A 144,179-nucleotide genomic window follows, 5' to 3' on the forward strand; every position below is an offset into this window, starting at 1 on the left:
TCAAAACAGTTTTAGTGACTGTATTTTGTTACTCATTTCTAAGTTTTCCTTAGCAAGTATTAATTAGATAGACAAACAGTGTGGACTGTGCATGATTGCAACCCCTTTCAGGTATGACAGGAGAATTTAAGTCAGATGGTGGTGTTTTAACACCACTCTGCTTTCCTTGGGACCACTCCTATGAGCGCCACATTCTCTATGCTATGTTTTTGGCTCAAAAAAAAGAGTGAACTGAAGGCAATTTAATATCACAGATGCTGCTGTGTTCTGTGCTTGTGCATGTACTCACCAAAAAGATTCTAGATGGGGATGTCTTCCCTGACTTTTCCATCTACCACCAACCTCTCCTAACTTCCTACCCTTTCCCCTTACTCCCTCCAATACAATCTCAGATAGCTTTTGCCCAAGAATTTTATGATGATATTCAAATGATTTTGGATTGTTTTCCAAGCTTGAGAGATGGTTTAGGAATGTAGGTACCACTTATATTGGACATCTGTCTTTCACTGCAGTTATATGTTTCCATAAGAAATTTTGTTTCATGGAGAAACCAACATTACAATGAAAAGAGACACACTTAGAAATGAAATAGGAAGACCCTTCCAGAACAAAATAGATTTACAAAATGCTGCAACTTTCTGTTGAGCAGGTTTTAAAAGAGTTTTTTGCAGCCTTGAAAGTCTGGGGAAAAATGAAGTCAGTCTATTGAACATAGTAGGTTTACATTCTTATGGGCTAAGTGTGTCAAATTTTAGGGAAGACAAAACGAACAGAAAAAAAATGACAGTCAAGAAGTATTGCTACATGAATTCAATTGTCTCTTTTGCCCTCTGAAAGGTCACTTATATTAGTATAGACCCCAGTGAAATAGTACATTCTGCGAGGTGAGTTTTTATTGAAATGTACTTCTATTTAGAAACAATTCTTACGTTGCCCTGGATGTTTTCCTGTCTCAACTTCTTCCTCAGCAGACATTTATTCAGTAATTTCATTGACTTCTACACTTTTTGAATACATGCTCTGAAATTTAAAATATTTATGCCACATACTTGCAGAATACTTTATCTTTCAAATTGCTCCCGTATACTTAGATATAAATCTATCTGGGAAACCAAACGATGTGGTAAAGTACATTTACTTTTCATTGAAAATGAATCTGACTTTTTGTTTGGTGGTTAGCATTTCCTCTTTGTTCCTGGCAGGTTTTTGTCATCTTTATTTTCTTTCTCTCGTTGCACATGTTGATCCTTTTGAAAAATGAATGTTTGCCAAGTCTAGTCTGAGTTGAAAGAGAAGGTAGGGGGTGGGTGGATACTAAAAATTCTGACCAAGATTATTAACAATTGATTTCCAATATAGAGGTAGGCTATGTGCCTGGTTAAGCAATTAAATTACAATCACAGTGGTTGATATTACAAATCATGCTTTAGAAAAATGAGTTTTTGAGACTCATGCTGCCTAGGTTCGTTTTTATTTTTCACTTGTGTCTTAAGGAAAAAAGAAGCACACGAGGAAGATTTTAGGAGTTGTCCCTTCTTCTAGTGGCCAGTTACTTCTTGTAGCTCTATGCTGTGTTTTAGAGACAGGGAGCAAATTCATTACCTGGATAACTGATTATAGAATGTAGAAGAAAACCGTCGTATACTTTATTTGGGGTGTGTTTTTATAAATGCCAAGGGAAACATTTTGTCTCAAAGTGCTTGCTTTGAATTTGCACCAATGACCAAAAAAATTCTTCATTTGGTTTGGATATGGAATATACAATTTCAAGAATTTTAGTGGTTTAAACCATTTCTTATTGAAATGGTATTTCTTCCTTTACTTCTAAAATGTCCTGCTATTCACGTGATATCCGTGTTCTATGTATGCCAACATTGGGCGCCTCTACTGCACATGGCTATTAACAAAGAATTTTCAGTAAGGCAAATATTAAATAGCATCATCACATTTTAGTGCCGTGAGTTTGTGTAAGAGAAAAGTGATGCATACAATCAGATCCTGTAAGCCTTTTCAGTAGCTTGCCTTTACCAATGAAATGAGGACTTGTGAGAAATATGGCTTTGATTTAGACACTCACGGGAAATATTTTAAAATACATTAAACAAGAAAGCAGTGCTTCTAGGCAGAGTAAAGGAAAAACATTAAAATTTCATAATCATGCTAGAATTTGCTTGATAAATCAACACAGCTATCAGAATACTATTCCAGACAATGAACGTACTGTGAGCCCTAAGGTTAAGGGAGAGCTTGTAAGGAAAATTATAGCTGCACAAAAACATTGAGACTTCCAATTTTTAAAGGCATTAAACATTAAGGATAAACACGTACTTTGCTCATTTCCTCGGATTAAGCATGGTATTTTAGAAAAGTGTGCACTTTCCCCATTATACCCATCAACTTTTAAACAGGCAAATTTCAATCTGCATGTGGTCATGAACAATATTTGACTTCTGTCTATTTGCATGGGTTAAAACCAATCAAAGTGCTGAGCACAATTAATGGGAAGTACCTAATTTGTAAGTCTGTTTGCATTTCAACTAAAAGTACTTAAAAGTTAAGAATCATGACACTACATCTTTAGGATGTTTGTATTTCAACCACACTTACTTAATGAGAGAAATATGAATATACTTTTCTGCTTAAAATATTGGTATTTAAATACCACTAAAGCTGGGCTACCTAATTACCATTATTGAATTATTATAACTACGACTTTGATATCTAAAATATAATTACCGGTGATTAATTCTCTACTGTAAAAGATCTGGCTGTAATTAAGAAACAACAAATTAACCTCAATTTACAACTCCTCCTTTTATTTTGTAAGAAGTGAACTTTAATAACTTGTAAAAACCAGAAATAAACTCAAATACAGAACTGAAACATATCATGTTCATTTAGCCACAACCTGAGACTTCACGTAGAAGTGTTTTAAATGTGTACTATAAAAGAAAGATCTAAAAGAGTACTCCATAAAATTGGTGGCAAAATTTTCAATCTGCTGCTTGAAAATTGGCTTTTTTTCCTCCCTAGAATTTATATGCCCCATTCACCACTGTTCTGTGTCAGATACGTGACTATAAAATTGCGAAAATGGAGGCTTTTCTGGTAGCAAAAGGGTTAAGTTCTTTTTGCTTTACCAGTTTCAAATTACAATGAGAAGCCTCTTCTTTCCCAGCAGGGTTGTGCTTACATTACTCTTTAGATCTCCCTTGAAGAGGGCTGGTATATTTGTGCCTGCTGGAGGTGGAATTAACTGTAAGAAGGAGAAAGGGAGTGAATGGACTTACAGGAAGGTTTTCAAGTAAATACAGGGAAACACATTTACTTGAATAGTACAACCTTGAGTCGTATTTTACACTAAGACGACACAAAAGATGTTAAAGTTATCACCAAGCTGCCGGACAAATATATATTCCAACACCAAGGTGCAGATCAGCATAGATCTGTGATTCAGAAATCAGGATTTGTCTTGGAAAGAGCTTCAGGGTTGAGAAGAACTCAAGATCAAGTGAAGATAACTTTGGGAACTACAGTTTGTCAGAAGATCAGCTTTCGTTCATTCAAATACCAAAGGCCTGATTATCATAAATTTATATAGGAATGCCTAGGTCATCTGATCAAATAATATTAGCCGTCTTCTGCTACATCAATGCAGCAAAAACTCTTAACAACTGTGGATAATTGGAAACTTGAGTTTCAGCTTTCTTAGAAATAACTACTCTTGACATATTCCAAAATATTTAAAATAGGGCAGGAAAATCAGTGAGGATGTTGGGTACAGAAATGTCACTGTCATGAAGAATAGGTAAATTTGTTTTTTTCTGCTACTGGGAAATTGTACCTCCTTGAAACTTAGATTTTTTTTTTTAAGAGGACAAGAAGGACTAAAAACATCAACTTTGCTTTTGGACAAAAATGCATCTGAGTGTATTTTTATTTAGGGGTATTGTGGGTTTCCTCTGGAGCTGCTGGGTTTTACTGGGTTATGCAAAAGGAGGTTTGGGAGACAATCATGTTCACTCCAGTTTTATTTATAGAAGACTACGGAACCATGAAAGACGGGAAATACAGAGGGAAATTCTCTCTATCTTGGGTTTGCCTCACAGACCCAGACCATTTTCACCTGGAAAGCAAGCTTCCTCTGCACCTCTCTTCATGCTGGACCTATACAACGCTATGGCCAGTGAAGAAAATCCTGAGGAGTCGGAATACTCAGTGAGGGCATCCCTGGCAGGAGAGACCAGAGGAGCAAGAAAGGGATACCCAGCCTCTCCCAATGGGTATCCTCGTCGCATACAGTTATCTCGAACGACGCCCCTGACCACCCAGAGTCCTCCTCTAGCCAGCCTACATGATACCAACTTTCTGAATGATGCTGACATGGTCATGAGCTTTGTCAACTTAGGTATGTTGTTCGTTTATTTGTTAATCTATGTTATTACAAAGTGGAAGTTTTTCTAATGGTAAAGTAGCTGCCTGGTAGGTGGTCATGTTTACATAAAGTCATTTTCTATAACTCCTCTCCAGCTTCTGTTTCCTTTCTTTCATTGATGCAATGTAAGGTTTTGCCTTAGGCAATGAAGTCATATATGTATTTTATTTTTAATATAAAAAGCTAAAATTGAACAAATATAGTTGGGGTAGATTTGGGTCTTTTCAGAGCTTGTTAAAATATCAACCTTACTTAATGTATAAATGTATGAATAAACAGGCAACAGTCTAAAAAAAGGAGATTTATGAGGATAGTTATAATACATAATAACTATATGAGCAAAAAATAATAATGGAATATTTTTAAAAAGCATTTACAGACAGAAAAGTAAAAGTGACATTTTGAGCTATATTTTGGTTAGTAATTTAGAAAACATATAAGTGTATATTTATATGCTACTCAGAATCACTCATTCAGGGGAGGCAACTACTGCAAAAATATTGATATGAAATTAACCAAGATCAAATAATAATGTAAAAGAAGACTATCAAATAGCTTCAGGGAGAGATACTGAAATTCTCTGAAAAATATTTTAGAAACAAAGTTTCAATCTAACATTATAAACTGTAATTATTAAAATATATAATAACTATTTGATTATTTTCAGAATCAAGGGAAATGTAAATCATGCCAGGATGGTCTTTTCCTATACAGAATTTCTTTTTATTTGAGATAAAAATTAATTGAAATTCTTTAACTAATAACATTATTATATAATAATTTTTTAAATTATGTTTTACTCAATGTTGATACTTTCATGGCAGTTTTAAAAGATTGGCCCTATCAAATGGTAAATTAATGCCTTATATTTCATCTTGCAATAATATTAAAGTTTCCCAATTTAAAAGGATTTTACAAGTGCTATAGTTTTATTTAAATGTTTTAATAGATACAGAAGGTGAAAATTTACTCTCTTCAGACACTCAAGATAATAAAAAGATAGAATATGTTTATTTTTGAAGGCTAAAAATAGTATTAACAAGTTTAATCAACTTGAAAAAATTGAGAACATTTTAATGTAAGATCTTCAAAAACTTTTAAATATGCAATCTGCTTTGATTTAAAATGGACATATTTGATTATAGACTTAATTAAAAACTTCCTCATATATCTCAAAAATATTCTTTGAAAAGTCAGATAGCAACAACTCCTAATAGCACATGATACTTTTATAATGTATGTTGCTTAATGTGCTCTGCTCATTTGCTCTCAGCAGTCCTAGCATGAAGGATAAGGTGCATAATAAATCATACGTTTCATGTTACCAGAGACAAAGCTCTCATTATTAACTTTTAGTAAGTCATCATTGGTTGCTCTAATCAGGTGTCCTGGACACCTTTTCTTTGACATATAATTAACAGGTTTCATTTGAAACTTTCAAGCCATTAAAATATAGCTTAGTTCTAAATTTGTTTGATTGCTTTTCCTTCTTTAAGTGGCATGCAAATGTGGCTCATGATATATTTTTACTTTGTAGCAATTTCTAAAGCATTATTCAATAATTTAAATTAATTTTACTATTGTAATAGAAAAATGTCAATCTTGCATGATTTACATATTCACAAAATCACTGAAAATATCAGTTCAGGTCATCTAAAATCTGTTACGGAAGAGTGTGTTATATTATATACTTTAAAAAACAATAGCCCAGTCATAAATCTGTTCTAATAAAATATTTTATTATATTTGAATATTTTGATCATTTACAAAAGAAGTGCATTTGTGTTTTAGAAAGGAATTAAGTATAATTTTGAACCTATATGCCATTACTTTTTGTAAATCGACATAGAAGAAGAAAACCAAAACCAATAATAAATAGTTTTATTCAGTGACTTCTAGAACCATTTTGATCATTTAAGAATGATTACATTTTTAAATCAATGAAATTTTGGTTATATTGTTTGGATTATAATAACTAGTTCATTAAATACACCATAAAAATAATTATTCATTTTACTCTAGAGAAATAATTGGACATAAACTTCAGAAAATTTTTACTTATTTTTATCATACTTGAACTGCTGAGTAATGATTTATCTTCAATAATAAACCATATTGATTTTTAAAAATTTAATATTCCAAACTAAATTTCTCACATTAAATTACTGATAAATTAATTCTGATACTGAATTTTCCTACTAGTCTCTGAGGAAAATTGAACCACAATTTCATTTTATTATCCCCAGACCATACCTTCTAATATATCTAAAAGTTGTAACCTTAGTAAGAAGGTTTTCTGTATTTCTTTCGTGATAAAATGGGTCAAAGTGTACTTAGAAAAGATGACACTGTAATATCATTGTTAACTGCACTGAGAATTTGAGTGTCCTTATATATCATTCATTAGCAAATATCTGCAACAAGTTTCATGTTCTTATAAGACTCAAGATAATTTTATTTTATATTTTAGTATTTGCCCTTAGTCCCTATATGTATATTATAGGGACTAAGGGCAAATGATCAAATTAGCAATAGGCTAGGGATTTGTATTGAGGAAGTCACCTGGATATTTAAATATATGAAAAGAATCAGTTGACATTGCCCATAATAAGATAAATTATATTAAAAGGATCTAGTAACATCCTTTTTATGAATGCTTGCCTGTGTCATTTCAAGTCAAATAATAGATTTTCTACAATTATCTTGTCATTCAGGAAGATATTTTTTTCCAACATAAGTTTTGCTCATCAAGAACAATTAAACTTATTTCAAACTCTGAATCATATTAACAAAATATCTATTTTAAAAATGTCAGATGAGAAAAATTTTTTGTCCATAAGTGGAAAACAATTTAGCTTACCAAATGAAAAAAATAAAATGTAAAGAAATTGTGTTAAGATCAATATAAACAACTAACTATGAAACTCAACACATTATTTTGACCTTTAAATTATTGTAGTGATTTGTTTATTTTTAAGAAACAAATGTTAATTAGTAATTGTGTGAAGAGAAGCTTTCTACTCTATTCTATGCATTATTTTGAGGCCAACTTGAGTCAGTCTCACACTCTCTAGCTTTTACAGGTAGACTTCTCTGATTTGTCCAGAAAACTATTGAATATCAGTGAATATTTTTTTCTTAGTCAATGCTACAGTACTTTGTTAGAAACAAAAATGTGTTTATGGTAAATTTGTTCTTTTTTAGCCATCTCTTTATCAAAAATGTTAAGGGTTATATATCAAATACCTATGCAAATAAAAGAAGTTGCTTGGTAATTTTCTTGTAATATTTAAGTATACCTTCTGTTTATATAAACATAAACATGTAGAGCATTTCTAAGATCTTTTAGTTAGAAATCAATTACATGGTGATAGTATAATTAAAATGACAATGTTGTAGATGTTTTAGAGGAATTAAAAAATCAGTAAATACAGGAAATTTATGTTTATATCATTCTTAGTCTCCATGTATTTTTCTGATAAAGAAGAACTTTGGGTTTATTAATGGTTTTCGACTGACTGGATCAGTTGGCTTAGAGTCAAATACTTACATATATTTTAAGAATATATATTAATTCTCAAGCAGAAAAATATATAAATGTAATGCTTACATGTATTTATTTTATAACAATATATTTAGCATGCTAAGGTATGAAATTTAAAAAAATGCTTTCAAAACTTTAAATTAACCCTTCTCCTCTTACTTCCTCAAATCATTAAACTCTCCTGGCACTAGAAGAAAAAAAAACACAATGCTTATGTACTCTGTTGAAAGATTTGAAAGACATCATTGATATTTATTGTTGTTTTTGGCTGACTCAAGTGCCCAGTGTAGAGGAATTTATATACAGATCTACCTAAAGATGCCTATCTATGTAGTGTCTCCAACAGGGTTATTAACACTGTGTAACATAAACATGCCCATAAACACATGCAAGATTTTTTTTTTTTTGAGGGAGGCAGAATGGAATGGGAGGAAAGATAATCTAAATCCATTATAGTACACATTCCTGGATTATATCTGGAATCACAAATGCTAATAATGGCAGAAATATTATTCTTTAAAACTGAACTTCTGAAGGGAAAAAAAGTTGCTATGGGTGGAGAGCTCTCTCTCTCCTTCAACAACCTGTAGCATTCATCAATGTGACCAACGGGACTCTTGTTTTCCTTTAAATGCACTTTATTGTCCAATGATGGTCATGGCGGCAGAGATAGTTACCATCACAGTTTAAGTAAAAGCTTTTTGCAAGTTTTAATGGTCACTCACAAATAGCCAGTGTAACGTTTAGCAGGAAGTAGGAAGGGATGATAACATCCTCCAGAAAGGCTTGGGAATACTTCACCCACCACCTCCCCAATGCCTTCTCTTTCATTCTTCCATTTTAAAAAATATCACCTCCCTCTTTCCTCCCCCTCCCCCCTTTTTTGCTTTTTCTCTTTAGTTCTGAGGTCTTTCTAGCCCCAGGCTCTCTTGGCACCTTCTCCTTACTGCCCCCACCCTTCCTGGGATCTGCCTTTGGTCCTAGTTTCTTCATAGCTGGAGGCTTAGATTAGCTGAAAATCAATTAGTTACAGAGTGATCATTTAGGTACAGTCTCCTGTTTTCCCTTTAGTTGGGAAGGAAAGGTTATGATGTGCCAATTACGGCCTCCACCATCAGGAGCAAAGCTCCCCAGGGCACGAGAACTGCTCTGTTGCCATCCCTTGTAATTGTTGCTTCCACCATCCCATTCTTCCTTGCCTCCTCCCCCTCTGCCTGAGGATCCCACTGACAGAATTTAAGAGAACATCAATTAAAATTTAAAAGTTTATGGGAAGGTTAAAAAAAAAGGGGGGGGGGGAACATGCAACATTAAACAAAAACTACAAAAGGAAAACTCTAATAAAAATGCGATTCTCTTTTAGTTTATATGACACTTTTGCTTATATTATTTTTATTTAATATTCCTGCCACTTCTGTGAAGACATTTCCTTTTCTTAAGTGGAGAAGAGCTGATGAGAGAGAATAAGGAGATCAGGAGTAACAGAGGCATACCATAATGAGAATGAGACAGAGAGACAAATAGAAGATTTTTGAAAAAGCCCTCGAAAGAAAGACACGGACGCAATGAGTCATTAGAGGCTGGTCTCTGGGTGTGCAGGTGGAGGATGTGTTGGGAAATCCTCAGTCTACCTCATACTGACACAGCAGCTAATTCAACATCCCCAGCCACACCAGCTCCAGGGGAAAACCCTTTCATCCTTCCACACAGAAATACCAAAGTGGGGAAAAGGGAGGGCGGCTCTCAGCGTCTGTGTACAAGGAGCGTACAGACTGGCTACTCACATTTACAGTCATAAATAATGTAGTAGCTCAGCTTGAGAAAAAAACCACAGGTTGAAGGAAGAGGCTTTCCTGACGCACAGAGAGGGGCTGAGATCAGAGGAGCCACTGCGAGGGTTGGCTGGAAACAATGAACCCCTTGTTCTAAGCAACGTTTATGAGTGCTTCTTTGCACCTTAACTTCATATTTTATTGGCTCAGCTCTGGGGTTTCCCCATTTGCTCATCTCTTAAAATAATACCCTTGGCCAAGATAGCCTTTAAAACACACCAGTCAGCCCTGACAACCGGCTCATGTATTTGGGAGGAAAAGGGATCTGTTGTGATTTTGATGTCAGATTGGGATGTTTAAGGTTCAGTTATGGATCTTAATGTTATGACAGTACGATAAAAATAACAGTGGGAGTCTTCACCTGCCTTCTTAGAAATGTTTACAAGAATCCCTACAACCAAATGGTGACCCCTGATTTGTATGTCTTGTCTAAATGGCTGTGGTAAATCATAATCTACAAAGGTAGAAACGTAATTCATTAAAGTGTAGAATGTTTAAAATGAGAAAAAAATCATTTGTAGATTAGGAAGAAGGATCGTTAATGGTTTGGGGAGAAAAGAAAACAACAACGAACCTTCATGACTAAAGAAAGTGTGTCTCCTCTACTTGGAAGACAGCGAATTACATAAATATTACATAAAACTTAGCAACCAAGACCTTGCATGATGTTAAATAGTTTGGTGTAAAAATTAAACTAGGGTGTGTGTCATTTTATAAAGTCTAAGACCATGAAGATGTCTGTCTTTACAATGGTGTGCCCTTTCTCTTTTCTTTTCATAAACAACGGAGTATAGTGCTTGCATTTAAAGAAACAACTGTGCATTTTAAAAATGAATACTATAATTAGATTATCTCTTAGAAATTGTTTATTTATCTTCTTCCTGGAGGCAAATAACAAATATTTTTGTTCTTGTTGTTGAACAGCTTTCCTGGAGTTGTTAGGAACAAAGAAAAATAGCTTTTTTAAATGTTGGGATTAGCAGATGTAAATCCCATTTAGATTTTATTCAACACTATGAGACATGTCAAAATCAGAAGATTTATTAATATTTACAAATGCCTTCGGCTATTCTTATGCTGTCATGATATGAAAAATTCAATATTACTTGTTTTGCACAGATTTTCTGTCCTTGCTGGAACTGGGGATAATCTTTCTAAATAGGACGCACAGGATATTTTCCGAATCTTAAGTTCAAGCCTTAATACTGCTCAAATGGCTTTTCTTTTTGTGCTTCCGTCGCAGAAGCAGAGTAGCATAGAAGAAGCCAGAAAGTCTGAATTGGAATCCCACATTCTATACTTCCTTAGCCGTGTGACTCCTGGCAAGTAACCTAAATTTTCTCTGTGCCTCTGGTTCCTTATCTAAAAAGTGCCCATACTAATAGGTTTTTCCCCCCCACTGGGTGTTGAGAGGATTAAATCAGTTAATATGCACACAAGTTTAAGAACAGTATTTGGAACACAGTGAGACCTCAATAAATGGCCGTTATTGTTATCAGAGTTGCATTGTGTCCAACATCTGTACCATATTTGCAGGAGTGGCTAAATAATTGGTGAGGCCCAATGCAAAGTGAAAATTGGGGGGCCCCTGGTTCAAAAATTATCAAGAATTCCGAGTGATGGCAGCAGAGCATTAGACCAAGTATGGGGCCCTTCTGGGTGCAGGGCTCTGGGGAACCGCACAGGTCACGTGCCAGGGGAGCCAGCCTGCATATTTGATTACATGTTGTGAGGGCAGGAACATGACCTATTCATTCTTTTTAATCCCCAGTGGTGGGTCAAAGTCCCAGAAGGAAATAGACAGCATGTGTAAAATGAATCATTTGAGGAGGGTTTAACAAATGTAATTTTTAAAATGTTGTGGGCAGGGCTTTTTGGCAAAATGGGATGATGCAGCACCTGGAACAGAGGGGAGCTTTCCTTCACTCCAGGGCCAGAAAACTCCAAGGAGAGCTTTAGGAAGAAGGTATCTTCACAGGAACCGTGGCCTTTTTGAGAGAGATGCCATGTAGCCAACCCCAAGATACTCAGCAGGGTGGGAGACTGAGGAATAAATACTTAGACATGCTTTCCTGTCATGTTTCTCATTGGAGAGTGGGTCCTGAGCCACACACTGAAGATATTTGGCACAAATCCATAAATGAATATTGGCCATCTAGTCAATAAGAGTTCTAGAATCACTTCAATTTCAGTGCAAGTTACTCATCTGTGTGCAAACCTTTGTTCTAGTTCATTTATAAAATTCCAGAGATAATTGTAAATTAATGTGAGAGTGAATTCACAAGTTGGTGAAATAAAGCGGCAACAGCACACATGGCTTGCTGGGGGGGAAAAAAAAGTTGAGTTGTATGTGGATCAGTAAGTTCATGGGATATATTAAAACTATTTTAGAGCAAACTGAACTTTAAAACAAAAACAAAAGCCCAGGAAGAAGTAGCACTCTCAGATTACAATACAAACAGTAGAGTGCAATTGCCAATCAAAAAACTCAGTATGGAAAGCACTAGAGTGTATGCAAATATGTAGGGTAAATACAAAGAGCAATATATTTTCTTTAATCTATAGGCCTGTTTATTCTCAATCCTATGTCATTGTTCCTGAAATGACCCATGACTGTGTGTTAAAGGTTTTGGAATTCTGAGTGGAATCATCTGATATTCTCCCACAGTTCCTGTTGCAGGCAGAAATAATGTTAGGATGAGGTAAATTGAGATCATTATCTTTGTTCTTGTTACTTTTCCTCTCCTCTGGCAGAGTTCCTGTGACTTCCAGAGGCAGAATTTAGTGGAGCAGGTATGTCTGCTATTTAGTTCTCATAAATAACCAACCACTAAGCCTTGAGGCCAGAGCCATACCTCGGCCCTTTAATCACAGACAGCATTGGATACAACAGCCCCTTCCCAGTATAGTCTATGTTCCCTTTCAAAGCCACTGAGGACAGTAATTTTACACTGATTTTACTTCTATAATTATCAAAAGCAGAGGGAGAGAGAATTCAACTGGGAAACTGTATAGGCTCTTCTACAAATAGCCTTGATGCAGGCACCAAAGACTTATTTAGTGGAGAAGTGAAGGTTATCAATTAAATAACTTTTATGGTAAATGTGGTTGTTTTTTTTAGTAGTTAACATTTTTATTTTTAAATAACAGTTTGGCATACAATATTATATTAGCTTCAGGTGTGCATCTAAGTGATTAAACATTTATATAACTTACGGAGTGATCACCCCAATACATCTAGTACCCATTTGACACCATACATAGTTATTACACTGATTATATTTCTTATATTGTACTTTATATCCCTGTGACTATTCTGTAACTCCCCATTTGTACTTTTAAATCCCTTCGCCCATCCTCCCATCCTCCCTTCCATCTGGCAACCGTCCAAATATTTTCAATATCTATGAGTCTGTTTCTGTTCTCCTTATTCTTTTATTTTGTTTTTTAGATTTCACATATAAGTGGAATCATCTGGTATTTGTCTTTCTCTGTCAGACTTATTTCACTTAGCATAACACCCGCTAGGTCCATTCATGTTTTTGCAGTTGGCAAGATTTCATTCTTTTTTATGGCTGAATCATATTCCATTGTATATATGCACCGCTTCATCTTTATCCATCCATCTATTGGTAGATACTTATCTTGGCTGTTGTAAATAATGCTTCAATAAACATATGAATATATGTGTCTTTTCAATTTAGTATTTCATTTTCTTCAGATAAATACCCAGAAGTGGAGTTGCTGGGCCCTTCTTTGTCTCTTGTTACAGCCTTTGTTTTAAAGTCTATTTTGTCTGGTATAAGTATTGCTAAGCCAGCTTTGTTTGTTTGCTTGTTACCATTCTCATAAAATATAATTTTCCATCCCTTTCGTTTCATTCTCTGTGTGTCTTTTGACATGAAATGAGTTTCTTGTAGACAGCATATGTGAGAGTCTTGTTTTATTATCCATTCAGTCACCATAGTTTTTAATTGGAACATTTAATTCATTTTCATTTAAAGTATTGATAAATACATAGTTATTGCCATTTTATTATTCATATTTTTATCTGTTTTTTTTTTTTCTTCTGATAACATTTAACATTTCTTTTAATACTGGTTCGGTGGTAATAAACTCCTTTAGCTTTTTCTTGCCTGGGAAACTCTTTATCTATCCTTCAATTCTAAATGATAACTTTGCTGATTAGAGTAATTTGGTTGTAGGTTCTTGCTTTTTATCACTTTTAATAATTTCATTCCACTCCCTTCTGGCCTGCAATGTTTCTGTTGAGAAATCAGCTGACAGTCCTATGGGTACTCCCTTGTAGGTAACTAAGTGATTTTCTCTTGCTGGTTTTAAGATTCTTTCTTTGTCTTTAACCTTTGGCATTTTGATTATGATGTGTCTTGGTGTGGACTACTTTGGAATGATCTTGTTTGGGACTCTGTGCTTTCTGGACTTTTATGTCTATTTCCTTCACCAAGTTAGGGAAGTTTTCTGTCATTTTCTCAGATAGGTTTTCAATTTCTTGCTCTCTCTCCTCTCCTTCTCATACTCCCAGGATGCAAATATTGGTCAGGTTGATGTTGTCCCCTTGAGAATGCTGTTAAAGTTCTCACAAAGTTCCTTGAGCATCCTTATGACCATATTTTTGAACTCTGAGTCTGGTAGTTACCTCCATTTCATTTAATTCTTCTGGAGAGTTCTTTTGTTCTTTCATTTAGGACCTGTTTCTTTGTCTCCTCATTTTGGCTCTATTAGGTAGAGCTGCTATTTCTCCAGGTCTTGGTATAGTGGCCTTATGGGGCTTATGTAGTAGGTGTCCTATAGGGCCCAGTGGCTCAGCTAGCCCAGTCACCTGAGCTGGGCACTCTAGGTGCACATTTGTGTGGGCTGTGTGCACCTGCCTGTTGTAGTTGAGCCTTGATTACTGTTGGTTTGTCATTGGGAGGGATTGATCTCAGGCCAATCAGATGGGAGGACTGGCTGTGACTACAGTGGAGGAGCTGCTGTGCAGGGGCTTATTCCATGGAGCAAGACTCACTTCATTCTTGAGTGTGTCATTTGTGGGGGTGGTTAGGTGGTGCTTTTGTGTGGTCTAAAGCTGTCCACTAGCTGTACTGGCTTTGGTGCCTCCTGGGAAGTGCAGACCAAGGTCAGCCACCACCTGTGTTCTGTCCAGGGCCACTGAGCATGATTTACAGAGTGATCTGCAGATGGCTGCTACTTGTGCTGGGTTTGGAGGTGTCCGGGAGAGGCCAAGCTGTGAACCAAGGCCAGCTCTTGCTAGTACCTGGTCTAGGGACACTTGGCAAGATGCTGCTTGTTGGAGAGATTTTAGGAAAGTCTGAAGCATGAGCCAAGAGAGGCTGTTTGTATGGAGAAGCCACTGGAAAAGGCTTGGATAGGCCAGCAAGTAGGGTAGGGCAGTGTCTCAGGGAATCACCAGGGTGGGACAAAATGTATTAGCCAGGTTGACAGAGTCTCAATTATGGTAACCACCAACCAGCTCTGTGGAGGAGGCGCAGCAAAGGAACAATAGCCTCTGCCAGCACTTTTTTTTTTTTTTTTTCCCAGAAAGCTGCCTCTGCAGTCCTTGTCTGAAGCCAGACAATTCAGTTCCTTCCCATATGAACCTTGCATCTTTTGAGCTGCTGCCCAGAGCTGGAGCTCAAAGTGAGTGAGTCTGAGTAAGTCAGGATGTGGGCCCTTTAAGAGGAACCCCTGGAACTCTAGAAGCCCCCATCTCAGCCATAATCTCTGTTGATTTTCACAGCCAAAAGTTATGGGGACTTCTCTTCTTGGCACTAGAACCCTGGGCTGGTAGTTCTGGTGTGGGGCTGGGGGCCCTGGCTCCTCAGGGGGATCTCCATAGCAAAGCTATCCCTCTGATTTTTTAATCACCATATGTAGGTATGGGACCAGCCCCTTCCATGTCTTTGCTCCTCCTACAAGTCTCATTGTGGCTTCTTCTTTATATCCTTATTTAGTTAGTACTATCCTTAGTTATAGGACTTTTGTTCAGCTAGATTTCAGGCAATTTTGAATGATGGTTTTTCTGTAATTTAATTGTAATTTTGATGTGGTTGTGGGAGGTTTGAGTACCATGCTTACCAACAGTGTCTTCTTGAATGGAAATCACTATGATTAATGTTCTGTAGATATTTCCTTTGCTCAGAATGTGAAGAAGTTTTTAAAAATTTAATTATAGTTTAACTACAATACTATTTTAGTTTCAGGTATACAGCATAGTGATTCAATATTTTTATACCTTATGAAGTGATCACCACAATAAGTTTAGTTATTATTTGTTACCATACAGTTATTATAATACTAGAGGCCCAGTGTATGAAATTAGTGCATGGGGGGGGAGGTGTCCCTCAGCCTGGCCTGAACCCTCTCCAATCTAGGACCCCTCGGGGGATGTCCGGGACTACTGGCTCCTAACTGCTTGCCTGCCTGCCTGATTGCCCCCAACTGCCCTCCCCTGCCAGCCTGTGTGCGGCCATCTTGTGGCGGCCATCTTGTGGCGGCCATCTTGTGGCGGCCATCTTGTGGCGATGTCGCACGCGAGGGCCACCTAGGCTTTTATTAGTATAGATTATTGACTATATTTTCTTTTCTGCACATTACATCTTCATGACTCATTTTTTTATAACTGAAAGTTTGTAGCTCTTAATGCCTTTATCTATTTCACAAATCCCCCCACCTCCTCTCCTCTGGATACCATCAGTTTGTTCTTTGTATCTATTAGTCTGTTTTTGTTTTTGTTTTGTTTTGTTATAGACTCCACATATACGTGTATCATGCTTTAGTGATCTTTCTCTGTCTGACTTATTTCTCTTAGCAGAATATCCTCTAGGTCCTTCATTTGTTATTGCAAATGGTAAGATTTCATTCTTTTTTTTTTTTTTTATAGCTGACTAATATTCATTGTATATATGTACTAGATCTTTATCTATTCATTCACCAATTGCCATTTAGGTTGATTCCATATCATGGCCACTGTAAATAATGCTGCAATGAACATCGAGGTGTAGATATTTTTTTGAATTAGTGTTTTTGCTTTCTTCAGATAAATACCCAGAAGTGGAATTGCTCGATCAGATCATAGTTCCATTTTTAATTTTTTGAGGAATTTTCTTACTGTTTTTCATAGTGACTCCACCACCTACATTTTTAATAATGCACCAGGGTTCCATTTTTCCATATTCTCACTAACACTTGTTATTTGTTATCTTTTTTATAATAGCCACTCTGACAGGTGTGAGGGGGTATCTTCTTGTGGTTTTGATTTGCATTTTACTGATGATTAATGATGTTGATCATCTTTTCTTATGCCTTTTTTTCATCTTTATGTCTTCTTTTAAAAATATCTTTTCAGGGTTTCTGCTTATTTTTTAATCAGACTGTTTTTTTTGAATCAGTTGTTTGAGCTCTTTATATATTTTGGATATCTACCCCTAATTAAAATATTGTTTGCAAATATCTTCTCTCATTTAGCAGGTTGCCTTTTCATTTTGTTGATGGTTTCTTTCAGTGTGTAAAAGCCTTTTAATTTGACTTATTATTATTTGTTTATTTTTGCTTTTGATGACCTTGCCTTAGGAGACATATCCATACAAAAACTTATATGACCGATGTTCAAGACTTTTCTACCTTTTCTTCTAGGAGTTTATGGTTTTGGGTCTGATATTTAAGTCTTTAATCCAGTATGAGTTTATTTTTGTACATGGTATAGGAATGTGGTTCAGTTTTATTTTTTTGCATGTAGCTATCTGGTTTTCTCAGCACCAGTTATTTGAGTGTCTTTTCTCCATTGTGTATTTTGCCGCCTTTGCCATAGGTTAATTGGCCACATAAGCATGGGTTTATTTCCAGCTCTCTATTTTTTCCCATTGATCTGTGTTTTGTGCCAGTGCCATAGTTTTGATTACTATAGCTTTGTAATATATTTTGAAATCAGGTAGTGTGATACCTCGAGCTTTGTTCTTCTTTCTCGATATCACTATTTGTTTTTTTTGGTTTTCATACAAATTTTAGGATTATTTGTTCTAATTCTGTGAAAAATACCATTGGAATTTTTTCAGGATTGTATTGAATCTGTAGATTGCTTGGGGGTAGTGTGGACAGGTTACCATACTCAACAATGAAAAGCTGAAAGCTTTTTCTCTAAGATCAGGAATAAGACAAGGATGTCCACTCTTGCCAGTTTTATTTAACATAGCATCGGAAATCCTAGCCAGAAAATTAGGCAACAAAAAGTAAAAAAAAAAAAAAGCATTCAAAGTGGAAAGAAAGAAGTAAGACTGTGTTGCAGATGACATGACACTATATATAGGAAACCCTAAAGGCTCCACCAAAAGCATCTATTAGAACTAATAAATGAATTCAGTAAAGTTTCAGGATATAAAATTAATATACAGAAATTTGTTGCATTTCTATACACTATTAATGAACAATCAAAGGAAAAATTAAGAAAACAATTCCATTTCTAATTGCATAAAAAAAGAATAAAATGTTTAGGAATAAGTTTTAACTAAGGAGGTAAAAAATCTGTACACTAGAAACTATAAGAGGAGGAATTACTTGATTCTTTAACTATCTCAGTAAGGTGTAAGTGTAAGGGCTTTGGACTCATACTGGTTTGAATACCAGCTTTGCCTTAACTGCTACTTATTCTTCAGCAAATTATTTCACGTCATTGAAACTGTTTTCTTATATGTAAGGTGGAGATCATAATATAGTTAGAACTTAACAAGGTAATTTTATAGGCCTTTAAATCTACAGGAGAAAGTACTCACTTAAGGGTTTCCACGGCTACTATACCTGTTTCTATGAGAGTAGAATATGGCATTCTAATGTGAGAGGAGAGCCACATCCAGTCCACCAGACTCTGTCAAATCAACGCCTTTGCTAATATTGTGGACCATTAAACACATGACATTTTCTTTATCCAAGAGAAAAATGAACCCTGGGATTTCATTGACTCTGTCTTCAAGCTGGCTTGTTGATGGACTGTATTTCCTCATCAGGGTGTCCTGGAAAAGGTCAGTGTACAACAGAGCCTTCAGGAGCCTGTAGGGCTTCCATCTGAGCACCCAAAGGCAACATTTTCTGTGATTGCTGCTGAAAGGTGTTATTCATATTACATTTGGTCAGATTCCTAGAACGAACCCCTGGTTTCACTTTAGTTCCAGATATTACCAATTCCACTTCCTTGCTTGTTATGGAGAAGGGAAACTGATTGCAGGCCAAGGTAATAATATACAAAATAATATACAATTAGAAAATATTTGGTTGTGAAGACATGGGCACTCTCTAAAACACCCTTGGAAGTAAGGGGAAATGTTGAAGGGTTTAACGCTTATTTTCATAAGCCAACTTGGCTTTTTTTCTAGTTTTAATTTTTAAAAAAAAGTTGATTCATGATGAAAATCTTGGTGAATAAACTCCTGAATTCTAAATAGGACAGCCACTCTGTTCAAATAATCATTCAATCAGGAGCTTTTCGTATTGCATGTAACTCAAATCATGTTTAAATTTATGATTTTCTAATTTGTAGCTATTCTCATTACTATTGGTATTGTTACTATAACTCTATTTCTATTTAATGCCATTTAATTTAAAGTATTTTTACTTTCCTAGACTATTTATTTGGGCTGATTTTTTTTTCAGATGACAGATCTTTCTATTATTTATCCTGAATTGACTTCTGTTATAATATTTTGAAGCAGGATGAGAATTATAGGTTTGATTCAAAAAGTCACACAAAAGGCCATAAATACTGTGGACATCTTCTATTTATAGTATCCATATTGTAAAGTATTGGCTTTTGATATTTTATAATATATTGAATGGGAAAACATGGATTTATTGGTTTTTAATTATTTGATAACATGCTGAAAGATGTCATTGAGATGATCTTTGCTAAATTTTTAATTTTGATGACTAAAGTTTGTAAAATATGGATTCCAAGTACATTTATTGACATATTCAAATCAACTTTTAAGATTTTTCTCTTTCATACTGCTGTGTCAAATAGTTATTATTTTACAGTTATTTACTTTGAGGAAAAAATTTTCAGGATTAAGTGAAATATTTTTCACTGTGGGTATGTGATACATTTAAAGTATATTAATGGGGGAAAAGGAGACATATGTACTACTATTTGTAATAATTTAAACAATAAAAATAAATAAATTTCACAATGATTCCTTAAGGAAAAAAATAAAGTATATGACATTGTTAGGAATATATAATTTTAAATTATAGTGTACTTGTAGTTATAGTAATCCAAGCAACAATAAAAACAATATATATCATCCCTGTGCCAAAAACTGGACTAAGTAATTTGAATGCAGTATTTCAATTAATTTATATCTCAATTGTCTGGGTAAATATTTTTCAATTCCCATTTTATTGATGTGCAAATTGAGGCTTCTCAGAGGTTAAATAGCTTACAAAAGTCACCCTACTGGTAAATGGCAAAGTCAGTCCTGGATCCATGGTCTGTCTGGCTACAGATTTTTTTGTTCTTTGCCACTACTCTTTAACTTGATAATCCATTTTTGAAAAATAGATAAAAATGTACAAGTTTTAACAGTAATAATGATTAATACTTTTTGAAAGGATCTTTACATATATTGCGTGCTTTAATCTACTAGTATATTATTGCAGTATATTGCACTCAAGGCAGTAGATATGATTCCACAATATACATCTGTGGATACTGGAAATCGAAAAGGTCATTTATTCAGCCATTTGACAAATATAAGTTGATTACCTACTGTTGGTCCAGGCACTGTGCAAAAGAGTGTGCCTGTTTTACTGCCAAAATTACAGGGCAAGAAGAGCCAGGTCTAGGCCCAGAATCCCTGATTCTTGTGCCAGGATTTTTTTGCTCAATATCACATATTTTACAGAAATCACACAAAATTCCAGCCTCAAATAAAATTAAAAGTACTAACAAACATTATATAAGAGAATGCGTTCTTTTGTTATTTAAATTACCGGGTAGAATTAACCTCCTGTGTATAGACAAAATATTTTTTTCAAACCTCAATCCCTTTAAGGCAAAAAGGAAATCATGTTACTAGTAAATAGAACCTAAGGAAGCCTTTTAGTCCAAAAGACATAAAGCAAAAGTAGAATCCAGCTTTAGCAAATCTTAGGGGCTCTGCTGGAAACCTGCTTGTGTAGCTGGAAGGCCTTCCTAATGTGGAGGCTCCCGTGATTTTAAAGGAAATATCTAAAAAGGTTTCCCTTGTACACTGGATGCTTACTGCACATTCCAGAGCATAAGTGTGGCTTAAACACTCGTTATTTATTTGTGTTGTACTCAGGAAATAAGGGTAAAAGGTCATACAGTTTTTCAAAATTAAGTTGTTTGATCTGTCTAAATATTGACCCCTGACCCTGCCTTCCTTCTTCAATTGTGTGCTAACAAGTTGGTGTTCAGGGTTTGCTTTGTTGCTGTGCACACTGAACATGATGTGGACACAGGTTATAATAAGCGGCAATAGAGACACATTTTACAACGTGGAAAATAACAGAGAATGCCAAGAAATGGTATAAAGAGCCCTTTGATACATTGCTTCGAATCTACTCAGGATATTAGGCACTAGGCAATTATTACTTCAAGTTGATTGTTGAGAAAAATTGACCAATATTTTACAACTGCTTTTCTTTTTACCAACAATCTGCTGTGATTGTGAAATGAATAATTGCAGCAAAATGGGGATCAAAGTTTCCCGGTCCATCACCACGTTTGTTAGTGTTTACCCATCCATTCACATCAACAAAACACCCGGTCATCAAAGTGAATTTAAGACTTTTATTAAAACTAGAGTAAGACTTGTAATGATTGCTCTACAGGAAATCCACTGTCTTCCACAGTTAGTGTGTATTCAGTGCTCATAAAATACAAGAGAGTGTGCTAACAGCATTTCAAGTGCTAACTTATTTAATTCACAGTTACCCCATTTTACAGATGAGCAAAGTGAGACTCAGATATGTTAGATTATTTCATCTTGTAAGAGGAGGAACTGGATTTAGAGGAGGAACTGGATTTAGAGGAGGAACTGGATTCAAAGTCCAACTATTCACTGCTGTGCTGTGGAGTCTTTGTAAACACTATTGGGAAGGTTGTCATTGGATATTGTTTGAACATTTTGTAAAGTTCTATATATTTTCCCAACATTTCATGTATTGGATTTAGAATATATTCACTTCATCAGTAATGCTTTGTGTTTGAGGGAATTATCTCTACTAATAGGTTTACCAAGAGTCATATCCCTGAAGCTGGGCTCTTACAGGCCTTCTTCTGAATTGGGATTCTGTGGCTTTTGAAAGGAGGCAAATGAAATACAAACCAGAAGGAATAAAGTACTTTGCAGACACTAAAGGTATGGACCTTTGTGCCATGCAATCTTACAGGTCATTTATGAGGAAAGTAAAGGTGATCTGTGCTGATTTTATCCTAGAACACTTGACGTGAATACGAGTAACATTTGGCAAAATAGAAAAGAGGAAGAATATCCAAGTTGCAAACAGTAAAGGGCCTCCAAAGCAATGATTGGGGATTGGAACAAACTAATAGTGAGTTCTTTTTGATACTGGAAAACTACCCACCTGCTGGCTAGTATAGAAGGCCACACAAGCAGGCAGGGCTGCCCGGCAATTAAATGAGTCCTTGCCCTAGCTTTTCTGACCTGACACTGCATTGACCAGTGAATCGCATGAGTAATCTACCAAAGTGGGAGTTTGGGCTGCAGGACCATCTACAACCAACAAGTTAGAGAATTCCTGCTGCTGCAGAGAGAGAGAGAGTCTGGCAGATAGCCTCTGCTCCATCCTGCTAGTCACGGTTGAAATCTCCTCTGTGTTCCATATAACATTGAACACTCCACATTTAATACACATCTCTTGATTTGTAGCAGCTACAGCCCTAATCTCTTGCATGTGTAAAGTGAGTTCCTTTCGCATAGCTCACTCTTTGCCCCTATACCACACACGTTAAATATATTATTTCTGCTCCTTCGGTATCTTACAAATTGAAGGCTAAGGCCTTTGGAAAATTCTCTTCCCCTCCCACCCCCCCCCCAAAAAAAAAGAAAATATTTCTGATATTATAATATTTCTTAAAGCAAAGTGCTAATGTACAGGAAGACAATTCAGTTTCAGCTTTCAAATGCTCTCAAAACCAAGCAAGGGGAAACAAAAGAGGTGTTGTAAAAAGTAGGTATTATTGTTATTATATCAACTTTTTGTAGTCCACCTGAGGACTAATGTCTGCTTTGAAAAGCAAACCAAGAGGTAGCTGCAGAATAAAAGTAAGCATTGAGGATGTCACCTGCAGCCTTTATTTTAAAAAAAAAAATATATTTTATTGATTTTTTACAGAGAGGAAGGGAGAGAGATAGAGAGTTAGAAACATCGATGAGAGAGAAACATCCATCAGCTGCCTCTTGCACACCCCCTACTGGGGATGTGCCCGCAACCAAGGTACATGCCCTTGACCAGAATCGAACCTGGGACCCTTGAGTCCGCAGGCCGACGCTCTATCCACTGAGCCAAACCGGTTTCAGCAACCTGCAGCCTTTTAAAGATTATATTTTCTTTATCTCTCCCTTCTTCCCTTTATTTAACCCCTTCTACACAGTCTACTTATAGGCCAACTATAATCTAAAGAGAAGCGTAAACAATTTCAATAAATGATTTCTAATTATTTAGACTGAAATCTACTTGGGAAGTCAGATGATAAAATTATTATTTACAAATAGGTTAAAAATTGTACTTAATTTTAATTTCACCAACTACATTGGCATATAGTAACTAAAGCACATGCTGAATCATAATTATTTAAATCTCTCTTGGGTACTGTCAATCACTTACTTTTTTACTCAAAGTTCTCTGTCAGTATTTCCTAAAGTGTGTTTTATTGAAAGCATTTCTATGTCCTTTTAAGAGGTGTTATCTGAAATTTTGTAGTCAAATAAATCTGAACAGCACAGTGGAGCAGTAATGAAATAGGTTTTAATATTTCCAAGACAAGACTTCTCAGTATCTTTATTATGCAGATGGGCATTGTGAATCTCTGCAAGGAGGAATATTTCATATGGTTTCACATGCACTTGGACTCAGGAACTCTCCTGACAAAGCACCATAGGTACCTAGTGTTACAGGAAACTCACTCTGAGAATCACTCTTCCATATGGACATACTATTTATAAACACCATGTTGGAAATATTACAAGCAGCATAACCTACTTTGTTGTCACTGTGGTCTCTTCATATCCAAAATTAAAAAGAAACAAGAAAAAAATATTAATTCCATTATCTAGAACCAATTATTGTTGATATTTCTAGTATTCTCTTCCATACTTTCAAAATATACTTTTTCATAGAGTTTAGCAATGTTTATGCAATATGTATCCTTATATGATTTCTTAGTTATGATATGACTTTTTTTCATGTGTTCATTTGCTCTGTGTGAGAACATTTTTAATGACAATAATATTTCAGCTGAATAATTAATCATTTAGTTAAACATTCTTTTATTGTTGGACATGCAATTTTTCCAGTTTTTATTGTCATATACTCTGTTTTAAGGAATATCTTTATATATAAGTATTTATACAAATCTCATAATTTTCTTAGACTCTGTTCTTATTAGGAAATAAATTATTAGAGCAAAAGGTATGATTGTTTTTAAAACTGGAAAATATTGCTAAATTGCTTTTCACTAAAGTTGTTTTAATTTTTATTTGCAGCAATAGTAAATGCTAGTACTATTTTATCAGACTCAAATATAAATTAAATACGAATATTTACATTATTGAGAATCTACAATTTATCTTTTTTTTAGATTTGTATTTCTTCTGAAATTTATTTTTTTAAATGTATTCATTGGCTACTTATATTTTCTCTTTGGCAAGCTTTTGTGTTTTATATTTTGGCAAGTTGATGTCTTTTTTTCTGTTTGCCTTATTTCATTGTTGCTTATGCTTATAAATTCCTCTTGGGACTATATATTTAATAATTATTCACTTTTATCCTTTTTCATTTTTACTTTTTATAACGGTCATGAGAAAACACTTTAAAATATTTAAAAGTTTGAAAAACATACCACCCATATTCCATTTTAGAAAGAAATGCTCAAAGGTGTGCTGTAGCTGGGTTAAAAATTAAGAAAAATGAAGAATTCATAGTCTTCAAAGAGCCACAGTTTTAGAATTCAAATCAACCGAATGAATGAATTTGGTCTAAATAACCTTACGTCAAGGTGATCTTCTGTAATTTGATTATAAAACATGAATATACATATGACCTTAGAACAATTGGAATGAGATAGGCGTAATAAGTATCTCAATTATTATACTGATTAAAGGTGGTATTTTCCCATTGGAGGGAGAGAATACTAAGTAAATAAGCACATTCTTTTTTAATTGACTAGCAATTGTTAACATTTACCCACAAGTTACATACTTTCTACTTTAGTATCAAATTTGATTTTTGAGTCTAAGCCTTTTTCACAGAATCCCAAGATATTTTGGAATCACTCTTTGTCATCAGCAGTTATTTAAATGACCACTGTGATGTGGAGTATTAATACCTCACTTTCATCACCATGATCTCTAGGCACTTTCTAGGTTGATAGTGACATTTGAGCACCAGGATATGTCTGCATTTTTGTTTTGGCTAAATGTAGTCTCTAAGTCTTGGCTTTTCCTTGTACATGTTTGTCATTGTAACAACCTCTCTTAGCTTAGAAAAGTTTTGGATCATGCATAATAATTTTTTGAAAGTCAATACTATATCATAGTGTAGTTTTATGAAAAGACATTTAAGTAAAAGTTAGAAATCCAATTTTTAGTAAAATAGTGTGCTAACTGCCAAAATAACTCAAGTGAAGTAACAATCAAATAATTAGATAAATTCTGAATTGAGTAGGAAGGTATTTCAGAACAATAGAAGCAAAAGAAAGCAGGGGTCAGAGTTTTATATAATCATGTCTAGGATGTGAGGGAAAATAAATGACATGGGACAGAACAAGTCGCTATGACCATGAACTATTTAAAACTCAGCAAAGCTCCAACATTGCCAACTTTTTGTATGGAAAGTAATAAGTCAAAATGCATGAAACAAAAATTGTTAGCAGTATGAATAAAAATTGGTAGATACAAAATTATAGTATGAAATCTTACTTCTATCAAAACTGCATAATAGAGCCCCCCGAAATGTAATGTACTTAGGTAATACAATTAATAAAATTGAATTATTTGACACATCTCAAGGATCATACTTTGAATATACTGACATGTATCAAATTGTGTAGAGAATATGTATACTTTTTTTGAGATTTCATGGGACATTTAAATAATCAGATAGATGATGTATAAATTTTAAAATCTTATAAAAGATATGGAAAGCCAACAAGCACTTAAAACCATGTTTAACATCATCAGTCATTAGGGAAATGCTAATAAGAACCACAAAAAGACACCATTACACAACATAAAAATGGCGAAAATGGGAATTATAAAAAACTTATAATACCGGTGTTAACGAGGATCCGGAGCTCTCGTAAGTTGCTGATTGGAATGCAAAATGATATAGCCACTTTGAAAAAGTCTTGGCAGTTTCTTACAACATTACACATACATTTGCCATTATGACCCAGAAATCTCCTTCTAGGTATTTACCCTAAAGGAATGAAATCTCAGGTTTATACAGAAACCGGTGTGAATGGTTAAACAAACAGTGGTATATCCATTCAATGGAAATCTTAATAATAAAAAGGCAAGAACTACTGATTGATGCTTAAATATAGGTAAACCTAAAATATGTTTTTCTAAGGAAAATGTATTAAACCCAAAAGGCTACATATTGTATAATATTATTCATATGAAATTCTATGAAAAGCTAACTGTAGTGATGGGGAACAGATGAGCATTTGCCAGGGATTCAAGGGAGGCAAGGGGTTGACTACAAAGTAGCTGCAGACTAGTGATGGAACTGTTCTGTATGCTGATTGGTGGTTGATTGTGGTGGTGGTCACAGAACTCTTCACTTGTCACAGCATTAGAACTAACCCCATGTTTTATTTGTAAAAGCATACTACAAAGGGGCAGAACTTTTATATGCTATCCTTATAATTAAATATTCATAAAATATAGAATAACTGTATTTTCTAAAATAAATCCCTTGACTGAAAAAATTCAGTGTTTAAGAAATAATAATTAGACAATATCAGATGTGAAAATTTATCAAATTGTGAGTGGTTGCCAACACTATTCTCCATGTGAAATTCATGCCTTTAGCTTTTGTTAAAAGAAAAAAAAATGGATATGAATATAGATTAATAAATCATGCATTCTATCCATTATGCCCCATTAAATCCTGAAAAGATGACATATAGAAATAAAAAGAAAATTTACTGAATTAGAAAACAAACTGTGACATTAATTAATCTAAGAGTTGTTAATCAACAAATTTGGGGCAGACATTATCAAAATAGAAAGAAAAAATAAATGAAAAGATAAATGATATATAAATATAAATATACACGTAACCCTTCATAGGTTACATTAACTTTATGCCAATAAGTTAAAAATATTAATGAGATAGTAGATAAACAAGTGATAGTTATTGAAAATTTGATCAAAACATTTTTTTTAAAGATTTGGAGATATGTTATTTTTGGGTAGGGAGTGAAAAAATTTTAATAAGAAATGCTTGGTACGCAAAAATGTTTATCTTTAAATATTTTTTTGGTAATGCGAGGGATGACATTTTGGGTAAATGCCCTTTTTTTTTCCTGAATTTACTGGAAGATTAATAGAATCTTCAATTCCCTTTTAGACTTATGCACTCAATATATTTTTGCAATGAAAATACTTCTTTAATTCTAACAAACCTAACTAAAAAGTAGGCTTTTTGTACTTTTTAAGAATTTTTGGAAGAAACAGAAAGATTTCTTTTTATATGCTTTCTATGACATCTGTTCCAAGTAATAACACAATAGCCATGACAAGTACTAAATTCTTTTACATTGAATTTGATAAAAATTATGCATGTACTTGCTAATAAAAGTAAGCTCTATTTTCCAAATTCACAGATTTCTTTAAAGTCCAGTGACTCTGCTGCCCATCCCCCTTTCCAGAAATATTTCAATAATATTCCCTAGGATTGGAAGCTTGCTTTCCTACCCCTTCTAGAGGTACTACCATTCTCAGTCTTCATGAAGGAACTGGCTCTGGACCCTTGCATAGTCTTGAAATAGTTCTGTCTTGCCCTCCTCACTCCTATTTCCGCTCCAAGGCATTCGCCTCTCTCTCTCAACTCTGGCATCCCTAGCATAATCCCTGCAATGATATTAAGTTATAGGCCTAAAAAGAACCAGGAAGGGAGGTTGCCTGCAGGCAAACTCTGGTTTCTGGCATAAAATATAATCATCCCCAGAAGGAAAAGGTAGCACAAAGACCTGTCTAGTTGCTTGAAATGGGAAAAGGAAAATTCTTTAAGAGAAGAAAATTATAAACAGCTTTCCTTTTCCTTATTCTATTACATTAGTCAAAGATGCAAACAAAACACAACACTAACAGTTCATGCCACCAGATATAAGGAAGCATGGGACACAAAACCTTCTTTAGGTTTATAGTCTGTTAGAAAGATCCAAATTATAACTTTGGTAATAATCACCTTTTTACTATGTACCTGCTTTGCAATCCACAAATACTAGGTGCTGTACATATATTTTATCATTAAACCACTCTATACCTTGCAAGTGTATTATATATATAATTAAAATTTTAAAATTATATATATATATATGTTTGTATGCATGTATTTATGAATGTGTGTATGTGTCTACTTACATAAGATGGCAGTTACCATCTGATGTTATTTATCTACTTATCAATTCTTAGTCATTTTATTATAGTTTTCCCAGTAGAATATAAACCCCATAAGGACAGGAGCTTTGTCAGTTTTGTTCATTGCTGTTCACCCAATCCTCAGAACTTTGACTGATGCATAGTATGCTCACAATAAATATTTTTAGCCTGGAGAAGGGAAAAATGCAGTGAGGCTATTATCTTCAAATATTTGAATTGCTTTTACATAGAGGTGTGATTAGATATAATCTGGCATAACACTAAATTATTGGTAATCACATCTGAGCTCAAGATGAGGGAGGATTTTCTGATAGTCCTAGCTGTCCAAAATGAAGTGGACTGTTACAGGTAGTGTTCATTACCTATTATCAAATATATTCAAGCAGCATCCACGTAATTTCTCAGTTATGATTTAGAGGGGTTCATGTTCAGACTAGGTTAACTTTAAGAGCTGATTTAACTCTGCACTCTTTATGACTAAAAAGAAGAAGAAAAAAATCCTGGAGCATTTTTTGTTACATATATTACATGGCTCACATTTAGAATCATAACATTTTAGAGCTGAGAAACAAGAGATGTTATAGATGATGAAGTTGGAAACTAGGAAATAAGATTATCCCCTGCAATGAAGCCCTCTGTGGACATCCACATAGCACAGCATACAATCCCAGCTCTTCAGTTATCAACAAATATTTATTAAGCTCCAGTGATGTACCAGGCACTGGGGCTACATTAGGACATGAGATAAACAAGTACTTTCTCACTGTGATTCCATTCATCATCTGGGAGCTAGACTTTCATATATGCATATATATTGACTTTATGAATAATATGAATATATTGAATTATGAGCAGTATACCAATCAGCGAAGCTTTGTGTGTTATTTCTTAATGACAAAGATAGAGAATAAAATGCAGTGACAGGGATGCAGTGTTTTCTTTGTTTAAAAATTTGCATTCTTTTGGCCTTTGAATGATTACCGCAAAGTGCCAGCAACTGGTCAACCAGAACCAGGACTCAGCTGATATTTTGCAGGATATTTATTCCTACATTAGGGTGGTCTTCCAGGAAACAGAACCACAAACAGAACATTTTACAAGCAATGTTGTAGAAATATACACAAAGACCCATTCCAGTTGAAAGTAGAAATTTTTGGCCTCACACAGGGAAGTCTACATGTAACTTAGGCTACACCAACAGTTTTGACAAAGAAAAGTAAATTGGCATCTTTAAAAATTGTTTTTAAAATAGCGACTTAAGAGTTACACTGCCTATGTTAGAGTCGTTTGTCCTTCTAAGGAAAAGCAACTGTAATAGAATTAAAAAGCACTCTTCACTGAGCATACTGGTATTAGTGATTTCTATGAAAAATCTACAGGAGTGCTGTGATTTGATCTAAAAGCCCTTTTTGAAAATTGGCGTGCAGTCTTTATTTTCACAATATTGAGATATATCACTGATATTATGTAAGTGAGGTGCTTGACACCCTGTGATAATGGATATTCTACACAATGAAAAATTTTCTGCTTCTTGCACAAATTGCTAATCCCCTATTGAACCTTCCCATAGGTGAAAAATCAAAACCTAGATTATAAACCAATTTAACCTAAAAATACAAAATATTTTTACATCTTTACATACGTTGATTTCTCCATTAACATATCTATCTTGTAAGTTAAAGGATGATTGTACTTTTGTATTTTTCTGGGATTTTAAGAAGTACCAAATGTAGGGTGATGGCAGTGCAAATGTTTCAGCCTACATTCGAGGCTGTTGTATTCCTGGTGATGCAAAATTCTATTTCAACTGTACCTATAAATTACTTTACAATAATGATTTTATATTGATGTTTAGAAATTATGAAGGTAGGCAAGATACATTATCTAGAAGGTTTAGTTCATGATAGAAAAGGATACATTACTAAATATTTAGCAAGGCAAGAAGTGTTGGATCTGCCTGGGCTGAGAATGAAAGGATGAGATGAGAATTCAGGTTTTATCTTGGGTCTAGCATAGATAACTAGGAATTCTAATTCTCACTCCATGAGATAATGGAATTGTGGGTAGACAATGCGTGGAGCAAGTCTGATAGACAGTTAGCCCTCTGTGGTTACTTCCCTTCCCCTGCCTTATAGCAGGGATTTCCTATTGAAATTACCATTTAACTATAAATATGTACTTCCTGAAATGAAAGTCCTGAAAAATCTAACCTACCTATTCATAATTATAACATATGAGCTTAAATGTAATATAAAGGAAGAATAAAAATACCATAATTTATTTCTAAACATTACCTATTTTAACATGTAAATACTTACTAAGTAGATGAAACAATAAGATTGTTGCTCATACCTACTAGAAATGAAAATATTTGAATTTAAGAAACATGATGTAGGAAGCCATTCATTCAAAAAAACACATTGAAATGAAAGAGCAGACATTCAGGGAAATATGTAAATTAGTGTTAGGATAAGTAATAAGGAACTGGGCCATTTACACATGACAAGACAGAGAGGATAGTAATACGTATGTGGATAAAAGTACAAGTTTAATTGAAGACAGGACACATGTCAAAAATTGATCAACTATTGAAGTGGAGAAACGGAGGGACTCATAATTTCTCAAATGAGGGTGTAAATAATGCTATCATGATCCCTTCAGGTTGCCGTCTTTTTAAACTGCTTTGGGTACCATTTCTCTCTAATATGAAAAGAGGATCATCCCAAGCAACTACCACGTGTGTGTTTTCAGTAATAATAAGTAAAATATTAACAGAATGAAAATTATCCAGTCAGTACTGGTATTTCCCGTTCCACTTTACTTACTATTGGCACATGACATTTCTCAGGTATATGTGGAATCTAATGAACAAAATAAACTGATGAATACAATCGATCCAGGGACTTGGAAGCATGCAACAGACTGACGAATCTCAGAGGGAAGGGGGTTGGGCTGGGACGAGATTAACCAAATAACTTAGATCCATATATGCATAACCCATGGGCACAGGCAATAGTGCACTGAAAGCCTGGGTGGGGGGGGAGCAGGGTGGAGGGGTTAATGGGGGGCTGGGAGGGGACATCTGTAATACTTTCAACAATAAAGATAAATAAAAAAATAAAGTATACATTGACTCTAGTATAGAGTAGCAAGTAAATCAAAACATTCAATGATTTCAAGACAATACCTTTATTCCACTTAACTTTCCTTCTCCATGTGGAATTTTGCTGAATTACTTGTATTTCATGTAAGTTCTTGTAAAAAACTTCAATATTATTATGCACTAAAGAATGTCCAGTTTAGCCCAGTTGGCATGGCTCAGTAGTTGAGCATTGACTTATGAACCAGGAAGTCAGGGTTCGATTCCTGGTCAGGGAATATGCCCAGGTTGCATGCTTGATTCCCTGGTGTGGGGAGTGCAGAAGGTAGCCAATCAATGGTTCTCTCTCATCATTGGTGTTTCTTTTGCTCTCTTCCTCTCCCTTCCTCTCTGAAATAAAAAAAAAAAAGAAGAAAAAAAGAAAGAATGACCAGTTTATGTTTATGGAGGTTTAGTCTGGTGGCTGGCTATTCAAAGGCAGTGTGGGGCCTGAGACAATTCTTCCCTGTGAGGGATTCTTGTGTTGCTCTTCCTGCTAAAGGTCAAGGCCCTGTGAATTTCCAAAACTCTCTCTAGGGAGAGCATAGCTTCCTCTGAGATTTTCTGTGCCTTAGAACATTGGGGGTGAAGGGTGTGGTCCAGGAGAAGAGAAAATTGGATTTGGTGTCCTTCTTCCCAAATACTTAGTTCTATGAAAGTATGATAATGAGGAGCTAAAATAGCTGCCTAAAGGTATAATATATGTTTTCTGAGAAGATGAGATGGGGAATTTGACAAAGCCCAGTGTTCAGACCAAATCGCCGAGGGACAGAGCACCACAGCCTCTCTCCTGTGTGAGAGGAAACCCATAAGGACTTCTTTTTTTTTTTTTTTTTAAATATATTTTATTGATTTTTTACAGAGAGGAAGAGAGAGGGATAGAGAGTTAGAAACATCGATGAGATAGAAACATCGATCAGCTGCCTCTTGCACACCCCCTACTGGGGATGTGCCTGCAACCAAGGTACATGCCCTTGACCGGAATCGAACCTGGGACCCTTGAGTCCGCAGGCCGATGCTCTATCCACTGAGCCAAACCGGTTTCGGCTCTCTGAGGGACTTCTTGCTGTGGTTTTATGATAGTTCAACCTCATATTTTAATCCAGGTAAGTATATTGGCTATTTAAGTAATGAAAAGTAACAACAGAGCCATTGTCTATATTGAGGGGTGGGAGGGTTAGTTTCAGGACCCACTCCTACCTGCACAATACCAAAAGTCACACATGCAGATAGGTGCTTAAGTATTTGCATATAACCGGTGCATAGTTCAAATCATTTCTAAATTAAATACCAAATTTATAGTTCCTTATATTTCAAATCATTTCTAAATTAAATACCAAACCTAAAACAATGTCAATGCTCTGGGGCGAGGGAGAAGAGGAAATTGGATTTGGTGTCTTTCTCCCCAAATACCTTATACTGTATTGTTTAAGGAATAATGATAAGAAAAGTAGTCTACATGTGTTTAGTACAGACACAGCCATCCTAACTTTAACTACATAGCACACATCAGCAATAAAGTAACATTTAAAAAAATATTTTCAATCCACAGGTGAATGCAAGGATACGGAGGGCCCACTGTACATTATTGCTATTAACCATAGATCTTTGTAAAAAGAAAAAAAAAATCTTAAAGCTAGTAGGAGACACTCATCATTACAATAAGTGAAGTGTTGCATTCACACATTCCATGGAAATCCCGGTGCCTTCTGATTAAATCACTACCACAAATCATCCAGACATAATTTGTTTCAAGAGTTACCCCACAGATCTATTTTAGGTTTCAGGTGAATTTGCTACAGTGATTTAGTTACTTGCAGATGTCAAGTAATTTGGATGGTAAAATCGTATTTTGGAATAATTCATAAAGTTCAATGTTTATTTTTCATTGTCTCAGCATATCTGATTTGTAGCGAAATGAGAATTTCTGGGCAAAAATGTAAATCTCGTCATAAACGTCACATGAAGTAAATATGACAGCTCTGTTTCCCATTATGTGCATGTGCAGCGTAAAGATATCAGCCATGTAATTGGTGAATGTCCTCTAGGGGATTTCAAATTGTAGTATGTTTCAAGTAACTTGTAGAATAGCATTTGTTTATGATTTTTCATGTGTATAGGAAATAATAAATACAACTGACAGTCATGTATATGGTGAATTAAACTGAAGCTATATGATATATACAAGGTGTCATTATTTTTGCTTTTGAAATGAACTTAAAATGAATTGAACATGTCAAAGTCAATATTTCAAAATGTACATTTTTAGCTACACATCTAAAAATATTTGGATGGCTTTTAGAAAATATTTTGGTAGGTGCTATACAGAATTATTACTTTTTTCTTAGATAAGTTTTATGTCTTAAATACCTCATTTAGTATGAAAGCATAAGTGTTCCTCTGTAGAATTTCAACATTACTTACAGCAAGAGCTAACCTGTACATTTACTAGATTTTAAAGGGCAAGAATCAAATTTTTGGTAGATTATGTAATTTATAAAATTATTCATAAAAGTATTGGTATTCCTTTATTGAATACCCATTGAATTTTAAAGACCTGCTGTGAGTCTGAAGTTTTGGAAACAATGTGACATGCTAACTTGTAGAATTCAAAAAGTAACTCTCAAGGAAAAAAGTGTATATCAAAAGGATATTACTTGTAGTTTAACTACATAACATTAAAAGATGAGTTTACAATACATATATATAAACCATTGTAGCTATAAAGTTGTGTAACCATGAAAATATATCTTCCCTCTGCTGATAGTTTCTATTTATTTATTTTTAAAATGTTTGCTGTCTTTAGATTGATGTTGCAGAAAAGAAAATCTGACAATATTTTTATTCAGTTATCACAATCAAAATTGGATTAATGAGGCATGATGACAAGATGACAGCAGTGCAGTTAAAAAGTTGATAAATTATAAGTGGACCATCTCCAAACTCAGTACTCCTCTTTTAAATACAATATCTTAGTGGGGGAAATGGCTTAATTGAGAAGGTTGAGCCATCAGCTCCTAGGCTCCTGCTGTGTTCTGATAAATAATATGATGCTTTATCCAAAGGATGGTGGGTGAAGACATCATAATCTCTATTTTAAAATAATTTTTTAAAATATGTTTCTTTGTAGAATATTAAGAATATTACTCAGTGTAGGATATTAAAAGTACTGATTTTGAATCTTGATTCAGGCAGAATTGGAAAGCTTGTTTATTTATTCAACATCCATTTATTAAATGGATTCTTTGTTTCAAAATTGCATTTGATTTTAGAGTATGCTATAGAAGAAGTTTTTTGCTTTTTCAGATTAGTTATTTCTCTCTCTCTGTATATCAAATTACTGCACTGTACAGCATGAAAAATAATTCCTTCATTTTATTAAATAATTATATAAAGTCTTGCCTCAAAACTGACACCTCATTTTTGTTATTATTAGAATTTAAAAAATTCCACAAAGGTATAGACTAGTCTATTATTTATTTCTGTTTTTCAGTTATTAAAGTGAAATAATAAAACCTGAAAGATAAAAAATACATAATGAGTTTATCAGTGTGCTCAAATTATCTTTCAATAGCAACTTGATTGTACAAACCCTTTTATCTAAGCAAGCACATTTGCAATTGATTTGGCTTTCACTGTACCTGTGCTTGCAGGAGAACCTTATAGTTCTTATCGGAGATAAAGGCGGCCCATTCAATGTGAAATTTAGGACATCTATGTTATAATAATGCAAAAAAAAAAAAAAAAAGAGAATTCTGACTTTGGGAAACTAACATTAAGCATGATCAAACGTTTAAGACAGTATACGAGTTTTTGCTCCAAATGTTATTACAGAGATATATGTTTACACTTTAGTTGGTGATATTTCTTGACTTCAGAAATGTATTCATTTGTATAGTTTAGAAAATCTTAGATATTTAAAGGTAACTTTTTAAAATTTGATACATGTACCAAACAATGTTATGAACCAGCCAGTCTGCTTTAAAAGCTAGTCATTTATCAGTAAGTCTTAAAATTATATATCCTAATGGGTGATACTTAGATAATAAAAGGGCGTTTTTACATGGTGGAATAAAGCCATGCAAATTATATTTTTTATTTAATAAGCCTATGGAAAAATAAAATTTAGAAAAGTCTTATTTTATTTTTTTGGCTTTATAGTTTTCATAAGAATCAGTATCAATGGCGAGGAATATTTAATGATGCTTATTCTTAGGGGATTGCATCTGGTACAGGCAAGCAATTAGTTTATTTTTATTTTTATATCAAAAGATATAAACAAATCTTTTGAAACTTTCCCTACTTATACAATTTTCAGCAGTTCTTACCATACTTTCAATACCAAAACAAGCACAGTATTATGTCTTACAAACTTAAAGAACTTTACTTATAATTTATTTACAATGTTATTATTAATTTATTTTCTACAATATTTCTTCCAGTTTTAATTTATATATCCTTCAAGTTCAATATAAGAAATATTTTTAATTATAGTGTAAAATAGTATTTAAATAAATTTATGAACTTTCTAACATTGATGTTTCATACAGCAACCAGAAATTACGAAAGTCCAGCTATGTGCGTTTGGAATTGATGGTGTTCTCTGGAGTATGTTAGTTGGCACCATCTGGAGAGAGGGCAGGCAAACTAGATAATCTAGAAGGTCTCCCAGGGATACCTACTTATGTGTGTGGGTGTGGGGTTTAAGGTCTCTACAGTCTAGAGCATATCAACTGGGAATCAGTAGACAAAAATCTCATTCTTACTGCCATTCGTCGCATAACTTGGTTAGCCAAGACATATCAGGTTAGGTTTTTATGCTGGATAATGGAGCTATTACTTCTAGACATAAAGCCCTTTAGCATGATGGAGGGAGTTTTTGTTTGTTTTTGCTTTTAAAATCAGCTCTCTAGTCTTTGCAAAATAGTTCTATGTCTGTACGTATTCTAGGAATTGGTTAAAGTTTACTACTACTTAATGCTAACAATGTTGTTTCAATAATTCAATAACAATCACTTTTAAGGTTATTTTAAATTTTAGTTATAGATTTTTATGCAGTATTTCATAAAAATGCATCTTAATTCATTGCATGGCATACTTTAAATGCTCAGTGAACACCAACTGTAATTCCAATCATTGTTTATCCTCTGATATTTTAATGAACGTATTTTAATCAAGTTCACAAGTGTGTTAATTTGTTTAGTTTTGTTTTTGTTGAGGAAATTGAGCAGCCTACACACTTAATGATGAGGTGGTGTTATGATTCCATCTAATATTTAAGAAAGAAAACAAATTTAGTATTTTATTTGTTAAATCAAAAGGTATTAAATACATATCAACAGTAGTCTATATTTTATTCCTATTTTTTAGTTCTAAACTAGTACTGTTTGATTTTAAATTTATCTCTCACTTTGGTTTTAAGTTTAAATTGAAACCTTTGTAACACTTTCCCCCAAATAGTTTCTGACAGAAAGTTCCTTTCTTAGTCCCTTGCCACTGAAGTGTTTTTCATGTATTGCAAATCTGCTCTATCTATTGCCTTTCTCTTAAACACAATGGAGACTATAGTTGGACTTCTAGAAAGGAAAAAAAAAAAATGGGTTAATGGAATTTGGACAGAATCCAAGCCTCAGACAGAAGGAGATGGAAAATAGAACTATATATCCCTGAGCTCTAAGTAATGTCGTTTAGTCTTAAGTACAAAAGTGGTGTCTATAGTTTGTCTTCTGCTCCCGCCCCGTCTCCCCCAACTTCAAATGAAGTACCTATACAAAATAGGTGCTCACTACCTCAGAGAGTAGACCTTGCCTGCAGGAAGATAGCATTTGGCTCTCTCTCTCCCCTCTTCTTCCTGTTCTCCATCTTCTCTGCCTAAAATAGTGGCTAAATAATAAGCACTCAGTAAATCTAACTAAATGTGTTTTTCTTCTATCACTAAATACACATTGTATTAAATAAGATGCTGTGCATTTTTAGCATAATGCCATAAATGTTAGTAGGTATAATTTTATAGTAATAATTATTACTATTATTATTACCGTGTCTCTGAACATTATAAGACTTATAAATCATATCTAAACTTCATAAATTCATTAGGATTCCATGATCAAATGTGGAATATCTTATATGATTTTGAATAAGAAGGGAGACACTATAGCTTTTAATTTTTTTAAGAACTTACAATTTTTAAAAAATTATACCTAAAGCTAAAGATAAAAATAAATTCACAATCAACTCAATATAAAAGGTAAAGAAAATGTGGGCAGACACTTAAACAAATAAGACATACAGATGGCCAACAAGCCCATGAGAAAATTATAGCTTCTAATCTCTGTTCCATCATTACTATAGCTAATGAAATAGATTTTGCTCCATTCTTCTTAGGTCGCTGTCCTGTCTACATATTCAGTGACATCCCTTGCTTGAAGTTGTTAGGTAATGGGTATTAATGAGGTTTATTAACCCCTTACTCTCTCAGATATATTGTTTCCCTTCCAAACAAGTTCCCTTGTCCATTTCCATTAACGTTGTCAGTTTTCTTCTGCTCAATAATTATTTACTTGGCTATTTTTAGCTTTAGTTGGTTTCCTTCAAAGGCAAAAAAAGAAAACTAGTTATAACTGGAAATATGCTTTGAGATGACTTTTGTTTCCACTGTGTGTTAAGTGCAATGTGCAATAGACTGGTTAGTGATGTTCACATGCTTTCAAGCTTATGCCTCGTTGCCCTTGTAGCCCACATTGAGGGGAGGGGCATAAAATGGAGCTTCAGGTGTCATTCTGTTTGTATACAAGAGCAATGTACTGTGATCCATGAGGATTACTAAAATGCTCCCTAGCCCTGGCTGGTGTGGCTCAGTTGGTTGGAGCATCGTCCTGTACACCGAAAGGTTGCAGGTTTGATTCCCGGTCAGGGCACATTCCTAGGTTGCGGGTTCGATCCCTAGTACAGGAGGCAACTGATAAATATTTTTCTCACAGAGATTTTTTTTTTCTCTCTCTCTGTCTCTCCCTCCCTCCATCCCTTCTCTCTAAAATCAGTGAAAACATATCTCTGGTGAGGATTAAAAATAAAAATAATAATAAATGCTCCACAGTGTAAAATTATTTCAAAACACACTATAATTATTTGTAAAGGAAAGATATCCAAATAAAAAGTGAGAAACAGTAACATTTTTAATTAGTATATGCACTGAGGCAAAGCATAAAGATAACAATTCAGAAAGAAATTTAGTAGGCTCTTGGAACTTTTCTTAAGAGGCAGGGAAGCAGTTAGAGCTAGATTTTAAGCCGTGCTTCAAGAATTACTACCTATATCAACTTGGATGAGAAATTTTTCTCTGCCTCAATTATATTTTTATATTTTATCAGATATATTTCACATATAAGCAAATATAAAGCCAATAGGAAGCACAAAACTGGATATTTAAGTAAAAGTGTTTAGGTGTATGCTTCTAGAAGATGAGCTAATCATAGCTACTACATAAACTTCTGATTTAGTTTGCTTAGCAGTCTTAAAGGCTCCTTTCTGGAATATGCTGGGGAATTGGGACAGTGGGGCCTCTAGAGTGGTGGGGCCAGGTATGGTCCAGGCACCTGAAATATGGTGAGAGAGCTTTTCTCTAATGGCAGTTTCTAGACTCACCATAGTCAGCAGCCAGCTCTGAGGAGGATGACAAAAGAGGAGGAGGAGGAGGAGGAGGAGGAGGAGGAGGAGGAGGAGGAGGAGGAAAGAAAGAAAGAAAGAAAGAAAGAAAGAAAGAAAGAAAGAAAGAAAGAAAGAAAGAAAGAAAGAAAAGAAGGAAAGAAAGAAAGAAAGAAAGAAAGAAAGAAAGAAAGAAAGAAAGAAAGAAAGAAAGAAAGAAGAAAGAAAAGGAAAGGAAAGAAGGAAAGGAAAGAAAGAAAAGAAAAGAAAAAAGAAAAGAAAAGAAAAGAAAAGAAAAGAAAAGAAAAGAAGAATAAAAACACTTCTGTGGGAAGAAGTGAGTATACTCAGATGACCCAGACATCAGGGCTTTGAGGAGAGAGCAGGGATTTCATAAATATGTGTCAGGAAAGCTACTTATAGTTGCAAGTCTGGTTCAGGCTCACCTAGACTTTGTCAGGTTCTAAAGATGGTAAGAAATCATTGTGATGTTAGCCTAACACAGCCCACTCCAATATGAATTGTTTGCTTTCTATGCCTGGAGCATAGCTCTCACCCTGAGATCTCTCTTCATAATCATTCTGGGAATTAGCTTTGTTTCTCTTATGTTAAACTTTCTCTTTCCTATACCCATGACTTCATCTTCTTTCTGGCTTCCTTGTTTTGGTAGAGTAAATTCTTCAGGAAATTCCTAAGAAAATCTTTTGGAGATACATTTAAAAAATAATAATAATAAAAAATATATATGATTTCAGAGAGGAAGAGAGAGGGAGAGAGAGATAGAAACATCAATCATGAGAGAGAATCATTGATTGGCTGCCTCCTGCAAGCTCCCCCCTGGGGAATGAGCCCACAATTTGGGCATGTGCCCTGACTGAGAATTGTGACATCCTGGTTCATAGATCGACACTCAACCACTGAGCCACACTGGATGGGTGGGAATCAATTTTTTTATTCCTTCCATGTTTGAAAGTATCCTTATTATACCTTCACTAGAGGCCCGATGCACAAAATTCGTGCACAGGGGTGGGGGGGGATGTCCCTAAGCCCAGCCTGCACCCTCTCCAATCCCCCTCGAGGGATGTCCGACTGCCCGTTTAGGCCCGATCCCACTAGGATCGGGCCTAAACGGGCAGTCGGACATCCCTCTCACAATCCAGGACTGCTGGCTCCCAACTGCTCGCCTGCTTGCCTTCCTGATTGCCCCTAACCGCTTCTGCCTGCCAGCCTGATCACCCCCTAACCACTCGCCTGCCAGCCTGATTGATGCCTAACTGATCCCCTGCCAGCCTGTTTGCCCCTAACTGCCCTCCCCTGCAGGCCTGGCCACCCCTAACTGCCCTCCCCTGCAGGCCTGGTCCCCCCCAACTGCCCTTCCCTGTAGGCCTGGTCGCCCCCAACTTCCCTCCTCTGCTGGCTTGGTCACCCCTAACTGCCCTCCCCTGCAGGCTTGATCGCCCCCAACTGCCCTCCCCTGCAGGCCTGGTCCCTCCCACTGCCCTCTCCTGCTGGCCTGATTGCCCACCACTGCCCTCCCCTGCTGACCTGATCCCTCCCAACTGCCCTCCCCTGCTGGCCATCTTGTGGTGGCCATCTTGTGTCCACATGAGGGCAGCCATCTTTGACCAGATGGGAGCAGCCATCTTGTGTGTTGGAGTGATGGTCAATCTGCATATTACTCTTTTATTAGATAGGATAGAGGCCTGGTGCACGGGTGGGAGCCGGCTGGTTTGCCCTGAAGGATGTCCCAGATCAGGGTGGGGGTTCCCTTGGGGTGTGGGGTGTCCTGAACCAGGGGCCTGTGGTGGTTTGCAGGCCGGCCACGCCCCCTGGCAACCCAAGCGGAGGCCCTGGTATCTGGGGTTTATTTATCTTCTACAATTGAAACTTTGTAGCGTGGAGTGGAGCCAAGCCTTCTGCTTGCTCCATGGTGGCAGCCATTTCTGTTGGGATTTATGTATCTTCTATAATTGAAACTTTGTAGCCTTAAACGGAGGCCTGGGTCGGCCAGGGTGTGCGAAAGCTTGGCTTTCTCCATTGCTGGGGAAAACCCTAGCCTCCTGCTCTTTCCAGCTCCGTGGCTGCTGACATTTTTGTTTGGATTTATGTATCTTTTATCATTGAAACTTTGTATCCTTGAGTGGAGGCCTAGGCCAGCAAGGGCAGGTGGAAAGCTTGGCTTCCTCCATTGCCGGGGAAACCCAAGCCTCCCTCCTGCTCTCTGTGGCTGCAGCCATCTTGGTTGGGTTTATTTGCATATTCGCTCCTGATTGGCTTGTGGGCGTGGCTTGTGGGCATGGCTTGTGGGTGTAGTGGAGTGATGGTTAATTTGCATATTACTCTTTTATTAGAGAGGATATTTTTTCCTCGTGCAAAGTACTCCTTTATTTACATCATATTGACAAATATGATGTAAATAAAGTATATGTGTCTGTGTATACCTTCATATTTGATGGATATTTTAGTTGAATATGAAATTCCAGAGTAGAAATAACTTTTCCTCATGATTTTGAAAGGCATATAGCCTTGTCTTCTGGATTTCAGGTTTGTCTTTGAGACGACTAAATCCATTTTGATTCTTGATTCCTCCTATATATGTGAGTTGTGGTTTTATCTCCTGAAAGCTTATTGAATCTTCTGTTTGTACACAAAGTAGACATTTTCAATCTTGAAACTTCTGCACTTTGGATCAGTGAACTGAATTATTTCTTTGATGATCCCTCCCTCCCCCCTAATCTCTCTTTATAGAATAACTATTATTAGAGCTTCTGTCTTTCCTTCCTTCCATTCTTCCTTCCTTCCTCCCATCTTTGTTTCTTATTTTCCACTCCTTTAAGTAATTGCTCTTTTTGAAAATTTCTTCAAATTAATGTTTCAAACTGAGGTTGATTTTCAGCTTTATTTCCAAGAGATGTTTTAGCATTGAATTTTTTTTACATCATCTTCTTCATGTTTCATAGGTGCAAAAGCTTCTCTTAGTTCTCTTTTTTTTTCATAGTTACTATATCTTTTTTCATACTGTTGAGCATTTTACCATCATTACTCTGAACTCTTAATTCAGATAAATTTCTTATCTCTGCTTCATTTATCTCTTCTTCTGGAGAATCCTCTACTTCTTTCATTGGGGGTTGTTTCTTTGTTTCCTCATTTTGGTTGTCTGTTTGGGTTTGTGACTATGTGTTAGGTAGATCCTCTACACCTCTCAATCTCTAGTGTAGGACAGTGTTAATGGCTGTTTCTGACTAATTGGCTCAGGCAAAGACTCAAAACCTCCAGAAACTGCCTCTGTCTACAGACAAATAGGATTCTAACTTGAATTGCCCCTAGGCCCATGGTCGGCAAACTGCGGCTCGAGAGCCACATGTGGCTCTTTGGCCCTTTGAGTGTGGCTCTTCCACAAAATACCACAGCCTGGGCCAGTCTATTTTGAAGAAGTGGCGTTAGAAGATGTTTAAGTTTAAAAAATTTGGCTCTCAAAAGAAATTTCAATCATTGTACTGTTGATATTTGGCTCTGTTGACTAATGAATTTGCCGACCACTGCCCTAGGCAATTGTCCTCAGATATAGGAGAGTTTTTTCAACAGGATGCAGCAGTTGCTTTTGCCTGGAGGCTAATTGTTACTTCTAATCTCTTAAGTGGCCTCAGGGCAAGGTGTTTTCCAATAGTGTGTGTCAACTGTCTTCCTCCCAGGCAAGGCAGATGTCTATGTGGGAAAGATGTCCTCCGCTGTGAGAGGAGATTAGTCAGCCCAGGAAACTTGGAGTGTCTGTCTTCTGAGCTTTATCTCCCGAGACCCAAGTCCTGGGTTCTGCTCTCACAGCTCCTGTCCACTTCACCCTCCCTCTGCCAGAGCACAAGGTAGGTGGCTCCACAGGGAATTTTTGTGCATTGGCTCTTTAAGAAGGTGCCTGAACTTTCAGCTGCCACTCCCTGGCAGACAGCACCCCACTGCTTTTCACAGCTAGATATTATGTGAGTACCCTCCTCAGTTTGGTGCTCTCTGCTGGGGAGCCCAGCTTTGGGATTAGATCCCAGAGTTCTCAATAGCACCCCTCCACCTCTGAGATATCTCTCCAGGACTTCAGTTGCTGTCTGTGGGTGCCCGGTCAACCCTTTTGTGCCTCTGCCCCTCCTACCAGTCTCAATGAGGTCTCCACCTTCAGTCCTTGGGTATCAGGGTTCTTTCCTGTGAGTTTTACGTTGATTATTTAGGAAGCCTTTCCATATTTCAGTTGTAATTCCAGCTTGTTCCTGGGAGCATGTCTGTGCAGCAGCCACCTACTCTGCTGCCATTTTTAATCTCTCTCGCTTTTCTTAGTTCTCAAAGGGCATTAAGTTTGTTGGTTTTTTTTAAGTTCTTTCTAGATTTTTTTTACTTTGAAAAATCTACTTTTGTCTCTATAGTTCCAAGTAGAGTTTGCTCTGATATCTGGTGATCTTTGCTTGTCTTCTCTTATTTAATACTGAGAAATTGAAAATCTAATTAGAAGCTTTTAGCATATGCATAGGACTTATCAATACATTTTCTCGATAAGACATTTTGGCTTTGCCATTTTGTGGAACTCAGCATTTAGTAGGTATAGGTTTCTCTAGTTCCCACCCCCCCCCACCCCCCCCGCTCAGAATACTACCACACTCTCAACGGTGCCCCGTGATGCCACCATTCTCCCCTGTGCAGAAAACTTCCAAACTGTCAGGTGAGAAGAGCAGTCAGCAGCACAGATGTGGAGCTTGACCTAAGAATTCACCTGCTCCTTAAACATCCAGTAATTACACATCCTTTTTTAATCCTGTACTCATACCTACCCTTTATACTCACATCTAGATATCACGTAGATATCACCAGTTCCTGCCCATTTTGAGATGGTTTAAATAAGGTTAATACTCAGCTTTTCCTATTGCTGAATTTAGCTCTTATGTAATAGTACATCTGGATTAATTGGATGGATTAGTAAATATCTTTAAGAACAAGTCAAACTTTTAGCAAGTGTTAGAAAACAGTCCATCTGATAATTAATATAAAATTAAATTGGCTACTAAATTTGAATCTAAAATGAGATTGTCTGACCCAGATCTCAGAAGACTTACTGTTCCAAGTGTGTATCTTAAGGAATCTGGAGGGTTTGTGTAGCTTGAACTCGAAACCAGATGCAGCTCAATGAGTCTTAGCTAAATTTTGCTCTGAGTTTTGTGGTTGACATAAAATCCTAATACAAAGGAAAAGCCCAGGAGTGTGAAACCAGATCAACCAAAAGAGGAGACTATTCATACGAATACTCTCCGTCCTGAAACCACTAAGGATCCCTTGACTCTAATTACAATGTGGTCTCATTCACTAAATGTGGGATGATCGTGTGACTTTTTTTTATTGATTCTGGCAACTTACATATTTATTAAATCCAATTATAGAAAACATCTTTTAATACAATGTATTGATTCATCTAACTCACAATTTTAATTAAGTGCCATAAAGAAATGTTAAGCAAGTCATGCATTATGCAGTCCCGTTTCTATCTGTAAACATGCAGAGGATATAATAAACTTTCACTTTCAAGGATGATATTAAAAAAATACTAAATAAAAGCAGTTATAATAATTTTTTAAAACAAAAAAGGAACTAACAAAAACAAAACATATTTTCAAAGAGAACAACTATTTTCAATGTTTTAGGAAGAAAATTAAAAATTATGACCATGCTACCAAAGATTTTGTTATATTACATATATTTATTATAGGGAAATACAATTCTTAAGTGTTTTGTATAAACAGAGAAAAGTCAATGAGAATATAGGAATTTTATGTTATATTTTAAAAATGCATAGATATTATCTTCCTTAACACATGATTTATCCTGAACATTATTTTAAGTACAACTGTATTCATAATTATAAAATAAGAGTAATGTTATTTAATTTCTCTATTACTTTTTTACCTTTCACCAAGAGTAATATGTCCTTTTAAGAATCATAAAGATTCTATTCGTCTAACATATGTTTTTAAGTACCAAGATAGCTAATAGAAACTAAAAATAAATGTATGACATTAGGATTCAATCTAAGTTATCTAGTTATCATTATTTATTTGAATTATTTTCAAAGAAGAAAGAAAAAAACAGATCAGTAGGAATAGTAGTATTTTGTTACACGGGCAGGATTGATCTAAGAATAAATGGTTGAGGGTTTCTGCTTTTGGATTAACAGGGTCTGCATTTAGTCTTTCTTCTGAAACAACCCAAACAAAACAAAACAAAACAAAAGAACCAGAACCAGACATATATTTTTATATTCATATTTTTTCCATATAAATACCTACTGTGTGCCAAAGATTGAGTTAGGAGCTGAGTCTACAGTAATAAGCCAAGTAAAAATGCTGCTGCTGTCAAGCTTAGAGTCTTTTGGGGAGACAGAAAGCAAATCATCACTTCTTAGGAAAAAAACATAGGCCACCAGTAGCCACTTGTGGTTCTTGCCCAAGCAGAACAGGTAAATCAGACACCCTTTTATTGCTGTAGAGTATATATGCAATATATTCTTATACATCATTTTATTCCTCTTAAAAATCTGTACAGCCCTAACTGGTTTGGCTCAGTGGATAGAGCGTCGGCCTGCGGACACAAGGGTCCCAGGTTCGATTCCGGTCAAGGACATGTACCTTGGTTGCGGGCACATCCCCAGTAGGAGGTGTGCAGGAGGCAGCTGATCGATGTTTCTCTCTCATTGATGTTTCTAACTCTCTATCCCTCTCCCTTCCTCTCTGTAAAAAATCAATAAAATATATTTTTAAAAAAATCCGTACAACCAAGTAATTGCATCTCTAATAATGTTACACATGACTAAGTGTAATCACATTTTTCTATGACCTCCTTCCATGTACCAAATGTCACTCACTGATGCAACCCATTTGGTGGAAAAATGACAAATTGAAACCCAGATTGAACTTGAATGAACTCTATAAAAGTTATACTGATTTAAAATATAAAGCAATAAACTTGAGAAAGACATTTATTTGCTCAGCTACAAAAATCTCATATCTTTTGTGCTATGCAAACTGTGATCTTTATTTTTTCAAAATCCCATAGAGAAATTCCAAACAAATTTAATGTAATGTAAAATTTTCTAGTTTTTCTTCCTTCTCATTAAGCATCATTTTCTTGTGTAAAATGTTTCTAAACTCTCCAAATGAGCATTGAATACACTGAAAATGTGCTATGAAAGAAATCTTTCTTTAGTGTATAATAAAAATATGCAAACCCTCATTACTTAGGGTAAGTGGCTTCACTTTCACATCATGTATATAAGGACATACAGATTATCTCTAAATTATAACCAGAGGAAGTGAGAATGGATTTCAGGCTTGGGGAACGGCTATTAAGGGGATAATGGACTTTTGATGTCTGCCTTTTCACAGTAGCACAATAGCTAATTCCTGTGACTCCTGACCTTTCAGTGTCTCCTAACCAAGTATTGGCATTAATCTGCTTATCTGTCACCCACCACATTTGATAGTCCCAGTCTCTGTTTTCAATTATCAGTCATTAGAGAAGGCTCTGAGCACTTTCAGAAGAGAACTCACAAAACCTTTGACCTGTTTTTGTCAGACAACCGCAAATATTCATTGCAGATAAAGTATCATTCATTGTATTCAAGTTGTAAAGGAAGGTACTTTGCTGTATATCGATTTACTGAAACCTCTGTCACCTTCAGGTGGTTAAAATGGATTTTTTTTTTTTCAACTTATGGAGCAGAAGAATTCACCAGGTCATTCAGTAAAATCTGGTGAGATTAGTTGACCTCCAGCTGCCAGGCAATCTTTAAAACACAAGAAATAAATATTTACCAAAAGTGATTATCAGAGAGTTGTGACTTTACATTGATTTGTTATAGGCAAACACACTTTTCTCAAATATTTGTACATAGTGTGATTAAAATCCATTATTTATATACTAAATATATTTACTCATCATTAAGTAATCATTTTGAATTATACAAAATGAATTAATCATGTATCATCTATATTCTAAACTAATTGGAATTTAATATTCATATTCAACACACAAACGTTGAATATTTGTTTTAAATTTTAATGAATAGTTTCCTATATGAAATGCCTATAACAAAAATGATAAAACTTTTTTTTTTTTTACTTGAGTATTCATTATTATCTTCAGGGATAAAAATAACTAAGTGACTTCAGACTTGATTAAAGAAGAGTTGTGTCAGAACCAGCAAATTCCATTGAACTGATGGGGAATATATAAATGTCAAAATATGTGCTCCTATGTTCTCTACCTTATAGATGTGAAATGTCTATCTTTCTACTATTATAGAAATCTAGGCTGAAGATTTTTTTAATTTCACTATAATAATTATTTTTAAAAAGCAACAACATTAATCCCCTTTAATACACATATTACAGATAAAGAAATTTACATTTTGGTAATCAAAATGGCTGTGTTTTAGGACAGGTAGTGATTTTATGTAATTAAACTTTTGTTGACCATTACTATACAAAAAGCCCTGTTTGAAGTATGTCCAAAAATACAAAGATAAAAACAACAACAAAAAACATGGACATTTCTCTGGCTTATCCTACTCATGGGGTAAATATAAGGTGACATAATAATTATAATGCCAATGGAAAGTGATTAATATGATAGATTCTACTTTTGAAGAACTTGCTATGTTCCAGACCCTATGCTAAGATTCTCTCTCAAGATAAATATCATTTAACCTTTACAGCACACTGTGGAGTAGGCCTTTTATTGTCATTTAAAGATGGAAAAATAAAGACATAGGGAGGAATAATGAGTAGATTTCCTTTATCACACTCTTTATTAAGCTAGGGATTAAGATTAAATTCAAGTTTTTCTCATTTGAAATCAGGGACTCTTAACTATGGTACAAGCCATCTCTATTATCAAAAGGGGTGACCCAGAAAAAGTGCTATTGGGTTCCCAGCAGGAAAATTAATTTGGATAGGAATTGCCAAAATTATCTTTGTGGGGTTAGAATGGGAAATTTTAAGTAGAGGTAGAATTTGGATCACTGAAAATGAGGGAAACATTTTAATTACAGGAAAAGATGAGCAAAACTATCAAGTTAGGAAAGGGAGATAATTATTGAAGAATCATTAATTCCCTTGACTTTCAAAACTCTTTGAGTGTTGACTATATGCTTGCCTGTGCTAGGTGATACTGATTTTTAAAAATAGGTTCATGCCCTAGCTGGTTTGGCTCAGTGGATAGAGTGTTGGCCTGTGGACTGAAGGGTCCCAGGTTGGATTCCAGTCTAGGGCACATGCCCAGGTTGTGGGCTTGATCCCCAATGAGGAGTGTGCAGGAGGCAGCCAATCAATGATTCTCATCTTTGATATTTCTATCTCTCTCTTCCTCTCACTTCCTCTCTGAAATCAATAAAAATATATGTATATTTTATTAAAAAATAGGTTCCTGTTACTAATTACTATAGAATGCATCAATGGAATGGGAATACTAGAAAATATTGATCAAATCCCAGAAAAGTCTTACTATTCCTCATATTCCACCACTGATCTTCTAGATCCCATAATGTGCATTAACAATGACCATTTATTATTTACTACTTTGGCCATAAGCTATCACCTCTATTTCTATATGAACTATTTTCTATACCTGGGATAATTCTTTAAGACCAAGCTCAAAATGATCTTCTTTTGAAGCCTCCCACATAATGTTTTGTTCCATTTTAAATCTGCCTTACATTACACATATTCCTCATAAGCCTCATCACAATCTATATCTATAAAAGGCTAGTATGCAAAGTGTCCCCTTGGGAGTTTGACTGGGAGACCGGGAGTCCAATTGCTTGCTATGACGTGTCCTGACTACCAGGGGATGGCACGGAATGAAGGAAGGCCCTGGCCAGCAGCCAGAAGGCCCCAATTGGCCCTGATTGCCGGCCAGGCCTAGGCACCCTACCTGTGCACAAATTTTGTGCACCAGGCCTCTAGTTATAACTGTATTTTTCCATGTCTGCACTCCTATCCTTTTGCTTCTTATATGTTCTTTACTATTAGGGTTTGGACAAGTTAGCCAATAAGTATTTGGAGATGCAATAAATGTAGAAGTTGCAGAGTAGCTATCTATCTTTAGGGTATCAAGATTAGCATATATGGAAGGAGAGAACAAGAAAAGGCCCTCCTGACAGACAGGAGGTGGACTGAACTTGTAGTTGCTAGGAGATGGCCCAGCAGTCCTCCTGTGGAACATACTGGACAAGACTGCTCTATGACCATAAGGGGGGGAGTAAAAAATAGGACCATTTCACAATCATATCTGAGCACAGATTAAAAACAAGAACTTTGTTCAAATCTTGAAAAGGACCCTTTCTTGGATAATATTAGTGACTGCTGCTGCTTTGCCTATTCTACTTCTTTATTTTACTTCTCTTCTTTCCAAATTCTGGAAAAACATTAAAATACCAATCATTACCTTTGTTTCCTGAGGGCATCTAGTTCCAGAGCAAAACCCTGCCTCTTTGAATCTTTGCCCAAATCACTCTAATAATCCCAATGAATTCTAACATCCCTTACCAAGGATCTCTATGGAATCTGTCCAGGACATATGTTGAAACAAGTCAATAAACCTAATATGTTCATCTATAGGTGGGTTTCCAGTATTCTGTTATCCAGACCAATGACAGAGTAAAAAGAGAAATTAAACACACAGGAGAAAAATTGCTAAGAATGAGCACAGGAAATTGAGAGCAAGACTCAAATAGAAACACTGACCTTGGAATGAAAGAGGAAGACTTTTGCCATGAGACAGAAATAGCAGTCATTGATAGTTAAAATTCTGGTGCACAGAACATTAAATTTGGAGTCATAGTTCTAGATACTATTCCTGGCTTTGTAGTTAACTCACTTTGTGACATTGAGGAAGTTAATGTGTTGGTTTTTTTAAACCCGTACTATGGAAAAGATAATGGATAATCTACCTTATTGCACCAAATAAGGGAGAAGAAATAAAAATTTGAAATGTATTAATTTTTATTAAATCAGCAGTTAATTTTATGGTCATTATTTATTAACTTAAATATATCCATTTTATACCACTGTTTGATATGTATAGCTCTTATCATTATAGTATTCTGAATAACTATTGAGGGCTGAGGGCTGAGACCATCCAATCTAAGGAGGTAGACCATGAGACATCTTCATCCCAATTCCAAAGCTCTCTTTATATAAGACTTCACTTATGGTGTCACTAAATAGGTTTTATTTATTTATTTATTTATTTATTTATTTATTTATTTATATTTTAATCCTCACCCCAGGGTATGTTTTTAATGTTTTAAGAGAGAGAAAGGGGGAGGGAAAGGGAGAGAGAGAGAGAGAGAGAGAGAGAGAGAGAGAGAGAGAGATCTATGTGAGAGAGAAACAATGACCAGTTGCCTCCTGTATGTGCCCCGACCAGGGACTGAATCCTCAACCCGGTTATGTGCCCTGACCATGAATGGAACCTGTGACCCTTTGGTGCATGGGATGGTGCTCCAACCAATTGAGCCACAATGCCAGGGTGAAATTAGTTATATTTTTTAAGCAAAATAATAAAACATATTTGATAATTAATTACATTTTGTAAATTTCAAATTATATGCATTGTATTTTAAATTGATTCAAAAATTAACATTTATCCTATTGCGATATTTAAATTATTTAACCATCTCACCTTTCTTTTGAGATTTCCCTTCTGTATAAAACTGTATTCATGAAGCATTTATGACTTCATAAGAAAGACTATTTTAACATATGAAAGTCCACTGAAATTGTTCTGTGAAACAAAACATTCAGGGGGACAATTTTCTCTCTTCCAGGTCACTCTTTGCTATGGTGTTAAGAGGCTGTTAGGGTTTCTGGAATCTGGAGTTTACCACACTCTCTGGAATGGTTCTCCATTCAAAGAAACATGTAATGTGCATTTGCTGACCAATGAATAGGCCTTTATAAGACCAAGTTTATGTTTCTCAGTGGACTAGTAGGTGAAGATGTCTTGCTAAGTGACATATTTTGGTAGACACATGATATATTTGCTTTTTTTCTTTTACTTTAAAATGCAACAGAGATAAGTAATAGTTCTATGATTAATCTCTTAATGATTTTTTGCACTCAGCAGCAAACAATGATGTGTATTCTTTCAACAGCTGGTTAGGCTCCTTGGAGAATGCTATCTTTGCCTTGCAGCTACTGGTTCTATTTGTGTCTTCCAAGTTACAGCCCTGTGTGGGAGATTAAGATTGATTGCCCATGAATGCGTCTCCTGAAAAATGCAGATAAATCACTAAAGAGATAAAATGGCAAGCCTCTGTTAATTACTTTCACTCTTCAGATATTGTGGACATGAAAATATTTAGTCTTGACATTTCTATCCCATTTCTATTAATGATAAAGTCATTCAGAGAGGTGTTTGTTTAGAAAAAGGAGAGAGTGCAATCAGTCATTAACTTCTGTTAAGTTATATCGCAACAATAAAAGGTTTTAGTGTATGTCTTTAACCACGAGAAGCTTAATCTTCACAGAACTTTGGCAATTTAGAGCACTTAGAATGTAGTTTGATGCTTATATAAGGGGAATCCTGTTTCTTTTCACTATCAGCTCATTAATCATGGAATGAGAATCTTTTGATTCATATTTTATCTCTTGTATGCTTTGATGTTGCCACTTTTTAAAACCAAAATATAATAATAAATTCATTCTCTGGTTCTATCAGGGTAGGTGAGCTTTCTGTTGTTTTAGGTAGTTCACATAGATGGAAAGGTTTGGAACACAAAAACTTGCTTCCTAGAAGTAGAAGGAAGTATATTCACCCCCATCATCATGACTGTGTTTGATTGTTAAGTTGAATCAATATTGCTCAGTTTTTGATGGTTTATTTTTAGTGAGGTTGGGTGTATGTATATGCAGTAAAGCAACTCTTTTTAATTTTTGTAGAAAGCACTCTTGGCAACCATCAACTCAAATAAATAAGCAACCCTATGTTAATGAACTTATTTTAATGGTGATACTCATTGGTTTATACATAATTTTCTAAATAATCATGTCTCATAAGTGACAATGGGAGAAGAGCATGTGGCATTAAGTGTAATGTATGTGTGACTGCTCGGCAAAATGTAGCCTGTTGACCTTGTTAGTAGTGTAAGCAGATATGAAAATGGCAGTCTGGGCAGGTCATTGTGTACTCTTTTTAAAGACAATTTTCATAGGTGAATTGATTGACACAGGATGCGTGTTGTAAATCCAGTTATGTTTGTTCCTGAACTCTCTTGTCCACTTTACATGAGGGAAATGGTGGCTATGGAATGCGATAAACAAATGGTCTCCACTTGTAGAAAAGGGTTATCCTTCTATCTCAGTATGTTTTAACACTTTTGTCATTCTATCTCCTTGGCAAGTCTGGGTTCTGACTTGAAGGAGCTAATCCTCTTGCTGTTTTATTTTGTTTTATTTGTTTCTCATTATTTTGTCCAGTAATTAAGAGAGTATTTTCTACCATGAAATACTAACATAATTATGATTTCCATGGGATAATGCATATTTTAATCTAGTAATTTTCATAGAAATTATAGTAAAGATTTTTTAGGAGCCTCATGGTATTTAGTTGATATAACATGTAAATTACAGAGTGAATTGAAAGGGCCAAATATTTAACACAATAGAAATGTTTTAAAAAACAAGAATAGTATACATTTAATTTTTTTTCTTCTTGTTTGTCTTTTAAGCGTCCCTAGCCATTTACAATGGGTTATAGCACATTGTAATATACAGAGAAACAGAGTACTTAATATTGACCAAAATCATTACAATATAAACAAGGCATGGCTATCTTATATAAAAATCTTACATTTAGGGAATATAAAATGTGTGTGTATATATATTTTTTTCATCTGCTTTGGGAGTGTTGTTTTTGGTAGTGGGTATTGTAGGAAAAAGATTCAAGTATGAAGGGATCCAGATGGTGAATTACAATTATTTTTAAAATATGGTTTAGTAAAAGAATGACCTCACACACTCATATAAATATTAGATAACACTAATTCAAGTTATGAATACAACCATTATTTATTCATAAACATTTTCTAGGTAAGATATAGAATCAATACTAAATAAGTGAATATAACACAGCATTTGCTAAGACTGATTAGAAGGTGTGAGTTCTAGAAGAATGAGCAGAGTTCAGAAATGAGCAAAGCTCCTACAGAGTAGGAGCGTCATGCAGGAGAATGAAAGTATTGGAAGAAGACCAGCTCTCCTGAGTGAGAGTTAGATCAAACAAACAAACAAACAAACAATACTAAATCCAGGAATAACAAACAAGCAAAGTACTGTGATGTTGAGGACTTGGGAATTAAAATCTTGACCCTGGGATCTAATCTGTTTTCAGATCAAGTTATACATTGTAGTTTCTTGTGCATGTTATAGAAACTTTTGGATATAAGTAAGGTTGTGTGGATTAAACAAAGTATATGCCAAATAAATGAGAGTTAAATAAATTATTATGCCTTTAGTCATTTAGGAATGCAGCAAAGATTGTGCTGCCTAAAAAGATAGAACCTGCCCAGGTGGTGTGGCTAAGGTTAAACATAAACCCAGGAACCAAGAGATGGAGGTTCGATTCCTGGTAAGGGTACATGCCTGGGTTGCCCCCAGAAGGGGACATGCAGGAGGCAGCCAATCGATGATGTTTCTCTCTCCTAAATGTTTTTTATCTATTCCTCTCCTTTCCTCTCTCTCTAAAAATCAATTAAAAAGATAGAACTTGATTTTGATCCATTTATACAGTTTTTTCATCCAACCAATATTTATTAGAAGACATCCTTGAATTAGGCAATGTATTGTGTTGGTTGTTAATTTCATACTGATGATCAAACCCCTGATTTTCCATACTACTTGCCACTTTTTTTTTGTCTACTATTGAGAAACATTGCTTAAATATACTAACAATGAACTAGTCTCTAAGTACAGAACAGCAGGATGTCATTATGTAGGTGGTATGGACATTGAACAAAGATTTATAATGAGCGTTAGAAGACAGACATCTGTTACCGCCTAGCTGTCATCACCCACTTTCTCATCCTTAAATCAGGGATGTTAATATTTGATCCTCCCTAGCATTACTCTTTGAGGTAACTGAGATTACCTTGTGAATATTTGTGAGCATCATTAGGAGTGCAATGCTATAGAAAAACGAGTTTTATTTCATTACTCACTCCAACATGTCCCATGAAATTTAAGAGTGAAATTATAATTCACAGCAGTAGGATATAGGATTTTGAGTCAGTGGACAAATCTGCACTGCAACTGTATTCTGTGTGGTACATTTAATATAAATTTTTATGAAACTCTTTGAATATTTGCCCCCCTCCCCCCTTAAGGGGTTAGGTTAAATAGCCTGGATTATAAAACTGAAATTTTATAATAACAGCTGAAATTCTAGCTTTCCACTTTATTACACTAACATCTCACAGGGGATTCCAGAACAGTAGATGACTTTACATAATATGAATTCAAAACTCATCTGCATTATCCAGGTGCATGCTGTAGACTGGATCCTAGCAAACTCATGCCGCAGCCCTTATTTCTAGTACTGTAGTTATTTTGGTCCTAATTTCAAATATAAAATGGATTGCTAGTGAAAAATTGGATGATGATTGTTGCACCTTAGAATGTTGAATATTGACTTTCAGAATAGAGAAGACACATTTTTGAATGGCTGGTTGGTGTATGGATCACAAAGTATGGGACTCCTGAAGTAGAGCTGGGGTAGTCGAACAAGTGAACATTTCTGCGGCAAAGCAATAAATATTCATATTAAAGTGGAATAAATAGAAACTTTAAATGGCCTCAAATCAGTTAATCTTCAGCTCTTCTGCCAAACGAACTTGAAGCCAAACTTTTTGTTTTCAGAGCTTTTTGGATTTTGAACTTGTGAATGTGAGGTTTTAGATTTTTATTAAAGCATAAATACTTCATAAGTTAGGGCAAAGTATAAATAGTCTATAAGCAGAAGCAGGATATTTGGCATTTAAGAACCATAGCCATAGGTCGCATCGAATGCTTAGGTGCAAGCTTTTTGGCAAGGAATTTATTCCCTATGTCTTAAATGATTGAACCTGCCTCATAGATCGTCATGAAGTGTGATAAGATAATATTTAAAAATACTTAGAACGGTGCTATTTAAAGCTGTTTCATATAAGACAGAACTGTTTCATATTGTCTCCCACTTTGTTTAAATTAAGATCAGAAAAGAACAGGTGTACATAGAATTAAAGTTCTCTGAAAACAAAAGTTGTAGCTAGTTTTAATATTCATACATGCACTTTCAGTGACTAGATATGGAGTTTCTAGGTATTTTCTACCCTTACACTTTCCTTCTCAAATGGCTCAATCAGGAGAATGGTCAAATGGAAACAAAGAAGACAAGTTCATGGCAGTCTCCACTATTGCCACCGAAAAGAGGTTTAAATTATGGATCAAAATAGCATCCTAAAAGTGAGGGTATCTTCCTTATTTAAGGAAAAGTTGATAATCTCCCTGGCAATGGATCTTTCTTAGGACCAAGATAATGATATTTTTTAAAAAACAAAACTTCATGAATCATGTGAGGTTGTGTTAGTGTGAGTCCGACAGCCCAAGAGCACCATCCTTGCCAAACTCCATAGGACAGAAATGCCTCCAGGTAGAGTTTATAGCTTTCTCTTTGCTGGCATAGGTATCTGTGGTGGGAGTGGGGATGAGCTCTGCCTTCTCCTAAACCACTGCCTGCTTTTCTGGGGAAAGTAAACCGGAGATTATTTTGGATGGTGAAGCTGAGGAATTGTGGGTGCCTTTGTCATAAACTTCCTCTTGGATGTGGAACCCATCTGGCCCTAGAACACAGATCTAGAAGCCTTCTCTCCCACAGTCATTCCTGGATGGTCATGACCCTCTTCTCTCTTCCTTAATCTTAACCCTTTTCTCATTTAGGACCCCAGGTTTCTAATATATATAACAGTGTTGACATAATTTCAATTAAACTCCTAAATATATTTTTGTATCTTAATCCAAGAACGTGGTGAATTTATTTATACAACTTATACATTTTTTATTTTCTTGGAACAAAATTTAGCAATGAAACTTATCACTGGGAAACTGTAAAAGTGAGACACCTCGCATGCAGTGTTTTTCATTGGGCTTTTTGTGATCCTGTTGTAAATTAGCCTACATAACTGAGTTTTTGAGGAAACATCAAATGATATTGCATCGCTAAAAATGAACCCTTCATATAGGTATTTTGTAAGAAAGTTTTTGGTACCAGTACATATAGAGTGTATCAAATAATAAAGTATTTTACAAAGCTGAATTAATAATATGCTGGACACCTGCTCTGCTGAATTCTTCAACATCCCTTAAAATATGCCCAAGAGGCAGCATTCTCTGACTTTATTTATTGGAAGATTGCTGAATGGGGAAATATATTCCCCTCTCAATTCTGAGGAAGAGCAGAAAGAGGTCTTTGAGAGCTTGTATGCTGTACCACAGGTAAGGAGATTGTACTAAACAATCTATAAGAACTAATGAAAGTATATTTAAAAAACAACAAAACATTTCATTTGCTGAAAGGAGAATAAAAACTCTTCTGGGGAAGACATTTTAGAAATAATCTTTATTCCGAAAATGAGTTTGCTTTATGTCCTTGATCTCTAAAATGTCATAAACACTGTCCTTACGTGCCTGCAATTTCTCAGTCTTCCTTCTCCTCCTCCTCCCTCGGCTGTGCTAAATCTCACCCTCGACTTCACCTGGAACTCTGGAAGTTTCTATAACATATTCCTAATTCCTGTATGAACCCTCTGTGCTCTGGTACTGGATACATACTAGAAATCATTTTTCAACCTCCACTTTTAAGAAACATTTTGGGATAGCCTTTCCATTTAAGATCCAGGAATTTGTAATAAAACCACAGAGGTTATATTGCTTTTGAACCGAAGGTTGTTGGTTTGTGGAGTTTCCTTCAACTGGAAACATGTATGGGTCTGTGGTTTTAGTGTTTTCCCAGTTTTAGAATCTCCCGCTTGTTTGTTTTAATTACAAAGCTGGAGAATTTGTCATTCATTTTTCATATTTTATAAAAAGCTCATTTTCTCTCTCCTTTTTTCTTTTCTAGTTGAAAGAGACAAGGATTTTTCTCACCAGCGAAGGCATTACAAAGAATTCCGGTTTGATCTTACTCAAATTCCTCATGGAGAAGCAGTTACAGCAGCTGAATTTCGAATATACAAGGACCGGAGCAACAATCGATTTGAAAATGAAACAATTAAGATTAGCATATATCAGATCATCAAGGAATATGCAAATAGGTATGGGCTTTATATCTAACTTGTTTTAGCAAGCAAATGTTAATTGTAGTAAAATCCATCAATAACCCATGTGATCTATCAAATCATGTTTTCTTTGGGTGTCATGGCATTGAAGATGAGGTCCAGACATATCAAGAGTAATTGATCTGAAATGAGTCTTCTACATTCCACAGCTTTTCCCGACTCCTGACACCAATCTCTGTGTGCCACATGGTCTTGTGCATCCCCACATGTGTTTTCAGGGCCTCTTGTGTCATTGCATAAGTGAGAAAACGTCCATTTTATTCTGCACACATGAACTTCATAATATAATGATTTAAATCACTTGGTGTGTTTTTTAAATTAAAGTAGAGTGACTTTGGTTTTCATTGGCAATAAGTGTAAATTGTATGTGTCATTATGTGTATTTTTAAATTTATTGGGGTGTCATTAGTCAATAACATTATAGAAGTTTCAAGTGTACAATTCTATAATACATTATCTGTATATTGCATTGTGTGGTCACCACTCAAAGTCAAATCTCCTTCTGTCATCATATATTTGACCCTTTTTACCCTTTGCTACCTTCTCCACAGCCCCCTTTCCCTATAGTAACACCATATTATTGTCTGTGTTTCTGAGCTTTTGTTTATTTGTTCATCTTATTTTTTAAACATTTTACTTTTTTATTTTATTGATTTCAGAGAGTAAGGGAGAGGGGGAAAGAGATAGACACATCAATGATGAGAGAGAATCCTTGATCAGCTGCCTCCTACGTGCCCCTCACTGGGGACAAAGCCCACAACAGGCATGTGCCCTCACCGAGTCAAACTGTGACCTTCTTGTTCATAGGTCACTGCTGGGCATGTCTTTTTTTAATTTTTTATTTTAATAATTGCTTTGGGTCAAAGAAGAAATAAAAGAAGAGATCAAAAGAACATAGAGGCAAATAAGAATGACAATACAACATACCATGCTTTTGGGATGCAGCAGAAGCAGTAATAAGAAGAACACTTATATCATTATAGGCCTATCTCAAGTAAAACAAATGCAGCCCAACATCAGTAGAAGGAAGAAAATAATAAAAATTAGAGGAGAATTAAATAAAGTGGAGAACAAAAAGACAATACAAAAAATAATGCAACGAAGAGCTGGTTCCTTGAAAAGACTAATAAAATTGACAAAGTTCTTCCTAGACTCACCAATGAAAAAAAGAGTAAAGACTCAAACAAACAAAATCAAAATAAAAGCAGAGAAGTTATGACAGACACCACAGAAATACAAAGGATCATACAAGAATACTATGAAAGACTATATGCCACTATATTTAATAACCTAGAAGAAATAGACAAATTCTTCAAAATATATAACCTTCCCAGATTGAGTAACAAAGATTGGAAAATCTATATAACATTATTTGCATTTTGATGTAAGACATCATATTTACAATAGGTCTGACAGTTTACCTATGTCTTCTGTTGCTAAAATGTTTAATTCAAAATGGTACAAAAATGTGAATAGACAATCTGAAATACTAAATGTATGGAAATCTCAGTTGATAATTACTGCAAATGAACCATCAGATAAAAAGAGTAAAACAGGGAGCTTAGCAGAGTTCTCAAACCTTTCACACAATGATAAAATTGCTTAGGTAACACCTTTTACAGGTGATTTGCCACCTTTGTTGGACAGCTTTTACATTTTCTTTTAACTTATTGAAATGTTATATTGAGGTGAAATCCATTTCTGGTAGCTTCTATTCATTAGATCTAGATCTTCCCTTTGGTGAAATACTATGTACTTTTAAAAATAAGAAAAAGATTTAAAGACAGGTATCACATCTCCTTTAAGGCCCAGTGCATGAAATTTGTGCATGGGGAGGTGTGTGTCCCTCAGCCCGACCTGCACCCTCTCTAATCCAGGACCCCTAAGGGGATGTCTGACAGTTGGATATCCCTCTCACAATCTGGGACCGCTGGCTCCTAACCACTCACCTGCCTGCTGGCCTGATCCCCCTAACTGCTCTCCCCTGCCAGCCTGATCCCCCTAACTGCTCTCCTCTGCCAGCCTGATCACCCTTAACTGCCTCTGCCTCAGCCCTGCCACCATGGCTTTGTCTGAAAGGACGTCCAGAAGGTCGTCCGGAAGATGTTTGGTCTAATGAGCATATTATCCTTTTATTAGTATAGACTAGAAGCCTGGTGCATGGATTTGTGCACAGGTGGGTCCCTCGGCCTGGCCTGTGGGGATCAGGCCAAAACTGGCTCTCCGATATCACTGGAGGGTGCAGGCCAGGACGAGGGACCTCACCGGTGCATGATCGGGGCTGGGGAGGGACTGCAGGAGGGCTCCAGGGTGTGTTAGGCCCAACTTGCTCAGTTCCAATTGGCTGGACCCCAGCAGCAAGCTAACCTACTGGTCGGAGTGTCTGCCTCCTGGTGGTCAGTCCGCATCATAGTGACTGGTCGAATGATTGGAGGAATAGTTGGACACTTAGCATATTAGACTTTTATTATATAGGATTTCCAATTCCTGACATTGAGATTTTTCTTGGTCTTCTGGAGTGCCAGAGTTTCCCAATGGCTGTTCCATGGAACACTAGCCCCTCACAATACTCAGTGAATAAAAATAAAGAATCTGAATTCAAATGCATTTGAAAAATCTGTTAGACCATCCTCTATGAGAATCACAATGCACATCAGAATTTTAAAGTCTTGGAAAGGCTTTATAATAAAAAAACCTAGTCTTGCTCAAAATTATTTGGCTACAGAATCTTTTTCTTTGGGTGTGAGATACTTAATATCCTATGAAACATTGATTCAGCAGGGTACACTTTAATAAAAAAATGTGAAAAATATATTATGCAAAAATAATAACAAATGCTGATCATATTCAATTTATTTTAAGAGCAGTAATTCCAAGGCAGAAAGTGCTATGCTCCTTTATCTGTTTTAACACTTTCTAGATATTGTTCTGTGAGGTTTTTGTTGCTGTTTTTCTGTTTGTTTGTCGTTGTTTTTTTAAATCTCAATCTAGTGGTTCCATTTATAAAATGAGGATACTAATTTGGTTATCTCAGAGACAGGACCTGGCATATTATAATACATTATTTTTAATACTAAATAATGATGGCATTTTTCAAAATAAAGTGACAAGAGTTGAAAACAATACTCCAAATATATTTCTTTGTCTATTTCCCCACTTGGACTGTGAGCTCCTAAAAAAGAGATAGTGTCCTAGGTAATTTTGTTTTTATTTATTTATTTATTTATCTCCAGCACTATATATTTATTTGGTATTATTTAAAGTTTTGAAATAACTATTACCCATGACTGGAATAGTACTTCCATTAACATTATTCTAAAATGCTTGAATTATCTTTAGTTTTGGTCATCCACATTATATTTTTACTAGAGGCCCGGTGCATGAAAATTCATGCACTGGAGGGGGTGGTCCCTTAGCCCGGCCTGCCCCCTCTCACAGTCCAGGAGCCCTCAGGGATGGGAGGCGACCCAGCAATCAGGGGAAGGCAATGCCCCATCACACCTCTGCTGCTGCCACTGCTGGCAGCGCAAGCCTTGGCCGGCCCTGGTACCTGATCCTCGGGCAGCCCTGGGTGGCTGGGCAGCCACCATCCGAGGCTTGCCTGCAACTCGGGCTGACCCTCGGTGGCTGGGGGACTCTGGAGGCAGGCGCACGGAGCGGCCAGCTTGCCTGGGGGCGGGCCCAGCCTTGCCATACGCCTGCCACCCTGGCAGGGCTGAGGGGACTGGGCACCGCCATCTTGTGGCTGTGGGTGCCGCCATCTTTGAGGGTGGGGCAGTCAATTAGCATATTCCCTCCTATTGGCAGTGGGCACTGCCATCTTTGAGGATGGGGCAGTCAATTAGCATATTCCCTCCTTATTGGCTGTGGGCACTGCCATTGTTGAGGGTGGGGCAGTCAATTAGCATATTCCTGCTTTATTGGCTGTGGGCGCCACCATCTTTGAGGGCGGGGCAGTCAATTAGCATACACCCTCCTTATTGGCTGTGGGTGCCACCATCTTTGCGGCGGCGTGAGGGTCAATTAGCATATTCCCTCATTATTAAATAGGATGCATGTTGAATTTGTACATGGTTAACATACAAAGTGTTATTGGATTTTTATAAGAACTATTGGTATGTCAGGTGTCTATCTACTCTGGATTATATTTACTGACCTTTTAAATCTATATATAGGCTTTTACATTGATCACAATTAAAGGTCCTCACTTTTATTTAGGTCCATTGTTCTATCTTTTCAGGATATTTTTTAATATTATCCATTGAACTAGCTACCCCTTTGAGCTTTTCTAAGTATGTGAACTGTATAATTTAAGACATGACAATAATGATGAAAATAAGGACTAATAGAAGAATCTATTCACAGTTATTTATAGATTTCTGAATGAATCCATGCAGATTTTCATCAATAATACATTTTGGAATATTTATGGGTATTGATGCTTAGCTTATCAGACTTTATAGTTTTGGGAAGTTAAGTTTCCCTTAAAAATGGGACAACTGTGTATCTTGAAACTTTGGTATTTCCCAATTATACCAATAAAAATACTATTCTCATTTTCTACAACTACATCGACATGCTTTTGTTTGCTTGTTTTATTTTGGTTTTGGTTCATCCTCACCTGAGGATACATTCCCATTGATTTTGAGAGAAAGTGGAAGGGAGGGAGAGGCAGGGAGAGAGAAACATCAGTGTAAGAGAGGCACAGGAACTGGTTGCCTCCTGCATGAGCCCCGATAGGAGGCCAGGGATCCCGCAACTGAGGTATGTGTCCTTGTCTATAATCGAACCCAGGACCCTTCAGTCCATGGGCCAACATTCTATCCTCGGAGCCAAACCAGCTAGGGCTCAATATGCTTTTTTAGTATTGTGGGTATAATTTGGCTAAGTCTTCACATATTTTTTTTAAAGAAAATTTAAATTAAATTTATTGGGATAAAATTGGTTAGTAAGATCATATGGGTCTCAAGTGTATATACAATGCAATATACAGATCATATCTCATAGAAATGTACTCACATATTTTAGCATGTTTAAATCTACTCTAAGATCTAAGATTTTACTGATATTTTTTCTAAAATTTTAAAAAAATGATTTCTAAAGTACATGTATATCTTTATCTGGTGTTCTCTTGCTTTGCCATTCCAAATTCTAGGAGGCATAGATTCTTTCCAATGTGCAGAATATTATTTTGAAAAATTCAATTTGTTATTAATTCTAGTCTACCAAGTTCACATTTTTAAACATTTGCTGTTAAGTATTGTGGCTGAACATGTAGGATTATACTATACCCATTGTCTTCTGTGGTATTTGTTTTTGCTAATGTGTATGGCTCCCTCCCCCGCCAAATTATCCTCTTCAATCTCTGAAACATACAAACTCACATATACATACCCAACATTTCAAATTTACATACCATTGATCAGGTGAGAGAATGTCTGCTTTCCTTGTCTTTCACATAATCACTCAATCATTGCCAGGGTTTCATTAACCTTATAGTGTAAGAAAATACAATCATGTCTATAGATCTAGAATTCACTTTTTGCACTTTGTTTTTTCTTCCCAATAAAAATGTTTAAGGGACAGAAAATATAGAAACAGCACAAACACCTCAGAATATTTCAGGTTTCTTCATAGGATTCCAATGTCACCATAGAAAATGGTAATATACAGCAATAAGAGAACAGACTTTGGAATTCACACATGGGAAAATTACTGTACATCTTGGAGTCTCAGTTTATACATCTGAAAAAAATAAAAGCAAAAATAAGTATTTCATAACAATAAATGATATTGCCAATCTGTGGGCAGGACTAATGTGCAAAGATCATAGTTCATACTTAGTAAGTACATTGGTAAATATATATTCATATAGTTTAATAGGAGTATTTATTTCACTAGTGTTTAAAGATTTGCATGCGTAGGGTAACCATAAGTAGGTGGTGATTATTATTATAACTAGAGGCCCGATGCACGAAATTCGTGCAAGGGGCTCGGCCCTCACAGCCCCTCACTGCCTAGGCCAGCCCTCGCAGCCCCGGCTTTGTCTGGAAGGTCGTCCAGACAGTTGTTCTGCTGTTCAGTCTAATTAGCATATTAGCTCTTTATTACATAGGATAACAGTAATTAACATTTGCCGACGCCTACTTTTTTGTAACAATGTAGTAAGCAAAATGATGCTAGTTACATTTACTTAATTACAAATTATGTGATGTTTGATTCATATAGAAGGAATTGCTGTTTTTATGTCTAGTAATGAAATTAACATCACCCAACTTAACAGCAATACGATTGGAGCTATCTGTGAACTTGTTTCACTGAAAACATGTTTTAGATAGTAGTTGAATTCTTTTATAAAATTCAGTTGACAAGGTATGAGGATTGGAGATTGTTTATTTATAATTTATTTTACATAAGTATCAGAGATGTAGAAAGGTGGAACAAAGATTCATGTCTAAATAAATGTTTATCCCAATGTTACTGTTTATAATTGCATAACTTGAGAACACATTTTAAACAAAAGAGGAAAAAGTTACACTCAATTTCCTAGAAAATAGAAATGCTATACTTTATAAAGCAAGTAGAACTTATGTTTAAAAAATATTTTGTAATCTTGCCCTAGCTGGTTTGGCTCAATGGATAGTGTCGGCCTGTGGGCTGAAGAGTCCCGGGTTCGATTCTAGTCAAGGGCACATGCCTGGGTTGTAGTCTTGATCCCCAGTGTGGGGCATGCAGGAAGCAGCCGATCAATGATTCTCTGTCATCATTGATGTTTCTGTCTCTCTCTCTCCCTCTTCCTTCTCTCTGAAATCAATAAAAATATATTTTAAAAATAAATAAAATAAAAATATTTAGTAATCTTGGAAAATGCTCAGACTGTAATGTTAGGTGACCAAAAGCAGGAAACCTAATTATATACATTATTATATTAATTTTAAATAAATTAATGTAGAAAACAGATTGTAAGGAAAAATCAAGTGCTCGTTGCAGGTTTGTGGGTAATTTAAAAATTTATTCCCCCCCCCTTTTCTGTACTTTCTAAATTTTTACAATGAACATTATTTTTATAATCGGAAATATGCATAATTATAGTAGAGAGAAGATATAATGGAACAACTTTATACCACACATTACTTTACAAATGAACATTCCCAGGAAGAGAGGCTTAAAAATAAAAACAAAATAAAACAAACATCAGGATTTAAAAATAAATTGCTGTTGGTTTTTCATTAAGCTATGAAAGGCATTTTTCCCCCACAGAAAATGAGGATAAAGAAATACTGTTTTTCCTTCCTTTATTCTATGGAAAAACATTTCTACCAATTGGGAACCTTGACTTCAATTTGCTGAACATGAGGAGAAATAGATGAAAAATACTTCATTTTTATATCATGTGATCACAGTTAAAACGGAAAAGTTTTATTTTTTAATCCTTCCTTTTGGTGCACAGGATGATGCTCAACTAATGAAGCCATTCCAGCTGGGCAAAACCGAAAGAATTTTAATTTGTAAAAGTAATTTTAAAATCTGATTGTTATTATTATTTGTGTAGTATGGATTATCTGTGGTTTCATATATTTCTTAAATACAGAAGTAAAATAGCCATGGCCAGTTTGACTCAGTGGGCCCATGGACCTAAGGGTCACAGGTTGGATTCCAGGTTAAGGACATGTAGCTTGGTTGCAGGTTCAGTGCCCTGCTTGGGTTGGGGCTGGAGCAGGAGACAGCCAGTCAATGTGTTTCACGTTGATGTTTCTCTCTCTGTGTGTCTCTGTCTCGCCTTCCCCCATCCCTTCCACTCTCTCTAAAAATCAATGGAAAAATATCCTCACTCCTTGGGTGAGGATTGAGAAAAAAAAAAAAAAAGAATTGGAGGTAAGAAGAGAAAACTAGTACCTCTGGCCATTTTTAAAGCTAGGGTCACCTGTTAAAACATCTGTCTTCAATCTTGTGGGTCTTATCTATTTAGTGTGTTGTATTAAAATCAGAAACAATTGAAAGGTCAGTGCAGACTGTACTCTTTAATGCAGTATGCTTGACAATCCATATGTGTGTGTGTGTGTGTGTGTGTGTGTGTGTGTGTGTGTGTGTGTATTTTGAATCCTTGCAGTAATTTAAACTGATGTTTTTATGTATATTTTATAGTTAAGACATGGATCTATTAACCATGAATTCTTTGACAGTGTTATGTAATCAAATAAAAAAAAAAAAACCATAACGTCATCTCTTTTCACACTTATTTATCTCAGTGAGGCTTAATACTGTTAAAATTATATATTTTATTTTACCATCTCCCACCTCCCCCATTTATCCTTACTCATATTTAAATGTGTGCAATTTAAAGGAGTGTTCTGATATTTATCCAAATCTTTATTTTTCTTGGTCAAAAGTTAACACACTTTGCATCATTTCACTTATTTAATCTTTTCATAAAGGCTGACAGCCCCAAATTCTATATAGAAGGCATTGCTCTTCAGTCACACCTCATATATCTGGCATTATTGGGAAATGAAGTTTCCACATGATTGAATTTTCCAGATAATTCAGCTGAGTTCGGCATGCCTTGCTGAATGCCTACCATGTGGCAAGCACAGGGGCATAAGGCCTAGTAAATAAGATCTCAAAAGCTCATAGCCCGAGGGCTGGGGCTGTGGTGGGCCTGCTGCACACAGACTTTAATAACTATAATACAAAGTGCTAAGCACTATGATGTAAGTATGCACTAAGTGTTGTGGAAACACAAATGAAGGGGAAATTAATTCTCCTTTGGGGGGGGGGGGGTCAGGGACTTAGGGGTAGCCACTGAGAGGAGTTCACTCTTGAGTTGGGTCTTTTGAGATGAGTAAGAACTGCAGGGAGAGAGAAAGAGAGAGAGAGAGTTGTATCCTAGAAGAAATATTCCTAAGTGTTAAAATCTTTAAATGTATAAAAAAATTAAGTAATGCAAATAAAATGATCAATGCCTGTAATACTACTACCAAGTATAGCAGCCAGCACTTATCCATTTAACGGGCACTCACCATGTGTCTGGCACTGTGCTAAGTGCTTTACTTGAATTAATTTTTTCACAAATATATGTATTTATATATTCCCCAATGAAAATCTGCTATGCATAACTCAACCTTTTCCTAATGCTCTGCTATGAATATAAATGTCTGTACTCCATTGTAAAAACATTTTAAGCTAGCTTGCTCGATGTCATTAGCCACCCTTACTACTTGGATATATTTAGTTAAGCTGTCATCATTCCAGTTCACAGTCAGCTTCATATTTACATCATCTCCCCCCCTCCTGCTGCTCTAAGATTTGTGATTCTTCTGTGGACATACTTCAGAACGTACATTGACAATTTCTACTCAGCAAAATTCCATGGGCTCTGGAGAGCAGTGCGGCGGAGCAGGACACTCAGATGGTCCATGACGTTCGCTCTAAGTGTACAGGACAGCACACAAGCACAGCTTGCATTTCTTCATTGTGCTGGGATCATGCTCCATTTCAGTGGTTCTCAACTGGGGTGACTTGGCCCCCACAAGACATTTAGCAATGTCTGGAGACATTTTTGCTGATTCCTACACTTTTAAGCAAAGTGGCTCAAGAGAGCAACTTTTGACATTATAAACTCCAGAGAATATCCTTTATTAATTTGTATTCCCTTGTTAATGTGTTTTGAGAGAGAGCTCTGATCAAGTTCCTTAAATGGTGTGGTGGTATTTATGTCAAAGACGCAGAGAAAGATGGATGGTTTCTCCTTGGGTGGCCATCAGTACATTTTTACTAGACTTAATAAGCTCTTAGAAGGCAAAAGGAGATGGAAGGAGGTGAAAGAGTTATAATAGAAATTTGGGAAATAATGGCGATGTCACTGTGGAATGAAAGGCTCATTTCTAATGTAAATGGAAGAGTACACCTTTTCCTCTAAAATGTATCCATGTATCTTCCACACAATTTCTCAAAGTTCTTCTTGGCTGGGTTTACATAATGGTTTTACTCATGGTGAACTGTTTTCTTTCTCTCTCCATATATATATATATATATATACACACACATATATATTTATGTTTGTGTATACAAACATATGTAGTGTAGATATAATTGAAATCTATAACAATCTGAAGAATATTTCTTTTTATCTTTTATTATTTATTATATAAATAATTTGACTGCTTTTTGATAAGTTTTCAAATTAAAATTTTCTTCTATTGAATTTAGAGACAAAGTTTTATTGTTGTTTTATATATATATATATATATATATATATATATATATATATAAATTGATTGATTAATTGATTGATTTTAGAGAGGAAGGATGAGAGAGAGAGAGATAGAAACATCAATGATGAAAGAGAACCATTTAGTGCCTGACTCCAGCATGCTCCCGACTGGGAATCCAGCCCCCAACCTGGGCTTGTACCCTGGCTGGGAATCAAACCATGACCTCCTGGTTCATAGGTTGATGCTCAACCATTGAGCCACACTGCTGAGCAGAGACAAAGTTTTATTATGTCATATGTATCAATAAATGTTACTGAAGTTAAAGGAAATAAATGAATTCTTATATCCAAAATTTATAACTATGGGTTATTAATGACTTTTAGCAATAATTATTGCATAATCATTTCTTCTGTTTTGTTTAATTGATTTTTAGAGAGAGAGAAAGGGAGAAGGATATAGAGATAGAAACATCGATAGGCTGCCTCCTCATGTCCCCTGTTGGGGATCAAGCCTACAACCTGGGCATGTACCCTGACCAGGAATCAAACCAGTGACCTCTTGATTCATGGATCAATACTCAACTTCTGAGCCACACTGTCTGGGTGCATATGTCATTTCTGGCCCTAATTTTGCATTAAGCATAATACATACAACTTACATACAGACTTAAATGCCACAAATGTGTTTTGGTAAGAAAATTGCAGTTATAGTAATTTATATAGCATGTTTATGTTGGTATCCTCTTCTACCATAGACTTATGACAGGTAGATGATGATGATGATTAGCAACCTGAAAGGTTTTATTTCTTAACTACAGACAACTTAAACAGCTGAATATCTGCTGCTCTGACACCTGAGAGAGTAGCCCACCCAGGCTGGGAGGCAGCAGGCTGGGCAGGCAAGGAGAGGGGGCTTTGTGGTCCACTTCACTGGCCATTCTTGTGGGTGTTTTTTTGTTTTTGTTTTTCTGTAATGGCGTTTTGAACAGTGTCATGAGCGTCTGCTCTTCTAGGTGGTCATGATGTCGCCTTAGGTCTTGTCCTTGGGTGGGCTGCCCTGACTGCTTTGTTCTTCTTCAATGTGGCTCAGCGTCTGCCTCTGCCACCAGGCTGTACTCCAGGTGGGGTGCCCTCCCCCTCCCCCTCAGCCAGCTAATCATCATCATCATCTACCTGTCATAAGTCTATGGTAGAAGAGGATACCAACATAAACATGTTATATAAATTACTATAATTGCAATTTTCTTACCAAAACACATTTGTGGCGTTTAAGTCTGAGGCCAGCTGGCCACTCCCCAGCCTGCTCCCTCTTGAACTTGAGGGTAAAGCCTACGGGCCCTTCACTGGGCACAGATTCTTGACCACCAGCTTGTGCCAGCCACAGTGCTCCATGGAGTGCTTGCCCTCAAGTGGGCCAGCTGGGGGCCATCACCTTGGAGCCTAAGGTCACTGCCTCCACCTTGCCTTCTCAATATTATTTTAATATTCATTTAAAAGAAGAAGAAACAGAAACTCATAAAAGTAACTTATTTCTTTCTACAATCAAGCAAAGCCTAAGTATAGCAAGTCATTGTTAAAATTAAACAGATACCAACTCCTACTCTGTGATTCTTTGCTTTATAAAGATAAACTTAAATGAAGCTCTTAAAGGATCCATGAGTCTTATATCTTCTGCATAACAATAAGACACCAATGAGAAATGTTTGTGAATTATATCTATATATATAAAAGCCTAAATGCTAAGTGTCCGAGCGAGTGGTCGACCGACCGGTCGCTATGACGTTCACTGACCACCAGCGGGCAGATGCTCTGACCAGTAGGTTAGCTTGCTGCTGGGGTCCGGCGGATCGAGACTGGGTGAGACAGGACCAGATACACTCTGGAGCGCTCCTGCAGTCCTTCCCTGGCCACCAGCCTGATTGGGACTGGGTGAGATGGCCCTGATCGGCCCTGATCACCAGCCAGGCAGAGGAACCCCACCTGTGCATGAATTCATGCACCGGGCCTTTAGTTTAGAAATAAGCAAGATAATATATTTGCCCCAAGTCTGTGATACAGTACCCTTGATAAAACGAATTTCTATCCTTCCAATGCATGTTAGTTTATCTAATTCCCTTGCCAAGAAGTGATACATATGACAAGAAGTGATTTAATCTATAAAGAACTTTTACATGTGAAATACAAGGACAGTGTAATAGAGAGATGACAAAGCAGATACTTATTTTGGTATATCCAGTGTTGTCCATGCACATTTCTTCTTGTGTTAAAATAATGCAAAATATTTTATTTTATAAATATGAATTTAAGTAAATATCCTCATATTTCTTGCATTAACTAAAAATCCCTTTACTTATTTCTGTTTTCTCCCATGGCCCCAAATTCCACAGTATTTTGCTTCTTCATGTTTTAGCCAAGCTCAGCGTCCGGAGGCTTGAAGTCCCAAATTAAGGTGTTTGTAGGGCCATCCTCCCTCCAAAACCTATAAGCAAGAATCCTTTTTTGCTTCTTCCACTTTCTGGTAGCCATAGAAGTTCCTTGGCTTGTGTCAACATAATTTTCATCTCTGACTATTTCCATATGGCTGTCTCCACTGTGTGTTTTTATCTTTGTGTCTTTTCTGCTTCTTTTTTCTCTAATCTTCACACAAGGATTTTTTTTCCCATTGATTTTTTTTTTTTAGAGAGTGGAGAGGGAGGGAGGGAGGGACAGAGAGAGAGAGAGAGAGAGAGAGAGAGTGAGAGAGAGAAACATCGATGTTAGAGAAACACATTGATTGGTTGCCTGCAACTGAGGTACATGCCCTTTACTGCAACTGAGGCAAGTACCCTTTGGTCCAAGGGCCCTGCTCTAACCACTGAGTGAACCGGCCAGGGATCTGTTCCTTCTTATAAGGACAGTAGCCATATTGGATTAGAACCCACCCTAATGACCTGGTTTTAACTTGATTATAACTGTAAAGACCCTATTTCCAAATAAGAGCACATTTACAAGAATTAGGACTTCCACATATCTTTTGGGAGGACACACTACAACTCATACCAGGGAGCTTGTCAATTAGTGTTTGATGAGAAAAATAGAGCCATTATGAATGAAAAGGAATAAGGGATTTACTACAGTGACTTGACTCTGCAATTGTGAGACCCAGTTAAACAGTTTATGTAAGGCTGCTGCTTTTGCATGTGGTGATGGTATTAAAGTTTGAAGAACTAACTTGTTTCCCTTAGACAAGGGGAAAATTTGCACACAGACACACATGTAGAGGGTAGATGATAGGAAGAAACAGGGAGAAGACCACGACTATAAGACAAGGAGAGAGGCCTGGAATAAATCATTCCCTCATGGTCATCCAACCAACCAACCATGCCAACATCTTGACTTTGGACTTCTATCCTCCAGAACTGAGACAATAAATTTCTGTTGCTTAAGCCAACCAACCCGTGGTACTTTGTTAATGCAGCCTTAGGAAACTAATGAAATATTTGCTTATTTACATCCATGAAAATGGACTTTTTATTGGCTAGAATACAGACTTTAATTTTAGTTTCATTCTTATGATTGCACAAAATATAAAGAAATTATATTATGGATTTATTTCTGCTATAAATGAATATATTTTTGTATATATATATATATATATATATATATATATATATATATACTTTCTACTGCATTATTTTTAAATATATTAATATATTTTCTTTTTCTTTCTGCCCTAATATTATTTTTAAATTATTATTAGTTTTGTCTTTTGTCATTTTTATTTTCAATTGCTGTTGGCATACAGTTGGCATACATTATTATATTAGTTTCAGATGTATACTGCAGTGATTAGACATTACATAACTAAGTGATCATCTTGATAAATCTCACATCCATCTGATGAGATAGTTATTGGAATATTATTGATTATAGTCCTATGCTATACTTTACATCCCCATGACTATTCTGTAACAACCAATTTGTACTTCTTAATCCCTTCATTAAAAACCCTTCCCTCTCTTTAAAAACAGGTAAAACTGGTAAGATGGGCAACTTGAACAAGTTTACTTTATATTGTTCATAGGAATCTAGTATGGTCTACTGTTTCCAGTGAGATGAGTGCTATTCCTTAGTGGAGTAATTTTATACTTCAAAAGAAAAAGCTTGTGAGATTTATTTTTAAGATGCTGTGTGAAAGTTGTAGAATTATTAACATTGTGCTTATTAATAATAGACTTGATTCTCCCAAAGCATATTCTCTTGTCTGTAGGTAATTTAGAAGGGCTTCTTATATAAGAGAGGAGAAATTAAAGAATACATGTGGTCAAACTAAAATTTTAAAAAAGTAAAAAATAAAGTAGCTTTGGTCAAGAATAGGAAACCATGAAGCTTATGAAAGCAGTCGAACCTTTATAACCTCCCAGAGGTGAACTACAAATATATGAATTTTTTAAAGCATACTATTTACTTAGATTTACCTTCCAATGAATTTGGATTTGCATCACTGAAATTCAGATATTTAGGGCTTGCTTGAATTCTTTGGTTGGTGTTTTTTCTAGATATAGCTATTAAAACTGGAACTATTTTCCTCATACACATGCTTGATAGTATTGAGACTTGAACATAGATAGTTTGGGGATTACTTTTTCTAGAAAAGTAGAACAATTTAAAATTAATAGAAAACACCACCTTAATAATTATCTAATGATATTTTTAACTAGTTGAAACTGTTGTGAAAATTTACCCCTTTGTTTTTATAAGGGTTTATTTATATCATGCCAAGGAATGTTGTTATAAGCTTTGCAGGATTTATTAGAACATTATTACCATGTTTCAAATGAAAGCAGACTTGACACAGGTAGCCCTTTGATATTTCCCAAGATATAGGATGACTCCTTCTTTTATTTAAAACTTTTGTTATTAATTTATTGTGATTAAGTTAATATTCTAAGATATTTACTAAATATCTCAAAATTATAAAGATAAGCTCTTCTTAGAGCTTGTTTATTTGGTGGGTTTTTAAGTTAGGAGGAAAAGGGAGAATTTGACATTCTATCATGGTTCTTAAAATTCAAGTGGGGAACAGTTTGAAACTTTTCATTGTTTTGTGGTACATGCTTGTCCTGTGTCTGTGGTACCTTCAACGGAGTCACATTTGGGATATAAAAAAAGTGTCTGCAACCCTCCTTTGATAAACACTACGATTAAAATTGAGAAGGAGGCCCAGCCAGGTGTGGCTCAGCCGTTGAGCATCGACCCAGGAACCAAGAGGTCACCGGTTCGATTCCTGGTCGGGGCACATGCCCGGGTTGCAGGCTTGATCCCCAGTGTGGGGCATGCAGGAGGCAGCCAATCAATGATTCTCTGTCATCATTGATGTTTCTATCTGTCTCTCCCTCTCACTTCCTCTCTGAAATCAATAAAAATATATTAAAAAAATAAAATTGTGAAGCAGAATGGAAGTTCCATAGTATATTCTCCAGGTTAATGGGAGAATGGTGTAAATCAAGTTGAAATAAAGAAATGAAGATGTAGCTTCTAAAATATTGACTGAGATTCTTCACTTCTGTTAAAATGGTTCATTTTTAACTATAGAGCATTTTATCTAAAGAATTACCATGTGCACGATTTGATTTTATTCAAAATTTTCTTTTTACATATTGTAAGTCATCTTTGAAATGACTTTTATGATGCACATAGATTGCTAATTCAGTAAACAGTATTTAACATAGCTTATTATGCCATAGTTCTGATTTACCTCACATAAATAATAAGCTCTTTTACAGATTCATCACAGTATAAAAGGTCATAAAATGCATAATGGAATTATTTCTATTTTGCTTTAAAGGAGCTCCAATGTTTTACCATTAACCTATCTGAGCCTCAATTTCATCAATACAACAGAGCTTCTGTAAAGATTAAATGTCAGAAATATGTGACATTTAGCTCAGAGGCTGCCTATAGTAAGAAAAGAATAAATAAAATAATTCATCATAATTAAACAAATATTCATACATTTGTAAATTTAATGCTAAAGTTAAGATTGGTAAATGCTAATAAAAGCAACATTGTGGAGATTTTTCTAAAATATACAAGTTCATATTTATAGCTGTTACTGTCCTCATGGGACTTACGTACGCTGAAGATATTAAAAAAACTCAGGGTAGACTTTTTGCTCAATCCATGGAATTTACCCCTTAATTGAATAGTGCATTCTCTGACCTGCTCTTAGACCTTGGATATCCATAAAATAATTTATATAAAATGGAAAATGAAATAAAAATAAAAAAATATGTATAACAAAATGGAAAAACTTATAATGAAAATAGAAACAAATGGAAAACTATCTCTGTGCTCGATTCCTTTAGGAATCCACATTCATCCAAACCAGCGGAGCTCCTTTCACTTCTGTCTCTACTCGGTTTAATCCTTGCCTGTGAACTTGCCAGTGAGAGCTACTTACAGATAGCAGTTTTGGGGACTGGTTATCAGGGACCAAATCAAGCTCACTAAGTCAGTTTGTAAAGGCCAGTGTAGAGCAGGAAAATGAAAATTACTTTCAGATATTACTAATCTGCTCCAGGTTTGGGTTAGGAGTCTAGCAATAAAAAAGGTTCTGTATCTTATTACTCATCACTTGAGTTGCTTGTTTCCCTTGTTCTTTAATTAACTCCTGTTATTTTAAAAAGTGCTTTGGTAATGTTTTCACTTAAGTATAGGAAATGATGGTCTTCGTTCCAACCTATAACTTTTTTTTTTAATTGTTGTTCTTTTTCTCCTCAGGGATGCAGATCTGTTTTTGTTAGACACAAGAAAGGCCCAGGCTTTAGATGTGGGTTGGCTTGTCTTTGATATCACTGTGACCAGCAATCATTGGGTGATTAATCCACAGAACAATTTGGGCTTACAACTCTGTGCAGAAACAGGAGATGGTAAGCACTGAATTTCATGTATTTTTTTTTGTGTTGCTTGTTTTGACACATTATAGCTTTTTGTTCAATTTAACCAATATGTTCTTTATACTTATGATGTGCAAGGTAGTGTATTCCATAGGATAGTGCAGTATAGTAATTAGTTAATCCATTTATGAGTACATTTACTCAACATGCATTTATTGTCAAGCTCTGTGGTGGGGGTGGAGAGGTAAAGAAGTAGGTACTGTTCCTGCTCTCAAGGAGTTTTTAATCTTGTGTTGAAAATGTGTACACAAGCAGAAATAATGTAATATAATAAGACCAAAAGAAACTGTATACAAGGTGCTATGGATCTATGTCTTGATATGGTGGTGGATACAAAGCTATATAATTTGTAAACATGAATAGAACTATACATTAAGTCAGACCGAGTATTACCATTTGTAAATTGTACTTCAAAACCTGACTAAAAATAACAAAAAATATATATTTGAAAAGGTGCCAAGTAAGCAAACAAAAGAACTGTGCTAAGCCGGCCCCAGGTTCCCATACTCAGCCCCACATTGGGCTTCATATGTGCCGAGCCGGCAAGGCCATGAGTGAACCTGAGAGGGGGCGGCAGAGGATTTAGAAAAGACAGACAAGAGAATAAAGCTGGGTCTAGGTGGGACGCTGCTTTCTGATGGAGAGACAGTGCCATGGCCAGCAAGCTGAGTCTTTATTTTATAGCCAGATTACATGAGGCAAAGTAAGGGCATGGTCAAGATGTTCTCACAGGTTTTGAATCTACTCAATTACATGCACCTGAACTCTATCAAGCCCACATCACTCAGCCACGTGGGACCACAGGTTCAGACCATAAGGTCAAGCTTACAACTACAGCCCTTGTCTATAATTGTGCTGGGACTTACACGTGGCTTTGCCATGAGAGGATAGTGTCCTCTCATTAGTCCCAGGCTTGAACCTGTCCAAATGCTGTAGCTGCTCTCCACAAGAAGTATTACTAACTAGAGGCCCGGGGCATGAAATTCGTGCACGGGGGTTGGGGGGGGGTGGGGGGTGTCCCTCAGCCCAGCCTGCACCCTCTCCAATCTGGGACCCCTCAAGGGATGTCCTACTGCCCCTTTAGGCCCAATCCTAAATGGGCAATTGGACATCCCGCTCACAATCCAGGACTGCTGGCTTCCAACTGCTCGCCTGCCTGCCTTCCTGATTGCCCCTAACTGCTTCTGCCTGCCAGCCTGATCACCCCTAACCACTCCCCTGCCAGCCTGATTGCCCCTAACTGCCCTCCCCTGCAGGCCTGGGTCCCCCCCAACTGCCCTTCCCTGCAGGCCCGGTTGCCTCCAACTTCCCTCCTCAGCCGGCCTGGTCACCCCTAAATGCTCTCCCCTGCAGGCTTGATTGCCCCCAACTGCCCTCCCTTGCAGGCCTGGTCCCTCCCAACTGCCCTCCCCTGCTGGCCATCTTGTGTCCACATGGGGGCAGGCATCTTATGTGTTGGAGTGATGGTCAATTTGCATATTACTCTTTTATTAGGTAGGATAAAGGCCTGTGCATGGGTGGGGGCCAGCTGGTTTGCCCTGAAGGGTGACCTAGATCAGGGTGGGGGTTCCCTTGGGGTGTGGGGTGGCCTGGGCAAGGGGCCTGTGGTAGTTTGCAGGCTGGCCACGTCCCCAGCAACCCAAGTGGAGACCCTGGTATCTGGGATTAATTTATCTTCTATAATTGAAACTTTGTAGCCTTGAGCGGAAGGCCAGGGCTGGCCAGGGTGGGCAGAAAGCTTGGCTTCCTCCATCGCTGGGGAAACCCAAGCCTCCTGCTTGCTCTGTGGCCACAGCCATTTTTTTTTTTTTGGATTTATTTATCTTCTATAATTGAAACTTTGTAGCCTTGTGTGGAGGCCAAGGCAAGCCAGGAAGCTTGGCTTCCTCCATCGCCGGGGCCAATCCAAGCCTCCTGCTCGCTCCGTGCCACAGCCATTTTTGTTGGGATTTATTTATCTTCTATAATTGAAACTTTGTAGCCTTGAGTGGAGTCCAGGGCCGGCCAGGGTGTGCAGTAAGCTTGGCTTCCTCAATTGCTGGGTAAACCCAAGCCTCCTGCTTGCTCCATGGCTGCAGCCATCTTGGGTTAATTTGCATACTTGCTCCTGATTGGCTGGTGGGCATGACTTGTGGGTGCATATTACTCTTTTATTAGATAGGATTATGCAAAGGGGAAGAGAGACTGGGGATGGAACAAAAGAGTCACACACAAAAAACAGAAAATAATATTGAGTTAGGTCTTAACGTATTATAATATTTAGTCAAAGACAATAGCTCCAGAATCACTAATGGGAGGGGCTGGTAGGAAATCTTCATTTTTAAAACACCCCAGAAGTTATTCTTATGCTCACAAGCTTTCATTGAGCAACTTTGTGCTAGTTGCTTGACTAGATGATAGAGATGAAATGTTGAGATAATGCAGAGATGGCTTCATGAGGCTTGGTGAGGCATGAGGTAGTAACTACATAAGAGTTTTGATGAATGTATGTCACTACACACTAAGAAGAGTCTGATGGACTTGAGTATTGAACAGCAAGAGAAATCAAGCTACAACCTTAAAGATTAGGAAGATGTGATTAGGAAAAGAAGTTGTGAAAGGGTAGTCATTTCAGACGAATAGAAAAGAATTTACAGACTGTGGTGAGAGGGGGCTGGGCACATTTGATCCAAAGGTCAGGGGAGCCAAGTCTAATTTAGTCACAGCGTTGTTGGCCTCTGATCACTCAAAGGGTCGGAAAAAAATTTTATATTCAAATCTGAACTTATTTAAAATTGTATTTGTCATGGTAGCAGGGAAAAAACATAATTTATGTAATGATATTTTAGCTTGATTAGTCATTTTTAAATATTTAGAAGTCTACCATGTGGGCCTACATTGTGTTCTTGCCCCACACCCTGAAAATATTAGGGTCAGCCCTCGGGAGGGTAGTTTTCAAAGGGATGATAATTAGAGAACATGCCTTATTAAGTTTTACTGCTTTTAGTTTTTCGCAGGATCAGGCAATAGAAACATGACTTGTAAAATCTCTCACTCATTTCTCCTTGCTTTGTTTACTGAACTACAGTTAAGCATAAGATGTGTCTCTCTTGGGTCTCTTGCAAGGGAGTCTATTACTGTAAGCCACAGGACTTTACATGGCATTGTTTTACCTATAGGTAAATTCACAGTCCAAGGAGAATAGTATAACCAATGTTGTCATTCCAAGGTTTTGTGTATGGAATGAGGTGGACTGCCATAAATTAAGTATAGTCTGGAGTTAGTATAGTGAAGGTTTCATGTGCCTCAGATCTTGATTGAGAAAGAGAATATTTTTGCTGCAAGTGTTATAGACAAGTTTCAGACCCCCCTACCCATACGTTCCATAGATTTTAATTATAATGCTGATTTTTATAAACAATTTAAATATTTTGAATTATAGGTTATTTTTCAATTATGGCTTTGGGATTAGTGTTACGGATTCTCAGTATTCAAGCATTATAAATGTGGACTGAGAAAAGCACATATTTATATAATCTTCCAAAAATTCTTACAGTGTTAAACTTCTGTACCTTTATGGTCAAAAATGTGACTTGGAAATGGGCAGTGTGGGAGTGAGCCAGTCGTTTCTTCCCTGGTATTGGCCCAAACAAAAAAATTAAATTAGTGATGTGTGCTTCTCCCAGTCTTTTCCTTGGGGTTATGCTTGAAATGTCTAACTAAACAACTCAAGAGATCTGTGAAATATAAATATGATCAGCCTGTTTCCTTTCAACCCCCTCCCCCACCCCCTTGAAAATTCTGAAATTTCTCTTTTGTATTTTCACTCCTGTTATATTGGTTCTCTTTCCTTTACTATCCATATAATTTAGTTTCTATATGCTTTCAATGTATCTTTTTCTCTGCCAGAACTACATTGCATTTTGAGTTTCCCCTCTTCCCTTAATTTATTTTTCTTATATTTTAAGGGTAAATTTACTTTAAATTACTGTTGTATTGTTTATGTTTTTTTTTAAGCACTTCACTTTTTTCAAAGGTTTCCAAATTCTTTATTTAAAATTAAGGTTTGATATATACAGCATTTTGTTGGTATTCTTTGTCTCTCTAATATTGTCTAATGTGAAAATATTAAAATGGCTAAATGTGCTAGGCAGTCTGTCTTTTCTCATTTAAGCAATCCTTAAAACAGATTTTAACCAGAGATAGAGCATATATAGCCCTAGGAATGCAAGTGACCCTCCCAGTACCTTAATTTTATTAACTGCAACCTCATGGAGAATATACAACTGACATTTCTCTATAAATATGGATTACCAGATGCTCCCACTTATTACTGCTCCATTCATTACTACTGTTGATGTTCTCAACATGATATTAGGATATTGCTTCGAAAAGAGCAGACAGACCATCTTTTATTTGCAATAATGGATTCTAAATATGTTTATTTCTTAGCCAACATAACTAGAAGTTATAAAAGAATGATACTCAGAAAGGTATGCTTTCAAATTCACTCATTGACTATTATTCATTTATTTATTTGTTCAACATAAAATTATTGTGTTTATACATGTAAGATAAAATGCTAAAGGACAATATAACTTGGGAGACAGACATTTGTAGTTAATCTTAGAAAGAATAAGATACCATAAATGCTAAAAATAGTAATATAATCAAGACGCTATAAGAAACAGAAAAGAGATGGTTGAGTCCAAATGGGACACAGACAAAAGGACCATGGTTCAGATGACTTTTAAACTAGGTCAGCTGGGTAAGATTGCAAGGAATGGAGCTGAGGTGAAAAGGAGTTGTGGATGTATATGGAGTAGTGGTGAGACCCGGAGGAGAGAATTCATTCCTGAATTAAGAAACAATGTGAGTAAATACATGGACTGGGAAAATGGCATGGTATGGTCTGGGAAAAGTCAATAGTCCAGAGTTGGCTAGAACAACTTTCATGTGTAAATATGATTGCAGATGCTATTAGGAAAGTGATTTGGAGACAAATCATGGAAGGAACATGAAATGTAACATGTATAATATATTTTGTAGCTAGCTCACACTTCATAAAAGAACTAGACTTGCTGCTTTAATCAATCACAGCAACACCATCGTGATTACATGTTGGAATGAATATCAGTTTCATGAGGTCATGGGATGTGTATTTCTTGTTCACAATCACACCCTTGGTGCTTGGTACAATGCAGGTTGTAGGTATTAAAAACATGCCTTGAATGATCATTGAATGAATTTGTGATTTAAAAGGCTCTTTTAGACACCTGACACTGAACATGTTACTCTTAAAAGGACATCCGAAACTGTAAATTTTGGGTGATTATTAACCAAACCAGTTTGGTATAACACAGGAGAAGAATTTTGTACCACAAACCACAGTGCAGTAGTTAAAATAGTTTCAGTCATAAGGTGAGGAGAAAGTCAGTGATGAATATTATTAAATTTTGTTTATCCTGCTCCTCCAAAGAAAAAATTGCAGAGGCCTAAATATATTTTGGAAATCAAAAGGCTGTTGAAATTAAAAGTAGCATTGTGATTTCTCAGAGGACCTGTGGAAAATGCGTCAATCTGTGAAATATTCTTTTTAGAAATCTGACAACTGAACTGCCATGGATTTGGCATGAGAGTTTAAAAATATTCTATTGATGTTTTGTTTTGTTTTTCATGCAGAATAGATGATTCTCTGAGTTTCATAGGCTTGTTTCAGCAAAATAAAGCAAACAAAGGTGCAAGTAAACAAGTAAACAAAATGCTGCTTTTTAATGAACAAATATAGAGCTTCCAGATAAGTAGTTGTATGCAATTGTGCAAAATCAGTTTCCAAGTGCTCAAGAACTCTCTCATAGTGATTAATAAACCTCCATGATAGAATATGTATGCTCTTTTACTAACAAATAAGTAGGCTTAGGTCTGTCTTATCATTTATTGTTAGATTTTCAATTCCCTAAAGTATATGACTTATTAGGACTTTGTTAAAATGGTTATTAAATCTATAATTATTATAATTTATACATATATGCATAGAGGGCTTATTAAACACCAGTATAATCTAGCGTTCAAGTGGGGTTTATACCCTAAACACTATAATTTTCCATTGTTTGATGTTTTGTATAGTGTAAACCTTCTAAGTAAATTAATTATTTTTCATAGAATAATTTGAGTTCATAGAATAATTTAGAGATGGAAAAACATATAGTATTTTTTGAGATCATTAGCATGTCTTTTTAAAACCCTATGCTTTGAGACATTTTAGGTTTGGCAATATTCAGAATGAATTTTGCCAATGACTATTTTTCTCTCTATTCAAACCCATTTATACGTCAAGGAAAATTCAATCCGTATGTTTCTGATTAATTTGTATTCAAGTCATCGAAATATTGTTTTGTAAAGGTATTGTTTAATGTCCAAGAAACATTATAAAGTTCTTTTTTAAAATAAGACTCTAAAATCCATTTTTCTTCAAACAAAGTTGTGGCATACTTTCCAAACCTATCAAGGTAAAAATGAAGATTTAAAGTTAGAAATATCAAAGTTTTACTAAATTTTGTAGCCAAATCAAGAAAAAAAATATATCAAAGACATAACTGTCCAATATAAATTCCATTATATTTGATCAATTATATTACACTAGTAGCCCGTTTGCACGAAGATTCGTGCAATAGACCTTCATTCACCTGGCTGCCTGCACCAGTTTTCTGCCAGCACCGGGGACCCAGGCCTTGGCTGTGGCCACTGCCTTCTGCCTTCTTTCAGGGTCGGGGCTTGGCCCTGGGCGATGGCCTTGGGCTCGGCAGCACCCAGCGTCCCTGCTAGGGATCGCAGGAGCCGACCCCCAGTGGTTTTCTTCGATCCGTGCAGGCTCCCCGCTGGTGCCCAAGGCTGGGAAAGCCTCCGCCTGAGGCTTTCCCGGCCTTGGGCTCTGCCACACCCCAACGTCCCTGCAACGGTTTCCTGGTGGGCGTGGTTGGTGGGCGTGGCTTGGGCGTAGCGAAGGTGCGGTCAATTTGCATATTTGTCTATTATAAGGTTAGATTGTTACAGGTAACTTAGAATTTTTGGTACCTAATTTAAATAAGAAGTATAGTAAATAGAATAGATAGCGCCAGTCTGGAAATATAATTCTAAGAAGAAATCATTAAGAAAGCTAGATTCAAATATTGACTCATTCAAAATACTTCCTATTTAGCTACAGCACCAATAAAATGAGTGCTACAGTAATTATCTTATAAGGACAGTGTGAGGCTGTATTAGATGATAGGGTCTGGAATATAATAAGACAGGAATGCAGGTCTTCATGCTCACTTATTTAGAGAGTAGTTCACAGAGGCTTTTTTATTTATTCTTGGTGGCACTTCTTTAATTTAGGATCAATTATATTACTGTGGAGTGGAGGTTCTACAGATGTTTTAAGGAAGTTTTAGATAAATTCACAAATGATAGTCCACCAAAGAAAAGTAAGATTATTAACATAGTAGAGGCCTGGTGCACGAAATTCGTGCACGGGAGAGGGTGTCCCTCAGCCCAGCCTGCACCCTCTCCAATCTGGGACCCCTCAAGGGATGTCCGACTGCCTATTTAGGCCCGATCCCAGTCCCTCTCCTAACTGCTCGCCTGCCTGCCTTCCTGATTGCCTCTAACCACTTCTGCCTGCCAGCCTGATCATCCCCTAACCACTCCCCCGCCAGCCTGATTAATGCCTTACTGCTCCCCTGCCAGCCTGTTTGCCCCTAACTGCCCTCCCCTGCCAGCTGAATTGCCCCTAACTGCCCTCCCCTGCTGGCCTGGTTACCCCTAACTGCCCTCCCCTGCCAGCCTGGTCACCCCCAACTGCCCTCCCCTGCCAGCCTGGTCACCCACAACTACCCTCCCTTGTAGGCCTGGTGCCCCTGCAACTGCCCTCCCCTCGAGGCCATCTTGTGGTGGCCATCTTGTGTCCACATAGGGGCAACCATCTTTGACCACATGGGGGCAGCCATCTTGTGTGTTGGAGTGACAGTCAATTTGCATATTACTCTTTTATTATATAGGATAGAGGCCTGGTGCACGGGTGGGGGCCGGCTGGTTTGCCCTGAAGGGTGTCCCGGATCAGGGTGGGGGTTCCCTTGGGGTGTGGGGTGGCCTGGGCGAGGGGCCTGTGGTGGTTTGCAGGCTGGCCACGCCCCCCGGTGACCCAAGCATAGGCCAGGGCTGGCTGGAAGCAGGTATTTGGGATTTATTTATCTTCTATAATTGAAACTTTGTAGCCTTGAGTGGAGGCTAGGGTGGGCGGGAAGCTTGGCTTCCTCCATCGCCGGGGGCAACCCAAGCCTCTGGCTGGCTCCAGCTCCATAGCGGCTGCCATCTTTGTTGGGATGTATTTATCTTCTATAATTGAAACTTTGTAGCCTTGAGCAGAGGCCAGGGCTGGCCAGGGCAGGCGGGAATCTTGGCTTACTCCATCGCCGGGGGCAACCCAAGCCTCCTGCTTGCTCCAGCTCCATGGGGTCTGCCATCTTAGTTGGGTTAGTTTGCATACTTTCTCTGATTGGCTGGTGGGTGTAGTAGAGTGATGGTCAATTTGCATGTTTCTCTTTTATTAGTGTAGATGTTCTTAAACTTTGAGTTGGCAGCAGAGTTTATAGACAGTGCTGTTATTAGGCTCATGTCTAATAACTTTGGTTAATAAAATGATTATGGATAGGAAACTTTTAAATATATTCTGATCTAGGGTATGAAGGAAATAGAAATGAACATCCAGAGATATGTGTCATGATAAATTGCTTGCTTATATTAGTTAGGTATTCATAGACACCAGCAAATATCACATTGCTAGTACTTAATAAGGTACTTTTCTTGAGTCCCAACCATTTTACCCTTAGAAAAAATAATTTTGTGGATAACTAATTGCATCAATAATATAAGGGAAACAAGTTTTTTGTCATTAGATATTATTATATACAGGGATAAATAATTAAATTCTTCCCTATATTAATTATCATTAGAAAAAATTTTACAACACAAAGATGTCTCAATGTGAATTATTAGTATTTGACTTGTAAACCTATTAGCAAGCCTTACACATCCACATGACTTCTTACAAAGATTGTAGACTTACACTCAGTATTTTATTGCTCATAGAACACGTAGCTAGAGAAATATTAACAGTGTTTGCTAAAGAGTGGGGGACCCAATAGTTCATAATATAGCATGTTGTACTGATATTTGTAGAAATTTGCATAAAATTCCCACTGTATAAATATTTCCCATAAAACGGTCAGGTAACTGAAGATACCTTATGAAATGCATGGAAGAACATCAAAGAAGACCTCCTTGAAAGCCAAGGAAAGAATCCATTGTAATGGTTGTCTTCTTCTTAGACTGTAACCCATGTTGATCATGAGCTATATTTCTCAGACATTGTAAAGGAGTAAAGGTACAGCTTTTTTTCTGCTTGTTGGTACACAAGAGTTTTCTCTATTCTATTTTTTAGGAATTATATTATATTCAGAGTTGTCCTAAAAGCTCCAATGATTTAATCTCCTTTCCCCCCAAAAAATATTGTGCAAACTTAAAAAAAAAGTCTTCACTTTAGTTATCAACACAATGAAATTAAAAGTGACTATTTTAAAACTTTTATTACCCAGGGTTTTTTCACATTCTCTACTCTTTAGACTTGTGGGATTTTTTGTTGTTGCTATACATTCCTGGAAATTGACAACCGCTACATCTACATTAATAATAACGAGTGGGATTAGTTATTTTTCTACAATCTTGATGAGTTTTTTTATTCCTGTTGTTCTTTATTATACTGATAAAATTTTTCTTCACAATTACAGTATCCTGTAATATCTCCTAAATGTGCTATTTTTAAATGAAAGTATTTGATTAAATAAGTTTGTTGTGTTATCCTTAGGATCTCTAAGACAGTCTTTTTTTTTTTTTTTCTTTTTTTACTTACCTCAAAGGAAAATTTCTAAATTAAGCCCCTCTGTTGTCAGATGACTATTTATCTGTGTCCAGGGTCAGATGATCTATGTGGCTAGTTAATCTATCAGCTGACATAGTGCTAATAAGTAGCAAAAGAAACTCAGAGATCAAGGGTGATATATTTTTTTTTTTGTCCTGCTGTTTTGAGTATAGTTTCTCATGATTATTTATCTAAGTTCAGAAAGTTGAATTATGTCTACTTATCAAAGAATTTTTTAAACATTTTGAGATATGATAATATTTTCTTCCCTTATCTGAACTTCGTCTTATAAAGCAATTGTCATTTTTGTTCATAAAAGCATATGGCTCCCTTCTGCTGAATTTATGGTGATGACAATTGGTTTCAAGTAAATAAATGAGAGAGTCTACATCAGTGAAACTGCAAGAATCACATAACTTTCTAAATTTTCTGGAAGTAAAAAGGAACATATACTCCTATGATTTTTCTAGATAAATATTAGTATAAAAGAAGTAGTTCTTTATGTAGTGTTTAATGTTAAAGATAATTAGAGCATACTTGCTTGACTTTTGGATGAATATTTAAGAATAAATTAGAAGGATAGATGAGGAATATTTATCTTCAAATATTTAACTAAGTAAAATAAATAAATAAAATTGGATTTTTTCACATAGTGCAGAAATTAAATCAATGTACCAAAAAAAAGGCAGATTTAAGGCACAAGAAAAAAATGCTTAAGAAATGGAAATTAATGGCTATGGAATTGAATTCATCATTTATTTGATCTTTTGTCTAGGGTTTATTATATTGCATGAGATAATTTGTTAGGTAATTGTAATTTTAGAAGCATATATGATACTTTAAGCATTATACGTATACTAGAGTCCTGGTGCACAACATTCGTGCACAGGGGGGTGTGTGTCCCTCTGCGCAGCCTGCACCCTCTCCAATCTGGGACATCCCTCTCACAATCCAGGACTTCTGGCTCCCAACCGCTCACCTGCCTACCTGCCTGATTGTCCCTAACTGCTTCTGCCTGCCAGCCTGATCACCCCCTAACCACTCCCCTGCCAGCCTGATCAACGCCTAACTGCTCCACTGCTGGCCTGATTGCCCCTAACTGCCCTCCCCTGCAGGCTGGTCCCCACCAACTGCCCTCACCTGCTGGCCTGATTGCCCCTAACTGCCCACCCCTGCCAGCCTGGTTCCCCCTAACTCCACTCCTCTACAGGCCTTGTTCCCCCTAACTGCCCTCCCCTGCAGGCCTGGGTCCTCCCCAGCTGTCCTTCCCTGCAAGCCTGATTGTCCCCAACTGCCCTCCCCTGCAGGCCTGGTCCCCCCCAACTGCCCTCCCTGCTGAACTGGTCACCCCTAACTGCCCACCCCTGCCAGCCTGGTTGTCCCTAACTGCTCTCCCCTGCAGGCCTGGTTCCTCCTAACTCCCCTCCCCTGCAGGCCTGGTTCCCCCTAACTGCCCTCCCCTACAGGCCTGAGTCCTCCCCAACTATACTTCCCTGCAAGCCTGATTGCCCCCAACTGCCCTCCCCTGCAGGCCTGGTCCCCTCCAACTGCACTCCCCTGCAGGCCTGGGTCCCCCCGCCCCCAACTGCCTTTCCCTGCTGACCTGATCGCCCACAACTGCCCTCCCCTGCCGGCCATCTTGTGGTGGCCATCTTGTGTCCACATGGGGTGGCCATCTTTGACCACATGGGGGCGGCCATCTTGTGTGTTGTAGTGATGGTCAATTTGCATATTACTATTTTATTAGATAGGGTGATATATTCAGAGAGGGCACAATAAATAGAAATTACTATGGTAAAAGAGCCTGATATTAAGTATTTACAGTCAAACTCAAACTCAAGATACATAAAATCACAAATTGAGAAATTGGTAAAGGAAATCAACAAATTCCAAGTACTTTCTTTTGGGGAATACTCAGGCCGAAACTTAGTCACAAGTTATCATGTGAGGTATCAGATATAAGTTCATAGTTGAAAATCTATCATTATTAAGGGTTTTAGAGAGCTCTTATTACAGCATTTAGTAGGATTATATTCCCTTTAAGTACCACAGAAAGTTCTTAACAAAACAAAATCTAAAATTTTCCAGAGCATATTAAAATGGCTTGTTTCATATTTCTATAAAATTTGAAAAACATTAAGACATAAATTAATTTATGACAATGTATTAGTTTCTAATATTTTTAAAGGACAAATACCATATGAAATCACTTACACATAGAATCTAATCAACAAAATTATTTAATAAAAAAAAATAGAAACAGGCCAGGCCGGCATGGTTCAATGGTTGAGGGCTGACTTATGAACCAGCTCACGGTTCTATTCCGGTCAGGGCACAGTGATTTTCTCTCAACATTGATGTTATTATCTCTTTCACTCTCTTCTGTCCTCTCTGAAATCAATAAAAATATATTTAAAAAAAATAGAAACAGAAGCATAGATACATAGAACAGACTAACATATATCAGAAGAGAGGGGCATTGGGGGCTGGGTGGAAAATAAAAAGGTGAAGGAATTAACCCAAAACATACATACATAACAATTGACATGGATAAGAGTATGGTGATTGCCAGAGAGAAAGGGTGTGGGGGAGATGGAAGTGGGCAAAGGGGGAGTAAATGGGGATGGAGAAACTTTACTTTGGGTGGTGAGTGTATGATGCTTTATGGAGTTGCACACTTGAAACCTATATGGTTTTATTAACCAATGTCATTCAAATAAATTCAATAAAACAAACAAACAAACAAACAAATAAATCTCGTGTTAAATAAATAACATAGTTTAATAGCCATCCACATAGTCATTTTATGTGGATGATTCAGAAAACTTGAGAATTCCTTTATTTTTATGGTAAAAATATTTAGATTTCTACTGAAAATAAATATTACATAGATTTCCCTTGGTGTTTAAAACAGCATTTGTTTATTTCCCAAACCCATGTACGCTGTGACCTACGGGTCTTCTAACTCATGTAATGTCTTAAAGCACATCAAAGAACATAAATCTTCCTGTCTGCTTTAGATTTTTGCTATTTCCCACTGAATAAAAATGAGCAAGATCATCAATATGCCTTTCATGGCTAGGGTAACCAAAGATAAATATTGGAGCACTATTAAATTTCTACTTTGTTCAACCCACGATCTTATTAATTATCTTATTAATCATATAATATTTTCATAAACTATATTTTCAAACTCGCTCTATCAAAAGTATTTTCTAATTGAAAATCTACTGTTTTTGTAGTACTTTTTATCAACATCAATTATTCTTCCATGCTAATATTTCACATTTTTTCTTTTTTCATGATTAATTCCAGGTTTTACTTTGTAGGTATATCTTTAGTTCATTTGAAGTAAATAGTCAAACTATGTGTTTGCTGTGATGTTCAATCAAAATAATTTTAATAACTAAAGAAAATTAACATTTTTCTGAGCGCTTACTAAATACTAGGCATTTTGCTAAGCTCTTTAAATGGAATGTCTACTTGATCTTTATGATTATCCCATTTTGTGCATGAATAAATAGCCTTAGATAGTTTAAGAATCTCGTCCATGAGTCTAAACATGCGTTGTTTTCAGAGCCAGATCTTACATACTATGACTCTTACAAATTATATGAAGTTTGTAAAATTATAACCTGGATAAAAAGTATTTTTATAATTTCCAAATAAAACAATGCTATTAATAATGATTGTTATGGAACAACATTGGATTTTATGTTGAATATGTTTGGAATTACCTTTTGGTTTTTATACTTTCTGTCTGGAATTTACATGTGAGCTGGCCCAAAAAAGGTAATAGCAGTTTTATCATATTTTTTGTTTTCTCAATCTAACTACATTACTGCAATAGTTCTTTTAGCCCCCTACACAATTAAAGTTAATTTGATAAATTCATAAAATGAAAAGAAGAAAAAGTAACTTTTCTTTTGCCAGGGATTGACTTCAATGTGTAATTAAATTTAGCCAAATTTAATTTCTTTATTTTTAATTTGATAACTAAATTCACCCTTTCTTTCTGCCCTGTGTCACTCACTAACATGTTTTGATAGATTCTCCTCCCCTTGCTTTCTTGCCTTCTCTGCTTTACTGTCCCTTAATCCATACTCCCCACCATGGAACCCTCCTATTTACCTATCCCCCACTCTCTTCAAGTCTGAACTGGTGCTCAAGTTTCTAATTTAAACCAGGGTGTTGCAAACTCATCCTCAGGCTAGTCAAGAATGCCAGTCAAGTTTAAAAAAAAAATTAGTTTATTATTTTGCAAAAAGCCAGTCTGAAATCAGTCCTTTCTCTCATCACATGATCCCTTATCCCAGCATCAAAGCTGATGGTGAGTTGGTATAGTTCCAACTTTGAAAAGGTCTAGGACTACCTGAATTGTGTTTTGGGGGAGTAACACATTGGGGTAATGTTTTTTCCAAAAAAAGAAAAATCTCTGGCAATGAAACACATTTTAACCTTTTGCACGCGGATGTCGAGTGTGACTCGACACGGTTAGCATCGGTAGCAGGAATCGAGAAAAAAGCAGGCGAGTGCAAAGGGTTAATATTGACAGTGTACTTAGCTTTTTTTTTCCTTACCCATATAAGCAGAGCTTCATCAGACTGCTTTTCTAAAAACCTCATATTTTGAACAAAAAGGTTTGAATTTTCTAATTTACAGATAGTTTAGTTCTGTTGATAATGAAAAACCATGATTCTGATTTCTTTTTGAATATCTATGTCTATTTTTGATATCTATATTATATTTTTCTTCAGGTAGAACTCTGAAATGGGCATCGAATAGCCTAGTTTGGTCTTGTGCAACAATTTGTAGTGAGAAAGTAACTTTCCTTTATAAACAGATGTTGATTATAGAATAGATTCAGTAATAAATTGTAAAACTTGCCTTTGCTATTTTACCATGTCTATTTTATACAAAACATTTCAGAACGAGGTTTTAAAGGCAATTTCCTTTGTTTTAATTTATAGTATGTTTATATTTGAATGAGAGCCACATGGTAAACATAATTTGCTTATCCAAATTTTAGCATCACAACTCAAAAACATACATAAAAGAGAGTTTTGAAATCAATGATTTATAAAGTAAGCAGAGACAAACAGGAGTTAGTCTTGCTTCATTATCTGGTGAAAGATGTACTTTACCATCACTTAGCTTTCCCTAATGAAAATGGATATGAACGTGTTTGGCTACATCTGTATTTCTGTTTTTGATTTTCCCTAATTCAGAACAGTAATCATGGAGCACCAGTCTTGCCCAACAAATGCCAATGTCAGGAACATAGTCCAGTTTTTGTTGTTTGCTATATTCCTTATTCTAGACTCTAACCCTGGTTTAAGTAGTGATCTGAAGGGTAAATGTTTTCATGGTTATATTGATTTAAAGCCATGAAGAATATGAAATTCTCTTTATTTTGTCATACACAAGAATTAACTCCATCTTTCCCATTGTTCTTTCCACTGTAAGTTTAACTTCTTGCTGGTACATGTTTGTTAAGGACATATTGCAAAAATAGCAGTGCTGGTTTTGCATCACGATCAGCGAGCACAATGGACAGAAGAGAGAACCTCTAGTCAGTGTAAGGTCTGAGGAGTCACTGCAGTTCTGTGCTGCTGAGAGTTAAACTTCAGCACATGTGGAGTAAGCTCACAGAGGATGAAGGAAAACCAAAACAGAAACAAAAGCATTTAACAACCAAACCAACAGTATAGAGTGCAAGCGATGATCAAAATTTGAAATTAGAGGGAAATTATTTTGATAAGGAAATGATATACCCCAGGTCCTTAAAAATGCACACCAATTTCTCTGCAGTGTGACAAGTTTCCATTTGAATGGAATAGAAACCGGGGAGACCACCTGCCCTTTCGTGGCTGGCAAGGAGTGTTCAGTGCTTATCTTCCCACTTCCTAAGGAAAATCCGATTTTGAACTTAACAAAACAAGCAGCTCCAACACTGTTCTTGACAGACAGTTTGTGGGTCACTGACGGACCTATGAGATGGATGGTTTTCCTCCACTCTTCTCAAGATGAAAACATCAGCCCTAAACAATCCCTGACAAAGGCAACATTGTATACTTAAAGGAATAGCACACTACTTTAGGGTTGACAGGGTGGAGTTAAACAAACATCTGACACTTAAGCCTTATTTTATTCATTTATGAAATGTAGTCATTGTTTTGTTATGAGGCATAAATAAGATCATGCATGTAAATAAAGCATACTTCAGTGAATGGCAGCTGCTGCTCCTCTCTTAACTTGAGAAGTATTGAATTAGCCACCACCTCAATTCTCAGTTTCTCTGATCCTATTGAAAGGCATGCTCAATTATTACTTTTGGGTACCAGCTATAGCTACATGTGCATCTAGTCACACTATTTCTCTTTGAAGTAATACAACTGATCCTATATAATAAAAGGCTAATATGCAAATTGACCGAACAGCAGAACGACTGGTCACTACGACGCACACTGACCAACACTCAATGCAGGAGCTGCCCACTGGTGGTCAGTGGGCTCCCACAGAGGGAGTGTTGCTCAGCCAGAAGCTGGGCTCAGGGCTGGCGAGTGCTGTGGCAGTGGCGGGAGCCTCTCCTGCCTCCATGGCAGCTCTAAGGACCCCTTGGGGGATGTCTGCCTGCCGGCTTACGGCTTGCTCCCCGCGAGGGCGCAGGCTGGGCTGAAGGACACCCCCCCTCAAGTGCATGAATGTCATGCACCAGGCCTCTACTACTATATAAAAGTTCTAGTTATGCTATGAGATGCTGATGACCCCAGTGTGACACTCTGGAAACACTCTGAAAATCCAACTATTATTTTGCATATTATTTCCTATCCTTACAGCTCAGAAGGATGCTTTTGTTCTGGGGACCACCATGGAATCAATGTGGCATGAGATCTCCCCTGGGGAATGGTCCTTAATTGGGGTAGGCCAATTTACATTCTTGCCACAGCCAAAGACATGAGAAACCAAAGAAAAGGTCTGCTTCTCTTCACTCAGATGAATATTTTTTGATCCAATCTTCATATGTACAAGAAATAAGTCACAAATGTCTGAACTCCATTTTTTTTTGGCAGAGTAGACACTTATCATGGCATATGCATTTGATATCTCAGTATCAGCTCTTTGCTGCATATTTGGGAAAACATCTTTTACTCTTGTCACTCTTTCTCTTAGATGTCAAAATAATGTATTTCTCTTCCGTTTTGGTAATACTGGCCTATTGCAAGGATCCTACAAGCAGCTTGTGGTCATTTCACAGGTTCATGTATCAAATTGAAGGGGAAGGTCAAACATTTAGGGAACCATGCTTTTCTGTATGATAAAAAAATATTTTGAATAATATATCATATAAGCTAGTATAAAAGAATGTTTTCTTTAGACACTCATAAATTTCCCAAACAACTGCCGTAAGTTCATTTTGAGGACCACTTCACCCACTATCGATAAAATGCCAAGTATGAAATGCAGACTATGAAACAAACTAAAATGAGTTTGAAGTTGAAAAGCTTTTCTTCATTGATATATTAAGACATAAAAATAATTTTTAAAGACCCTATAGGTTGATTTCTGCTAAAATATGCATCATTATAATTTTATTTAAATCTCTTATGATTTTAAAGAAAGAAATATCTGTATGTGTACACGTGTTTTTTTTAAGTCACATAATAACTGGAAAAAAAGACTAAAAATTAATTCACTTTTCCCATGGTTTTGTGAAAAGAATGTTCCTGCTTTCTTAAAATAAATGAGGGCTGTGAGATCAACTGCTAACCAGTCTTTTGGGGCATGTGACAGATGATGTCTGTAAAACTCATAGGGCCTCAGGGGAAAGGCGCTATATACAGAGTGGGGCAAAAGTAGGTTTACAGTTGTTCATATGGAAAACAGTACAATAAATAATAATAGAAGAATAAACTCTGTCTCGCCTACTCACAACTGTAAACCTACTTTTGCCTCACCACCCTGTATCTAGAGAAGAGCTATTGAAAAGTGCTTGTGTGAAGGTAAGTTGGAATTCTTAGTTTGACATTCATAGTCCACAACCTGAAATAGGGCCCAAGTTAGCATTTGTTGGGCTTGTCATCCCTGAGACAGTACACTTCCTCATTTCAGACTGATGTCCCTTGGAAAGAGACTGATCATTTTCTGTCATCTCAGTCCCACCCTTGGTGCAATGAAACCTCCGAGTGTCTGGACAGCTTCCACAACTCGGCACACACCTCTCGCCTTGCTTCTTGATGATTAGCCTTTCTTTTCTCAGGTCCTCCCTCCTGGAGTCCCATGAACTTCAGTCCTCAATTGTTTGTGTTTTTCCCCATCACGCCTCTAGTCAACATGCTGATATTGCTGACCAAATATCCACTTTTCTAATCCCCACCATGCTTTCAAACTGGAGGGCATTACAGTCCTTTCTGCAAAAGTTTTAGTAAGAATTTCAACTGAAAAAAAAAAATCTTCCTCCTTTGAACTTGTCTCTCCCTCTCACACCCCAATCATAGAGGAAAATGGATTCCTTCTATTGTCATATTACCAGGAATTATAACCACATTTCTTTTTTTGTGTATTTTTATTGATTTCAGAGAGGAAGAAAGAGGGAGAGAGAGATAGAAACATCAATGATGAGAGAGAATCATTGATTGGCTGCCTCCTGCATGCCCCCCACTGGGGATTGAGCTCGCAACCCGGGCATGTGCCCTTGACCAGAATCGAACCTTGGACCCTTTAGTCCACAGGCTGATGCTCTATCCACTGAGCCAAACTAGCTAGGGCATAACCACATGTCTTATCTTCAGGTAATTCTTAACTCATACTTCATGTCAGTGTGTCAGCATATTGTTCCCAATTGCCCTCTATGCATGCCTCCAATATGTCTTTTCTCCTTTAATATCAGCCACAGAATCCTATTCTTATTCTTATATTATTACATTTGTTCCTTCTTGGTTTTTGACCCTTTTCAATAGTGAGTATAGAATTGTACATATGTAATATTTAATATATAATATTTAATGTGTAATTAAGTGCTTATTTTTAATTTACTCTTTTAAATATCAGTATAAAGAAGAGAGTGGGAAGTTCTGGCAAAGGCACTGTATGAAGAGCCTAGTTTGTCAGACAGAATCCCAGAATTACTATAAAGAATCACTCAAAAACCTTACACTCTGTTATCCCAATAAATTAAAAGTTTTCCTGTATCACTGAGATCATCTAATACCCAGCCTTTCTTGGTGCTTGAGTTTATAAGGAAATGTAAAACATTTTAAAAACAAGAAAGTTCTCAGCACAAATGTAAAATTCTGCTTGTGACATATCAAATCCATGTGCTTGTATCTGGCCATAAGTCTATGCTTGTACTATAAAACTAGAAGCTATGCAAATTTTTCATCAAATTATAACAGAGTTGAAATTGAGAGCTAGATTGCAATGTGCTTACTTTAAGGTCACACTGAGTTAATGTGTATATGCAATTTAAGTAGACAAAATTGTATCTTCTCCACATTCCTTAAAATCTGATATAAAATGATTTGGTCTATATGCTGGGTAGAGAATTCTGCACATTTTAAATCATCTGCTTCTAAAGGAGTTAAATTCCAGTATAATTTAGAATTACAGAAACTATAATTTAAGAACCCCAGAATCAAATTTAATCACAGATTACAAATAAGCAAAGATCAGGAGGATATGTGAATGAGAAACAATGCATTGATTTGTTTTCTATGAAATCATTCATAAAGGACACTGCAAGAATCTTTTCTGAAATGAAGGAAAGACAATTTGTGCACAAGTTCCATCACAGGTGTTTTGGGTTAAGCAGTCAATTACTGTGAGTTTATAGGGGGGAAAAACAAACTGGAATTTATGCTAACATCTTAGAGTGATATGAACGTTTAGACTCTGATAAATGCTCAAATGAATGTTTTTCAAACTGTATATTCTGGAGGGAAACTAAATGCTCCTATTTGGAACCACTTATCCTTATAACATCAACATGTCTCTAAAGAGCTGTTTTATGTCAGAGTCTCCTTTAATAACCCTGATTTTAAAGAAATAAACATTTTGAAAGTCACATTTTCCAAAAAGAATGGCCTGAAATACAAAACCAGTGAGTTTGGGATGGATCTTTGGTTTGCCGGCTTACCTTCTCTCTGACTCTAAACGTGAAATAGTGTGTCCTCAGACAGATGTGAATACAATCCCCTGACCCCAGTGTTTACCCAAAGTCATTAGGGTCCGAGTAGTGTATCTAGAAGTCTTTAATCTCCAGCTTCAATTATGATAAAATGTAGTAGGCATGAGCCCCGGACTCACATTCATGCCTCTTGCTTGCAGTGTGAAGAGAATAATTGTTTCTTTTTAGAAGATATCATCCTAGCCCTATCTTTATTCACTGTGTGGTTAATACAACTGAGAAATTATATGACCAGATATTTGCTGCTCACATTGTTTCTCTTCCCGTCGTACTTGTACGGTCATTTTGAGGGGCAATATGGCAGCCAACATATGAATAGTTCTAAAAGTTTTTACATGCAAAGATCTAATGGGTATTCTTTTTATAAACGTAAAAGACAAATACCTCTGCCAATACCAAACCCCGGACTTCCATTTTTGTTCTCATGATCTCTTTCATTTTATAATCCAAGAATTCTATGATACTCAAACCTAGGATAATTGGGCACAAACATTGTTTCTTTGGGTGTAGCTGCCATCAGTGAAATCACTGGGATGCTGGTAAGCTCTTCCAGGGCCTTTGCTATCTCCTATCTTCTCCCATTTGTGTAGGAGACTCCAAAGCTATTTAAGCTTGAACAACCAAATTCTTCTCTTTCTCTTGTTATCACCCTACCTATTTAACAGATCACATCCCTTCCATCTGTCCAGTGTACAACATTAGGTCCTGGATATAATGCAAGGGAGGTGACCTCTTGATCTAACAGTCACTTCATGCATCATTGGCACTGTCTCTCGCTTTGGTACAGTTATTGGCGCACCTTAAAGTCCCAATGCTCTGCTCACCTTTGAACTGCGACCACTCTCAGAAGCTCATGCTGATGCTGGTACAGGAGATAATCTTGGACCTACATTCTGTCATCCTGTACCAGTGAGGAGATGCTCCAAAGCTACTCCTCTGATGTAGGGAGAACCTTTTCCCACCACTTGTGTCACATTACTAACCAAGCTCCAAAGTAGTGATGCCTTGCCTTCCTCGTATTTTATAGGGACTTTAGGTAAAAACAGTTCTATGGCATTTTCTTGAATTCTCTTTGTTCTTTAGAAGTTAGTCGTGCAACCTAATTGGAGCTTCACAGACTTAAAATCACTGTTTCCTTATACTCACTAGGACATTGTTCTGAATCTATGAGTTAGGGATTCACCTTTTCCTGAGGATGACTTTCCCATGTGGTTGCTCCATCCCCATCCAAAAACATATGCAGTGGATTACTCCTGCCAATATTCTAGCTATGCCTAGACATGTCTGAATCCTGAGGTGACTAAGCTTGGGCTCAGCTGATGTCCTTCCCACCCTTTTAACTTAATACTCTTTCCATTATCCCACCCCATTTTTATGGTATATCAATGCTTACTCTTTATTTATCATCTGTCTGTTATTCTATATCTTTTAAACTAGAAGTAAAAAATAAGGATCAGCTTTGAAAATTAAATCCATACTAATGCACACCTACATATAGTTTTCCTAAATCAAAAGGTTTTGGGTAGGCTTCTTTATTTTTATATGTGCCATATCTAAAACATACTGTATACTTAATAATAAAATTAAACATGTTCAAATAAATTTTATAAAAGATTCAATATTTTCAATACATGTAATATAGTCTGGGTTCCCATTAGCACTTCTAATAAAAACAACTGTTCAGCCATTCAAAAGGTTTAGTCTACATAATCAATGTAGGTGTATTGTGTCTGAAGGAGTAGGTCAAATAGTTAAGCTATGGTGTAGCTCAAGACCAAGAGTAACTGAGCAAGCATTAACTTATGGAATCTTAATAGTCACCTCATTGCTGAAGTAAAAAGGAAACCAAGAGGAAACTTAATAATATCAAAAGTTATTTTAAAGGGAGTTCACATTGGTTTGAAGGGTACTTTGCTTCACACACAATATCCACCTTTGTAAAGCCCAAGAAACCCATATTTGTAACATACGCACATCTTTATGGTTTTTAGAACATAAATCTTTAGAGCAGTATTATTTCTCCACAGATAAAAATTAAAATATTGAAAGTCTTTAGAAAAATAATAAAAGAAACCCTCCTGCAAACCAAAGGAAACTTGGAACTTTGCGTTAAGTGCCTATTTAGCTATAAAAGGGTCTGTGTGTGTTGTAATGAATGGAAAACCGATTTTACTGTATTCCATTTGTGAACATCTTGCAGCAACCTATTTCAGTATTAGAAAGATCATATATTAAAAATAATTTCTGCAGTCATCAATCTATACAAGTAAAAATGTAGTTTCTGTTAAATTAACACTTCATTAAAAAATCAAAATAAAAGCTCAACAAATACTTTTTATGTTGTACTCCAAGACAGGGGGAAAAATCAAAAATTTGAAGAACAGATTGCCAGTTATTCTATTCCATAACAGTTAAGTTTCTCAGTTCTTTTTTTCTTTTTTCTTTTGCTGAGCTCTCTGTCACTGGAAACATCTTAAACCAATTTCAACTGCTACACCTGAATAAACATGTTGTAAAAGTGTTTATGTATTGAAGTGGGTCAGTTCAAGGTATGGTATTTGGCTGGAACTTCTAATTTCTCTTTTTACAGCAAAAGGGCTGCCAGAAGGAGGAAGTCTGAGCTGAATTAATACATTTGTTACAGTGGAAGTAGAATGGAAACTGCTCTGACCACAAATCAAACTGCCTCTTTCATTTATGCCAGTGATAGAGTTTTTCTAAGAAATATAGACTCTGGCATAAAGCCACTGTAAGTTTGCATTTAAAAGAGAAACCTATATGCTTATTTGTTTAAGGTTTACTGCTTTGATTATTTGTAAGTTCTTTCTTGGGTAGGACTGAGTATAGTGTCATTCGTGAGGTGGAATGCCATTTTAATACTTGTAGGGACCGAACAGGTTTTGCCAATATATTGTAGGACAATTGTTGAGGATCCTGATGCTGCCTGGACTGGAGCACACTTTTCTATTTAGCCAATACCTCCACATTTAAAGGACCTCTGTGTCTGTCCCAACAGCTGCACAGACTCACATGACACAGTCTCATTTTCTGATGGTGGAAGGTCTCTGCACAATACAGTATACACAAAAGTGTTTATGCTGCCAAAATAAATTTTGTTAAGAGCAAGAGTTTATTTGCTGAAAAGCCATTGATGCTGTTTCAGGGACTTGTTTTCCTTTTCTTTCTTCTAAGGTGGGTCAGGCCTTATAGTGGACTGAGGTTGCTCCACAGTCTTTACTGAATAAATATTTTAAGAAAACATGCACATCTCCCATGGGGCAGAGCAGAGTCAGTCATGCACATACTAGTATTTCAAACCACATTATATATTACTCTTCAAAGATAGGTAATTCCTGTCTGTCAAGTAGAAAATTTGCATGAGTTTTAAGTAACTCTCAACTAAATTTACAACATAAGATTACATAGTTCATTCTCTTTGTGTGATTTTCATGGACCAATATCAGCCAATGGTTTGCTTCATATAATTATAGTATTAAAATATATTATTAGATCTTTATGTTATATATAATATTTTCAGTGATTATTTTAAACTAGAGAGGATAATAAAAGTGAATTGTAAAAAGGAGAAATAATAATATGTAACTTCTAGATTATTGTGGAATCAAATAACACAAGGGAAACAGTAAAATGCCTAGCATATACATAGCAAGTGCTCCAAAACTTTTGGCATTATTATAATTATAAATGTTAGCATTATTACCCCAATGGGAGAGGTACTTTATTAACCTCTACTGCTAGTCCCTAGGACACCTTGACTTCTAACTCTACTGGTCCTTCTTCTCTGATGCACAGCCACACCAAGTGGCTCAGAAAGAAAGGTTAGAGATGAAGGTCGGTCTTCATGTCTTCATGCCCTTCGGGCATTTTTCTCCTTTCTGAAAGACTCCAGGCTTGGTTTGCATCTTCTGAAATCTTTTCAGTAAACATCCAGTTGTATCAAAACTCAGAAGGGGAGGAATTATAAAATTTTCATGTTTACCTCCAATTGAGAAAAAACTGGCACTTAAAACAAGTCCCCATCCCCAGCGGGGCTTCTGGAATGACCTTGGGAGAGCTTTAAGTAGAGCCCAGCTCTGTAAAGTCTGCTGGGCACAGGCCAGAGAGCAAGGGGGAGGCTATCAGCACTAATTAATGCTTGAAGGGCTCGAAAGAAGCTGGGGAAGTAGCAACATCCAGCCAGCCATTCAGCTTTTATCACTTAGAGGAAAATTATAGGGAACTTAATACAGAAGAGCCCATAGCTCATATTTTTGAAATTGTCACTCAATGTGGACATTTCCAGGCTGATGGTAGTCAACCTTCCCACGTACAGTATTGCTGACTTCCAGGTCTGAGAACTCTGTTAGTAGAGGCAGCCCGAGGGTGTTTTGTGGTGGAAGAATGATGCAAAATGCAAAACCAAGCATGGATAATTGTTTGTAATTGTAAACTCACGATGTTTATAAAGATATTTGGCCTGAAAAGAAAAGATTCTGATAATGTTTTAAAACTTTTTCCCCAAAGTACCCTCAGAATTCATTCATATCAGGTAAACTTGATCTTGTTTTTCATAAACCGTGTGATTGTGCATTGTGTTCTAGGACGCAGTATCAACGTCAAATCTGCTGGTCTGGTGGGGAGACATGGGCCTCAGTCAAAACAACCATTCATGGTGGCTTTCTTCAAGGCGAGTGAGGTACTCCTGCGATCCGTGAGAGCAGCCAACAAACGGAAAAACCAAAACCGCAGTAAATCCAGTTCTCACCAGGACTCCTCCAGAATGGCCAGTGCAGGAGGTAAGGTAACACCGGAGCAGAAATGCACAGAGTTATGGGGTCACATGTTGCAAATCAAGTAGCCGCCATAAATTTACTCTCTGGATATACCTTTATTTGGTTTATTAAATCATCCAGCAATATTTCTAGCATCCCCAGAATGTTTCATCAGTGAATCACTTGGTAATTCATTTTAAAATAAGTATGGCTGGCCTTGCTATGTTGAAAGATTCAGTTCAAATTAAAATCAAGCTGGCAGTAATAAAATTATGAAATGGCTACGTCAACAAAGTCTAGCCAAAAGTGAATTGCACAGCTTGCTGAGCTGACCTCCCCAGGACCTCTCAAATGTGGATGGGTAGCCAGGTAAATTCAACATAAAAATGTTTCTTTAGTACTTAAAACAATACATGTGAATCAGGCAGTTTAAATGTTTTTCTGACAATAGAAGCAGGAATTAAGATAATTAAGATAATATTTATATTTCCATTAATTTTTGGAGGGCTATTATCTAGATAATCTGCCGTGTGTGTGTGTGTGTGTGTGCGTGTGTGTGTGTGTGTGTGTGCATACACACACATGTATATATAAACTCTTACAATGAAATATTATAAACACACAATGGATCCCAATGAGCTTGCAATTTAATCTATTGATTGGTAGAAGGATTATAAAAGTAAATTTGATCTAAATGCTTCTAAGTGCCAAAATCTGAAGTGATTTCATTATATTATTTATGCCAATAAGTGCCTTGTTTAGTCCAGGCCACAGACAGATTTTTATAAGCTCTTTTTAGATAAAAATGATGGCTATTTTATGCCAAAAAATTATCTTTATCTCTAAACAATAAGTCTATTTAAAGGGGAAAAGTTACCGTAGCACTCAACTTAATCTAAAATGTTGGTTCATTTGTGAAATATGTGTTCTTCCATGTTAATGGTCACCACATGCGAGGCACAATAGATGAACTGGCGGATAAAACAGATGTAATCCCTGCATATGGCTTTTTAGCAAATTAGGATGCTTAACTCTTTTGAAAAGACACATCCAGACAGTGTTTGCCATTATACCTGAACTCTTCATTCCCCTCCCCCCAATCACTTAAAACTGATAAATCATATAAAAACACATAAGTTTTTGTTTGTTTGTTTTTGCATCTGGGACTGTCAACAAAAATAATAAGTGGAATTCATTGGAAACTTCCTAAACTATGGGCACTAGGAGAATACTGTTAGAAAGAAATCTATTTGGTGTATTTAACAACAGAAGCAAGAGGGAAGATTTCTTTATGGAAAAAAACAACATTATACTGAATTACATGCTATGTATAGAGTGATGTGGTTTTTTGGTTTGTTTGTTTATTTAATCTTCACCCAAGGACATGCTTATTGATTTTAGAAAGAAGGGAAGAGAGAGAGAGAGAGAGAGAGAGAGAGAGAGAGAGAGAGAGAGAGAGAGAGAGAGAGAAACATCAATGTGAGAAACATTGGTCTGTTGCCTTCCAGTCCATACCCCAACCAGGGATCAAACCCACAACCTAGGCATGTGCCCTGACCAGGAATCAAACCTGAAACCTTTTGGTGTATGGATGACACTCCAACCAACTGAGCCACACCAGCCAGGGCTAGAGCGATGTTTTAAAATAATTATCCAACAAATAAGTTTAACCATCTTTTTCACTTGAAAATAAAACATGATAGTAGTGCCTCATTACCAATCTATTTTATAAAGATCTTCACAAGATATTTAGTTTGGCAAAAATTGTAATTGGTTAATATGAAAGCTGGGGAAAAACAACTTTCTAAGACCTTCCCTTCCTTGTAAATACTCCCCTGTCAAAGTTGTATATTTTTCTTTTCATGTAGAATGGTCTGAAATTGGTTGAAATGTTTTTAATTTAATGTAGCAGACTGCATTAAGAAAAAGGTTTGTTAAAACTTGAATAGAATAGTAAATACTTTTTGAGGAGACTACAAAGGGAAAAGCCCAAGTCCTGTACTTATTATTGAGCTCATAACATCTCTGGCAGAGGCGTTCTAGAGACCGAAATCATCAAAGTCCTTTTCCCCATTGGTGAGCTCTGTTTATCTTCTCTTCCTGACCACAAGTAACAAATGTACTTCTATACCGAGAGATGAATAAAACATATGGGGCAGAAATCACGTAAGTTTTCACCAGTTTCCTAACACCATTTAGAGCACAAAATTATTCTAATATAGACCAATATTTTCTCTTTTAAAAGTTTGTCATTGGCAACCATTTCTGTGAAATATGTGGTAGATGGTTTTGGAACGAGTTCATATTTTGATAATAAAAAGGAAGAAAGTAGCTGGTTTGTGTCTATGAGACTTAACCTTTCAATAGGTACTAATCAAGCAGACGGGAAAAAACTCTTATGGAATTTGACCTAAAAGACAGGGCTTTAAGGAAAGGGAATGCTAATATAAACACAAAATATGATATGTAGGAGACTTGAAATGCTAGTGAAATTTTAAAATTATCCAAATATAAATAATAAATGTTATTATAGTACTAGGCTTTTACAATAAAATACTGTGCAAAGACTCCATGGCTAAGAAAGGAAGGAGGAGTGTTTTAGTAGATGTTTGCCTGATTGCATTTTTTTTTTTTCAGGACAAATCATTAAATGTTGACAGTCTCAATTAGTGAGGAGAATTAAAACCCAGGTTATTATTGCTGTGTTTACCCCACTTCTTTCCTATTTCAAAGATTCTTGCCTTATGATTTCTTAATACCCCTTTATTCTTGCATACTCCTATGGGAGAGCCTAGGACCATGTCTAGCATATAACAGAAACCACCAAAATACTTGGTGTTTAAGTTAATGTGTTGACTGTATGGGAAAACCTAACCCCCTCTTCAGGTTAAAATACACTGAACCGCAGCTCCCAGGTTTTCTGCAGAAACTATCCCTCTTCGTTCCTCTTTAGTTTTTTGGCAAGAAGATTGAGCAGACATGTTATAGGAGAAATAGCCTGTTTCATGATGAGGCAGTACAGTGGATTTTTATTTGAATTTGGGTGTGGGGGGAAGAAAATGGAGGCAATAGCTAAATTTTAGGTTAGCCATTCTTTAAGATATAAAGGCACCGGGTTGGTAAAAATTTTAAAGAACCTACTGAGAGCAAGATGCTGTCCTATATCAGTGCCAAGAATAGAGCATTAAGAATTTTGAAAAAACTAAAAGGCCAAAAGGCAAGTCCTGGTTCACTGCAGAACTGCTTGGTAAGATTACTTATTTGTGTGCCCCATACCGGAGATTTTTGAAGGCGAATCCAGTTATTGGTGACCCTGCCCTACACCCTGGTGATTTCTTAGGACACTTTCTTTCCAAAAGTGATTATAATGAAAGCATTGTGCACTTACTCTAACTCTGACAGGCACTATCTCTTGCCTAGTGAATGCAATGTAAATTAATACCTCTTGGACAAACATATTAATCAAAACCAGAAAGAACAATTAATTGGAATTAATTGTTTAGAATATTTTATGTACTTGATATACACTTTCATTGTTTAAAAATAATCAAGTCATAAGTAAGGTTAGAATTCTCCTTTGATCAATTAATCCTTTTGAGATAGGTTACCCCGATATCAACAGGGTACGTGTACTTCCAAACCTTTTCTTCCACAGATTGTCTCTTTTGGAGAATATATTTTTGTTATGTGTTTTTAACTACATGATTGATATATTTTATGTATTTTTAAGGACTTTTTAAAGAGAAGTTTTAGTTAGGTTCATAACAAAATTGAGAGGAAGGTACAGATTTCCCATGCACTCCTTTCCACTCATGCATAGTCTCCCCCATTATCAATATCACTCACCAGAATGGCATATGTGTAACCAAAGATGACCCCACATTGACACTCCATAATCACCCAAAGTCTATAGTTTACCTTAGGGTTCTCTCCTGGTGTTGTACATTCTGTAAGTTGGGACAAATGTAAAATGATATATATCCTTTGTTATAGTATCACATAGAGTATTTTCACTGCCCTAAGAATCCTCTGTCCTCTGCTTATTCATCCCCCACTTCTCCCTAGCAACCACCAATCTTTTTATTGTCTCCATAGTTTTGCCTTTTTAAGAATGCTATATCCTTGTTTTATCTATTTTTTTTTAACAATATGTCTCCACCATCTTTCAAATTGGTGATCTCATTCTTGGTGACCTCTACTGCAATATAGTCAATAGTGCTTGTGAGAGTTTATTTAATCATATCACTCTTAAAAAGGACATTTGGTTCTTTCTAAATCAGGGCTCTCAAAATCAAAGAAAATCCTTCAAGACTGCACATATAAGAATACATCTAACCCACATGATTTCTATAGTAATTAACACTAAAAGTCTATGTCTATACCCTGAGTTATGCAAAACTTTGGAAATCCCTCCTAAAACAACAATTATTTTGGTGCTTATAATATCTAGCTCACTCTATCTATCTACCTACCTATCTATCATCTACATATCATTCTATCACTTAATCCTGGGTCCAATCCTTACTAGCTGTATAATCTTGGACAATATATGTCACCTCTATTTGCCTCTGTTTCTTCATAGATAAATTGAAAATTTTAATGGTACCTCCCCCATAGGGTAAGGTTACATAGGTTGTGAGGGTTAAATGAATTAATATGTGTAAAGAACTGATAACCATGGTACATGCTTATTATGGTATTAATCTTTAATAGTTAGATTAAACTAATTAACACTATAAGAACCTAAGCTAGTGCCCTAGTACAGCCTGGAAGACTTCATAAGGCACTTATTTGAGACTAGACATTTTCCAGAAATGGAGGGGTAGATGAAGCCTTTTCAGACTGATATGCATAGTTATAGAGCCAAGTACCAGTGTCAAATGGCTGGGTGTGTAAGTATTCCTGTGTGAGAGGAGTGTTATATCAGCGAGAAAATGATGATGAAACCAAGTCATAAAGGGTAGGTATGTGATGATAAGGAGCTATGGTGTCTTCACATAGGCATTCAGAAAAGGAGAGTCATAATCAGATATGCATTTTTGAGAGTTAAATTTGGTATCAGAGTGAAGAGTGGAATGCCAAGGGAGGAAACTGAAATCCCAAATATGATTAGGGGCCTAGTCCAACACCTCATGCAATAAAAATTATAGATTGGAGAGAGTGGAAGTGGAAACCAAAACATGTGGAATGAGGCCAACCGGGACTGAGTGAAAACGGGACTCTGGAGATGGGAGTGTCAAGTATAAGTGGAAGGCATAGGAAAAGATGTAGATATGAGCCCAAATTGTTAGATGTAGCCTATGGACTTGACAGTACCATAGAAACAGAGGAAGAGAAAAACATCAGAGAGAGAGACTCCAGTGGGAACATCAACACTTCAAGAATCCAGAGAAAAAGCAATTTTATGAAAGAGACCAAAGACTGATAGAGATGTAGGAGAGCAGGGATAAAGTGTTATCCTAGAGTAAGTTACCAGAAGAGGATGTTGTAGTAGGAGGTAACCAAATGTGAAAAGGGCTTCCAAGCAGTTAACTAGTCTAGAAATTGGTCAATTTAGTGAGGCTTTGTGCACTGATTTAATGAAGGATACGAGGGAGGAAGAGAAAATCAAGAAACTTACTAAATTTTCTGGCTTGGGCCACTAGATTACTGGTGATCCTGTTAATCAAAATAGTAAACATCAAAGGAGTGAAGTTAGAAATTAAAACAGTGAGTAGGAGGCATCTGGGAAACTTGCATTTAGAGATGTCTGGAAGGCAGTTTGAAACTCAGGTTTGTGGACAGGTTTTTAAGTCAGTGAGCTCTAAGGTGAGAAGGTTGGATCCTAGGTGCTTTGCTAAACACGTGAAGCAAACACTCGAGATAATTACTGTTTTGAGATGTCTGTTTTGCATCACACATTCAAACAAAGAAAAAAACAGTTATTCCTACACAAGTAAATAACACTAATTCCTACTGTGTTGTGCATACATTCAAGTGAGGAGTTCACTGGATTTTGAAATTCCTCATCTTTGGGGGGAATTGTTATTGTTTTGGGTTTATCATGAATTTCTCTATTCCCAAGGCCAAATAAAAAATTTACCATTTCTGCTTCTTTACCTCGTCTTGTATCCTCATTGATTTGTCATTTCCAGTTTCTATAAATTAATTAAAATCCTGATGCTGCCGAAACCGGTTTGGCTCAGTGGATAGAGCGTCGGCCTGCGGACTCAAGGGTCCCAGGTTCGATTCCGGTCAAGGGCACGTACCTTGGTTGTGGGCACATCCTCAGTAGTGGGTGTGCAAGAGGCAGCTGATCGATGTTTCTCTCTCATCGATGTTTCTAACTCTCTATCCCTCTCTCTTCCTCTCTGTAAAAAATCAATAAAATATATTTAAAATAAAATAAAATAAAATCCTGATGCTGTAGATGCTGACTTCCTTTTCCTTTGGGGAACTAAGCATGGGAATGCTAAAATCTTGGCTTTTACTTTGAAACACAATATCTTATCATATTTGGTTTAAGCAATTGATGTGCTTAAATGTTAAACTCTATTTTGGATTTTTTCCCATTTTTTGTTTGTTTTTGTTTGTTTGTTTTGTTACAGATTTATCTATATTTCATTTCTTAAAGAGGCTAATACTAAATTTTAAAGAAAAAGAAACCCATATTGGTAACTAGATATTTTTGGACTTGATTTTCTTTTGTACCCTTCAGAGATAGGCTAGCCTATATTTATTTATTTGGTTGCTTTTTTCAGGAATGAGTGGACAGACTATTGAAGCTCTCTGTAGACCTCAGAAATTTTTTAACTACTTTTAATCACCATGTATTTTATTTTTTGTAATTTTTTTTTCTAGAAAAAAATAATTTAAAAAATCAAACTAAGAAAAATTAAATTTTTACTCTTTTCAGAAATTGACTACAAAGAAATTAGCATAAAATATTTAACAGTGCTTTAAATATTTTGGCACTGACTTCCCAATATTATTAGCATAAAGATACAAAACAAATAAATGCTATATTTATGATATCTGCATTGTGATTGAGGAATGTTAGCAAATTTTTCTAGTATGTGCTGTGGCACCAAAACATTTTGGTAATTTCTGGCACAACTTTTCATTTGTGGGCAGGTTCATCAACAGTAGCATTATGTTCATTTTATTTTAATATTTGAAAGGCTGCCAATCAGTATTTTTTAAAGATATAAATCTAACTTCCCTGCCCTTCCTCCCTCAGTTATTCAGCCAACCGTTTATAGAAAACCTAACTGCAGACTTTGCTGGTTTGGGTACAACATTTACTTCACTCAGTATCCATTAATTTTTATTTCTGACAGAATAAGCATATGGTCCTAACGCTCTATGAAATCAGACTCTTGGAACCAGATTCTGTTATAAATTTCATTGCTCGTTACCTTTATGCGATGTTACATTATATACATCACTTAGCTTGCATGAAAAGCTGCATACATGGAACAGATATATTTTGACATTTAAGTTTTACTTTATTTTTTTTTATAAAAATGGAATTCAAATAACCACATACATAGTTTATGGCTTTTTACACATACTTGTATGTGTTATTGGCTACAATGTCGTTATTCATATCCAGCGTTTTTAATTAAGACAAGGACAAAAGAATAAATATTTCCCATATTGTCTAATGCAGGAGTTGGTGAAGTACGAGCCAAATTCAGTTTTGTACGGCCCAATTGCTAAGAATGTTTTTTACGTTTTTTAATGTTTGAAAAAGATTCCAAAGAAGAATAATACTTTGTTTCATGTAGAATTCATATAAAATACAAATTTCAGAATCCATAAGTCAAGTTTTATCCGTTCATTTATATATTGTCTCTGGGTGCTTTCAAGTTATAGCAGCAAAGTTGAGTGTTGCAAGGGATACCCCATAGCCTAAAATATTGACTGTCTGTGTTTTTTAAAGAAAATGTTTGCTGACCCCTGGTCTAATGCATAGCTGGCTTTTTAAAAAATCCTAAATATCAAGAAGTTTATGCAATCAAACTAATACTATAACTGTTTTTTTTTTCTTTTCTCTAAAAATGACACAGGAGCTTGTCCATTTCATCTTGTTTTACATAGAGTTATAGGAGGCTTGTCCATTCTGTGCTCTTCTGATTGAGAAGTTTACCCAGAGAATGAGTGCTGGGTCTCAAATAAATTCTCTTTCCTCCATCTCCCATCATTATCAACATATTTAATTTGTTTTAATGAAGGTAATTGCACAGTAGGAATAAGTCTGAATTAGAAGGCAAAATGTCTCTAGGTTTAAAATTTAATCATTATCTTGTTTTCTAGACTGACGTTAAATAAATAAGGAGTTGAAGTAACTGTGAAAGGAGATGACAGGGCCCACTAAGACAGGCTCCTTGGATCTTTGATGTGCCTACATTTTCTTTAGAGGTGGAGGATAATTACACTGAAAGGTGATATCTTATGACAGACTGCTTCGCATAGTAAACTGCTACATTGGTTTGCCAGAGATGACTGTCAGAGTGAATGCAGCGTTTATTTCTAGGAAAAAAAAAAAACTTAGCTGTCTTCTTTGAAAATAAATTATTTTGCTGGCTCCCTTACCCTAAAATTTCCCCTCTTTCTTATTTTGTGTTGGAAAAAAATCAAAATGGGTTGATTTTTAAAATACGTTTGGTGCAAGGTGTGAACAAACTTTAAGACAATATTGAAAGATTTTCTGTAAAGTTATCTGTTTCTTCTGTATTTTGTTTTTTTCCAGAAACAAGATCGAGGTTCTCCGTTTATCCTTAAATCTTTTAAACAATTTTTAAAAGTTACGGGTTTTTCAGGTTATATTCCAAAATATGTAATGGAAATAATGTATTTCATTTGCTTCAAATAATTTGTGTAACACTCTGAGGAATTCATTCATTAAGGCCTCCAAGAATTATTGAGTACCTACTGTATGCCAGGCACTGTTCCTGACACAGAGATATACCAGTGAACCAAACGGAACCAAATGAGATTTTTTACCCTTGAGGAGTTGACATAGTAGGAAATAGACAAGAACCAATGCACATAATAAATGAGTAAATGGCATAGCACATTAAAGGGGAGGGAGACCGGGAATATTAGGGTGTTGGTTTAAGGAAGTCAGTGGAGGCCTCATTGACAAGATGATGCTTAAGTGAAGAACAGAACAAGCTATAGGCATTAGGTATATAGATATGCAAGGGAAGAGCATTTCAGGAAGAAGGGACAGTGAGAGCAAAGACCCTAAGGTGACAGAAAGCTGACCTGTGCATGAAACAGCAAGGAGGTGGCATGGCCATACTGGAGTGAAGGAGAGGAGGAGGAGTGGAAAATGCATCAGAGAAGTAATGGGGCCTTATAAGGCATGTGAGGATATTTCATTCTTATGGGTATGGAGCACCATCCTGGGACATTTTGCTGGGGAGTGATATGATTCAATTGACTTATTAAAAGGTCTACTTGGCTGCTTTGTTGTAGGGGAGCCAGGCAGAACAGGGAAAATATTATTGAGGATATTGCAGTAAGTAATTCAGGTGAAAGATGACGGTGCCTTGGACAAGGAACAGTCATGAAGGTGGTGAGAGAGGGTGTATTTTGGTGCTATTTGAAGGCAAAATGTGTAGGATTTCCTGAAAGATTGGATGTGGGAGAGAAAAAAAAAGAAATATTTTTATTTTACTCCAAATTGTGTGTTTTTTTAAATGTTTTTATTTAATAAATGTTATAAAACTGGGAAACTGCCATCAGTTAAGAACAGAGAGGTCGACCAGTAGGACAGATTTGGGGAGGATGATCAAATGGTCAACTTTGGGTATCCCGAGTTTAACGTATTTATTAAAATAAAATCAACTCAGTATGATCCCAATTGGTACTTTCCCACTGTCTACTTCATGGATGATGTTGAAAAATATTGTATGAATATTTAATATATATAAATATATTAAGTGCTACTATAATATGCACAAATTAATGAATAAGCATTCATTGAGCAGCTAGGCATATGCTGTGCACCATCACATAGGGAGTCTAACCAAATTCTTGTTAGAGCCCCAAAAGGTAAATTCTATTGTCTACATTTTATAGAAGAAGAAACTCAGAACAAGTAGCTGAGTAACTTCACATGTTTAGCAAGTTGCTTTAGCTTTAAGATTCAAACTCATATTTTACAACTTCAAATATAGCTTCTTTTTTATTAGTGACCTCACCAAAGAAATAGTAGTATACGCAATAAGCTGCCATCTGTTTAAAATCTGATTTTTGTCTTCAGATTATAATACAAGCGAACAAAAGCAAGCCTGTAAGAAGCATGAACTCTATGTGAGTTTCCGGGACCTGGGATGGCAGGTAAGAATGATCAATCAATTCAAGTGTTCTTTTCTGCTTTATGATAAATCCTGAGTTCCTTGTAACCTTTGTCAGTAAATTTTCCAATACAGTAATCAGTTATTGTAACCAGACTATTCAGCATGTGGATTATCCACATTATTTTTTCTTCATTATTCTTTCAGCATAAAAACATAATTATTAGGTTTTATAGTAAAAATAAAAAAAAACTATGTTGAAGAAGAAAGGATATTTATAATATTTAGAAAGTGAAAAAAAGGTTTATTCTTTAAGTATTTCAAACTTTTGATTTTAATACTATTTTTTTTTCAGATTAACTAAAGCAATTCTCTTTGTCCCCAATGGTCCCAAACTATCAGTCTAAGAAACAGAATTCTTGACTTTATTGTCTCTGTCATTAAAAAAATTTTTTTTTCAGACAAAGTTGTTTTTCTGCACTTCAAACTTATTGCTGTCTTTCACATATGATTACCTTCATAAACATATGATTAGCTTCATCAATAGGGCAAGGAGGAGAATTTAACCAATAGAGTTTTTTAATAATTCTATGTAGTAATAATTTAAAGTTTTTTAGATTATATTATTCGATTACAATGGTTCTCATAATATGAGCTATATTATTGAGAAGTAATATTAAAATGTCAACATTTTCAAATTTTACATTAGGGCCAATTTTTACCTCTCTAGGGGAAAAAATAGAGCAATTATGACATATGTCAATTTTTTAGCTTCCTAAAAAATTTCATGTGCAGTTTTGGAAGTTGCTTCAATTCATTTCTTCTAAAGAGTCTATAAAGCTAATACATGAATGAAAAAAACAAAAACAGTACAAGAAACAAATATTAAAGCTTTCGGAGGTTGTCAAGTTTCAAAACCAGGAATGAGTTATTAAGAAGTAATTAGAATTATCTCAAGTTTATACTTTTTTTTTTGGTCTGGTTCACTTGAACTTTCCAGAGTTCATCATTTCCTGTTTAAAGAATATTTAGAATATTATTTCATGATTATGGTTTTATTCATGAATGCATGGATTTATACATACTATGAATATTGTACATAGCAATCTCTTGGGAGAAATTACAGAGGACATTTTCTTGTGAAAATATTTATATATTTTTGTGAATGTCAACTTAAAAATAAATCAAGGGCTTGGGGGAGGCTATCCTATTAGACTAATTATTGGACCAAGAAGAGAAAGAAACCTATCCAGATTTATATATATTTGAGTATTTTTAAGAATTATATTTTTATATTACTTTTTTCTCCTTTTTTGTGCATTTTAGGACTGGATTATAGCACCAGAAGGATATGCTGCATTTTATTGTGATGGAGAATGTTCTTTTCCACTCAATGCCCATATGAATGCTACCAACCATGCCATAGTTCAAACTCTGGTATGCTTTGTTTTTGTAGGATTGAAACTGGTTTAAGATGAAAACTTCATATACAATTATTTTAACAGAAAGCATCCATTGGTAGTTATTAGTGCATTATCTCCTCTTCTCAAATTCGTTTGGCACTTTTTAGAGCCAAAGTAACAAATTATGGGTATAGTCAGGAAATTCCGGCTGGTTTAAAGATGAATCCTGATTCCATATTAGGGAAGGATTCAGCTAGGTAAGTTGTAATCACATGATGTGTTCATTCTGCGATTGCTCCACTATGCAACATGACTAACCACACAGGTTCCCAGTGACTTATTTCTAACCTAACAATTCATTAGTAATTATTGCAAAAACATTGAATAATAGCTGTAGTGAGTTTCATCTAAGGACTTTTACTCTAATTATTTAAGGATGCTCTATAACACACTGTGACATTATGAAAGCTCTTTAATGTAGAATATAAGTAGACGTTACATTTCTATTTCTTAATACCTTTTTTACCTTTAAGATGAAAAAGAATCTTCATTTTTTTCCCCTTTCCAGACTCATGAAATCAAATAGTGACTTAATCTGTAATAGCCTAGGCTTGTTTTTGTGAAAAAGATAGTGAGATGTTGATTCCGTGGTCTTTAAGTGTCTGTACTCTATTTAATGAGCTCATGGAACCTCTTTAAGAGTCTGATGTACCTGCTCTATGGCAGAGGGACAAACTCTGGAAGACTTAGTGACAGGCTCCTAGAAGGTTCAATAGACTATGTGATATTATTGCAAATTAATGTGAGGGTTAATATGAAAATTTTAGCTATTGTAATTAGGAGAGAAGAAAAGGAAAAAAAAAGTATTTTAGATTCCAGACTTACTGATGGGAATGGGGTTATTTGGTGAATGGCAGTAAGAGAGCAGTAGCTATTGGGCAAAAAAATTAAAAACAAGTAAAATAATCTATCTTAGTGGATGAGGCTTGTTTATGACCAAAAAAAAAAAAAAAAAAAAAAAAGAGTAACTATTAGAATTTGTGAGGAGTTGACTCTTCAGGAGGTTATCTTTTTTTTTTTCTTCAAAATTAATTGAAAATTGAAAGCTGATGAGAAGAGTAGCTCAGTTTCCTTCTGAATAAAGAATGGGGTATCTATATTGATAGATTAAATTCTTGAATGCCCATTATGCTGTTGTCTTCACTGACTTCCGATGTACTACCAAATAGCTAGACACCAAAGACACGTCTATGACAACTAGAGCTTGGGCATTGGCAAAAACTTTGGAAAGAAATATGGTGTAAGAGAAGCAGAGAGATAAAACAAAATACGTATTTTGAAAGGTAATCACATTCATTTTCTTCTTTTTCTGAGTCTTGACCAATGAGATTGCCTACTTCCATACCATATGCAAAGTATAGAGAAAATTCCTGGAGGAATTTCAAGGGTTGATATGCTTTCATCTTTGCTATCTGTACAGATAAGTAGTTCATGATACAGGACAACTTTTCTGTGAGGTCTGGAGCAGGTATGCTCTGCAAGGATGAATGTTTGTATTCAAACACCCACTGGTAAAAGAAAAATAAATGCTATGAAGTCTAGCCTTTTATCCATGTCTATGAGAATTCACGTTGACTGAGAGCTGACCATACAGAGAACAATGCTGCTGATTCATGCCCTGAAGGGATAGCCATGATCACCGTGTTTCTGTAGTGTCAGAGAGGGCAGCCACTATCAGCTTATAAAAAATGACGCTTAATTTCTCAGAAACTTCTTTGCCTCTTATTACTCTCATTCTAATGACTCAGAAAGTAGACTTTTGCTTCCTGAGATACATATCTAATGTATGAACATTTCCCTCAAGCGAAGCAATGCTTATTTATTGAAAAAACTGTCAAATACAACCCTTTCTCTCATTTCCCTTTTTCTTCTTATAAATATACTAGAGGCCTGGTGCATGGATTCATGCACCATTGGGGTCCTTTGGCCTTGCCTGCACCCTCTCACAATCCAGGACCCCTAGGGGGATGTCGGATAGCCAGTTTCAGCCTGATCTCCACAGGCCCGATCTAGACAGGAGGGAGCCCGATCCTGTGCATTGAGCATCTGTCCCCTGGTGGTCAGTGCGCATCGCAGCTACCAGCTGGTCATCCGGTCGTCCAGTCATATGGTCGCTTAGGCTTTTTTATATATAGATATTTACATATTGTCAGCTTTTGGGGCTATAGTGTAGAAGGCAGTGTCGAAAAACAAACATTAAAAAAAATCTGATGTGCACTTGGAACAAGACCCCGCTCTGCACCACTGTCCTGGGGTGTGGGATATAAGTCATCACAGAACTTGAAGCGTCCATGGGAAGTTTGATGTTTTCCCCCTGGCATTGTGCACTCTCTCTGTTTGTTCTATGAAGGACATGAAACAAGAAGACAAGCATGTTTGTTGTTAAAGGAGAGCATGTTTGTGACTAATATGTTTGCGAAACCATTCAAGAACAATCCTTTTTTATTTTTTTATTTTAAGCAAATGCTTCGTGAGGCTGCCAAGCTCCGTTGAAACGGGGTGATCAATCACGTATGTGCGTGTTATGGAAGATAAAACTGATGAGGGACACAAGCTGCATCTGAAATGTGTAGAAACTATCCAACTTTTAGTTTTGTGAGGTCTTAGGAAATTTCAAGTTCATGTCAGATCACCTCATTTTTTCTGCTGTTTCTGTCCATATGCAGGGCTCTTATATCATTTCAGCCAGGACATTGTACAGCCAAACTCTAGGAGGCTATATTTGCTTTTTGTAGATCCCTCCGGACTCATCAATGGGACTTCCCATAAACCCCTCTGAGGGAAGGACTAGGGTAGTTGGGTGGGAACAGGGGAACCAGCTCCTGGCTCCTTGCTCAGACCATAGGCAGACTGCCAGTCTGATCAAAATGAGAATAAACCCTTTATTTAAGAATTTCACTTTCCATGTACAGCCACCTTTTTTAGGCTTTTGGGGGGATGGATAGTCAATTCGTAAAATAATTAGGCTTTTTACTTCTGATTTAGCTTAGCCTGCATTTTAGAGGTAGTCTAGGGGAGAAATAAAGTAAAAGGATATTAAACTCTAACCAATCTGCTAAATAATTCTGTGAAGAGTTGAAATCATTGCTTTAAACTTTAAAGCAAATATTGGGTTATACCTGGAGTTTATTTTGCTGTTATATTTAAGTTTCCTCTACAATGGAAAATGAAGAGTTGACATAATTTTGATGACTTATTGTTTAATTATCCCTTTGAAATAATTCTTAGATCTGAATTTTCCAACAGTCCAATTGTGTGGCTTTACTGATTCGCATTTATAAGTTCTGTATTTCTCATGAAGTAAATAGAAGTCGTTTTAACCAAAAGCAACTCAGTTCTAGCTGCCATGTTCTTTTTCCCAGGAAAATTTTCACTGGTTTTTCCATATAAGGTATTTTCCTTAGCTGTCTGAACATTTTTCAAGACCCCAACACATAATTAGAACTGCTGGGTTGATTCTAGGTGTCAGTGCTTAAGAACACATCCTTTATTGCCAGCCACCCCAGCTACTGAACACAAAGAGAATAGTGAAGGGTGTGCTTGATGGTGAGTGATAAGACAAGCATAACCATTTTAAAGCTGCAGACAAAATATTTACCTTATTTCTTAAAGAAACAAAACATTTTTTCTTTCCCAGGTTCATCTGATGTTTCCTGACCATGTACCAAAGCCTTGCTGTGCTCCAACCAAATTAAACGCCATCTCTGTGCTATACTTTGACGACAGCTCCAATGTCATTTTGAAAAAATACAGAAACATGGTAGTGCGCTCCTGTGGCTGCCACTAATATTAAGTCATAATGGAAATAAGAAAAAAGATCTGTATTAAGGTTTATGACTACAATAAAAAGTATACTTTCAGACAAAAGGAGAATTTTGTAAAATTAGTCTGGCTCATTTCATCTCTACCTATGTACAATATCATGTATATAGTCACTTTTATTTATTTAAAGGTATATATTCTCCTTTATGGATGCCTTATCAATAAAATCTATTTTATAGGTCACTACATTAAACAATCGATTGCCCAGTCTAACTTTCAATGAGGTATGTTAAGTCCAATTCAATTCCATGTCAACATTTTTTCTAATACAATTTTTAATATATTTTTTGAAATAAGAACTCCTTTTACTGTTAAATATCGATGAAAGAAACTGAATGCATTTGGTTATGTTGCTCCAATAAAAACTATGATAGGATATTTATTTAGAAGTAAAACTTAAAAAAAAAATAACAACCCAAACAAAAATGTTTAGGTAAATACATTTTTTTTCTTTTAGAGTTTCTACTTCATTCAATAAAGTGAAATGTTGAACTGGATTTGAATAAATAAATGGTAGGCAGAACATAGAATCTGAAAGATTGCACATAATTGTTGTAACTGTTTGCTTTAACAGAATTGGTGTAACTGTAGGAGCATGTTCCTTCTTGGCTTGTGAATTGCAGATTTTGCAAAGAGCTCAAAGCTTCAGGAACTCTGTGGAGACAGGCTTGAGCCTGTGTCCATAACTTTCCAAGTTAACACTAAAAAAATGGCAGTACAACCTTCTTACCTCAAATAAATCATGTCTGCCTATTATCTAGAACACTACTGCTGCAGATTTTTTTCTGGTTTAAAAGGAGTCCAAAATAAAGAAAACTTTACGTGTGCTCCACTTCCCTCCCCACAGACGAGAGTCACTGCATGCATAAAATATACCGGAGCATGATGCAGACAGAGCCATTTTCTTTAGCGCTCCTTTATAACTGAGTCCGTTGATGGATGTGATGCAAGGGATTTTATTTAGGGTAAAAGCACTGAAACTAAACTGGAGGAAATTACCAAAAATCCCAGAATGGCTTTGACAGAATTGCCATTTCGAAAGAACAGCTGAAATCCATTTTTCATATCTTTGAGAATGAGCTCAATGAAAACCTTATTTTGTAAAGGGATTTTGTAAACCCTTCTCCAAGCACAAATAATTCCAAATGGGAGGGTTCTGTTGTGTATATGTGCATGTGTGTTCTTCCCTCTGAAATTAATTTATTTTCTCTCTCTGTTCCTCTCTCTGTCTTCTAAGGCTTTCCTTTAACACACACTGATTTCTTAAAGAATAACATTTAGATGGATAACTTGCCATTTATCGTGGCTCCATGGCTAGGCCTATTTAAAGGTCATCTAGAGTATTCATAAAGCACCATTTATTAATCACTCTTTTGGATCTTTCAAATAAAAATAGAAATAGCTTAAAAATGTTATGGGTTTGTTTGTAATTCAGATATGTTGCAATGTTGTTTTAACATACAGTTTATCTTAAAGATTTGATAATAACTATATTGGAGGTACATTAAATAATATATTTTTTAATTAATGGCATACCATTGTAAGAATAAGAAACGGAAGTCTATTATATTATTCTTTAAATGTGCTGTTTAAATATATTTCTATATTTTAAAATATATTAAACTTGTTATGCTAGTTTCTATTGTGCTTCTTGGTTTGAGTCTTTATTTGAAGGATACAACACGTAAGTATGTCACAAACTGAGACTATAAGAATATCAGATATAAAAGGTATGTGGATTACATGGTTCTTTATGTTGTTTTTAATTGCCAAAACTAGTTTTTGTGTTAATAAATAACTGACTGCTAAATAAGCAAAGCAAAATTCAATAAATTAAATATTTTCTTAATTTGTTTAAACAACAAAGAAATTTTTAAATAGCAAAAATGATTAGAATAGGAAAATATCTCACTTTATTCTCTTTCATTTAAGAAGGGAGATTATTGGTATCAGTATTTTCATATTTTTTCAAATGATATCTATATATGTATATACATATCCTATATAATAATCCTATATAATAAAAGGCTAATATGCAAATTGTCCCTGCGGGTGGGAGATCCACCGACCAGGAGTTAGATGTGCACTGACCACCAGGGGGCGGCGTGGAACATGGCGGGCCTCAGCCATGTGGTGCTGGCAGCAGGCGGCAGTGGAGGTACTGCCGGCCCCAATGACGAGAGTGGGACCGCAACGGGATGGTGGATCAGGTGAGCGGGCGGCGCCAGGCCAAGGCAGGTGTGAAGGGAGGCCCTGGCTGGCAGCTGCCTGCTGCTAGGGACCTTACCTGTGCACGAATTTTATGCACTGAGCCTCTAGTATACACATGTTTAGTCACATATTCTCAAATAACTGTTACTGTAACTTCTTAGTATTACTTCAGTTGTATTCTGATTACTAAAAATCAGAATAGCTTGGCTTATTTTATTATGATCCAATCTACTCAAGTCTTTTCAGTTAGTTATATATTGACTTTGTTGTGTATTTGTTTTTAATTTTTCTGTTTTACATACTTTTGCTTTATAATGTGCCCCTAATCCTTTTTGAAAATAGAAGGGTATAAATCACAAATATTCAAATTCTTTAAAACTAAGGCAAAAAGAAATGTTTACATTGAACAAAATTATAAGAAAAACACAGAAAGAAAATTCAAAAGTATTTTTTATCTCATTTTATAATCCCTGTATCACTATCATTGAATCTGAGTCAAAGTCTACTGGCTACTATACAGTCTGGCAAATATCATCTCCCAAGACATTTACAATGAATAATTAGCTCATGCTGCAGCTCCATTCATGGCAGAAGAAATCCTCATTCCCAAACACAAGTCACCGTCTTATAACCATTCAGTCAAGTGCTCAATTTATCATCCAATTTTCATCTCATATTACCTCCTCTTCTATGTTTTCTCTTTGCATTTTTTTGGCTTCAAACTTTTTAAAGTTACAAGTGAAGAAGGCTTTGCCGATAAAGGGTATACATTGCTAAGTATATATCTATACATCTGTATTTTATCAAGTTTGGTTAAGATCATAATTGCAGAGAAAGTAGGAAAAGGAATAGATGCCAGTATTTATTCTTATTTAGGCAGGACAGTGACACTATATCCAAGTTAGTAATTTAAAAAGAGCAAAGGTTCTGTAAAAATTACTTCAGTCAGTTGTAATATTTGTTAAAGACTTTTTGAAAGATGGGGATTTCAAAGACAGGAGAAACCAGATTAGATATAGCCATTAGAAATGACAAAGAAATTTTAGACATTTAAAAACTTGCACTTTCACCTTTGCATCTTAGTTTCAATTTGACAGAGCCAGGTAACTCAGCTAGCCTCAAGGTCAATGTATGTACACCAAGCTTGTCAAACTCTAAGACTAACGCGGGCCAAGTAAACAAGGTTTAAGTTTACATGGGCCGCAAAAAACCAAAAGCTTCAATTTTCATAGAAACATAGGTCTGTTTCAATATAGACATGCTGAATACAAAGGGCTGAAACAAATGAGTAATCGTTAACATAAAAGAATAGAACATTTTAATAAAAATTAATATTTTTTTGAACATTAACTTACCAGTCACTGCATAACTGCACAAATTAATAAGTGTAATGCAAATAAACCTATTTTTCTTGTTTTCCGAAGGCAAAATATTTTTTTGTTGCGCACATCAAACAGGTCAGTCCAAGACTAATGACTTGGCAATTGGCTGCTAAAATATTCGCTGCTAATAATTGTGGAGAAAAAGGGTTTGTTTTGGTCTGTGATCTGTAGTGCTGGGGGGGGGGGGGGGGTGACAGTCTGCCAAGAACAGTTTCTCCAACTGTTACAGTCCCATGGGACCCAAGAATGCAAGTTCCCCTGGCCTCCAGAGGCAGGTGATCTAGGGGTGTCGGCTGGGAGGCACCAGCAGAAAACCAGGTCTCCTGACGTGAACACGGGGGCAGCGAAGGTGCATGGAGGTTCCCTCTGGGCGATGGGGCCTCTGGAGAAGCAGTGACAGCGCCCGTGGCTGGAGCAAAGCGGAGGAGGAGTGCAAAAGGTGCTCTTGCTGAAAAAGAAAAAAAAAAAGAAAGAAATTTTGGAAAGGAAAAGAAAAATAAATAAGTAAAGGTGCCCCCTATCTGGCTTTAGGCAGGCAGAGGGAGGGCAGGAGGGAGGGAGAGCAGGAGGAGGGCACCTACCAGCCACCGTAGAAAATCCCAGCTGGTCTCTGCCCTCAGGCCAACCCTTTACAAGGAGCAAGTGAGTGTCTTTCCAGTCAGGGCGCTTTCCCAGGGCTGCTTCCGCGCTGGGCCCGGCAGGTAAGTCTGTGCCGGCTCACATGGTTCCTCATTTTGCCAGAGTCCCATTGATTACTGAAGCCAGGTGTTTGGGGGCGCTCAGCTCTCAGGTGTCCAGCGCTGGGGGGTTTGACTTCCCTCCCAGTCGAAGGTCACTGTGTTGAGATTGTGTGTCAGCCCTTCTTGGGCTGCGATGAGGTGGTTTCCTTCTCATTTGCCGAATGTGAAGGTGTCCTCCAGTTTTTAGGATGTTTGTTTGTTTGTTGTTGTTTTCCCCCCCAGAGGGAACTGCTCCATACAGACCTGTAGTTTCACTGTGTTCCTGGGAGCAGTGGGGTCAGGGTCATCCTAGACGCCCTCTTGAAGGGACACGTAGGGCATGCGAATCTGATAAAAGAAGGAGGCTACCTGGAGCCCACGGGGTGACTTAGCTCCTCTAAATTACACGAGGGAAAGGGCCCCCTGAACCTGGAAAGCACCGCCCCGTTTGTACAGCGGTGACACAGAAGCGAACACAGAGACCAGCACAGGAGTGACTTCTGTGGACATCTGCGGGAAGAGCGTTCCTGACAAAGGCAGCAGCATTGGCCAAAGGGTGGCTGGCATTTCTGAGACGGCAAGGAGGCAGGTGCGGCCAAGGCAGAGGAGGGGTGTCTCCCCGGGAGAGGGGAGGGACAGGAGCTCAGGCCGGTAGCAGGGGGTCCGATTATGTAGGGTCTTAAAGGCCACTGTAAGGACTTTAAATGGTGCCCAGATAGGCAAAGCCATTAGGAGGTTTCGAGTGGAAGAGGCTTGTGTTTTTTAAGGGAACATGGGCAATTGTGAGGAGAGCCCTGGGTAGGAGAGACAAAGCAGGAGGACAGTGAGGGGGATATCAGAAAATCCAGCCCCAGAGGACTTGGTAAGGTGGGCTGGTGAGGTCATTGTAGGAGTGGTGAGAATGAATGAAAATCTGAACCTCTGAAAGGTAGAGTTGACAGGATTTGCTATGTGAGAGGAATGAGCTAAAGCTGATTCCCATTAGCACGACCTGAAGAAATGGGAGGAAGGAGGAAACATTGAGGGAGCTCCAGCAGAGGACAGGGAGGGATTGCCTCAAGAAGTTGAGAGTTTGATTTGGGGCATGGTAACTTCTGAGTGAGATGTCCAGAAAGTGGCTTGAAATACAAATCCGAAGATTAATGGAGAGGTCTTACCAGACACACAAATCTGTAAATGATCAGCATACGGTGGTATTTAAAGCCAGGTAATCAATGAGATCATCGCTGCAGATACAAGGTACTAGCAACAAATGAGAACCTTCCTCCAGGTTTTATTACCAACAGCTTAATTGTGCCCAATCATATGAAACAGGTGTTTACGTGAAGACAGCCAACTTATTTCTGCTCCTGTCTGCCATAGGACTTTATGAAACAGGTTGTCTCTGTTTACTGAGAAAGGTCAGTTGAAACTCTCTATAAGTTTTAGGGGAAAAAAAAGTAGGTATACGTTTAATAAACATCATGATATAATTTTATAAATAATGTTTGCTGTGCATTTTAAACAGTCCAGGGAGCTTTGGTAAAGTGAATATGGTAACGAGAAAAAAGGTGGGTGATGCTAAATATCTGGGAGCATGAATAAATTGTCACTGGCACAGATGTTACATTCAAATGAGTCCTTTAAAAACAAAAAACAAAAGAGTAATACATTGTTTTCAATAAATTCTGTATATGTAATGAGGGGAGAGCTTTAAAGGTTTAGGAGAGACATAATGATTTAAAATACTACTTAACGTTAAAATGGCTCTCTAAGAAAATACTTGGAAAACCCTTCATAGAAGTGCTGTTGATTTTTGATCATCCCTGTCTCTCAGCATTGACAGGGTACAATTCTGCCTTTAACCTCTTTACTGTAAGTTCCTTTGTATATTATTAAAATTTCTTTTGTTTATACAGCTTTATATTGGGCTAAAATTACAGCTATTTTTTTTGTAAAACTGAAATTTTTTTGCATTAAAATGTAGCAAGTTTGAAAGTTTGTTTCTAGAGAACTGAATATGCTAGTACTACTACAAAAAGTTTACATCACAAGGAAACAATTTGAAAATGAGTCCAAAATTTTCTCGATGGTATAGTGTAATGATACTGTAGGTAGATATTATTATTTGTTATTATTCTTGGGTTAAGATATTTTATTTATCATTAGACATAATCATGTATTGTGTGTTAGTACTAATTACAAAAATAGAATGTATGGATTGTGTTTTTTTTTTTGATACCTTTCTTTAATCTGTGCTGGTTGCTTTTATTTCAGTTTTACTAGTTTAAACTATCAGTGCCTCAAATTGTGTCTCTAGAGTCTGAAGAAGTCTTTTAAGTGTGCTCTGTATTTTATCTGTTTTATTATTCAAGGTTTCTAACAGCCCTCTTAGGTAGTGCTGCATCCTAGATGATGTTGTGGGAGTTGATTTAGAAGATCTTAGCCAAGTCTGTTGTATGTTTAACTAGAATGAACAACTTGAAGAAGTCTGTTTTCTTACTTTTTCTTTCAAACAACTCTTCACAAGGATGTGGAGAGTGACAAACATTCAAACCAGAAAGACAAATGGTTAATCTGTGCTGAAATAAGTGTTTCAAACCAGTTTACTATAATATTATCAGTGAAAAGGCTGTGTAAATGAACATGTGCCATTCTCTATTATCTAAAAAAGGTAGTTTCCTTGATGAAGAGTTTGAGTTCTTATTTATTAACTAATTTTATATGAGACCCACTCTAGGGATAAGAAGACAGAAAAAAAGTAAAACAACGGCTGAAAAAGGAATAGGAACCATTCAATGGAAAAATGAGTAAAAATTTGAACAGGCATTTCCCAAAAAAGGAAAGAGTTATGGCCAATTAAATATAAAACAATGCCTGATCTCACTAACATTTATGAAAGGTCAAATAAAGACCACAGTGAGATAACATTTCCCACCAGATTGGCAAATAGATTTTAAAGACTGTTTTTAGCACTGGCGGTTGGAGACAATATGGATCATTATGCTGACAATGGGAGCATAAATTGGGAAAATAACTTTGAAAACAATTGAGCATAATCATGTAAAGAACACTCACTGCCACCTAATGATTACTCTGCCATCTAATGATTCCTCTTCTAAACATTCCCCATGGAAACATTTGTGGAGATCTGAAGAAGGAAACTATACAAGAAGGTTTATGACAAAAGTGTTCATTTTAGCAACCAATAACAAACAAACAAATATATGTATGTTACAACTAAAAACCCAGGCATGTCACAGATGTTGATCGATGGGAAATGGACAAAGATATCATATTATATCGCAGTGAAAACATGTAAGTCTAAAGCTCACAACATAATGTTGAAAAAATAAAATACATCATAGAAGATTACATATGGCATGATGTAATCCTATCCTATCTAATAAAAGAGCAATATGCAAATTGTTTATCACTCCAAGACACAAGATGGCTGACCCATGTGGTCAAAGATGGCTGCACCCATGTGGACACAAGATGGCTGCCACAAGATGGCCTGCAGGGGAGGGTAGTTGGGGGCAGTTAGGGGTGACCAGGCCAGCAGAGGAGGGCAGTTGGGGGTGATCAGGCCGGCAGAGGAGGGCAGTTGAGGCAGACCAGGCCAGCAAGGGAGGGCAGTTGGGGGGGACCCAGGCCTGCAGGGGAAGGCAGTTGGGGGGGACCAGGCCTGCAGGGGAGGACAGTTGGGGGAGACCCAGGCCTACAGCAGAGGGCAGTTGGGGCAGACCAGGCCAGCAGGGGAGAGCAGTTAGGAGTGACCATGCCTGCAGTGGAGGGCAGTTGGGGGTCACCCAGGCCTTCAGGGGAGGGCAGTTGTGGGTGATCAGGCCAGCAGGGAGCACAGTTAGGGGTGATTGGACCAGCAGAAGAGGGCAGTTGTGGGAGACCAGGCCTGCAGGGGAGAACAGTTGGGGCGGGGACCCAGGCCTGCAGGGGAGGGCAGTTGGGAGGGACCAGCCCTGCAGGGGAGGACAGTTGGGGGGGGCAGGCTTGCAAGGGAGGGCAGTTAGGGGTGACCAGGCCAGCCGGGGAGGGCAGTTAGGGGCAATCGGGCCAGCTGGGGAGCAGTTAGGTATCAATTAGGCTGGCAGGGGAGTGGTTAGGGGGTGATTAGGCTGGCAGGCAGAAGAGGTTATGGGCAATCAGGCAGAGGCAGGTGAGTGGTTTGGAGCCAGCAGACCTGGATTGTGAGAGGGATCTCCAACTGCTGAGTGGTTGGACATCCCTCAAGGGGTCCCAGATTGGAGAGGGTGCAGGCTGGGCTGAGGGGCAACCTGCCTCCCACCCCCCGCCCGCCCTGTGCACGAATTTTGTGCACCGGGTCTCTAGTTTTTTATAAATTGCAAAATAAGGCAGTACTGAATGATATAACCTTATATACACATTAAACAACAGCAAGATAATGATTTTAACCCTTTGCACTCACTTGCTTTTTTCTCGATTCCTTTATTCTACTCGGGATTTAATTTTTTAAATACCCCAGATTTTACAAAGCGCAGTGGTAGAATAAAAAACTGGAGTTTCTTTTCATACAAACTTATTTATTTGGATTTTTTTTATATTTCAAATTATTGATACATTCAAAGAGTAATTTGCACTCGACATCCGAGTGCAAAAGGTTAAAAATGTATAATTCAAGGTATTGGCTATCCCAAAGGGATGGGAAAGTAATTTTAATTGAGAAGGGGACCATGTACAATGCTATTATTTAGTATGACTGGTAATAAAAATGGTTTATTAATATTTTTAAAAATGTACCTATATAAATTGTCTCAGCTTTTGCTGTAGAAAAGAATACCTTTATGGCTTAGTGGGTTACAAAGATTTATTATCTCACAATCCTATGGATTAGTAACTTGGACTTGGCTCAGCTATGATTATTCTAGAGATCTTACCTGGACTCTCTCCTGCAGCTGCAGTCAGTTTCTGCCTCTGATGGACTGGGATGGTCTAAGATAGCCTCATTCACATTTCTGGTAGTTGGTTCAGAGTATATATGGCTTGTGCTAGCAGTCTGTCAGGAGGGAAGATGGTCGTTAGACCATATGTCTTCAAGTAGGCTCACTCAGGCTTATTTACATGCTAGTGGTCACAGGATTCCTAAAGAAGTTAGAAAGCACAGTTTTATGTGCAAGTCTTTTTTAGGATATTGTATCACATTTGCTATTGTTCCACAAGCCCAGAGATCATGTGAAAGGGAAATACATAAGGGAAATAAATACAAATAGGCATGAATATATTGGGGATTATTACTGCAATAATCTATCCCATTCATCCTATATCATAAAGACCTAATATACTAAGTGTCTGGTCATCCGGTCGGCCGTTCAACCAATCAAAGTGTAATATGCTAATGATATGATAAGGTTGCTCAACCACTCACTATGATGTGCACTAACCACCAGGGGACCCCACTGGTGCACAAATTCGTGCACCGGGCCTCTAGTTTTTATATAAGTACTAGAGGTCCAGTGCATGAAATTCGTGCACTGGGTGTGAGTCTTTCAGCCCAGCCTGCACCCTCTCACAGTCTGGAACCCCTCAGGGGATGTCCGCCTAAGCCGGCAGGTGGACATCCCTCTCGCACTCCAGGATCCCTCTCACAGTCCAGGACCCCTCACTCCTTACCGCCCACCTACTTGCTGCTCCTTAGCTCTGTCATGCACTTCCTGGCTGAGCGGCACTCCCCCTGAGGGAGTGCACTGACCACCAGGGGAAAGCTCCTGCATTGAGCGTCTGCCCCCTGGTGATCAGTGCGCATCATAACGACCGGTCATTCCGCCAGTTGTTCTGCCATTCGGTCGATTTGCATATTAGGGTTTTATTATATAAGATTACTTTGCATTTATAAAATGCTCCAGAATAACAGTCTTTTAAAAAAATAAAATAATTAGCCCCTAACCCTAACTCTAGGTAAAGAGTTCAGGATGATAATGTAGGAATGGTTATTTTGTTTAAAGCAGGCGTCCTCAAACTACGGCCCGCGGGCCACATGCGGGTGGTTTTGCAGTTTTGTTTTTTTACTTCAAAATAAGATATGTACAGTGTGCATAGGAATTTGTTCATAGTTTTTTTTTAATTATAGTTCGGTCCTCCAACAGTCTGAGGGACAGTGAACTGGCCCCCTGTTTAAAAAGTTTGAGGACCCCTGGTTTAAAGTGATCAAGTCTGGCTCTATAGAAGAGGAAGCATTTGACATGGAATTTGATGTTATATAGACTTAGAGCATTGGGAGGTGAGAATGCATTACAGTCTAGCAGAATAAATGAGCTTGGAGCAAGAAAGGGAAAGGCTGAAGAGGAATTTTTATTGTTTAATTTTATTGTGACAATAAGCTTAAATGACAGCATTTGGAAATAGTGACCTTTATGTAGGCAGGTGTCAGATAGCATGGAGACTTGAATGAGAGCAGAAAGTGTATGCAACTTATTTTGGGGTTAATTAAAATAATTGAGGAAAAAATTTAAGGTAATTATATAATAAAAAACTTAAGGAAGAATTTGTGTCTCCCTCAAATCCCTTCTCTTCATCATGGACATGTAGCTGCTCAGCTTGAAATCATAATTCCCAGCCCACCTTGCAGCTAGTTCTGGCCCTATAACTTAGTTCTCACCAATGGATGTGAGTGAAGTGATGTGTGAAACATGTTTCTAATTTGAATCAAGGAAGTTTAACTGCTCTGGACTCCTTCTCCTTCCCTATCCTTCAAGTGGAATGTTGGATTGTGAGGTTTTTCAGCCAGATGGGAGGGAGGCAGAGAGAGAAAGGGAGGGAAGAAAGACTTCCTTTATTTTTATTTTGGCTTCTTTTTATTATAGTATTAGCCATTCTTATAACTATATTGTGATATCTATGTATATATATAAAGCCCAGCAACCATTACGGCAGAACGACCAAATGACCATGATGACCAGCAGCTATGACGGACACTGCGGCAGCCAACCAACCTGATCCTGGCTCCTATTGGCCCCCAACTCCCCTTCCCCGGCCAGTTCGGCCCCTGATCAGCCCCCAACACCCCTAAATCACTGCCTGGCTCCCTGGTGCATGTGCATTTAGTGAAAGCACAAGAAAATAATTATCAGTCCCTTCTGTCCCCGACCAGAGTCTCCTGAGGGCTCTGCTAATACTGCAGCCAAGGTGTGGAATTCTCCCTCTATGGCCCACAGCCCCAGGAGACCTTCCAAGTTAGCCAAAAAGGTGACCTAAGCATTAACAGGATGGTGGCCCTTTGCTGAGGAATGTAGAGAGGCTGGGTGGGGATTTTGTGAAATTGCGGTGCCTTGTAGATTAGGTGAGCTTTCAGTCTCTCTTTAACCTTTTGCACTGGGATGTCGAGTGTGACTCAACACGGTTAGCATTAGAATAAAGGAATCGAGAAAAAAGCAAGTGAGTGCAAAGGGTTAAAAGGTGTGGTGAAGAAGACCCATAGGCTGCCAGGAGCAACAGCGAAGGGTAGGCACCTTCAAATACAGAAAAAAACTTTTAAACAGACAGACATGAAGATCATATTGGGAAACTGAGGGCAGAGTCCCAGGAAGAACGCAAAAATCATTAAAGGGCCATCATCCATCTTGATATACGTTTGCAAACAACACATAAACAACTTCATCTCATGGCACATGAAATGCAAAACAGTTCTGTTGTGGGTTTTCTTTTGGCATCCTTAAAGTATAATTAGATCCAGCTGGGGGAAAGCTACAGCTTCCAGCATTAGACCTCCAGGCTGGCCCTGCCCAATGGGCCCCCATCGGGGTGGGTCAGCCGGAACCCACTTGTGCACGAATTCATGCACCAGGCCTCTAGTATAATATAAGCTATCTGGCAATAGGGTGAAAGTAACTATGGTGGCAAACCTATCTAGAAGGCTAATGCAAAATCATGGGAAGAAAGAACAGCAAAAAGTATTTATATGCTTCTCAATTGTCATATGTTAGTAAGGGCTGCCTGGAAGATTATTTGTTGAGAAAAATGTTATGGTGAGTTTACACATGGTTAAAAAAAGTAAGGTGAAGCTAAAGTCCATTAACAATGCTACTGCCTTAGTATTATTACTCATCACTCCTACTATGATTACCTTTTAACAAGCTCCACCTCTATTCTTATCTGTGTCAAATCAGCGAAGGGTTAGGGAAATTCTGACGTAAGAATAATTTATCGAAAATGTAACTCTGATCAATTCGTTACCTTGCTTAAAACGGTTCAATTACTCTGTCTCCTGGAGAATAATATCCTAAGTTCTTAACATGCCATACAAGATTCTTAATGTCCAAGAGTCTGTTTCCTCATTTTTATTTTGGAATAATAATAATCATTATTATTATTGTGACTATTGGTAATAGTATTTTTTTAATTTAAATTCTTTATTGTTTAATGTATTACACAAGTCTCCTTTTTCTCCCATTGACCGCTCCCTGGCCACCCCCAAACCCCAGCACATGCCCTCACCCCCCCTCCCATCTGTGTCCATTGGTTATGCTCATATGCATGCATACAAGACCTTTGGTTGATCTCTTACCCACTCACCGCGCCCCCCCACCTTCCCTCAAAGGTTGGACAGTCTATTTGATGTTTCTATGACTCTGATTCTATTTTTGTTCATCAGTTTATGTTGTTCATTATATTCTACAAATTAGTGAGATCATGTGATATTTATCTTTCTCTGACTGGCTTATTTTGCTTAGCATAATGCTCTCCAGTTCCATCCATGCTGCTGCAAATGGTAAGAATTCCTTATTTTTATTTTATTTTTTTTTACAGCAGTGTGGTATTCCATTGTGTAGATGTACCACAGTTTTCTAATCCATTCATCTGCTGATGGACACTTAGGCTGTTTCCAAATCTTAGCTATTGTAAATTGTGCTATGAAAATAGGGGTACATATATCCTTCTGGTTAGTGTTTCTGTTTACTTGGTAATAGTATTTTAAAATAATACTAGAGGCCCAGTGCACGAAATTCGTGCACTAGTAGGGTCCCTAGTGGCTGCTGCTGCCAGCCAGGGCCTTCCTTCCTTCCCCCAGCCAACCCCACCCCTTGGTCAAACTCCTGGACGACCTCCTGGTTGAGGGGACAATTTGCATACTATGCTTTTATTATATAGGATAGTATAGTGCTTGGAGCAAAAAAAGAATTAGTAAGTGGTTGTTTTATTTCTTGTGGCAAAAGAATCATGATAAAACTACACCAAAATTATGGGGTATGACTGTAGGAAGCAAGAAGTTATAAAGGCAACAGATTAGCTAACAGTGTTCACTGCATATAAACTGGCCTTTTAGAAAGCGATCTTAATCATGGACAATAAAATAAAAGCTATTTAAAAAACACAATATCTTTTAGATGATTTTTGAATCCAGAATCTCAACAAGTTTCCAGTTTCTGCATTTATCAAGATATATGGTATTCTCAAGTCTTTCTACTGTATTTTGAACATGTTTTTAGAACTCTCCTCCTGCATCCCTGAGAACCCAAGTTTATCTTCAACAGGCCAGTGAAAAGAATGTGAAGATGATCCTTTATTTTCTTCAAATGAACCTACCTGATTCTTAAGAAATAAAAGATTACTTAAAGAGACAGGACTTGTGCTTTGTCAAGCATTGCACACAATGAGCAGGAAAATGTAGGAAGTCAGAAAAATCTGATACTGTAATTTTATTCATGATTATTATTATTCTAAGGATCTTGTGAAAGGTATTAGTTGATTACAGAAATTCTGAAATTGGAATCTAAAATGTTTCAAGGGGAAGAGTTTATTATTTAGGTAATTGTGGGTAAATATCTAAATTTGTTCAAGCCAAAAGTAATTTCTGAAACTATTGAGATGTGTTTAGCTTCATTGTTTACCTTATCATAATAGCTGTATATGGCTCATAGCAAAGAATTTAAAACAAATGGGGGTAATGCAATAAGGAGAACAATTTAGAAAGAAAATATTAAGAAAAGATTTGCCTAGTTGCAATTTAAAGAATGGAGTGGAAGCATGAAGCACTGATGGGAGAGCGTACATCCCCCCATTCCTTGTTATCCTTTGCCACCTCATTACCGCATATGTGTGCATCAGTGTCTAAGAGGGCTCCTCATTAAGAAAAGATGCTCAGGTGTTGGCCTGTGGTGTCAGCCTTTCCCCAAAGAATAAACCTCAAATATATTCCTCTACATCACTTCCCCAAATAGGCAGTTTGGAAGAGGTGCTATCTGTTAGGTTTGATGGAAAAATTGAATCGATACCCCTCCCCTGGGAACTGGCTTTTCAGGCCATTTCACTATGGACATTCCTTTTGCTGAAACCACATTTCACTTGCGGTGACCACATCCCATTATCTCCCCTCTGGGTATGCACAAAGAAGTCTCTGCCCAGAAAAAAAAAAAGCCCGCCAAAAGTCCTTTAAAAGCTTCTGACTCCCTATCACTGGATGCTGGAGCCATCCAGGCTCAGCCACCTGGTGTGTGGATGATCAAATAAATTCATAATCCTTCAACATTCCTGCCTCCTGCGTTCCTCCTTCGGCAACCTAACATTATCTAAGTTACATCTTTATGGATAAAGAAAAGTTTGATTATATTTAAATTAATTGTGAATGGTTTGTGTAAGATGATTAAGTGATAAATATGTGTTTAAAAGCAAATGAAAATCACCAATAAAAAATGGGATGGCTCTAGGGGCCCATAAAACAGAGATGAAAACCATAGAAGTTGGGGCCAACTCCTCTGTAGCTACAGTAGGGGTTATGGTAGACTGTATTAATAGAGTTAGTCACCCTTTCTTGTATCTACGTCCTTTGTCATTGATCTTTGAAGTTTTCTCAGTAAAAAGTTGGAATATATTTCTCCTTACCTTTGAATTTGACCCCATAATTTGCTTTGTCTAATGAAAATGTCTAATGAGTGTGATGTGAAGAAAGTATTGAAAAGAATTTGTATGATTGAGCTTTCTCTATTGCACCTCTGCCAATACCATAAGGATATCTTTAGGTTAGCTTGCCGTTCTAGGAGAAGAATGAGACACTCTTGGAGCTAAGGACCCACAGACATATGAAAGAGCTTAGTCAAATCAACAGAGCTGCCAAGTCTTGGCCAATTTAGGTTAGCTAAAGACTTGTGAGTAAATAAGTGCTTATTTCTATATGCTGTTGAGATTTCTGTGGTTGGTTGTTACACAACATTATTGTGGATTTAACTTACTGATACAGAGCTATAAACATAAGGTGCAATTTTTGTTCCAAGTACTCTTTTTTTCTTTTTTAGTGGTGGAAAACACTCACTTTTTTAGTGGTGGAAAACCCTGAGTGTGGATATCATCATGCTCTGGTTTCTCAGAAATGTTAGTTTTGGGCAACTGCAGAGATCTGTATTATACAGCTTCGTATTTCTAGAATGACTGTAGATGCACAGAATCTCTCATATGTTTATTTTCCCATGGGAATGAAACTCAGGCTCTACTTTTGGGATCATGTCCCACATTAAATTATGATGGAAGAGAAAAAAGCCAAAATTAATTTTTGCTGTACATGTCAAATAATTTTTAATGGGGTTATTAAATCACAAAGGTAATTATTATATTCTTTAAAAAAACAAGTAGCATTGACTTACCATTGGAATTATTTTCACAGTGTGTTTTTTCTTTAATTTTGCAGACAGTAAATACATAGTACTGTATACATAGTACTGTATACTTTCTTTCCCCTTAGTTCTCATGGCATTTAAGAACAACTAGTCCATTTCTGTCGCAAGCTCCCACATTGTCAATCTGGAACAATGTTTTTCGCAAGAATAATAAAAAATAATCCTCCACTTATTTTGTGTCAAGGGAACAATTACTTAGTGACAAAGAAAAAGAGTAGTTTCTAGTTTAATTACATAGTAGAAGGATCCTGACACTTAGATATTGTCTCCTACCAGCTGACATATTTTGTTTTCTGAGTACCTGTGTAGCTGTTAGCCATTGTTTCTCATACATTCTAATTAACATAAGGTTATTTTTTAATAAAACTGGTTAATTTTTCTCTGGTGGGAGACATTTGAATAAGCAATCATATAACAAATCCTTATAACTGCACACTTTTCCAAAGGAGTATATTATGGTGAATAAAATATATGAGAAAAATATTTGTGTATTTTATCCTTCAAGGGCTGATCTTGAGAAATATGGGGGGATAGAAAGACTACATTGCTTTTTATCTGTCCCCATCCCCCTTTCAGAATATTTTTTTCTTAGAATATCATACCGATTCTGGTCACTTCTCTCCCAAGTATCTGGAAGGCTCATCTACCTCAAAAGTCCAGTTTAGACATGCCTGCATGAGTTCCTGATATGAAAACTCCTTTTATTTATTTTCTGCTCTACTTAAGCGACCCAATACCATAAACTACTGGGTACCATTTTTATTTTGTTCTACTCTTATTAAATTTATGTCCAGGAAGTCATAAGGGTGATGTCACTAGTTTAGTGTCTCATCCGAGTGCAAGAAATATATTTAAGTTTCAACAGGTGAAAAATTCAATTTGTAGATACAAACTGTAGCTACAATTTGAAAGAGATTAATTTGACAACAGGAATTACAGAAACTATTCAGTGAAGAAGATACTTTTGTGTTGGTGATCATATGGAGCTACTTACTGTACTTCCCTGGTCCAGGGATCAACTGTGAAGGACTTATTCTCTGTAACATTGGCCTTGGACACCTGACTAAATGGTTTCTTACAGAGATCTAAGAAATTACATTTCATCTGATATTGTCTGTAACAAAAACAACATCAGCAGGAACAATAACAATAAATCTCTAAAACAGCAGCAGTGATGTTAAACAATTGAGACTTGGTTAAAAATTTTGTATCCTGTGTGGGGCGCGGCTACAGTGTTTGGACAGGTTTAAGCCTTGGACTGATGAGAGGGCACAGTCCTCTGTTAGCCACTTGCAAGTCCCAGCTTGGAGGGCAGAGCCCTCCCAGCACAATTATAGCCAACAACTGTAGTTGTAAGCTTGAACCTGTGGTCTGAATATGTGGCCCCACGTGCCTGAGTGATAGAGTTCAGGTGCATGTAGTTGAGTAGGATTGAAACCCACGAGAATGTTGTAAACATCTTGATCACGCCCTTACTTTGCCTCGTGGCATCTGCTATAAAATAAAGAGACAGCTTGTGGGATGTGGCGCTGACTCTACATAAGGAAGCAGTGTCCACCGAGACCCAGCTTTCATTCTCTTGTCTGTCTTTTCTAAGCCTTTCAGCTGCCCCTATTCAGGTTCACCCTTGGCAGTGCCAGCGTGGCACAATCCTGTATAAAACTAATGACAAGGGGGTACAATAAAAGCAAATGCCTTAGCAGCCTTTATGTTATCCGGGAAAAATACTGCATATGCTGAAGAGTATAAAAAGCAACAGAAGAAGAGCAATAAGATATTGATAATTGGGCCATATGATTAAGGTTTTACAATTTTGATTGGAGTAGTTCTGGCTCAACAAAAAGGGAAAAATTTAACTTAAATATAATTTTCCTCACCTGGATTTCAGCATATCTGATTGAATTGACAAACCAGAGCTCTAGATCTGATTGGTATACATTTGTTAGGACACTAAAACCTTAATTGTACTCTGAAATCTTTGGATATGATCCTAACTTCAGGAAAATCAAGTATAAGTTCTTTGGATTTAAGGTTAATTTTGAATATTTTAAAAGAAAATGCTTATAAATCAAAGAAATGTAACTTTTAAGGTTTAGCAGCTGGTTAAATCTTTACACATTTTAAGTACCAAGTTGATTTGATGATGTAGACAATTACTTTCTCATATGGTGAAGATGATACATAATATACTTTTTCTATAAAAGCTGATGGAAACTTCTTTGTAGAATCAGGAAGAGTGTGTTGGTGGGAAGGAATATGTTACCTAGATTAGATATTTCACTATCCCATATTTTCAAGGTAATTATTTAACCAAACATGGTATCTCTTGAGCCAGTTTACCTTTAATGATCTACTAGTAACCACAGAATTGTGTTTTTATCAGCTTTAGCCTAATGAGGGTCAATGTACTTGATATATTTAATGTATTAAATATTTTATATTTATTAAATATATCTGTATCTTATATTTAGGATATTCTATATCTGTCTTACAGTATGAGACTGAAAGCTTTTTGAAACCTAAGTTGTATATATGTGTAGTATTATAACTGTTATTTCATATAACTACCCAGATGCCAATATATGTATTATAGACATCACTCAAATAAATGAGTAGATGAAAGAAAAGATGAATGAAACAATTCTCTCTCTCTCTCTTTTTTTCATTTATTAGGTTAAGGGCAGAGATTTAGAATTCAGGATCTGTGTTATTGGAATAATTCCTTGAGCTTATTATTTAGTGTTTAGATTTGTTGAGCAAGGTGATGGTGGTGATTCTGTAAACACTAGATGCTCAGGGCATGGAATTCATGCTGGGGGTGGGAGTGCGTGTCCCTCAGCCCGGCCTGCACACTCTCGCAATCCAGGACCCCTCAGGGGATATCCAACTCCCGGTTTAGGCCTGATCCCAGGCAGTCGGACATCCCTCTCGCAAGCTGGCTCCTAACCATTCGCCTGCCTGATCGCTCCAACCACTCTGCCTGCCTGCCTGCCTGATTCCCCCTAACCACTTGTCTACCTGCCTACTCAGTGTGCATCATAGCAACCAGTCATTCCACCATTCAGTCGATTTGCATATTACCCTTTTATAATATAGAATTCCAAATTCAGAATTAATTACTAACCTCATAGCCTTTGATTTCTTTATGTCATTAATACTGTTCCCTAGCATTAGACTCACAGTATCCCAGATCTTTGCCTCCAATTGGCCTTTGATTACTGATGACCTTAGATAATACCTTCAATCCAGGGCCTTCATTTTATGTTCAGAGCTGTTTGATGTTCATTTTGGAATATTAATGAGAATTTTGCTGCTTTCTAAAAGTTCAGTCAGATGACCAATACCAAATTCCTTACATTTTTCTGGAGGTTTTTTTCTTTCCTGTAACTCCTTTGCTATGTTGTTTTAAACTTATGTTACAATAAATAGAAAATGACTATGTCTTAGTCAAAAAAGGACTTTTCTAGATAAAACTATAAATTAGGTTTGTAGAGAATCAACTGTGCTGAAGAACTTGACTTGAAAAATGGAGATTAGAGATATATTTACCTCTGTAAAATCCGGATCACATAATGGCAGAAGAAAATCAGGTGAAGAGGGGTATAGTGAATGATGTCAGTGCTTATTCAAGAATCCTGTGTACACTTTGGTGTTTCCTCACCTCAGACTGAAAGCCAGAAAAACCTGGGTATTTAACTATAAGTAACAATCAACAGGGCAGGTATGCAGTATCCAGGTGATGGGCCCCTTGCCTCAGGTGTCCCCACCTGAGGCAGTTCTGGCACCCTAGAGTGCTCCTGTGGGGTCAGGCCAAGATGCTTTCTGATGGATTTTGCCTGAGATTTTGCCCTTGGTTGATGTATTCATTTTCTATTGCAATTATAACAAACTAGAGGCCTGGTGCATGAATTCGTGCACAGGTAGGGTCCAGCTGGCCTGCCCCAGTCGGGTTGGGGAGGGCCAATCAGGGGTGGGGCTGGCTGGGGGAGGGGCCACAGGCTGTTGGCCAGCCTGTCCCGCCCCCTGGTTGAACTCCCAGTCGAGGGGACAATTTGCATATTAGCCTTTTATTATATAGGATTACCACAAACTCAGTGGCTTGAAACTATACAAACTAAAAATCAGATGTCCAGAATTGATCACTTTGAGCTAATAAAATGTTGGAAGTGCTGTGGTTTTTCTGGAGGTTCTAATAGAGAATTGTTTCCTTCTCTTTTCTACGTTCTAGAAGCTCTCTTTATTTCTTGGCTTGTGGGCCTTTCCTTTATCTTCAAAGCTAGCAAGGCAGTATTTTCAAATCTTAGTCCTTGACACTCCTGCCTCCCTCTTTCACTTTTAAGGGTTCTTGTGAATATATTTGGCCCACCTGGATAATCCAGTGTAATCTATCTCAAGATCCTTAACTTAATCACAATGGTAGGACTCTTTTTGCCATGTAAGTAGGTTAGGGAGATTAGAATGTGACATTTTTCTGGAGGGAAGATGTTATTCTTCCTATCACACTTGGTATCTTCCCTCCCTGCCTCCCTACACTCATACTAGTGTCCCCTAGCAGAATATCATCAATAAATAATTTCAACAGGAATCATTGTCTAAGGATATGTTTCTGGGGAACATGACCAAATACATGATGTTTGACAATAAACATGACAAATATGTAATAAAGCTAAGGTCTGTCATTGATTCAGGGGAGCTTCTGGCTTACATGTTTACCTCTCCCCCTACCTGTGGATTCCTGAAATGTTTAGGACAAACATTTAAAATAATCAAAACACAATAGTGTTGGAAAACAGGAAATAGAGCTACCAGTAGACCTGAAAGTTTAAACAAACCCTGGAGCTAAAAAACAGGTGGGATGGAATTAATGGAGAAAACAAAGCCGAAGAATCCAAGCCAAGATTGCAGAAGTGAGAGCAATCAATCCTAATGGAGCCCATGAGAAACTCTAAATTCAGTGACAATACAAAGAGTAGGAGAGGGACTTGGGAATCATCAGGGAAATTAATTAATTAAATCACTGCTTTAGTAAGAGCGGGGCCTGGAAAGACCTAGTCCCTTTCCCTCCTCCTCTGCCATGCATGCAGATAATGTGATTGACAGCAGTAGTATTTGCCTCCAAGCTAGACCCTAAAACCTATCTGGAAGGGTATTCTAGAATGACTTTGAGTCTCAAAGAGAACTAGAGAAGGATTTAGCACAACTCCCTATCTTTAAATCAGACACTGGGAAAATGTTTTATAAGAAAGACAGAGAAAGAGAGAACAAAAATAAGTTCCAACTGGTAATAAAATACAGTAAATTACTTTATCCCAAGAGTAAAAGTCTTTTTCATTTGATAATTGAAGGGATCCCTAGCCTGCCTGCTCCAACCATACCCGAGCACGCTACAGTGGTATTGACCAGTTGACATTACCCCTGTCTAACAGAAACCAATAGTTGACTTTCTCATTTAAGGACAAAGCTGTGAAAAAAAGACAAACACAACCAGAGAGAAAAATCAATGAATCAACTTTGTATTTTTAAATTATTTTTTGGCGTAAATATGAACTAAGATCTACACATATTTAGAGAACACACACACACACACCAGAAAGAAGAAAATATATCCCCTAACTCCAGAGGAATCAAAAGTGATATATGGAACAAGTAAAATTTTAAATTTAAAAGGTATGTTCCAAAGTTTCCCAATTTTGGCACTGTTGACCTTTTGTGACAGATCATTTTTTCTTTTAGTGAGATTTCCTGTAAATTGTAGGATATTTAGCAATATTCCTGACCTATACTTACTGCCAGTAGCAACCCTCTATACCAGTGGTTCTCAACCTTTCTAATGCTGTGACCCTTTAATACAGTTCCTCATGTTGTGGTGACCCCCAACCATAAAATCATTTTCGTTGCTACTTCATAACTGTAATTTTGCTACTGTTATGAATTGTAATGTAAATATCTGTGTTTTCCGATGGTCTTAGGCTCTACAGCAGCGGTTCTCAATCTGTGGGTCGTGACAAACCCTGTCATGAAAGATAGATCTAGCAGGTATTTAAAAACATGTCCCAAAGCAGAGGAAAAGAGAAAAAAATGTGGAAGAAACTAATTAAATAATAAAAGAAAATTTCCCAAGCCACAGCAAGACACAATTCTTCAAATTGAAAGGATCCATATTTGCCAAAAGGGATGAGCTAAGAAATACCTACACATGAATGCCTCCTGGTAAAAAAAAATCAAAATCCTAATGAAGAGGAAAAAAGTTGCAAACTCTTTTAGAGAACTAGATTAAACACAAGAAACAAATTATACACAAATTAATTATAGACGAATCAATGAATCAAAGATAACATTGGATACCAGGAAAGGAAAAATTAGAACAATGAATTTAGTTTCTTTAAAAACACACACCACATTTTTAACTTAGAATTCTGCACCAAACCATATTATCAAAAAAGCAGGAGGGCAAAATACATTAAAAAAAATTATATATATATATATATATATATATATATATATATATATATATATAGCTATACTAATAAAAGGATAATATGTAATTAGACCATATAGACCGGACATCTTCTGGATGTCATTCCAGACATCCTTCCTGACAAAGCCAGAGGTGTGGTTGGCCTGCAAACCACCCACAGCCCCTCTCCCAGGCTGGCCCTGCCCCCAGCAGGGACCCCCACCTGGATTGGGGTATGGCCGGCCTGCAAATTCCCTGTGGCCTCTTGCCCAGGCTGGCCCCACCCCCCAGCAGGGACCCCCACCCTGATCAGGGGTGTGGCCAGCCTGCAAATCACCCATGGCCCCTCTCCCAGGCCGGCCCCACCCCCCATTGGGAACCCCCACCCTGATCCAGGGTGTGGCCAGCCTACAAACTTCCCACGCCCCTCTTCCAAGCCAGCCCCGCCCCCCAGCGGGGACTCCCACCCTGATCCGGGGCCCCCTTCAGGGCAGCCGGCCCCCACCCATGCACCAGGCCTCTATCCTATATAATAAAAGGGTAATATGCAAATTGACCCTAACAGCAGAATGACCAGAATGACCGCTGGACCAGTCACTATGAGGTGCACTGACCACCTCTTGGTCTCTTTCCCTGGTCAGCAGGCTCTGATCACCTGATGGCTACCCACAGCGGGGGCGGGGCTGGTGAGCGGGCAGGAACAGCCAACCTCTTGGTCCCTTCCCCCAGCCATCAGGCACTGATCACTTGATGGCGAATGAGGAACTGGGGGGGGGGTGGCGGCAGGGGGCAGGGCCAGCTACAGGCAGCTGGGGAAGATGGCCCTGATCACAGGCCAGGCCTAGGGATCATACCCACACACAAATTTCAGCGCCGGGCCTCTAGTGTGTACACACACACACACACACACACACACACACACACATACATATAAATACTAGAGGCCCGGTGCATGGATTCATTCACATTGAAAGTAAATTAATTAGAAGGTGGCCAGTGGGGTGGGACTGGGTAAGCCAGGCCGGACACACCCTGGAGCCAACTTCCCATGATCCCTCCCTGGCCGGCTGCACCTGGGGCAGTGCTGGGGATCAAAGGACATCTGCGGAGTGAGTAGAGTCTCTCCAGCAGGTGGGGTCCCTCAGCCTGGCCTGTGGGGATCAGGCCAGAACCGGCAGTCTGACATCCCCCGAGGAGTCCTGGAATGGGAGAGGGCACTCTGCAAAGTTTCTGTCACTCGGCAGCTCCTGTATTGGGCGTCTGCACCCTGGTGGTCAGTGCGTGTCATAGCTACCAGTCAGATGGTCAAATGGTTGGTCAGTTGGCCAGTTGCTTGGGCTTTTATATATATAGATAACTAGAGGCCCGGTGCACGAAATTTGTTCACTGATGGAGGTCCCTCAGCCCAGCCTGCACCCTCTCACAGTCTGGGCCCTCTTGGGAGATGGAATTGGGCTTCAGCCAGCAGTCGGACATCCCTCTTGCAGTCCAGGACCCCTCGCTCCTTACCGCTTGCCTGCTCACTCATTACTGCTCGGCTCGCTGCTCCTTAGCCTGCCGTGTAGGTGGGAGAGGGTCCTGCCATTGCCGCTGCACTCACCAGACGTGAGCCCAGCTTCTGGCTGAGCAGCACTCCGCCTGTGGGAGTGCACTGACCACCAGGGGGAAGCTCCTGTGTTGAGCATCTGCCCCCTGGTGGTCAGTGAGCATCATAGTAACTGGTCTTTCTGGTCGTTCCACCGTAATGGTCACTTAAGTTTTTATTATATAGACTAGAGGCCTGGTGCACAAAATTTGTGCACGGGGGTGTGTGTCCCTCAGCCCAGCCTGCACCCTCTCCAATCTGGGACCCCTCAAGGGATGTCCGACTGCCCGTTTAGTCCCTCTCACAATCCAGGACTGCTGGCTCCCAACTGCTTGCCTGCCTGCCTTCCTGATTGCCCCTAACCACTTCTGCCTGCCAGCCTGATCACCCCCTAACCACTCCCCTGCCAGCCTGATTGATGCCTAACTTCTCCCCTGCCAGCCTGATTGCCCCTAACTGCCCTCCCCTGCCGGCCTGGTTACCCCTAACTGCCCTCCCCTGCAGGCCTGGTTTCCCCTAACTGCCCTCCCCTGCAGGCCTGGTTTCTCCCCCAACTGACCTTCCCTGCAGGCCCGGTCGGCCCCAACTTTCCTCCTCTGCCAGCCTGATCACCCCTAACTGCCCTCCCCTGCAGGCTTGATCGCCCCCAACTGCCCTCCCTTTCAGGCCTGGTCCCTTCCAACTGCCCTCCCCTGCTGGCCTGATCTCTCACAACTGCCCTCCCCTGCTGGCCTGATTGCTCACAGCTGCCCTCCCCTGATGGCCATCTTGTGGTGGCCATCTTGTGTCCTCATGGGGGCAGCCATCTTTGACCACATGGGGGCAGCCATCTTGTGTGTTGGAGTGACGGTCAATTTGCATATTACTCTTTTATTAGATAGGATGGAACTACCTGACAGTCAATGTGCCCCCCTGAGGGGTCTCAGATTGCGAGAGGGTGCAGGCCAGGCTGAGGGAGGTTGGCCAGCTGGGGAGGGACTGCAGGAGGGCTCCAGAGCATATCTGGCCTGTCTTGCTCAGTCTCGATCGGCCAGACCCCAGCAGCAAGCTAACCTACCAGTCAGAGTGTTTTCCCCCTGGTGGTCAGTGCATGTCATAGCAAATAGTTGAGCAGCCTTACCATATCATTAGCATATTATGCTTTGATTGGTTGAACAATCAGATGACCAGACACTTAGCATATTAGGCTTTTATTATATAGGATGGTTTAGAATATTTTATTTGCATGGTAGTCTTAGTGTAGGTAAAATTACATAATCTAAATGAATAAGAGCACTATAAAAATAGGATGTTTTCACATAAAAGAAGAGTGATAGCTGATTAGTACCAAGAAAATGAAGAGGCAGCTAAAAACCTTAGTAGAGAATATATCAGATCTTGGTGTTTGGGACATTCCTCTTAGGGTTACATGTACATAGTACAAAGGACTTAATAGTTTAATCTCACTTCTCAATCCTGCATTAAATTATATTTATATAATCATAATTCATTAAATTTTATTGTTATTCTTTTTTATATTTAGTACTATTTTTTATTTTTTAATTACAGTAGAAATTTAGTATTATATTAGTTGCAGCTATACATTCAGCATAAAGGTTAAACATTTATATAGCTTATGAAGTGATCCTCCCTGATAAGTCTAGTAACCATCTGGCAGCATATGTGGTTATTACGATATTATTGACTACTAGTAGCCCTGCGCACGAATCCATGCACCAGTAGCTCACCAGTAGCTTGCTGCTGCCCTCCAGTAGCTCTCTGCCCACTACCCCACCCGTCCTTCCCCTGTCCCCCCTCATAGCTTGCTGCCCTGCCCCCTCCTGTAGCTCTCCACCGCCCGCTTGTAGCCAGTAGCTTGCTGCCGCCCTCCTGTAGCTCTCTGCCCACTGACCCGCCCTTCTATAGCTCCCTCCACCCCCCGTCCCCCCATAGCTTGCTGCCCTGCCCCTTATTGTAGCTCTCCACTGCCCACTTGTAGCTCGCTGCCCCACCCTTCTGCTGATCCATGATCCAGTCATTACACAGTCGGTCGTTACGCTTCACGGCGTAATGACCATTTGCATATTACATCTTTATTATATAGGATATGCTGTATCTTACATCCCCTTGACTATTTTGTAATTCCCAATTTATTCTCCTTAGTCATTTCAACTTTTTCATTCATTCCCTAAACACCCTCTTATGTAGCAACCATGAATTTATTCTTTATATCTATGAGTTTGTTTCTGTTTTGATTGTTCTTTTTTTGTGTGTGTTTTTTTTAGACTCCACATATGAAATCATATGATATTTGTCTTTTCTGACCAATTTTATTTAATATAATGCCCTCTAGGTCCTCCATGTTGTTGCAAATGGTAAGATTTCTTTTTTTTATGGCTGAGTAATAGTCCATTTCATATATATGTACCACTTCTTCTTTTATTCCATTGTCTATCAACACTTAGTTTGCTTCCATATATTGACTATTATATATGACATACCCTCCTTTCTCTCTTCTTTCTCTTTAAGACTTATTTTGTCTGGTATAAGTATTGCTATTCCAGCTTTTATACATTTGCGTTTCCATAAAATATATTTTCCCATCCCTTTACTTTCAGTCTGTAAGTGGTGTTTAATCAAAGATGGGTCTCTTGGAGGCAGTATATGTATGGGTCCTGCTTTCCTCTCTATTTGCCTACCCTAAAACTTTTGATTGAAGCATTTAATCCATTTACATTTAATGTAATTATTGATAGGTATGTAATTATTGCCATTTTATTATTCATATTTCTTCTTCTTCCTCACCTCCTCCTCCTGTGCCTTCTTCTTTAAGTCCCTTTAATATTCCTTCTAGTACTAGTTTTGGTGGTGATAAACTCCTTTAGCTTTTTCTTGTCTGAGAGACTCTTTATCTCTCCTATTCTAAATGATAGCCTTGTTGGGTAGAGTAATCTTTATTGTAGGTCCTTGCTTTTCATCACTTTGAAATATTTCATGCCAATTTCTTCTAGCCTTCATATTTTTTGTTGAGAAATCAGTTAACAGTCTTATGGGAGCTCCCTTATATGTAACTAATGGCTTTTCTCTTGCTACTTTCATATTTTATCTTTGGCTTGGCCAGTGTGACTCATGCTTCAGTGTTAACCCACGAACCAGGAGGTTATGGTTTGATTCCTGGTTCGTGGGTTAACAGTAAATTGCCATTTTTTTTAAAGAGTCTCTCTTCGTCTCTAACCTTTGCCACTTTAATTATGACATATCTTGGTGTGGGCCTCTTTGGGTTCATCTTGTTTGGGATGCTATACACTTCCTGGACTTGAACTTTTCAGTCATTATTTCTTCCAATAGATTTTCTATCTTTTGCTTTCTCTCCTCTCCTCCAAGTACCCCTATGATGCAAATGTTATATTTGATGTTGTCCCACAGGTCACCTGAACTGTCCTAATTTTTAAAAAATAGTTTTATTGATTTCAGAGAGGAAGGGAGAAGGAGAGAGAGATAAAAACATCGATGATGAGAGAGAATCATTGATCAGCTGCCTCCTGCACTCTCCCTACTGAGGATCGAGGCCACAACCTGGACATGTGCCATTGACCAGAATTGAACCCAGGATCCTTCAGTCCACAGGCCGATGATCTATACACTGAGCCAAACAGGCTAGGGCATCATATATATATATTTTATTAATTTTCTTTTTGCTGATTGGGTGTTTTTTACTACCTTGTCCCCTGAATTTCTGATTGGGTTCTCTGATTTATCTAATTTGCTGTTGATTCCTTCTAGTGTATTCTTCACTTTAGTTATTGTATTTTCATTACTGACTGGTTATTTTTTTAATGGTTTCCATCTCTGTGTAAGTTCATCTATTCTTCCCCTAAGTTCATTGAGCATTTTTATAAACAGAGTTTTGAATTTTGTATCTGGTAGATTTTTTGCCTCCATTTTGTTTATTTGCTTTTCTGGAGTTTTGTCTTGTTCTTTGATTTGGGACATTTCTTTGTTTTCTCATTTTGGCTGCCTTCCTATGTTTCTTTCTATGTACGAGGTAGATCTGCTCTCTCTCCTGTCCTTGGTGGAGTGGCCTTATGTAGTACTTGTCCTATGTAGCCCAGTGGCACAGTCTCCCTGGTCATGTGAGCTAGGTGCTCCAGAGGTGTCCCTTGTGTGTGTCCTCTTCTTACAATTGAGTCTTTATTGCTGTTGGCATGCCAGTGAGTGGAATTGACCCTCAAGCTGACTGGCAATGAGGACTGGTAATGACTAAAGCAGATTAAGTTTCAGAGTGGGATTTGTTGTAGCAAGGCTCAGGTGCCTGGTGAGTCCACCTTTTGGGTGTGTCATTTGTAGGCCTAATTAAATGGTTCTCTGCAGTATTCTGAAGCTGTTCACCAGGTGTGTTGGTTCTGAACCTTCTTGGGAGGGGCTTTAGTGCAGGCCAAGATCAGCCACTTCCTGTGCCTGACCTGTGGACACCTGATAAGAGCTACAAAGTGACCTGCAGTTGGTAGCTATCTACGCTGGACTTGGAGGCCCTTGGAAGAGGCTATGCTGTGAATGGAGGCCAGCTGTCACTAGTGCCCAGGGCCATTTACCAAGAAGTATAGGGCATGCTGAGTTGCTGGTTTTGGGTTAGTGGACCTTTGAGAGATTTCGGGAAAGTCCACAGCATGGGCTGAAGCTGGCAGCTTATGAGGAATATCTACTGAATGAGGTTTGGGCTGGAGTGAGGGTTG

General features: G+C 37.1%; 1 protein-coding gene across 1 annotated transcript; it reads left to right on the top strand.

Moving 5' to 3' along the window:
* The first annotated feature begins 3,216 nt into the window (after positions 1 to 3,216).
* Positions 3,217 to 117,026, top strand: BMP5 (bone morphogenetic protein 5). Its single transcript, XM_079781460.1, has 7 exons — positions 3,217 to 4,408; positions 57,656 to 57,848; positions 74,848 to 74,996; positions 99,748 to 99,942; positions 110,174 to 110,250; positions 111,534 to 111,644; positions 115,308 to 117,026. The coding sequence occupies exons 1-7, from the start codon at positions 3,919 to 3,921 to the stop codon at positions 115,455 to 115,457; spliced, it is 1,365 nt and encodes a 454-aa protein (XP_079637586.1). The 5' UTR covers positions 3,217 to 3,918; the 3' UTR covers positions 115,458 to 117,026.
* The last annotated feature ends 27,153 nt before the right edge of the window (positions 117,027 to 144,179 follow it).

The sequence above is a fragment of the Cnephaeus nilssonii genome (assembly GCF_951640355.1).
Source record: "Cnephaeus nilssonii genome assembly, chromosome: 9".
Taxonomy (NCBI): Eukaryota; Metazoa; Chordata; class Mammalia; order Chiroptera; family Vespertilionidae; genus Cnephaeus; species Cnephaeus nilssonii.

Bases quoted from the DNA above. Each gene is read 5' to 3' on its own strand.
- BMP5 (XM_079781460.1), top strand. From the start codon at position 3,919: ATGCATCTGAGTGTATTTTTATTTAGGGGTATTGTGGGTTTCCTCTGG. The intron at 57,849-74,847 runs GTATGGGCTTTA...TTTTCTCCTCAG, and splicing joins ATCAAGGAATATGCAAATAG to GGATGCAGATCTGTTTTTGT. The intron at 111,645-115,307 runs GTATGCTTTGTT...TTTCTTTCCCAG, and splicing joins ATGCCATAGTTCAAACTCTG to GTTCATCTGATGTTTCCTGA.